This window comes from Pantherophis guttatus, chromosome 7 (assembly GCF_059756535.1).
Source record: "Pantherophis guttatus breed Tessera chromosome 7, ASM5975653v1, whole genome shotgun sequence".
Taxonomy (NCBI): Eukaryota; Metazoa; Chordata; class Lepidosauria; order Squamata; family Colubridae; genus Pantherophis; species Pantherophis guttatus.
The window spans coordinates 30,942,443-31,086,621 of NC_142069.1; the positions used below are offsets into that span (position 1 = coordinate 30,942,443).

Sequence of the window (144,179 nt, forward strand, 5' to 3'; positions counted from 1 at the left end):
GCAAATCAGCTGAGAGTCCGGAGGCCGATCTAATCAACTTGTGGTAATTAACCGATGCTGAAGCTAAAAGGGGCTGTTTTTTCTATTTTTGCAGGCACCAGTCTACTCATTTGTTTTCTTTTAACGCTGATCAGCTTTAGGGCGGCCCTTTGAAGCCCCGCGGCAAGAATTTAAACGTTTTTTTTCCCTCTAGCCATCAGCTGGGACTCAGGAGGCAGCAATAGATTGGGAGTGGGCGGGGTCAGCGAACGGCGATCCGGCAGAGGGTGAGGGTGAGTGAAGGCATGGGGGAGGCGAGAGAGGGCTTTGGCGACCCTGTGAAATGGCCGTTCGACCTCCAAAGGGGTCACGACCCCCAGGTTGAGAACCGCTGCTCTATATTATAACCATTAACTTATTGTACCGTATGACTGTCACTGGGTGTTGTGCTTTGTAATTCTTGACGAATGTATCTTGTCTTTTTATGTACACTGAGAGCATATGCACCAAAGACAAATTCCTTGTGTGTCCAATCACACTTGGCCAATAAAGAATTCTATTCTATTCTATTCAATTAAGATACCATGAGTAGAGTTTTAGCCTTTTTGCAAAGGCCATAACCTTGGTTTTCTGATAATTTATGTCCAGTTTATTGTAAATACAATACTGGATGAGGGCTCACAAGGCTCTTTTAAGGCCTACAGGTGTCCTGGAGAGGATCACAGCATCATCTGCATAGAGCAGCAGGGTGATACTTCGATCACCTATTTTGGGGGGGATGGTAACTTGGTTTATTTACCATTTTACCGTGTCATTTATATAAAAGTTGAAAAGCAAGGGGGCCAAAATGCAACCCCCTTTTGAGTTTTGACTGACCTCAAGAAGGACTCTTGCTTGTAACATCTAATCTTGAGGGATGTTTTAGTATGTAAGGCATGTAACAAATAGAGAAGCCTATATCAATTGGCTTCCAGCTTCTCCCATAGTTTAGTCCTGGTAACTATCAAAATCTGCCTTGAAATCTATAAAAGCGGTGTATAATGATACAGATCTCTTTGAGACATTTTCAATCAAATGATGGAGAATTAAGCACTGATTTCATTTTAATGTGAATGTACCATTGTGTACACAGGAAAGTGACAAGTTTCTCTTATCTCTTATAAGTAGTCCTTGGGTTATGACCATGCATTCAGTAACTGTTCAGTTATGATAGTGCTGGACAAATGGTACTTATGATGCAGCATTCCCACAGTAACATGATCACAATTTCCAACATTCCCTGCCAGCTCCCATAAGCACAGTCAAGGGGGAAGCTGGAAGGAAGCTAGTTGTCACATGAGGTCCTTGCTTCATGATTTATGCAGCCCTTTCTAATGACAGCAACCAGGATTGCTGGAATTGCCAGAGCTAAATAATGTGGTCATGTGATGTCACACTTAAAACCACATCACTTTGCAATGGCAATTTCTATCCAAATTACCATCATAATCCAAGGAATATGTAAATGATTTCTTTGCATCTAAATTTAGAGCAGTCTGAGAGTGCATCAGGAAGAATAGATCTGGATACTTCCCCATACATATCTGGAAGATTCCTTTGCATTTCTCTAAAGAATTAATATCTAAAATATACTGTAAGAACATTGCTAATAAGGAACAGAGCCTTCTAAATGGCATTGCAATAATGTTACAGAGGTAATAAACGATGTCTACCTTTTTAAAATTTTTAGTTTCTTTAGACTAAAGTCACTAGTCAATTTAAACGTTCATATCTCATTGAGATATGCTAAGGATCTTAGCTTTACATATTTTACTTTCCCAAATTAGTAACTGCCATGAAAAAAAATAATTTTAGGATTATTGGAATAGCTACCAATTTTTTTTTTAATGAAATTTCTTCAACGGCACTATAATATACAATATGTGGCAATAACACAATATGTGTTAACAAAGCAAGAATAATGAGGCCAAATATATATTATTCCCTATCATAACCAAAGGCACATCTTGCTTAAGAGGTTATATGGACATTAGTGAAACGTGGTAACTCCACCTCACAAAGCGGAGGGATTGGAGAAGAAGGGATTACAAGGGAATAGGTATACAATGAGGAATACCTGGCTATTTACATAGCACTCCTGTGGCACTAGGGGTTGCTGGTGCTGCTACATTCCTTTCATTGTGTATGTCTGTTCACTTTTGTAATCCCTTTCTTTTTTTTAGTTTTATTAAAGTTTTAGTTTTACTAAATTTATTATAGCATAAATTTCAATGAAAGGTTTTAAAAAAGGGAAGGGGGAAATACAGGATGAGGAAAGAAAAGAAAAGAAAAGAAAAGAAAAAAAGAAAGACTTCTAACACTTTCCAACACAGTAAAATACTAATATATTTACAACCTCAAATTTTTACCTTACCTATAATTATAACAAGCGAGTTCTGTAAGTTCACAATTATTAAATCTTCAAACTAAATTCTAAATTTCATTCTTTTTCCATTTCATGCAATATCCTAATAGAAACAAGACCAAATAAAATATCTTTGTTTAAAATAGTTTACATCACCATCTTAACCAAATCTATTTTTCTCTATTGTGGGAAATGATAATGTATTTCTATTTATAATTTTTCTAAACTATCATATTTATTAACGAAAATCCCTCTGCTTTTTCAAATTCTTTAACCTTAAAAGGAAACCTCATTCATTTTAAGACTAAACATTTCTTAAGAAAATTCATCTTTATGACTAAAATCAACTAATGCATCTTTTTAAACTTCTTTTTAACATTCATACTTTCCAATTCACTTTCAATAATATTTTGCAAATTTTAAGAATTACTCAAGCGCTATATATATATATATAAAAAGAAAAGACCAAAATTTTTCTTTCCCTCTTCGTCTTGAACATAAATACTTCCCAAATTTAATTTCACTAATAATTTTTAAACCCACTTTATGAGAAAACAATCCATTGGAACTATATTTTAATTGCATATATCAAACCAATATAAAATGGTTTGATATATGCCAATTAATTTACTAAATTAATTACTAATTTAAAATCTAAATTAAATTTACTAAATTAATTTACTAATGCCAATTAATTTACTAATGCCAATTAATTTACTAAATTTAAGTCATTCCCTCCAGCTTGTCTTAATAAAATAAAATGTTTATTAAGCAAATATTATTTTTTCTCACGAGATTCTCCAACATGACTTTTAAAACAAATATGTCAACATTGTCTATTTCCACGTTAATTTTGAAGAGGAGATTCAAAACTTATTTTCTTGACTGACTAGTGAGATTCTCGGTCTTCAAAGGAACAAAGTCCAATTGCCTTTTGAAAAAGCATCTTTAGGTTGTTCTCTTGAGGACTGCAGATTTACTACAACTCTTCTATCAATTGCACTGGGAACTTGTAATTAAATCATTTTCATAATAAGCACTGTTGGTGTCAATTTGAGATCCCATAATTACAGCTATGTCCTTTGTATTGTCAAATACTGTGCAGTAGCCCCTGTGGTTTGATAACTATCTGCACTTAATTGCAACTCTGAATTACTCATCTTTCTTCCAATTACTTGAGTAGTTTGTTCCTCTTGCTCCTCTTTCACAACATCTTTGGAATGTTTCAATCTCTGTCTGGTTTAAATGCCTTCGATATTTCTTTAGTTCTTATTGTGGTCAAAGAATAATCTCTTAAAAAAGGGGGGGGGGTTCTGTAAAGCAGTGTAGAAAGTACAGAAAGACTTCTGTAAAGTCTCCTGGCTAATCAGAATCTATTAAAATCAGAAGATTTCAGCTTCCTGATTGGTGGTGTTCTATGATTTGAAAGCTAATGTAATTGAGTCTATAATTAACTGATGAGTTAACCAAATAATGTGTCTATAGTGCCACTTTTGCAATTGCTAGTTTGAGACATTAGGTGTGGCTATTAGGTCATTGAAGAACTTTGGCAGACAAGTAATCTATTGATGATTGTATGCTGGAAGTTTGATAAGCAGGTACTATCATTAAATTCTTTTTTAGCTAGTCAATGTCACTTAAAAGTTTAGTGCTAAACTAATCTCAACAATTTTGAGACTGTGACTCTTCATAGACAGATATTGTTGAATTAGTTGAGCTTTCAATCATTCACTAAATGTATGCAATCGTGGAAATGCCCATCTCAGTACAGTGGCTTTCTAATAAAACCACTGAGCTCTTAATAGGGGACAATGAAAGGAGGAGAATTGAAGCAGTGGAGAAAGAGAAATCTCAATGTCCTTCAGGTTCCGAATACTCATTGCCTAGCTAGCTACCACTTGTGTAGATGGATAACTTACCAATCATCATAATTACATGCTATACAATGCTGAACAAAGGGGACCCAGGCTTCCAATGTTATTTCTCAATGGTGACAATTCAAAGTTTCATGTTCCACCACTGAATACAAACATTCATGACTGGGGATACTAAGAACAATTTAGCATTTTTTTAAACAGACTCTTGTTTTTAGTTATAACAATATCACTGATTAATCTAAGAATATGAGAAGCCAAAGTGATTGTTTAAAAAAAGTGATACCTGCTTAATATCAGTGCATGATTTACTTTGGCAAAAGCTGTAATATTGTAATTTCTCCGTTCCCAGATAATGTGCCACACACTTTTGTGCAAAGTTACTGTAATCTGATTAGTTGAATTGTGTCTGCTCCACTATCAAAAGATAGCTTTTCACCATAGGGAAAATGATATCCATGTGGTTTTTACTGAATTCTGGAAGTTTATTTTTCACTGTGAAACTTCTTGAAATTGGTGTTATATAGGCTCCAGATGTTTTTACAGATGCATGTTTAATTCACAGTGATAAATCACAGGACAACATGATTTTTGTTGACTCCATGCATTCCCAGGTACCGTAATAGTTCTCACATATACAAAAGCAAGCATGAAATTCCCAGAGGCTACCATATAAAACCTATGATTGCATTTAACGCAGGGAGTATGAGTGTACAAAAATAGCTGCATGTTGTCAAAGATAGAAAGCGCAACAGAACAGAGACCAGGCAGAGTCTGCATACAGAAAATGGCAAGCTTTCCCTTCCTATTCTAATAAGCTGTTTTCAGGCAAAAAAATAATAATAAAATAATAATAATCTTAATTTTTCAGCATTCCCAGTGGTGGGATTCAGCCAGTTCGCACCACTTTGGGAGAACCGTTTGTTAACTTTCTGAGCAGTTTGGCAAACTGGTTGTTGAAAGAAATCATTAGGGCAGAGAACCGGTTGTTAAATTACTTGAATCCCACCATTGAGCATTCCTATGTCTTTACCTGACCCATGTTAAATTTGCCAAATATTCTTTGAAATTTTATTCAGATCAACAGTTTGGCACAATTTGTTTTGAGCATAGATTTGATTTTTTTATATTAAAAAAATATTACTCTTACATCAAAGGTAGAAAACTAAAGGGAATCATCCAGGACCAGAGGAATGCTTACACAGGAAAAATGTGTACACTTTTCATGCAAGGTACAGTTTAACCCCACACCAGCGATCCTTTAGATGTCTTACTAAAACTTTTTTTTAAAACATGTTTTCATTTTACTCCACCTGGTTAATCAGGAAATAAGGTTGATAGCAAGGTAACAGTTGTAAAGACAGGCATAAGAGCTGCTAAGGCACAGAATAAATATAGGTAGAGCTACATTCACTTTTTTGGCATAATTACAGTATCTGTTTGGTAAATATAGAGGTTAACATGGCTACAATAACCATAGAAGGGCTTTAAGGAAACATTTGTTCATTTTCACCATATGAAAAATAGCACTTAAAAGCTATACAGAAATCTAAATAACGGTACCAAAGAAGGGGATGAAAGAACTGCAGTAAGTGGAATTTCAGATGGGATGTATGATGCAATACTTTTTATTAAAGAGGTTATCACATTTCCAAGTAGAATTCTAATAAGCATCACATATATGACAGAGTGGATCTTAACAATATGATCCTTTGAAGACCCATGCAGTCCATAGGTCCAACAAGCACGAAGATGGAGTTAAATCCCACTAAAAGATGGGATACTGTAGAAAGGGAGTTGAGTGGTTCTTGGTTCTTTTCTTGCAGATGTTTCATTACCCAAACTAGCTAACATCATTAGTTCTAGTAAGGACTGGGATTTACTCTTAATTTTTATGCTAATGATTTGTCTTGTCAGTGTTGGTGGGAGTGGTCTTGGAGGTTCTTTGGTTGGGCTGTTTACTACTAGCTTGTTTGGTAGTTCCTTGATTGGGGTATTTGTTTATTTCTTGATTGTTGGTCTGATATTAATCTTGGTATTAATCTATGTTCATTTGGGTGTTGATTGCTGGTATGGAGGTGTTTTGGTCTTTTTGTTCCCTTTTTGTCTTGTTGATTATCTCTTTTGCACAGTATGTAGATGTTGTTTATGTCTATGTGGTCTATTAATAGCCAGTTTGTCAGAGTGCCAGACTTCCAGAAATTCTCTACCATTTTTGGACTTGGCTTTGTCTATGATTGTCACAGTTTCCCAGTTGAAACTATGGTTAAGTCTGTTTATATGCTGTTAAAATTAAGGGGTTTTTATCATGTCTTCTGATTGCTTATTGATGTTCATGAATGGGAAAGAGAGTTGTTAGGTGTGAAAGATCAGATCCACACATGAAAGTCCAATTACTGATTTATTGCTAATCATGCCTATAAGAGTAAAAGAAACAAGGCACAACTTCAAGGAGGAGGACACTCTTCTCTAATTGGGTAATATCAATATGTTTTGGACTGCAACACCCACTATCCCCTTGCTGGCTGGAAGTGGTAGACCTCAAGAGTCCAATTCAAACTGGTCAGACAGGGGAAAGTTGTTTTCAAGAGTAAGGGAGGCACACAATGCAACCGAGTTGACAAAGACAGACCAATGGAATTCTTTCCTCTTTCAAACTGTTTCAAACAGAGCAAAGGTAGACCTATCCGGATTCTCAGGATTGTGAGGGTGAGAGAGAAGAGAGGAGGTGGGAGAAAGGCAAGTATAATTCTGCTCAGCAGAATAAGGCCACGAGAGGAAATTACAGATGGATATAAAGTTCAGAGATGGAAGATCTACATGTCTGTAATTTAAACCAGATGCTGAGAAAAGAGCATCAACACAGCAATAAATGCAATATCTGAACACCTTGAGGGGATGATGGTATAAATCAAGAAAAGCCAATGTTTCTGGGCCCCACTTTGGAACAGGAGGCCAAAAGAGTAATGAGCCCAAAGGGGGGAAAAAAACAATTATGGGAATAAAAGATATGAAGATGGATTACTTATGAGGCCAGCAGCCATGCTACGTTCCTGGGGGAAACGATGTTGCAGATAGTGTCTGTGAGAGAATGTCTCTTGCTGCAGGGACTTCATCTCCAGAGCACCTGCCTGCATCCAGATCAAGCAAAGGTTTGGAGTATAAGCTTCGAAATATGGATTTTCTGCAGTTGGCAGCTAAGAAAGCAAACTCATTACTAAATTAGAGTTGTGCAGCTCCCCTTGGTATTTTTATATCTTACTTTCCCTGCAAGGCAGTGGTGGGTTGCCCCCGTTTCACACCGATTCTATAGAACTGGTAGTAAAACCGGCGAGAGGTTCCGCCCACCTACCCCGAGGTCATCAAAATGCTTCTGCACTTGCACAGAAGAGCGTGGGCATGCGCGAGCGAAGCTACCGTTGCGAACCAGTAGTAAAGGTAAGTAGAACCCGCCCCTGCTGCAAGGGTATATCAGCAAAGACTAGAGACTTGCAGTATTTGCCAGTTCTATTAAGTACAAACTTCCTGATTCTGATACCCCTAAAATGCCACTAGCTTAATTTAGTAAAAGGCTCATAGTCATAGATCAACTGGACCAAAAAAAAAAGTATGCAAGAGACAAAGACCCATAAACAGCAAGGGCTCTAGGACTCTGCATTGGAGTCCAACATGGGAGAAGCCATGTTTCATCTGAGTGCTCCAACTCAACAATTCTATGTCCAGAATAAATTCAGAAATAAACAATAGAAAGAAAAGCATATCCCTTGCCTTTTAGAAGGAATTATCTTTTTCAGAAGGGATTTCGGAGGATTTCGGACAATACCTGTATGACAAAATCGCTCAGATCCGGGGGGATCTGGACTCTGACTGGGTAGATCAGGGCAGGGTGACGAGGAACAGTCTTGAGAATGTTATCTGGGAAGAGTTTGATGCTGTGACTCCTGATAATGTGGACAGGATTTTGGGGAGACTTAGTGCGGCCACATGTTTACTGGACCCGTGTCCCTCCTGGTTGGTACTGGCTTCCCGGGAGGTTACACGAGGCTGGCTCCAGGGCATCATTAATGCTTCGTTGAGTGAGGGTCACTTCCCCGCTGCCCTGAAAGAGGCGGTGGTGAGGCCTCTCCTCAAGAAGCCGTCCCTGGATCCAGCAATATTGGCCAACTATCGTCCTGTTTCCAACCTTCGCTTCATTGCGAAGGTTGTTGAGAGTGTGGTTGCGCAACAGTTTCCGCAATCCCTGGAGGAAACATCCTATCTAGATCCGTTCCAGTCGGGTTTCAGGTCTGGGCACAGCACGGAAACGGCATTGGTCGTGTTGGTGGATGATCTCTGGAGGGCTCGGGACAGGGGTTATTCCTCTGTTCTGGTCCTATTAGATCTCTCAGCGGCTTTTGATACCATCGACCATGGTATCATGCTGCACCGGCTGGAAGAGTTGGGGGTGGGAGGCACTGTGCTGCGGTGGTTCTCCTCCTTTCTCTCCGACCGGTCGCAGTTTGTGTTGGCAGGGGGGCAGAGGTCGACCTCGAGGCCTCTCATCTGTGGAGTGCCACAGGGATCGGTCCTCTCGCCCCTTCTGTTCAACATTTATGTGAAGCCGCTGGGCGAGATCATCTGTGGCTTTGGGGTGAGATACCACCAGTACGCTGATGACACCCAGCTGTACATCTCCACCCCAGGACACCCCAACGATGCCCTTGAAGTGATGTCCCAGTGCCTGGAGGCTGTGCGGATCTGGATGGGGAGGAACAGGCTCAGGCTCAACCCTTCCAAGACTGAGTGGCTGTGGCTCCCGGCATCCCGATATAGTCAGTTGACTCCATTGCTGACTATTGGGGGCGAGTCTTTGGCCCCCACTGAAAGGGCTCGCAATCTGGGAGTCCTCCTGGATAGGCAGCTGTCTTTGGAGGAACATCTAACGGCTATTACCAGGGGGACCTTTTATCAGGTTCGCCTGATTCGCCAGTTGCGGCCCTTTCTTGATCGGGATTCCTTGTGCACAGTCACTCATGCCCTCGTCACCTCTCGCCTTGACTACTGCAACGCTCTCTACATGGGGCTCCCCTTGAAGAGCACCCGGAGGCTCCAGCTGGTCCAGAATGCAGCAGCGCGGGTAGTGATGGGAGCAACATGGCGCTCCCATGTAACACCGCTCCTGCGCGAGCTGCACTGGCTCCCGGTGGTCTTCCGGGTGCGCTTCAAGGTGTTGGTTATCACCTTTAAAGCGCTCCATAGCATAGGGCCTAGCTATCTCCGAGACTGCCTGCTGCTACCGACGACCTCCCATCGACCCGTGCGCTCCCACAGAGAGGGCCTCCTCAGGGTGCCATCAGCCAAACAATGTAGGCTGGTGGCCCCCAGGGGGAGGGCCTTCTCTGTGGGGGCTCCCACCCTCTGGAATCAGTTGCCCCCGGAGATAAGAAGAATCCATGACCTCAATGCCTTCCGTCGTTCCCTGAAAACCTATCTTTTTCAGCAAGCCGGGTTGGCTTAGAAGAAATTTTTAAATTCTTTTAATTAGTTTGTGATTCTTAACTTTCGGGCCAAAATTTATATGTATTGTTAAATGTTTTAATATTTGTATTCTATGTTTTTTATCTTGGCTGTACACCGCCCTGAGTCCTCAGGGAGAAGGGCGGTATATAAATTGGAAATTAAATTAAAATTAAATTTGAGTTCAGTAGTTCACATATTATGGAAGTCTCCCACTTAATCTGATTTCAATGTCTATGTCGTTTGCTTCCTTCACTTTCATTTCTAGGAAGAGAAAAAGATACATTTCAATCTTTAGGCCAAAGGGTTTACGAACTTCTTACTCTTAATGGAAAATTGGCAAATACTACATCTAGAACAGCCTCCTACACCAACTGTTGGGCTCTCTCCAAGCATAGTCATGCTGGCTAGTAATTCTAGGATTTTTCACCCAAGCATATTAGGAGGCTTTCAGGTTGACCTACATCAATATGTCTTTCCAGATTTTGGAGTATAATCTCTTTTAATGTTGTCAGTAAAATGGGAAATCCTGCTGGCCTGATGCCATCAACGCAGTCCAAATTATTATTATTGTTATTGCCACATCTCTAGACCAATGGGACTCATCTAAGAGGTAAAGTACCTTCAACTTTAGGTGATTCAAAGCTTTTTTGTTTGGGGTGGGGTTTGGCAATATTATTGAAAATGATTTGCCATTGCTTTCTCCTGGGATGTTTTTCTGACTGTAGGCCAGCCTTGCTTATCTTCAAAGATCAGCCAGATACCTTGTAATAACATGCTAGCACAGCCCATCCTGAATTTCATAATTTCTAGACAAAGCTGAGATTTTCATGTGCTGAAATGAAGGTGTTGTGTCAAGGAAAAGTGAACGCCCTCCCCTTATATGTATGACCTTAATATGATATCCCTGTTGCTCCGTTGGCAAAGATGGCAGTGTTCGATTCTACCCACAACCTCCATATTCCAAAGAACAGGAAGGTAACCAATGTTGTATCTTCAATATTCCAAGGTATGTCTTGTCTTAAAGCCAAAGCTGGGAATCACTGCAAGTTATGGTCTCTCTGTTCTTAGAATGAAGAAATTGGTTGGACTCATTATTTAGTTAATGTTGCTATCAACTGCAGTTTTAATTTTTTTTTTCATTTTGTACTGGATGTTTTGTGTTTTCTCTCTCATTTTTGTGCATTACATTGCTTTCCAAATTGCCATCTGCCTTTTTTAAAAGGTAGGCTATAAATAAATAATATTAATAGCTTCATAGCTATTTTGATATACAATATTTTGAACAATTTCTTTTTAATAACTCCTTGCCGAGTCTGACTTTGTATTCATCCATTCAAGAGAGAAAATTATTATAGATTTGACCTATCCTGACAGTACACTTCATCCTGTTAAGAATACATTTTTGTGGTTTGACGTCTTGCCAAAATATTTGCTGCAAGAAGCAGATTACTGGAATGAATAACCAGAGTAAATATAAGCTTGAGAAGGTAACAAGAAAGAAAAACACTGCTAAATGCTTTAAGTAACCAACATTGCAGTGCCACTGAAAATTTAGCTGCCCTATTTTTTTGGCCATGAATTCATAAAGATTAGTTCCATAAAAGATACAGGCATACACCATCCAGAGAATCTGTCATCAACTAAACACCCTCTTTAACCTTATCGTGAGAGTCCACTATGTATGGGGATGCCTGTCAGAATACCAGCCAATATGGCCAAAGCGATGGCTCTTGAAACATGTCAGCTTGGAACTTAATATTCCACTGTGTATGAAGAATATTTGCTGGAGAAGTCTGAATTAGAGTGAACAACATTCAAGCTTCATTTACATCAGTGCTGTAAATTACAAACACACTGGATGCTCTTGTACTGAAATCAACAAATTGAAATGCTTCCCTTTGGATGGCTTGCTTCTAAGGTCTGCAAGTTCTGCTCAGGGGCCAAAATGACAGTAATTACAAGCCATTTATTAACAACATGTAGAAGAGATGTTCCTTTCAGAGATGTTCAGAATTATTGCAAATAAAGGCTTGGTGGTCATATCATTTTCAACAGAAAGGCCAGTAGAATGCAATTATTAGAGCTATTGTTAATTGCCACATAAAAATAGAAGAACATTGTACATGGATATTCAAGAAGAAGCAAAGTCTAACAGTTTGCCTGATACACTGAAAAATATAAAAGGAAATTCCTGAAACAGGACAACATGCTATCAGTTCAACTATCCCTTATCATTGTCTCCCAATAAATGACAGAGTTATAGTGCCTTCAAACATAGGAGCTCCATTTGTAGCCCTCATAACTCAAGCTACCAACAGTGAATCCATCTATTTGTACAATGGAGAAATGAAAAGAACCTACAAACATTCTTCTCAAGAGTTCAGCCTGTGGGCTCAGCTGCTCTTAGTTTGTTTTTCGGATTATGCTACTTGACCCATTACAGGGATTATGGAGTGGATAACTAGTGGCTTTCTAGTAGGAGTTAAAATGAGAGTTTTCACCTTTTTCCCTTTCCCAGGTGTGTGCTTGTCTTTATAATGATAGACCCAACAAATAGAAATGTTATCACATTTCTAAATTGGGGTTATTCCAAGACAGGGCCTTCTAACTCAATCCTTTTCTTGTTACTTGAATTCTGAAATAGTATCCTCAAATGAATGTCAATCCTCTGCCTGAAGGAATTCTTTTGAGGGAAGAATCCAAGCAGTGGTCAATTTGTTTTGGTTTTTAGGGGAGCTGCACTTTTATCATGCTTGTCTGGGAACAGCAGTATGCTGTTATGATATCACTGGATTGGGTACAGCCAAAATTTTGAAACCTGTTCCTTCCCCCTGCACCCCCAATTGTTTTGGACTTTGTCAGTTTAATGATTGAAATAGGGCCTTAAAGCACCCATTTTGCTTTTTAAAACCTTCAACCCCTCCCTCCAGTCCAAAATATTTAATCTCACCAACTCTGTGTGGGTACAAGGGCTCTATATGGGGACTGGTTTCAGATGATCTATCTCTGATGCAGATAACTCCAAGTTTTCTTAATGTCAAGAAACTTCTAATGAAAATCTAATCTTGTGCATTATATAATATTAGATTACAGTTACAAGCTTCTTGACATTAGATCAGCTTTATTCTCCAAGGTAAACATATCTTTGCCTTCACATTTTCTCTTAAGCCATTTACCTGGAGATGAAATAAGAAAAACCCCATGGGAACAAAAGAAGAAAAAATGGCCAGGGCTGTTTTGTGCTATTGTTAGAGGCTGGTAAAGAGAGAAAAAAAACCCTTATATGTTGTTGAAAAGAATGAATAATATTCCCTTTTCACATTTCTACAGATAACAGGTTGAACTTTTTAAAAGTTCCTACAGTATCTTTTCGTTCTGTCTGGAGGAATGCCTCACCATATCTCTCTGTCAGCATTCGAAGTTCCAGAGCTGTCAGTTGAAAAGGTGCAATTCAACATTCTCTTATTTCATTATAAGCTGGATATTTTTGCTTTGACCTTCAGCAGTTTTAAGTTCTTACATTTTTGGTTGTAATGTCAGGGATGCATATCTTTCAAAATGTTTCATTACTTCTGAAAAAACCATAATCTAGTTGTAGCTTGAACTAGACTTACAAAATGAATGTTGCTAGATGAGAGGGAAGGAGAAACAATTTCATCTGGAATCATTCTTTACACACTTAATGCAGGGCTATTTTCATCAGCTTTATAGCAGAAGTACAACAAGATGGAACAACAACATACAAATAACATGGTAAAGATTATTTAAGCAGCGTGGTAAGTCTAGATAGAATAGAATAACAGAGTTGGAAGAGACCTTGGAGCAGGGGTGAAATCCAGCAGATTCTGACAGGTTCTGGAGAACCGGTAGTGGAAATTTTGAGTAGTTCAGAGAACCGGCAAATACCACCTCTGGCTGGCCCCAGGAGTGGGGTGGGAATGAGGATTTTGCAACATCCTTCCCCTGCAGTGGTGTGGGAATGAGGATTTTGCAACATCCTTCCCCTGGAGTGGGGTGGGAATGGAGATTTTGCAGTATCCTTCCCCTGCCATGCCCACCAAGCCACACCACGCCTACCAAGCCATGCCCACAGAACCGGTAGTAAAAAAATTTGGATTTCACCACTGCCTTGGAAGTCTTCTAGTCCAACCCCCTGCTTAGGCAGGATAGATGGACTGAAAGGATTATCTCTCTAGAGATAATAATCTCTCTCTCTCTCTCTCTCTCTCAATATAGCATGCCCTCTCATACTTCTTAGGAAAAAAATATTTATATAGAGGTAATATTACAATTGTCACATTTCTACACCATCCCTATCTTATCTCCCACTGGTCATAAACAATTATGATCAATTAATAGCATACAAATTACAAGAGATTGTTGCATATTCTTGAAAAGGAAGTCATCACTCCATGGGGTATATTCTTTTTGCCTTACAAGGCTGCATGATGTATTAAACGTTTTTCAAAAAGAAAAGAAAAAGGACTATTTCTCAGATGAAAAAGAAGAGGCATTTCAGTTTGAAATTGACCTAAGATCCCTTGAGGAACAAAAGAAAAGGCCATACCTGTTCCTATTGCTGAAATCTCTCTACAAAGCCAATATCAAAGAAAAATACAGAAGAATGTGCATCTCTCTCTTCTGCCTAAGCTTTGTTCAATCTAAATAGTCATCTGTATTTGGTGCCTTCCAGATGGATTGAGACTGTCTGGGTATTTTTGTAGCCCTCACCATACGCAGATGATTGATCTACAAAGGCTGATGTACAAAAGTTAGATTATCATAGTAACATGTTATGCCTACTGGGCAAACATACATAGCATTTGCATTGACACATTCATATTATAAATTGTATGATTTATATATGTTTAAATGCCACAGTCTGCTGCAAAAAAGCTGAAGATCTTAAGTTTGGCAGAGGGGTTGGAGAGCTAAACACCATTCTGCATTTCTACATTCCACTCCTAGAAGGATTATAATTTCCCCAGGGCAAGGGAATGAAACTATCATAAACTTTTTACAGAGGCTCCATCCTCTGTTTATTTTTTTTTCCCATTCTCTTGATGTTTGAACTGTTCACAAGCATGTGAATAATTCTTGTGAGAGTGGGGTGGAGGGCATATTTTCCACAAGTCTAAAGTTCTTTCATATTTGCCTTTGAACTGTTTAGCTGCTAATTCCAGCAGCTCCTTTTTGTTGATTGGATAGAGGGTTGGAATTTTTTTTATTTTTTTTTTGAGAAAAAGAACATGTTTTTGCTCCTACTGGAAACCACAGGAATTTTGCCATAGGGTTATATGGAAATAACACCTGCCTCCCTTGATGTAGAAACCAAAAACCAAGAAAGATGATGTAAGTTTAAAAATACAACAAAACATGTAATATGCATATCTTTTCAACCAAAGTTCACAAATATTAAAGACTTGCTTATGTAAGTAAGGTTCAGATCTGATTTATAATGAAGTACAACTCTCTTGCACACAAACAAGGGATTATGGGGTGTTTCATTCTTTACTCGCTGGCAATTCAAAGATCCCTTGTAGAGAACTGTGATCTGCACAAAGCCATGATAAAAATCCTTGCAGTCTTTATGTGATCAAAAGAGATAGATCAGGAATCTTTGATCCTTCAGTTAGACGGAGGCACAGTTTTCTGTTCATTTTTTAATTTTCAAATCAATGTTCATGATTTCAGCAGCCATAACATAAAAGTACAAATGCTCTTATGCACTGGTAACTAGCTAAAAAATAGAAAAGGAAACGAGAAATCAGTGGACAATGTTCAAATTGTAGAGATGCACACAATAAGAGTCAGGCTTCCCACTTGGACCTGGCAGTAAATCATAGAACCTCTGACATTTCATAGAATAACACAGTTTTGTTGGTTGCCTTGGCTTAAAATTTTCAGACTTGGTATGGTTAGATTAGAGCCCTTATTGCAAGAACAGAGATTAAAGAATAAAGGACAAAGACATACGAAGTATAGTAATTCTGTATTGCTGTATTGCTATTGTAAAAATGTAAAAGTCTTTCATGCTCAAAGGTTTAAACTCAAGGTTTCTTCCTCTTGTTCTTCCAATTAATAAACAATTGGCAGAATTATTGATGGCATTGAAATTGAACAATTGTATGTTTATACAACAGCCTTCTTTGGCCTGGAAACCATTGGTTCCCATTTTATCTCCCCTTGCCAAACCCTCACATCTGGCTCCCACCTCTGTGATTGATTTGAGACCAATTTATATAGAACTCAAGTATGAGGGCTTGAAGGGGAGAAATGGGAACCAATGGGGTGTGTACGTATCATGAACATATTGGTCATCATGCTATTACTTTTCAGGGTAAACAAAATTATATAAAGCATAGAAAAAGAGTAAGAAGTAGTAAGGAAGGAAAATTAGGAAAAAGGAGAAAATGCAAACCTAACTACATTTACTTTACATCAACACTATTTACTAAATTTCCTATAGGAAGTCCTCAACTTACAACCACAAGCAATGCAGTCATAAAGTGAGATATCATATGATTGTATTGTGTAGTGATGGCAATCTTGACTATCATTAACTAAGAATTGTAGGTCATTAACCAACTACTTATCTGAATTCAAGTCATATTGGGCTTGGTGCCTCCTAGCCCTGTGGCTGAGTAAGGTAAGGGTCTACTTCCAATTTCCACTCCACCTATTTCCCCTCCCATCTCTGCCCTATAACCTGCCTTGTGAGGTGGCAAGCAGTACCAGAGCTGCAGTGTGCCAAAATGCCATCTCAACCCCATCCATAGACTGGAATTGCCTGCGAATTGCAAGGAAAGGATCCAGCAGTACTGAGCCAAATTAAGGTCTAATTTTCCCACCCAGTCCTCCCTACACTTCCTCGCTCCTCTCCCCGACCCTATTTACCTGTTGGGTTTTTCCAGAATAACATGACTCTAAACTGATGACATGCTTAATTCTGCCCCCGACACCCAGCTTCACCTGCTCTTCTCCTATACAATTACAGTATAATGGGAAGGGAAAAAACTGAATAAAATTTATCCTATTATTTTTCTTATAATTTAAGAGAAAATTGATACAAAATGTTTGTAAATGGTATATAACTTTAGAAATAATTGGAAATTATTTTCTGCAAAAACAGAAAAATCATATGCTGGAGATGTGATGCAGAAGCAGGAGTGAAATCCAGCAGGTTCTGACAGGTTCTGGAGAACCGGTAGCAGAAATTTTGAGTAGTTCGGAGAACCGGCAAATACCACCTCTGGCTGGTTCCAGAGTGGGGTGGGAATGGAGATATTGCAATATCCTTCCCCCAGGAGTGGGGAGGGAATGGAGATTTTGCAGTATCCTTCCCCTGCCACGCCCACCAAGCCACGCCCACAGAACTGGTTGTAAAAAAATTTGGATTTCACCCCTGTGCAGAAGGAATATGTTATCATAAATAGTGCATGTTATGTCCTTATAAGGACATCCGCCTGGATTGGCTGCCAGCCATCGGGCGGGAAAGTTTGAATCACTGTCAGGGGTGGTGCGACTGCCGGAGCGAATATAAGGAGAGCTCCGGCAGTGCGCAGCCAGTCTTGCTACTGTTTCTTGTTCTAAATAAAGTTACTAATGTAACGAGCTGGTCGCGTCTTCCATTCCTGCGCCGATCTAACACTGGCGATGAAGGACTAGAGAAAGAGACGAACCTCGTGGCGCCAAGCCAACAAGACCAAGACTCCGGCACCTGAAACCACAGTAGGCATTTCCGAAGGCATGGCATCCGCTGAAGTCACTTTGCCAGCCCTTGCTCCATTCCGCCCAGGGAAGGACAAGTGGAAATCCTACGTGGTCAAATTCCGGCAATACCTGAGAGGCAACAACATCAGGGATGCCGATGATGACCGAAAAAAGGGCATCTTCTTGGCCAACTGCGGCTCCGAAGTCCTGGATATGGCAATCGATCTCGTAGCACCATGAGACATCGAAGAAGTGCCATGGACGGACCTTCTGCAGATCCTGGAAGAATACTATGCCCCAACTGGAACACCAGTGGCGAACCGTTTCACCTTCCATCAGAGGGACCAAAAGGAAGGTGAGACCATCAAAGAATTCGTGGCCGCCCTGCGCCAGATCGCAGCCAGCTGTGAGTTCGACCACGTGGACAACGCCATCGCTGACCGTGTGGTTTTCAGCATGAGGGACAGAGGCCTGCAAAAGAAATTCCTGAGCAAGAAGAAACTCGTGCTCAAGGATGTGGTGGAGGAAGCCACCGCATCTGAAATCTCGGAGAAAGCGGCTGCCGCAGTAAGCAGAGCTAAGGGAATCCACAAGATTCGCTCATCACCGCAATCATCAACCGAGGATTCCACAGCTGGATCCGAGTCGGAGGAGGAGTCCACCGTACACAAGGTATCCAGACCCCCAAGGCGGGAAACCGCCCAACGAAGCTACAAGGGGGAGCGCTGTGCCAGCTGCAGAGGGGACCATGCCAGGGCGACCTGCAAGTGGAGAGATGCGACCTGCCGACGCTGCAACAGAAGGGGTCACATCGCCGAAGCTTGCAGAGCCGAGGAACCAGCTACAGAGCCATCCAGCCACCGTCCCCGCGAGAATCGGAAGGATTACCAGAGATCATCCAAACGGTCCTCTGGCCCATCCAGACGCAGAGACGATGATTTTCCCCGGAGCGGAGCGGTCCACCAGACGACCATCGCACACACGAACTCACACAATGCCACCAAGTTCCACGTGACCATCCACGTGGAGGGAGCACCCTGCGAAATGGAGGTAGACTCGGGCTCGGTCTACTCCATCATGGACTGGCAACAATTGAAGCGCCTGCAACCCAGCATCACCAAGCGAGACCTGAAGCCATTACACTCCAAGCTCGTTGACTTTGGGGGCAACCCCATCGGAGTGTTAGGAAGAGCCAACATCCGAGTCGCCTACAACGAGTTCAAAGGCAAGCTTCCCATCACCGTTATGAAGGACAGCCGACCGAACCTGCTAGGAGTGGAGTGGTTTAAGCCGCTGGGGCTTTCAATCGAAGGCATCAACCAAATTCGCAGGGACGAACTCGACAACCTCATCGAAGAGTTCAAGGAAGTCTTCGATGGTAAGCTGGGGAAATTTGTGGGGAGGCCAATCTCTTTTAATCTGGACAAGGGAATCACCCCAATTAGGCTGAAGCCCCGCCGGGTTCCATTTGCCCTGCGGCCTAAAGTAGACGAGCAGCTGGATAAGCTGATCGCCCAGGGCATCCTGGAACCGATCGATCATGCCTCATGGGAGACCCCCATTGTGACCCCACTGAAGCATGATGGGTCTGTGCACATCTGCGCCGACTATCGTTGTACCATCAACAAGGCGTTGGCACAGAGCGCATACCCAGTCCCAGTAGTGCAGCATCTGTTGCATTCCCTGGGAACGGGCACAATTTTTGCAAAACTGGACCTGGCCCAGGCTTACCAGCAAATGCCAGTGGACGAAAAAACGGCGGAGGCACAAACCATAGTCACACACAGGGGGGCATTCAAATGCAACCGGCTCCAATTTGGAGTCAGCGCTGCCCCCGGCATCTTCCAATCAATGATGGAACGCCTTCTCCAAGGCGTTCCAGGGGTGGTGCCATACTTTGATGATGTGCTGATCTCCGGAGATTCACAGGCACAACTCCTTGATAGGCTCAGGCTTGTCCTGCAGCGCTTCAAGGCCAAGGGCTTGAGAGTCAGGAGAGATAAGTGCATCCTAGGAGTACAGGAAGTCGAGTTCCTGGGCTATCTCATTGATAGCACTGGCATCCATCCCACCAAATCTAAAGTGAAGGCAATCCATGAAGCTCCGAGCCCCAAAAACAAAACGGAACTTCAGGCATTCCTTGGGTTGCTCAACTTTTATGCAATCTTTCTTAAACAGAAAGCCACAGTTGCTGAGCCACTCCACCGCCTGCTGGGGAAAGCGGCTTCCTGGAAGTGGGGCCAGGAAGAGGAAGCAGCATTCTGAGCTGTGAAAGGACTTTTAACCTCAAAAAGCATCCTCATCCAGTACAATGAGACGCTCCCCATCAAGCTAACCTGCGATGCGTCGCCCTACGGGGTGGGGGCAGTCCTCAGCCACGAACTGCCCAATGGCTCTGAAGCCCCAATAGCATTTTTCTCAAAAACCATGTCCGGCGCGGAACGCAACTACAGCCAGCTGGACAAAGAAGCCCTGGCCATCGTTGCAGGAGTGAAACGATTCCACGAGTACCTCTACGGGAGGAGTTTCACCATAGTCACCGATCACAAGCCACTCCTGGGGCTCCTCGCAGGCGACCAACCCACCCCGACCTTCATGTCCCCGCGGATGACGAGATCGGCCATCTTCTTAGCCGGCTACTCCTATAGGCTCGTGCACCAGCCAGGCACAGCCATAGGAAACGCCGACGCGCTGAGCAGATGCCCATTGAAGGATCCTGTAGAAGACCTAGCCCCCATGCTCCACCTCTTTCACATAGACAACGACGCCAGCTGTCCAGTCTCGTCTGCAGATGTGGCCGTCCACACCCAGAAGGACCCCACACTCCGCCAAGTGAAGTCCTGGATCCTCAGGGGGTGGCCATCGCAAAAGATGGAGGAGAAGTTCAGCCCGTTCGCCAGAAAGCAGAAGGAGCTGTCCACCATGAAGGGCTGTTTACTATGGGGAGACAGGGTGCTGATCCCAAGCACTCTGCAACGGCGGACACTAGAAACGTTACATAAAGGGCACCCAGGCATCGTCCGCATGAAGGCCCTGGCACGGAGTTACGTCTGGTGGCCCTCACTGGACAGAGACATTGAAGAATGGGTCTCCAGATGTGACCCGTGCCAAGAAGTTCGCCCAGCGCTGCCACAAGCCGAAACAGCGAAGTGGGAGACCCCAGCAACCCCTGGTCGAGGATACATATCGACTTTGCGGGCCCGATGCAAGGGCGCCACCTCCTCATCGTGGTAGATGCCTTCTCCAAGTGGCTCGAGGTGGTACCCATGGCATCTACCACAACGGAAGCGACGATCCGGGCCCTGCGCCGCCTTTTCGCCACCCATGGACTACCGGATGTGCTGGTCTCCGACAACGGCCCCCAACTCACATCCCTGGCCATGGAGGCGTTCCTGGCAGGACTGGGCATCCGCCATGCCCTGTCCGCCCCATACAGGCCGGCTGGGAACGGACAAGCAGAACGGATGGTGAGGCTCACCAAGGAGGCACTCACCAAGATGGGCACGGGTGACTGGCAGGAAAGAATAGACAACTTCCTCCTCACCCAGCACATCACGCCGCATGCCACCACCCACAAGAGCCCGGCCGAACTGTTGATGGGCAGAAGGTTGAGGTCACCATTGGACCAGCTGCACCCACAATACAGCCCAGAAGTGACCGTAACGGCCAGCCGCCCACTTCGCGCCTTCAGCAAAGGAGATTCGATTTTTGCGCTGAATTTCCACGGCTCTCCTAAGTGGCTGAAGGGGAAGATAGACAGCACAACTGGCCCGAAATCCTACACCGTGGAGCTGGAAGATGGAAAAGTCTGTAGATGTCACATCGACCAGCTCTGGAAAAGGTGGGGGGGGGCGCAAGAAAACCAGCCTGATGAGGGAGGCCTACAACACCCCGGCGAGGTAGGCCTGCAACACCCCGGCGAGGTAGGCCTGCAACACCCCGGCGAGGTAGGCCTGCAACACCCCGGCGAGGTAGGCCTATGACACCCCTGCGAGGTAGGCCTACGACACCCCGACAAGGTAGGCCTACCATACCCCGGCGAGGCAGACCACCGCCACCCCGACGAGGCCGGCCAAGCACACTACCAGGCACTGACACAGCGACAGTCCAGAGCGGTAGACCGGGGCCAGCCGAATGGGAGGTGGCAACACCAACCCAGCGAGGTGGGCATCCGGCACGACAGGGCGAGAGACCACCAACACAGCACACGAGTAGACCGGGACCTGCCCAGAGTGGAAGCACCACACCCTGCCAGCGAAGGCAACCCACGTCAGCCCTGCCAGGGAGACCTCCACTCCAGGTGAGTAGACCGGGGACCATCAGAGATGGGCACACCGCAGCCCATGGGCAAGGGTGGCACACGCCTCCCCGGCGAGAGGGACCCCCGCCCAGCACAGAAGACAACCTGGCAACAACAACCCAGCCCAGATGACCCCAGCCACCAACCTGCGGTAGATCAGGGACTAGGGTGAAGGGAAAGCCGACAACAACCCGGCCAGGGAGGCCTGCGCCACCCCGGCAGGGGAGACCTCCACCGACCCGCGGAGGTAGCCCCGCAACGACAGCCCGACCAGGGCGACCACCACCGACCCGACGGGGGAGGCCAACACCAGCCCGGCCAAGGAGACCTGCGCCACCCCTGCGAGGTCGGACACCACGACCCGAGCCAACACCATCCACAGCTGGCAGACCGGACCCGAGGGCACCGATCCGAGCCACCCACCAGACAACAACGAGCCGAACTGCAACCGAACCACAGCGCCCAGGAGACCGGGGAAGAGCAAGTGACAGCCGGTGACTTACCAAGACTCAGACGCTCTCCCCGGGTCGGAACCGAGCAGCATCGACGAGGCGAGAGATCCACAGGCCAGGAGGAAGACCACCAGAACCAGCCATCCAAGGTCTGCGGTCCGGCCGGAGGCGCTGAGGGTGACCCCGCACACTCGCCAGCCGAACCAAGCCCGGTTCCGGGGAGGGAACCAGGAGACAGAGGAGCCCCGTCCGTCCAGGGCGGGGACGAGGAAGAAGTGAGACTGCGCAGGTCAGCTAGGGTGCCGAGGCGTCCTACGTACCTGCGGGACTATGTAACGTTTATAAATGAACTTTGAATTTTTTTCGGACTAAGGGGGGAGGAGTGTTATGTCCTTATAAGGACATCCGCCCGGATTGGCTGCCAGCCATCGGGCGGGAAAGTTTGAATCACTGTCAGGGGCGGTGCGACTGCCGGAGCGAATATAAGGAGAGCTCCGGCAGCGCGCAGCCAGTCTTGCTACTGTTTCTTGTTCTAAATAAAGTTACTAATGTAACGAGCTGGTCGCGTCTTCCATTCCTGCGCCGATCTAACAGTGCACATAAAAACTTCAAGATTATTCAAAAGCCTTGGTAGTACAGTGATCTAAAGCACCCTGTTATTAAGACCAGCTGCCTGCAATTACTGCAGGTTCGAATCTCGCCAGGCTCAAGGTTGACTCAGCCTTCCATCCTTTCTAAGGTAGGTAAATTGAGGACCCAGTTGTGGGGGCAATAAGCTGAATATACAAAAGGATGAAGGCTATTGCTTAGCACATTGTAAGCCGCCCTGAGTCTCCGGAGAAGGGCGGCATATAAAACAAATTTAAAAAAAGAAAAAAAAAGAAATGCTTAGCATTATTTAAAAAAAACAAAATTGAAAAACTTATTTTTTTTCTACCAGGAATTTCTTCAGAATAAGTAAATAAAAATACTATAATTTATTCCAATTAATGCGGATGACTGTGAGGATAAATTTAGCTCAACACTGAACAAGAGTCACTTTGGCAATATCAAATTGGAAAAACAAACACAGGACATATGGTTCAATGACATAATTCACAGTATATATTTAGTAGTTTGATGAAAGTAAGAACAGGTCCCGCCTATGTCATATATCCCACAGCCAGATAAATGCAGACTCTTATGGGATTTTTAAGAGGAAAATAATTGACATAAAAAGTGTAATTAGAAGTAATTTTAGTATTTTAAAATAAATTGATGTAACTCTCAGCCTGATATATTGGGGCGGAGCTTACTCTGTAGTTTCCTAAAAGCTTTTAAAATTGTTTTTCTTCCTTCTTTTTAATAATTTTTAAAAATTATTCCCCCTTTTCTCTTTCCCCCTTTTACATGTGCATTTACCTTTTGAACAATGACAAACAATGGTGTATCAATATTAATAATTAAATGTATAGAAATTTCTAGATATTTCTTAAGATGACAATGATTTAATTACTATTTAATTATATTTGCATCAATTATTTTTAATTAACCAATTAATGAAATAATGAATTTTAAATTTTATTGTAATTGTTTTCTTACTACTGTTTTATTTTATTTGTTAAATTTATATGCCACTGATCTTTCAGGCAATTCTATTTTATTCTTATCCACCATATGACTTTTAATCTTATTTTTTTCTTTTGTGCAGCTGTTTTTTCTATTCCTTTATATGTTTTAATGCATTTTCTGTTCCTATGAATGTTTTAATACATTTAATGTGTAATGCATTAGTTAAAAGTAAATAAAAAACAAGCAGTTCCAATTTCCCTGAAAGATTCCCATCATCCCTTGTGCGTGATAAAACTCAATAATATTTCATTTTTAGCATCTTACATATAGAAATGTAGTTTTGTAACTATTCTGGCAGGCTCCTTGGCACCCTATCAGTAACCAAAAGCAATGGTGAAATCCAAATTTTTTTACTACCAGGTCTGTGGGTGTGGCTTGGTGGGCATAGTGTGGCTTGGTGGGCATAGCTTGGTGGGCGTGGCAGGGGAAGGATATTGCAAAATCACCATTCCCACCCCACTCTGGGGCCAGCCAGAAGTGGTATTTGCCGGTTCTCTGACTTACTCAAAATTTCTGCTACCAGTTCTCCGAACTACTCAAAATTTCTGCTACCGGTTCTCCAGAACCTGTCAGAACCTGTTGGATTTCACCCCTGACCAAAAGTAATAATTTTCAAGAAAGATGTTCATAGTGTTTATGATGAAAGAGATGAGTGATGGGATTTGGAACCTGCCCCTGTTCTACACCACATTAAGCAAAAAAAAAAAAAATGTATTTCAGAAAACGAGGAAATATCAGCTGATGTTGGAAAAGAAAATAGCTCTGTAATTAGGACCCAAGAATCTCGGAGATATTTGATGCCTGAATGTGTGAATCAGAGCCATTGTCAGTTATTTATTTCAGTGGACTCTGGGATGCTCTCAGGTTCCTTGCCAACAGCTGCCAATCTGCCAAAATCTTCTGATGAAAACAAAATCCAGCATGGGATAAGGAGAATTTAGAGATACCTGTCACACAGTAACAGTTCTGCGAACAAAGGGAGGAGCAAATGAAACTCAAATGTTTTGCCTGAATCCACAAAAAAGAGATGCTGAAAGAATGATCAGCAAGAGTAGAGAAAAGAAATACTCCATAAGGGGTTGGATAAAGTTGTTAATATAGATATTGACAATATAGATATAGAAAAGGAGTGACATAAAAGAAGAAATAATCTATTTGACAACATGCAGCAGTAGGTGAATAGAAGCTGAAAGAATAGCAAGGATTCACAAATAATGCTAGGCTACAATTTTACATCACAATAAAATGGTTCATTTATAATGCTAAGTGATCATGAGTAGGTTTATATACAGTGGTGGGATTCAAATAATTTAACAACTGGTTCTCTGCCCTAATGATTTCTTCCAACAACCAGTTTGCCAAACTGCTCAGAAAATTAACAACTGGTTCTCCCGAAGTGGTGCGAACTGGTTGAATCCCACCACTGTTTATAGATCATGTAAAGCTTAAAGCAGGTGAGTCACATGATATGGGCAATCTGTAACATTCAGATTGTAACATTACCACTTCCAGCAGACTCACCCATCTTGGTCAATGATACGAGATTCTGGAACTACAGCTTAGCAAATTTCTAGGATGACACAGGGAATGGTGACTTATAGTAATATAAACAATGCTTGCATGAGTCCACTGAACTGTGTAATATGCAAGTACTTCAGTCATGGTGTATTCTTGAATTGTGAGACCTTTGGATGTATGAAGACGACTGTCCTTTTTATTCTACTAGCCCTTATCATGGACACAGGCTGAAGAAAGAGGTCTTTAAAAAGCCATCCATCATTAAAAGTTAGAACAAGTTGGTGATACAGAAGACACGTAAACAAGAACAATATGTCCCAAATTTGTGATATGCAAACTTTAAAAAATGTTCACAAATTTTGATAGTTGAAGGAAATCATTTATAGAACCCGGGGTAGTCTTTTCATGAGAAATTAAATAAGGGAAATAATGTTATTATATAAGCAATAATGCCATGAAATATTCAAGACTGTATTCGTAAGAAATTACAAAATACGTGTGTGTTAGGAAATCAATACTTCATTGCAGCCAGTATAGCATTGAAAAAAAGTCATTTTGGAGCTATATAAATGTTTTTTTTAGTGCATCATCCAAATTCAAGGACAACATTAATGCATCTGAGAAGATGGATTACTGGATTTCCAGTAATACTGATCTATCATATGAATGTCCTTTTCTATAATGTCACATTCATAACCTTTAAATACACAGCTTTACTAGTATAACATTCATGCTTTTTCTGTGAAATTTCAGCAGTAATTCCAAGCATGCCAGTAAAGCCACTATTCAAGAGTCTCTGTGGGCTGTCACAATTTCCAAGGAGCTTGTTTTGTTCTGTCAAGCTGAAATAGTTTTTTCCAATGTAGCACTAGAAAGAACTTCTTCTCCTTTCTTTTTCTGGCCACCCTCCTTCCAATTATACATCAAACAAGAAGCCCATTCATAGTTACATTAAAGTGGAACAAAGTGTTCTGATCCACCCCTAACAGACAGCACCATGGACAACTCCAAATGAACAACTTGCTCTGTCTACAGCTGGATCAGACCCTATAACAGTGATGGCTAACCTTTTTGCCATCGTGTGCCAAAAGTGGGGGGAGTCCAGGGGGGGCATGCACACATGCCCACACCCATAATTCAATGCCCCCCATGCCCCCCACCCATGCGCATGCGACCCCCCCCATGTGACCCCCACTTTTGGCAAGTGACAGCAAAAAGGTGGGCCCAGTAGGCTCATTTTTTGCCCTCCCCAAGCTCCAGAGGCTCTTTTGGAACCTGGGAGGGTGAAACAGCCTCCCCCACCCTCCTGGAGGCCCTCCGGAGGCTGAAAATGCCCTCCCAGAGCCTCCATGCAAGCCCTGTATTTACCTGGCATCCAAAACGGGCTGTGTGGGGACTCCTAGGAGGGGAGGGGCAGCGTGGGCAGGCCAGCTGAAAATCAGCTGGCCAGCATGCATGCTGGAGCTGAGCTAGGGCTCCGATATGGCTGAGCTGAGATATGGCTCCACATGCCACCTGTGGCATGTGTGCCATAGGTTCGCCATCACAGCCCTATAAGGTCATTCCTCCATCCATCCTTCTTCTCCAAGTCACACTTTCTTGAAGAATCTGAATACAAAAAGACAATTCCTTGGTTTGCAGAAGAGCACTTATTTCAATTTCTATGGAAGGGGAACTTCAGATTCAGCTGGCTATCTCTCTTGAAGTTTGGGATTATGGAGATGAAACTCAGATAGGAAAGTCCTAATACTAAAGTTAGTATACAGTGATGTTCCGATACAGCTGGTCCATGAACAAGTATCCTAGACCGCACAACTGGAATGTCATCAAATTCAGAAATACACTTTTTAAAACAGTAATATCAGAACTCCTATTCTATGCCCTTCTCATTTTCCTTCCCTAGATGTTCTCCAGAGTAACAAATTTGGTGAGCATAACTGTAGCTTTGCTTTGTAGTACAAGTAGTCCTCGACTTACAACCACAATTAAGCCCAACATTTCTGTTGGTAAGCGAGACAGTTGTTAAGTGAATTTTGTCCCATTTTACAACCTTTCTCGCCACAGTTGTTAAGTGAATCACTGCAGTTGTTAAATTAGTAACACAGATGTTTAAGTGAATCTGTTTTCCCCATTGACTTTGCTTGTCAGAAGGCCACAAAAGGTGATCATGTGACCCTGGGACACTGCAAACATCATAAATATGAGTCAGTGCCAAGAGTCTGATTTTTAATCACATGACCATGGGAATGCTGCAATGGTTGTATATAAATTGTATATAGTTGTATGTAAAAATAAACAGAAAATAACCAAGATACAGTACTGCTACCCATTAAGGGGTTAGGTTGGAAAGCAAAAAAATGGGAAAAGTAAGTGCACTGAGTAAAAGACTCAGAGCCTTGGTAGTACAGTGGTCTAAGGCACCCTGTTATTAAGCTGGTTATTAAGACCAGCTGCCTGCAATTACTGCAGGTTCGAATCTCGCCAAGGCTCAAGGTTGACTCAGCCTTCCATCCTTTCTAAGGTAGGTAAATTGAGGACCCAGTTGTGGGGGCAATAAGATGACTTTGTATAAATATACAAAAGGATGAAGGCTATTGCTTAGCGCATTGTAAGCTGCCCTGAGTCTCCGGAGAAGGGCGGCATATAAATCAAATTTAAAAAAAAAGACAAAAAGAAAGAAACAGGAAGGGAATTTGTAAGGGAGAAAAAAGAAAGCCAAAAGAATATATGAGTGGCTCCAAAATGGCTTCTTGCCCAAAGCTTCTGGAACATTGGTAGTGTCACATAAATGTGAGTACATAAAGAAGTAAGATTAAGATATATGTAAAAAAGTAGCACTTCCAAACTGCCAAACATCATGCCACAGAAGCCTAAAATGTATGGGGAGTCGGGGAGACTACTGGACACTTTAGGAACGTTGTGTTTATCAAAGTAATATCCCAGAATTGGGAGAAGCACTGAATATATTCTGTAGAAATAGCAGAATTATATCCACAAAATGGAGAATCATCAGAATCACATACATCCACAGACCTATTGCTACACAAGGAGGATTCCCAGTCTCCAGATATCCATGTTTGCACACATTGACATATGCTTTTAAAATAAATTTTAAAACAAATAGGGCAATTCAATGTTCAGGATAAGAGAGGAAATGATAGAACTCTAAGCAATTGCTTCTTCCTTCTGACACTTCTTGATAACATAAAAGTATAACAAATTAAAACAGCCGGTGACTTCTTCTCAGACTGACCCATGGACATATGACTACATTGCTCAAGTATGCTTTTCTTTCAGCTAAGAAGTGAAAATCATTTAAGTCATTACTGCTATTATTGCTAACCAAGATGCCAGTGCTGGCTGAAAATGATGAGAATTGTGATTTGGTGGGCAACAGTTTGGTGGAGGTTAATATGTAGCTTGCAATATTCTTTCACTACATGCCTGAATCCATATGGGATATCTGTTCTGAGCTTTTCATAATTGAGGGAAAAAAAGTTGCTGGGATTTTTCTTTCTTGGACCAGAGTAACCCTGATAGAAATCTTCCAATGGAGATGGAGCTGTTAGTTTCCAGGTTAGAATAAGTAGCTTTCCAGATATCTCACATGGTGTGCTGCACAATCATGATACTTACAATGCTATAGTGTAGTGTTTCTCAACCTTGGCAGCTTGAAGATGTGCGGTCTTCAACTTCCAGAATTCTTTGCTGGCTGGGGAATTCTGGAAGTTGAAGTCCACACATCTTCAAATGGCCAAGGTTGAAAAACATGGCTGTAATGAATTCTCCAGAAGCAGAAACTGAAATCTTTGGATCTATTTTTGAGTATTTCCATTAGAGAGAGAGAATGATAATCTTTGCTCTCCACAGCAGGGGTCTCCAACCTTGGAGCAAAGCTGGCTGAGGAATTCTGGGAGTTGAAGTCCACAGGTCTTAAAGTTGCCAAGGTTGGAGACCCCTGTTCCACAGCACTAAGGTAGGCAGCCCTTAATCTGCAAGGAGAGGAAAATGCCTCTCAGGGTTTAGAAACAGCAAATTTCTGAGTGCTGAGTTTCTTGTCTGATCAGCTGATCTCTAATATCAGGGATAAGAAACTGAAGTTATTATCAATGAAGTGTTTTCTCAAGGTATAATAAAAGAAAGAGAAAAGGTGTAGCAAGGGAATGACAAAAAACACCACCACCACCACCATGCAGGCCAGAGGAATCACTGCTATGGGGGGCAAAGTAATGTATACATCTAGAAAGTTGTTCTATAATTTAAACCCCCACCCTTTCTGCTTATGTAAACCAGCTTATTCAAGCCAGTTTAAAATAAAATCAAAATAAAAACTTTAAATTTAAAAAAGTATAAAACATTATATATAGGGCATTTAATACATTCTTGCAACATATCTGGTTGTGTTCTCTTAGAGAAAAATGCCAGTGTAAACGGACCTTCAAATTTATTCCACAGTGATATTTCTACGAGCGTAGTGAAACTGGATAATGGCTAGTTCCCAGATGGATAAAGATTCAGGAGACAATTATATAAACAGCCACTGCAAGTTTTTTCCATTATCTATTTATCCAGCCCATCATGAATACTTTGGTATGTTTCTTTTTTCAATTCTTGTTGATCATTCTTTCAGTATCTTTTTGGGGGGTTTCAGGCAAAACATTTGGGTTTCATTTGCTCATCCCTTTGTTCGCAGAACTGTTACTATATGACGGGTGTCTCTAAATTCTCCTTATCCCTATGCTGGATTTTGTTTTCATTAGAAGCTTTTGGCAGATTGGCAGCTGTTGGCAAGGAACCTGAGAGCATTCCAGAGCCCACTGAAATAAATAACTGACAATGGCTCTGATTCACACATTCAGGCATCAAATATCTCTGAAATTCTTTGGGTCCTAATTGCAGAGCTATTTTCTTTTCTACCATCAGCTGATATTTTCTCCTTTTTTTGAAATACATTTTCATTCTTAATGTAACAAGGTAATTTTTTTCTTTAAAAAGAGAAGTATTTACAATGCAGTCTTATCATCCAGTTTAGAATATACAGATGTTGTTAAAATCAAGTTGACAAATGCCAAAAATATTTTCCTTCTTACTTCAGAAGGTTAGTTAGAAATCAGACACTTGTGAATTATTCTTAATTTGTACAGTTTAATGTACTATATCCCTACTCTTTGTGATCTCAAGGCATGTTATACATTGGAGCACTACAGAAATTATCCATATTAATATTTATTTTTCAAAGAGTGCAGTCTAATAATTATGAATGAATAAAATATTCTAACAACTTAGCCATGCAATTGATCATTCCATTTTTTTTTTTTTTACCAAAATCATGTAGCTAAGAGGCACAACAAAATCTTACATAAACAGAATTTCATTGCATTTCTATACATGACTGTGTGGACACTGTTGTTTTATCATCAAAGTAATTTATATAGCCGTAACATTTTGAAATCCAAATAAGAACTCTCATAAAATATGTTCATTGATGTGACTACATGAATTTTAAAGGTCTTACTGAAACTGGGACATTCCTTTCCTTACAAACATTGCTAGAGCAGATCAGATTTATGTTTTGATGCAAATTTTATCAAACAAATAAGTTTGACATCTTTTACTGAAAACATACTGGTTGCTAGATTGCCACTATTTGTTTTAACCAATTTTCACATAGCCTGGCAAAAATCAGTTTAAAGAAGTTGACAAAAATAACATGCTTGCACACTTGCACTAATACAGAAAATAATCATCTTCTATGTCTGTAGAGAAGATGATCTTGATAGAGGTATGGAAGATTCATAACTAGGGTGATAGAGGGGTAAAACATTTTGAATTCACAACAGACAATATTCAGAAGTGGCCCAGACAAACATCTGCCTAATTCACTGAACTATAAGAAGGAGGAGGAGGCACAGCACAATCAGACTTACAAGTTTCTGTTATTATAACTTCTGGGGTGTGTGTGACTGGGTGTAATATTAAAATGTAATAGATAAACAATATAGTTAAGTTAAAATAATATTCATATGCCAGATTTTTAAAACAAAAATTTAAAAAAAGTTTTTAAAAGTTTTAGAAGTTTCTCCTATAGTCTTGTCCCTTTTTATAGTGGGATTCCTGATCTGAATTTCAAAGGGTGGTGCAGGTCTCTTTCAAATGAAACTTGTTCATCTTTTGCACAAAGGATGGCCAGGGTGGAACTAGAGCTAGGATAGACCCAAGGTCTCAACCATTGAAAAACAAGGTTCTTGGGGACTTTTATGAATAGAAGAATGTGGCACTTTAGTCCAAGTGATCATATATCCTCTAATATAGGGGTCTCCAACCTTAGCAACTTTAAGACTTGTGGACTTCAACTCCCAGAATTCCTCAGCCAGCTTTGCTGGCTGAGGAATTCTGGGAGTTGAAGTCCACAAGTCTTAAAGTTGCCAAGGTTGGAGACCCCTGCTCTAATGTCCCATCCAGGTCAGAGTGCATAATATCACAGCTACCTGAGTCAGAATATTTCGCAAGTACATTTCTTCTTTCCCAGAACTAAAAATACAATAAAAATGCCATACTGAGCCATTTTCTGAATTTTTGTAACAATTGTGCATAATGGTAAGGCCAGTCCTGGACATGAATTAAGTAACATATCAAGGACTCTTCCAGATCTTTCATTGACTTTTTCCGTTGTAATTGTAAAGCCAAAGGTGAATTAATGAATTGGCACACTGGTCCTTTTTATTTAATAAGCATCCACTGTAGTGATGGTTGAAAGCTCCCATAACTGGCCAACTCGTGTCTAGTACTGACACCTATTCTGTGAAAACAACTCAGAGAATACATCTTACCTGGGTACAAACACTACTACTACAGCTTATAATTGTGCTATTCCAGCAGTCAATGTCAGCTCTGGACTGCTTTACTGAAATAATGTGAAAAAATTTTCATATTCCCATGAGCTACTGGCTCTCTTTTTGAATAATGATCCATAGTTTTAATATATACATAGATTTTTTAAAAAAGTGTGTATAGTCAAGGCTATGGTTTTCCCAGTTGCAATGTATGACTGTGAAAGTTGGACCATAAGAAAGGCTGAGCGCCAAAGAATTGAGATCTTTGAACTATGGTGCTGGAGAAGACTCCTGAGAGTCCCTTGGACTGCAAGGCGATCAAACCAGTCAGTCCTAGAGGAGATCAACCCTGACTGCTCTTTAGAAGGCCAGATCCTGAAGATGAAACTGAAATACTTTGGCCACCTAATGAGAAGAAAGGAGTCACTGGAGAAGAGCCTAATGCTGGGAAAGATTGAGGGCAAAAGAAGAAGAGGACGACAGAGAACGAGGTGGCTGGATGGAGTCACAAGCAGTTAGTGTGAGCTTAAATGGACTCCAGAGGATGGTAGAGGACAGGAAAGCCTGGAGGAACATTGTCCATGGGATCGCGATGGGTCAGACACGACCTCGCAACTAACAACAACAAGATTTTTAAAAGTTCAGATTTTTTTTCATGCTCTCCACAACTTTATACTAGGAGAAAATAAATTATGAATTTGGTATGCACATTTTACACTTCTTAAAGACTCAGAATCTCTGTTAATAATAAATAGGACAGAACTACCTGGTAGTGACATGGAACCTGCCATTTGATGGCTGTTCACTGGCCTGTGTGAAATCAACTAATAGACTTTGCTCATTGCCTAATGGAATTCGTGTTTGCATAACGGTAACTGCTAAGACATTTATACCTAAATCGGCCTCCTTTAACCAGCAGTTCCAGAAGAGTGGTCAATGATTCCTGTTTAAAGACAGAACTTTTTGCTCCCTCATAGTTTCCCTTCTGTATCAAAGTGGAAGTTAGAGGTAGGGCTCACACAGCATTTACAGCTGAACTGAACCTGCAAAAACTGGTTCCTCCCTCTCAGGGGTGAAATCCATTTTTTTTCTACCGGTTCTGGCTTGGTGGGTGTGGTGTGGCTTGGTGGGCATGGCAGGGGAAGGATACTGCAAAATCTCCATTCCCACCCCACTCTAGGTGAAGGATACTGCAAAATCCCCATTCCCTCCCCACTCTGGGGCGAGCCAGAGGTGGTATTTGCCGGTTCTCCGAACTGCTCAAAATTTCCACTACCGGTTCTCCAGAACCTGCTGAATTTCACCCTTGCTCCCTCTGCCTGTTGCTGTTTTTGGACTTTTGTCCTTGCTTGATTCCAAGTTCCACCAGCAATTATGCACAATTTTATCTCTGTTTCTGTACAATCTGAATGCATGAGCTAGGCATCAGAAGAGCAGTCAGGCAGGAGATTGTGAGTTTTAGTGAAGGTTGCTGTAGACTGAAACCTGCCACAGACAAGCAACCTACTCTGGCAGCCATCACCAAGGCACAACAAGGAGGCATGCTGTCTTCTTGCTGGATGCACTGGATGTCCATAGTTAAGCCTACCCACCCTGTGACAATCACCCCACTGCCCAGGCCAGGCACCCCTTCCGACTGTCAGGATTGAAGGGAAACTGGGAGAATGGACTAAGAGACATGCTACTCTGCTCCCCCAGCTGCCTCCCCCCTCCCCCATCCACTTACTTGGGACTGGGGAATGGCACTCTCATGAGTCCAGCAGATGCAGCTGAGATGTTCCTCATCCCATTTAGTACCTAAAACGCCTAAGAAGGGAGCTAGAAAAAGAGAAAGGTGTGTTATTTGAAGAGTAGAACAGGTATTTAAAGACGCAACCCAGATCCATAAATACTGGTATGTTTGGACTTTCAAAAGTGTTTAGCAAAGCTCCTCCCCAAAGGCTTTTGAGTAAGTTTAATGGTTGTAGTTTAAAAGAACAGGGAAACAGGGAATACACAAGTAGGACAGCTCTGTGGTGGGGCCTTGATATTTTGCTGTTCCCTTTTCTTTGTATGATTGAAATGGAAGCAATTGCTACATCCCTTTTGTAGTACTGTGTAAGAATATGGGCAGGAAATATTTATTTGATGCGCATTCAGAAAAGGTAAAAGAGGAAGGAACAACATAGCATGAAGAAAACAGCACAGAGCTTTGAGTATACTTTTTAAAAGCTCAAGTTTAGAGCAGTGGCCGGTTGCCCCCGGTTCGGACCGGTTCTATAGAACCGGTAGTAAAACCGGAGGGAAGCTCCGCCCACCGACCCCAATGTCATCAACGCGCGGCCCCGTTGCGAACCGGTAGTAAAGGTAAGTAGAAACCACCCCTGGCTTAGAGCCCATGAGCAAAGGCAAAAGAAGAGCCTTCTCTATCAATTTTTGAGAAAGGCATTGTATCACTGGAAGGGCATAATAGCTGTGACTCTCATCCCACAGGTTTTATTACCTAATACTGGATTCTGATAACCCATCATAGGGCCGGTAGAAAAGGAAGTATCATTTCAAAAACAAAAGCAATTTCTCTTTGTCTGCCAATGAAAGTTTCCCCCCCCCCTCTCTCTAAATAAAAAGAATTGACATTTTTGAAATAATATCCTATTTATTTCTTCTACCGTGTTTCCCTGAAAATAAGACCCTGTCTTATATTTTCTTCAACCCTGAAATAAGTGTTTGGCCTTATTGCCATGTACTCAAAAGCCCGATTGGGCTTATTATGAGGGGATGTCTTATTTTGGGGGAAACAGGGCAGGTAGAGCTATATTCTTTAGTGTAGGTTCTGCGACTATTCCATTTTGAATAATTACTTTGCCTCATTTTGCAGGAATTTATCTGCAATGTTAATCTGAGGTTTTGTGAATTGTATTGTGCTCCCAAATACCTGACTCTGGCCTTGGGATTTATCTTTTCTAGGAAACTTTATTTCACCTTGTTTTTCCAATACTTTGTCAGTATTTTGCAGCTACTTAGATGTCTAATCCTTATTGAATTATACTTATGATGTCCTTTAATTTAAACTGTTCAGCAAAGGGTTTTTGTATGTTCTACATAACATACTCCCTCTTTAGCTTTTTTGATAACTTCATTTTTCCTGTAAAGGAGCTGCCAGTTTGGCAACATATCTTCGCTAACAATATGAAGGTTTAATCTACCTTTCCTCTAATGCAGGGATGTCAAATTCAATTTCATTGAGGGCCGCATCAGGGTTTTGTTTGACCTTGGGGGGGCCAGGGGGGGCATGGCTGGGGTGGGTGTGGCCAGTTTGACGTCACTCGTGTCGGGGGGAGGGGGAGGCTGTGGCAGCCCGAGCGCTCTGCCAGTAAAAATGGGCTCCCAAGCTCTGTTTTCAGCTGGGACAGCCTCCTGCAACCCTCTGCCAGTAAAAATGAAGCTCGGAGGAGCCACATGTGGCCCTCTTGAGTTTTGTTTTCAGCTAGGACAGCCTCCTGCAACCCTCTGTCAGTGAAAATGGAGCACGTTTTCCTGAGCTCTGTTTTTGCTGGCACTGCGGGCCGGTCCTTCACTGTTTCCGGGGCGGCCCTGTGGGCCAGATTTAAGCACCCTGCAGGCTGGATCCAGCCCTCAGGATCAGCCCCAGCCTTGTGTTTGACACCCCTGCTCTAATGTAATTGTGGTAAATGTCATATTGTTCTAACAAAAATCCTACAAATTCTAAAAGACTTTGCTATTTCATTGATTGTTGCTGCTGAGAAATGTTTGAAGTGTTGATCAGCTCTGGTAGGACACATGCTCCATTAGCATATAGTACATGTATCAGACTTTGATTAAAGAATCTTCCTCACTTCTACTTCCAAGGCTATTTAGCACAACAAATTGATACTGTTGGTGAAGTGATACTGTCAATAAAAGCCAGAGGGAGACCTTATCACAAGGTCCTTATTATGAACAATCCTATTTCAAAAATGTCACTCTTATTTATTTTATTTATTTATTTTATTTTATTTATATACCGCCCTTCTCCCGAAGGACTCAGGGCGGTGAACAGCCATAATAAAAACAACGTACAAAATAGAATTTAAAAGCAGATTAAAATAATTAAATCATAGGCCAAATTTAAAACTCTCATTTTAAAACCAATTTTAAAACCCCATTAAAACCAAATTAAAATCATTTATCCCATCATCTTGCCATATGTGAACTGTAGGAGATCAAATGATAGTAAAAAGAATATTGTATTGTTTGGTAGATTCTGTGCATGTATGCACACTTCTCTGTCAGTTGGTCATTATGGGTGAATTGTAAGGGTAATTGAAGCCTGGCAATTAGTAACAACATTATTAGAACTTGGTACAAGGAAAAGTCTAAATTACACTCAGGAAGCAATAGCTGAATAGGGAACAAGTAGGTAATAGTAATATATAGCTAACTAAGTTTAATTGTGCAAGAAGCAAGCAAATAAAACTCTTTTAAGATCATTCTAAAAATCTTTAAGCATGAGCTGTCTTTAGGCTCAGCTACTTGACAACTAGAGCACCCTTAATTCAGCAACACACCAAAGCTATAACATCATCAACAAACAAGCAATATTGCCTTCATTTGAAAAATGTTTCAAAATGTTAACCAAAAGCACCAATCTCCCTAAACCAAAAACAAATGATATCCATTCAAATCATTGTTAAAAACATTGGGGGGAAATGTCAAACAATTCAGATTTTGGCGAAGTACAGTACAGTAGAATAGAATGCTGTGGAAAATGGTTAGCTCTCTTTCATTGCAGTAAAAGATAACATTTCTTGTTAAGGAGGTTGTATATTCAGTTTGGTATGGCAGATCGTGCATTAAACAAAGGGTTGAACAGATCACAATTGTAAGCCTCAGGGCTGTGTGTAGCTGCTGGAAATCCCGAGTGCAGTCCTCAAGATTTTTATAAAATGGCCTTTCAGTTAGACAACAACAACAAAAATGATTTATTTAGAATGATAACTATATAAATATGCATCTTTTTATGCATTTCCCAGAAGAGCTTATTCCTCAGCTACCATCTGCTTCTATTCTTTGTGTTGCTATAAAAGGCACGGTGCCCCCTTCTCCTATTTATTGATTATGATTACATTTCATTGCTTTTCTCTTCATGTCATCATTACTTCATGTAAGTAATCCTCGAATACAAAGAAAACAACATTGAATTGTCAATTTTCTATTTTTGAAGTACTGAGTACACCATTAATCACCCCGCAGAGCATCTGGGGTGGGGTTGGGGTGTGCTCGATTATTCTTTGTGACCTGGGGGTTATTTTGCTTGAACAAATCATTGCCTTTTCTACTTACACAAACTATCAGATCAGATCATTCTGCTTTCTGAACATCAAGTCCAACAGTAGTGGCTAGATGCTGCTCTCCTTTTGTTGTACCTCAGTCCCATAATTTTGGTTTATTGGCAAGCTTATCTCCTTAGCCCTGTTGCTAGAAGTTCCTGTGAATTTTGAATTCCAACAAATTCCTAAAGCTCACCACAAGCATGTTCTGCTCTCTTTGCTTGAGCCATTGTGGTCTTGATCATTTAAAATCAGGACATTTAATACTTCTGCACCGTTCTTGGTCCCGACTATTGTTTCTTAACACCTAATACAAATAATACAAAGCAATGCAATTTTAGAAAGACAAGCATTCCATGATGATTATGAAAATGTAATTTATATCCTGCTTTTGCAATCAATGTAAATTTAACAGATTAACAGGGTTGGAAGGAAACCTGCTAGGGAGACCCAAAGGTGCTTTCCAAAAGGCAACTGGACTTCCTTGTTTTTTTCAGTTGCCTTTTGAAAACACCTGTGGGACAACCACGACCTGGATGACTGAGAATCTCCATAGACATTTCCAGAGCGTACAAGTTTCCAAGGCTGAAACTGTAAGTTATTTATTGGCAAGGATAGGAATTGCTCTATAACATATATAGCTCAGCATGGATATTCCTCTTCCTCATTGGCTTGTGGAGTTGTTTTTCGCAAAGACAATACAATAAATGTTACAAATATTTTATGGTTAAACTGGGAGTCACTGGATAATCTCCTTTAATTCTGCATTTACTGGTGAAACAGAAGTACTGAATATGAAATGATTCCTTCTTTAAAGAATTGAGGAGGAATTTTTCTTTAAAACTCCTGTTTCTTTGTGAGACCTAGGTGCATTGTAGCATATGCTTCTTAGCAGTGGTGAAATGTAAAATTTATTACTACTGGTTCTGTGGGCATGGCTTGGTGGTGGTGGGGGTAATGTGACTGGGTGGGCATGGCCAACTTTTTAAAAAAATTTTAAAAAACATTTTTTCTACAACCTCTTTGGCCGAAGAGGTTGTAAAAAATGCTTTTAAAAGCCCCTGACGATCAGGCAACTCAGCTGGGATCGTCAGAGGTTTTTAAAAGCATTTTTGCAGGAAAAAAATGCTTTTAAAAGCCTCTGACAATCCCAGCTGAGCCGCGCAATCATCAGAGACTTTTTTTTTACTTTTAAAAGCATTTTTTCGGCTGAAGAGGTTGTAGAAAAAATGCTTTTTAAAGTAAAAAAAAAGCCTCTGATGATCGCGCAGCTCAGCTGGGCATGGGGGGGGTGGGGGTGCAGGGTTTTTTGCTACCGGTTCTCCGAACCACCCGCCACCATTGCTACCGGATCGGGTGATCAGGTCCGAACCGGGAGCATTTCACCCCTGCTTCTTAGCCCAGGAGTTTATTTATCTAACCAATTAGTGTATGTATGCATGCATGTATGTAAATAAGTATTTAATCTTCTTTATTGTTCCAAGTTATAAAGTGCCCTAAACAATGTAAAATTTACTAACACTAGCACTGATTATGTTACCTAGCTGGGTAATGAAACATCTGGAAGAAAACAAACAAGCTCAGAGAGCACCAAAGACCTTTCATTTCAACCCTGAGCTACAAATATTCTCCCTTACTGGCATTCACTGCAAGGGATACATTGGAGAGGAAGCTGAATCTGTAGACAGATTTTGAAATCATTATTTTATTAGCTTCTGTATCAAGTTATGTAATGGTTTCCATATTTTCCCAGACTCATCAGGGCACAGAGTTAATTTCCCTACCCCTACCCCATGTTCGTTTATATTAGTATGTTTTGCAACTTTTTACACTTCCTGATTACAAAAGAAAACTGCAGATTGAGCTATTTTTTCACACTGGCAGCATTCAGCCCTGTTAAGAAAACATTCTGCCTTGCCACCTATCCTTTCTTGTAGCAAATACCTCTAAAACAGTAATTCTGAACTTTGGCAACTTTAAAATATCTGGACTTTAATTCCCAGGGTTCCCCAGTCTGACACATTTTTTTTGCCATGGATACAAGCTAGAATCCTTCATGGATGGCCTAATTGCTTGACATGGTTGAGGATACGATCTGGCCAGCTCCTACTGGCCACTTTAGGCAATTGTGGGTATACCTCTCCCTTCTCTTTGCTAGGATTTGACCACTATGACCAATTTGGTGTGGGTTGCTGGAAAGATTGTGTTGATGAGGAACCTAATAATTGCCTTGAGGGAACATATATTCAGATGGTGCAATAATTACAGTACCTCAGGGCAGTGGTGAAATCCAAATTTCTTTTACTACCGGTTCTGTGGGCATGGCTTGGTGGGCGTGGCAGGGAAAGGATACTGCAAAATCTCCATTCCCACTCCACTCCAGAGGGAAGGATATTGCAAAATCTCCCTTCCCACTCCACTCTGGGGCCAGCCAGAGGTGGTATTTGCCAGTTCTCTGAACTGCTCAAAATTTCCGCTACCAGTTCTCCAGAACCTGTCAAAACCTGCTGGATTTCACTCCTGCCTCAGGGATGCTTTAGGGCCCTGGAAAATCCCTGAGGAACCTCCCAAAGCCACAAAGGGCATTCTTGGCTATTTCTATTCTTCTTTATCTTATCTACTGGGTGCCCATTTGTCTTATGTGACAAAGTGATAGCAAAGAAAACGTATAAATATACGTCTCATCTTCTGTTCAGGGTTCCCTTTTGCTTAGATGTCTTTATTCAGCTGAGTAAGCACATACTGTATAGCTTATGGAAGCAAACACTAGGATTCTTTATTTTACTGAGCCACACCTGAACACTGGCAGAAGAACTGGACACTTGATATCTGTAGAGCCACCTATCTGTCTATCTTATGTAGGTTCCTTACCAACAGAGGCTTAGCTATTTGTTTTTTGGGGGTTTTTTTGAGAAAGCACTATACCTCTGAGGCTTGATATTCTTTTGGAAGACCACTAGACTTGTGTTTAAAAAACAAGTCTATGCTTCACAGATGGTTGATTTAAACTTGGAAAGAGAACTGCATTCTGCCAGCTGTGTGTTGTTGGTACTGTCACTGTTGTGCGCGTCAAAAGTTTTCCACTGCTTTTGCTGACACGTGGTTGCATATGGCTGTAGCTGTCACTGTTTTTATTAAATGCCAGTGGGTGGGGAAGCATTTTGCCTACTGCATTCTGGCTGTCTATAGCCTGCTTCTGGGTGCTGCCAACCATGGGGATCAAACTGGATTCATTGCCAGCACTGCCATTCACTTGCAGCAGTTGTGGAGGATAGAGCTCATTTGTCATTATCATTGATTTTAAAAGAACTAGCAAGTGACAAATAAACATCATCTGGAGTCATCCTGTTATTTGTACTTCTTAACTTCTGCTGACTGAACACTGACATTTCCTGAATCCCAGGAACAGGAGGAAATGGCATCTCAGGAAGGATCCACCTGCAGTTCAGGGACACTCTGTCCACGCATTTCAAAGGACAGTTGAAGATAGAGTAGAGATGCTTCTAAAAGGAAATTAGAATAGAGTAGAGTAGAGTAGAGTAGGGTAGAGTAGAGTAGAGTAGAGTAGAGCAGGGCAGGGCAGGGCAGGGCAGGGCAGAGCAGAGCAGAGCAGAGCAGAGCAAAGCAGAGCAGAGCAGAGCAGAGCAGAGCAGAGCAGAGCAGAGCAGAGCAGAATAGAATTCTTTATTGGCCAAGTGTGATTGGACACACAAGGAATTTGTCTTTGGTGCATATGCTCTCAGGGTACATAAAAAGACAAGATACATTTGTCAAGAATCATAAGGTACAACACTTAATGATGGTCATAGGGTACAAATAAGCAATCAAATCATACTAGGAAACAATCAATATAAATCGTAGGGATACAGCAACAAGTTACAGTCATACAGTCATAAGTGGGAGGAGATGGGTGATAGGAACGATGAGAAGATTAATAAGTAATAGTAATGTAGCCTTAGTGAATAGTTTGACAGTGTTGAGGGAATTATTTGTTTAGCAGAGTGATGACATTCGGGAAAAACCTGTTCTTGTGTCTAGTTGTTTGGGTGTGCAGTGCTCTATAGTGTCGTTTTGAGGGTAGGAATTGCATCAAATCTGCATCAAAAACAAAAGCACATGTGGAACAGCCCTGTGGGAAAGGAGTTGTTTTCTCTCCAGGGATGTCCCAAGCATTGCCCCAAGGGTTCCACCCTAAGACTTTCCCATTGCCTTTTCACACTGCATTCTTATGTGGGATCGTCCACAACAACTGGGTCAGAGGGTTATTTTCATAATGATGTAAAGTTATGCAAGTTTGAGAATAGTGCGTGTGCATGTGGAGGGTGCAGCGTTTACGTTACATTCCTAAATTTAAAAAAAAAATTTTTTGTAGAGAAAACATTTGGATTTTCAGCTTAGAAGATGCAGGTTTATCACCCTGAGAAATAGAAATGGCCTGTTGGGGAAATCCCTCAAATATGTTCACAGTTTGTTGTTTCAGGGATGCCAGGAATCTGAACTGGAGAGGGGAACCATGCCCTGATTTGACATTCAGATGAGTCCCTGTTCTGCCCATTGTACGGTACACGAATGTCCTGAGATCAACAGGAATTCAGATCTATGCATTTCTGAATTTGGTGCCAGGAAGCCTCTCCTGCATTGCACCTTTCAGGTGTTTGGGGAAGGAAGAATCTTGACCTCCTTCCTTTGCTTCCTCCATACTATTGGTTTTTTTTTTTTTTAAAAAAAATTCTTCCAAAGTGGTTGCCCACTTCAGACGCTCTCAGAGCCCACCAGTCAGTCTCCTCCTTCTACCCCCCCCTTCCCCCCCCCCCCCGCCGGCGTCTGACCACAAGGCGTTCCTTTGTATTCCTTTCCATTGCGGAGGTAGAGCAGGAGCGCGGAGAGCAGGGAAAGAGGGCTGGTCTCCAGGAGCAAAGCCTCGAGTTTTTTTTACACCGAGCTCCAAGATCCGTCCATTTGCGATGATCGTTCTTGGGAACTGGGAGGGGGCGCTTTCAAGATTGAAGGCGGCGGTGGGGGGTGGGGGGGAGGAGGAGAGAGGGGAGACACGCGCTCGCACTAACCTGCCCGTCTCGCTCTCTCTCTCTGATGGCCAGAATGATGCTCGGATGACTTAATCCCCCTCCCTCCCTCCGCTCCCCCTTCCCCGGGCTGTTCGAGAAGCTCATTCCCTCGCCCCCGCCCCCTCACTCGCTGCGTTGCGTCTGGAGGGGGGGGGAAGAACGGGGACAATCGGGATATTTTTAAACCGGAGAAGGGCGGGAGGTGGTGGGAAAGCTAGCCGGGGACTGGGAAGGCGCCTCGGGGGCCGAGCGAGAGATGGGCAGCGGGGGGCGGAAGAGAGAGAGAGAGAGAGGGAGGGAGAGGGGGAGGGAGGGCTCCGCTCGCACGCACGGCTTTGAATGACTGCCGCAGTTTAGGCAGCCGGGCTGACCTGCCAGGCGCGCCACAGCTAAAGGGGGGGAGGGTGGTGGAATCGAAGCTCTCCCGATCGCCGATTTCTCTGTCCCGTTAGCATCGGGCTCCCACTTTGGATGGTGCAGGAGGAGGAGGAGGGGCAGGAGGAGGGGGAGGAGCTTTGATCATATTATTATCAGCAATATCAGCATCAGCATCATCAGCTTTAGCATTAGAAGATTTCGTTATTTTTCTGCGGGAAGTGATTCCCCCCCCCCCGCGGCTGCCATCCCCAGCAGCCCTGGGCGCTCGCTTGCTCTGCCGCCGCCGCCGCCGCCGCTACCTTCCGCACCCCCGTTTGTTGCTGGCTCGCCCCCTCCCACCCCTGCAGAGACTGCGCTGCTGCTGCTGCTGCTGGGGCGGAGGGCGGGAGGTGGCGGGCTCTCACCCGGGCTGAGCCATGCCGGGGGGCGGCCGTGGTTGCCAGAATCAGGAATGGGGCGAGACGTCGCTGAGGATCCCCACAGCTCTCCACCGGGGGCCCAGGAGGCAGAGGAGTCGCCGCCGCCGCCGCCGCTGCTGAAAGACAACGGGCGATGGGTGAGTGCGAGAAGGCTCGGTACCCCCCCCACACACACACACACATACACACCGGGGGAAGGGACCCTCCGCTTCCCTTCCCTCCCCTCCCCACGGCTAATCCCAGCCTTACCCCTTTTTTTCCTCTGACCCCTTTTCTGACTCCTCCTGCCCCCCCCCCGTCTCCCCTTCTGTCACCTTTGCCGACCTCCTTTCCATCCATTTTCCCTTTTGTCTTCTATTTCCATCTCATGCCTTGCACCCCCCCCCCCTCGGGCCTTCCCTCGCCCCCCTCCCCCCCACTTACTGGCTCCCTTCCCTTGCCCTCTTCCTACCGATGCAATCCCAGCTCCCCTTCCCCGCCTTCTTTGTGTTTGATTGGGAAAGGGATGGAGAACAGAAGGCTTCCTGGGAGAAGAGTCTTGGAGATGTTGAGATACTGGGCAGGGAAAGTGGAAAGGGATTGCTCCAAATTGGCCAGTTCCTTGAAGCGTAGGCATTTGGAGGATGGGTGCTCCTAGCCTGGCTTTCTTCTACTTGGGACTTTCCATAATCAACGACAGCCTTTGTGGCCTTGTTGGCCAAGGATAGTGGTGTTTTCACCCCAATTCATTGGAAAGATGCCAAGTGGAGGAAGCTCTCCTAGAGATCTAGTGAAAAATCCCCCCCCCATGCTTTCTCTTTCTTATGGGTATTTAACAACCAAAGCAGTTGTGTGTGCATGTGCCTGTGATAACATCTCTAAATCTCCAGATGATCCCTGATTTCCCTGCAACTGCCTGGCTAGTCCAAGCAGGCTGAATTTGGGAACTTCATGAACTGGAAAGCCAAGGTTGATTACAAACCTCCTCTGCTTTGCCTTCCCCCCTCTGGAAAGACACAAACTCCAAGGAAGGTTGCCATCAGTGCTGCAGAAAGGGCCTGTTTGCTCCTAGCTTCCCTGTGCCAGGATGCCACTCATGGTGCATTTGTGTCCAGTCTGCAGTCTTTGGTAGGCGGCAAATGAGTGTTCAGAGTCCATTCAATCCCAGAAATGGTACAGAATAAAGAGGAATGGAGACTGTCCTCTCCTTCCCACTTTCCCTTTTCTTATCTTAATTTTTAAAAACCAGGAACAGTATTTAATAGCCAGGCTTATGTGTCTTTCTTGGGCTATAGGGTCATTGGTAATTCTTTAGGGTTGGCTTGCTTGATCAGTCTGTCTACTTTTTGATTCTGCCAAAGTACCTGTCATATTGTGCAGCTTCTGCCTGGGATATGTGATTGTCTGCACTAGCACAGCAAAGGTGTTGCAGTCAGGAAGCTGAGTGTGTACTGCAGCTATAGACTTATTTAGACAGCATGGAGAAAGAGAGGCCAAACAAGGAGGAGGGATGGAAAGAGAGAAAAAATGGACTACTTGTTTTCTTCTGGGACTTTCTGTGGAAGTAATTTGAGTCACATTGAAAATAGCCTTTTATCATCTCATGAAGGCCTAGCAAAACTTTTAAGAAGTGAATAGCTCAAAAAATAAAGCTCAAATCATTAGCAGAGTCATCCAGATAATTTGTACTATATGTTCCTAGTACTTCACATAGTTCTCTCAGTTGTCTTAAAAGCAGCTCCAGGAACTAGATTACTATTATTTCCTTATAATAGATGAGAGTTGAGGTTGGTGGTGACAAGCCTAAGGGAGCTAATGAGTTCATGACAGTTTTGTATACCAGGACTCTGCTTGACAAATGTCTGACAGCTTTTGCCAATCAGTCCCTTTTCAGACGTGCTAGGCTAGCAATTTACAGAATAACCTACAGATCTGGAAAGCTTTATGCTGAAGAAGGCCTATTTCTGGGTTGGTTTCATCAATCAGTTATTAATGACTAGGACACAACTATTCAAACATTTAAAAAGCATGAGTGAGAGTGATAATAGCAAATGAAATAAATTTATTTCTGATGATGTTAGATTGAAACATATGCCAATTATCACTTGATAGTTCAATCATCACATGATGACTGTATAAATGAACCAGAACTTAACCAAAACTCCCTCGAGTCAGCTGTGATTCCTTGTAATCTAATGGCCATATTCATTACATTTTCTTGACAATGTCTACAGTGACCTTTACTTTCTAAGAAAATTTGCTTCTTTCTTTCTTTCTTTCTTTCTTTCTTTCTTTCTTTCTTTCTTTCTTTCTTTCTTTCCTTCCTTCCTTCCTTCCTTCCTTCCTTCCTTCCTTCCTTCCTTCCTTCCTTCTTCTTCTTAATCTATTTTACAGATTTGGGATTGCTGGTGTTTTCCCACCCAGGTATAGAATATATCTAAACTTGCATAACATTTTTGAGATCAGCCAAGGTGAATTAAGTGTTTCCATTTAGTTTACTTTTATGTAATTTCAATTTTAATTAACAATGGAGGGAACATAGTTATTTGGAAAGTCTACCATAGCATTACTATATTTGTATATAGGAGCAAACTGACTCAGCCACCAGTACTAATCACTTACCTAGCAGTGAACTCAGGATCACAGGGACCTGGCACCAAACTGCTTTCTAGTCACACCCTCATTCCATGAACTGTCCATGCCACACCCTTAGCATTTATTTTGAGGCATGATCTCATGTTACCTGGAACTTCCTCATGAAAGTATTTCCATTGTTACCGCTTTTCCTATTTGGGAACAACAACATTTTAGTTATCATACCAATTCTGCCTGATGTACGGGAAGATTTATATTGGCCAAAAATCTAGGACCAGATTTGAAAATAAATAGTATATTGCACACCCCTTCCTCCTTGACTTGTCAGATATGGAAATAGGAAAGCAAGAATATCATTTGCCTGAATGCAAATTTTCTTTTTTATTCTAGCAATCTTGGGACAAGCAGGTCTTGCATTGCTTCAAAAACTTGCAAAACTTGTTCCAGAGTTCATAATGAATTAAAACATAACAATCAAAATCATAGGTTTATTAGCATCATCTACACATCTCTAAACAACTAGAGCTGGGGAAGAAGAGTGTAGTAGGATCTTATTGCCAATTTATTGTGGTGAGACAGTCAAGGTGGAAAAGTCCATGCTTTTCCCCTTCTTGATGCCCTCTGAGAATCCTTGAGTTTCTGCAGTGAAAGCTGATGAACAGTAGATTTGGAATAGTGCCTAAGACTGTCACAGGCCATAGGAACTGAATTACTATCTGTATTTCTTTATTCAAGGTGATTTGCTTGCGAAGTAGAGTATCCTTTCCAGGTGGGATGCTCTTATACTGTACATCCCTAATGTGGATTCTTTAAATATAAAGGAAACATGACAGAGGCCAGTTGTTCTGCTAGTGCCATCTCTGCTTGTGGGCAAGTCAGATTTTTCTCAGATTGTATTAGAAGCAGCTGCTTGGACATCAATCATGTTTCACTGAGTCGACAGGAACCTGGCCTACTTTAAATGCTATGGTCTCCTTTGAGCACTCTTCATTTACTTTACAGCCTTCCTGGAAGAAAATGTCAAAAATATTTTTTTAAAGGCTGCATGATATAGCCTACGATGGATATGAGGAAGATTTGAGATCAGATAATTTAGATGTGCATATGCATACCTTATCAAGTATAAGATCAAAAACCACATCAAATTTGTCAAGAATTGGGGTCTCCAAGTAGCTGCATAATTTTTCTGGTTAGAAGATCAGCAAATTGTTGCCTTGTGCATGCCTAACAATTGTTTTTTTCTAAACATGTTTATGTTGTATGTAATTATACAATTCTATGTATATACAAGAATTTCTAAATATATCCTTGTCTAATAAGTTGCAATATATTCCTATGCCGTGCTATATACATAAAGCACCCATAAAGCACCAAGAGAGAAATGCTGATTAAAATGGCTGGTGATTGCAGAAGACGTACTGAATGATGTGAGCAGCTTCTTTTGACAGGATATCTATTCTTTCTGCAATTATGGGACAAACAAAATCTTGTTCATTTAATTTTTTTCCAACTTTGCTCTGTTTTGAGCAAAGCTTCAGCTGCTGAATTTCTGTTTGTCTTGTAGCTAAAGTTCTGTCCTAGTACAAAATGCAGAAGGCTCAGTGTGGGGGAAAAAAAGCAATCCTAAAATAACTTGAAACAAAACTGCTCATGGAATTACAGTAGTGTTTTGACTTCAGAAGATAGATTTGAGAAAGGAAGATTAAAACATTGGAAGTCTTTCTCTACTCCTATATTGATCCTTGTAGGCATTTTCTTGTCTGGCTATTCTGTTGCAAAGTATGGGATATACCCAACTTAAGACTCCTCATCAGTGTTGGACTTATGTCCTGACCAGTGAGTATGATAGCTAATTGCAAGTTGAAGACCAAAAATATATGGAAGGCATCCAATTGGACAAGTTGGCATTTGTCTGATGGACATACTATACTCATCTGGGGAACATCAACATACTTTTAATCCTAAAGTTACCTCTCCCGCATTGTTGTAATTATCCAAGGGTTGTATTTTTATATCTTCAAAATATAGTTTTGAGCCAGTGGTGAAATCCTCTGTGGATTGCCACCGGTTCCCTGTCCGTGCATGCACAGTGCGTACCAAAAGCATGCTGCATGCACACACATGCAAAGTGCATGCCAAATGCACGCTGTACACACGTGCATGTGAGGTGCACGCCAAACGCGTGCTTCATGCGGAAAAAGAAGCCTTATCAAGATAAGTAGAACAGCGAGGGGGAGGGAAACAGCTGTGCCGCATGATTTAGATTCGCTAGAAAGCAGGATTTCCTGCTTTCTAGCGAAATCGTGCGGCACAACTGATTGCCAGAAATACCAGTTCAGACGAACTGGTAGCTTTTTTTTTTAATACCAGTTCGCCGAACCGGTGCGTAGCATTTCACCCCTGGTTTTGAGGAAATAATGAGCAGGCACATAATCTGATAGCAACGTCTTTCACTTCTACGAAGCTGAACATTAAGTGGCAAACGAGATTGAACAATCAGTGCCCAATAGAATTTTGGTTTTACACTTCCTGGAGAATAGTATGCATTACATTTAAAGTATTTCTTCAGCTTCCTTCCCAATCTTATGTTGGATTATATATAATCAGAGGCTGAAGGGAGATATGAGTAGGGTTGACTAGGATGAGACCAAGCTAAACATCAATAAGCTCCAAGCACTCAAATAGTTTCCATTGAAATCAAATGGAGCAGCGTTGCTAATTAATGCTTACTCAAGTTACCAAGACTTGAGGCTAGATTGTTTACTCTAAAGCAAGTTTTTTTGGTACATTGTTGCAATTGTGATCCAGCTAGCATAGAAACACTGTTTGAGGAAGAGGTAGAGCCTATAAAAGCTTAACATAGCTATGGTAAAACCATAGTGGGGGATTGTTGAGAAAGCTAAGGGGGGGTGAGGAGCTATCTCCGGGTTAGATCAAATGCACTAAAGAGTCAGATTTCCTTCGCAATGTACCTTCTGTCTTTGTACATTTGATAGTAGGGACTGCATGATTCTCTTCCAATTCTGTTTCTTACGTCTGCAGCCAAAGGTAAGCACAAAACAGCAACAAAAGTATCTTCAGGTGTATGTATGGGAATAATCATGTTAGTAGGGATCTGGCTGTGGGATCATATCCCAGCTGGTTTGAAGCCACTTCTTTTTATTTTAAAGCTGTGTTTGTCATGGAAGGTTTTTTTCTTAATCATGTGTCCCTATTATAAGGTATGGTAACTCCATAGGCGCATAGCCATTACTGTAGCCATGTCTCACTTGGAGAAATCCTTACTAAGCAAACTCACTTGGTGCCCATTTTGCAAGTTCTTTATTTCCCCAGGCATTTGACTATTTATAACTTGGAATATCTGTAACTCTTTAAGTGACTGTCAGTTTTGTATTGATTGTAGTCCAAAACTATGCTATGAAGCTCTTTTTAGCTTTTAAAGCCCCCCCCCTTTTTTGGCTAGTTTCAGAAATTAATAAATAGTAGTGGTTTCTGCAGGACCTATGAAGCAAGGCAATAAAAATATCCTGTTCCTTTAAGACTGATACTTCTGAAACAACCTACTTTTGCGGGGGAAAATCTAATTGATGCAAGCTTATGATTATGCTGTATGTCTGCACCTGGGGTGGGTTCACACAAGACATTAAGTCATAACCAAAAGTACCACTGTACGATTTAGCATGATGTGTGGCCCCAATAGATACTGCATTCAGTAGGATTTGCTCTGAGATAAGTATATATAGAATTGCAGCCTAAATTCATTAAGAAGCACATAAGATGTTATAAGACAATGGTCAAAGTAAGTCATTGTCTCCTACTCGTATCCCTGTACTAGGAAATACTCGTATTGATGAATTTCAGATTATAATGAAGCAGTGAAGAAATAATGTGATGTAATAAATGGAAGGCTTGTATTTTGAATGAGTAGATCACTTGGTTTTAATCATTGGCCATATTCTTACGATCATTAGCTACAAACATGCTCAATGAAACGATGGTTTATTCAATATCATTGTCTTAAGTTTTCCTGACACAGAAGCATAACCTTACTAAACTGGCTGTGTTTGCATATTATGTAATTAGTAGGCTAGATTGTATTATTTGAACCAGGCATTCATTAGGTATTGCTCACTCTCTCTGCATTTTGGTTTAATACAGGAAAGTTTTGAGAATTAAATCAGGAAAAGTTGATATTTATTTTCCATAATTCATAGGACAAGGCAGACATAAAATGCGACATTAAATATAATGGGGAAATCAGAAGTTTTTGAGCTTTATAAAAACCTTTTTATAGGTATTATGGGAGGAATAGCTGCTGCTAAGCAGAGCAAGTAGGAATTTGTGAGGTAGATCAAAAGCCTGACTTCATAGAAGACATTTATTATAAAATTAACTCACCTCCTTATTGGAATTGTCCGTAGATGCAGATAACCTTCATCACAGAAAAGGGAGAATTATTGCACAATAATTACACAATATCTTTGGTACTGCTACGAACCCGTCTGGAAGCACTTTAGTACTACTTCCTGCTCTGCTAGGGATTCACTGGCTAGCATTACTTTTTAATCTCCTATCCGTGATGGCTAACCTTTTTGCGGTCGCGTGGCAAAAGCAGGGGTGGGGGTGGGGGTGGGGGGTTTGTGAGCACGGGGGGGGGTTGAGCGCACGTGTGCCCACGCCCATAATTCACTGTGTCCCACCCCCATGCATGCATGTGCGACCCCCCCATGCTCCCCCCGCTTTTGGCACGCGATGGCCCGGTGGGCCCGGTAGGCCTCTTTTTTGCCCTCCCCAGGCTCCAGAGGCTTTCTAGGAACCTGGGGAGGGCGAAAATGGCCTCCCCCCCGGAAGCCAGAAATGGCCCGTTTCCTGATTTCTGGTGGGCCCGAAAGGTCTGAAAATCAGCTGGCTGGCATACGCATCCACGCTGGAGCTGAGCTAGGGCAACACTTGTGTACCCACAGATATGGATCTGCGTGCCACCTGTGGCATGCGTGCCATAGGTTTGCCATCACAGTCCTATCCCTTCATGAGTTTAGCATGGCTTACAACAACAACAGCACATTCATTTTAAAAATCCATGAAGTTCTATTGAGCATATCAGTGCCATCTCTTCATGGGTTCCTCCTGTATTTTTAATAGGTCTCTAGCATGAAAATGCAGAGCAGGTGAAACATTGCCCTAGTGATACATGAAACAAATAAATTTAAAGCATTTAATGAAAATGTTCTGTTGTGACTTAACATAGAGAGCCCTAGATTCATTTTTACTCTAGTCATTCTTAAGCATCTTTTTGTGCTATAGGGGACTACTTGAAGGACTAGGTTAAGAAGATTACTTTTTAAAAGTGAGAATGCAGATGCTTCTCCTGTTAATCAGAGTCTCTAGAAAGCTCTCCGAAAATGGGTCTGCCTTTCTGCATGATTTACTACATGATTTTCTCTCTTTCTGAATTAATGGCCTGACCTTGATACTTTCTGGTCAGAAATGATACTCAGAACAGTGACTCATTTGGAAATATAATTAGTGGGACAAAAGTAATTGTCTCTTTAAATCTCAAGAGTGATGTAAAAATTATGAGAATGATCTCCAGTGTTGATGCAGAAAACCAAAATAAAAAATTATGAGAAGTCTAGGAAACACTGGCCTCTTAACTAACTGAAAGAATTGTTTCCATCTTACCTTTTTCTGTGAATAACCAATCAAAACAATAGTTATGAAATAAAGATTAAAAATTTTAAAGTAGGAATTGGAACACAACAGAATAATATTTTTGGTTTTTAGTTTTGCCCAGTTGGGGCCCTTGTTTTCATTCTTGAAAACAAAAGATGAAGTAGTAAATCTGAAGTTAACCATATCTACCTTAGATTGCAGATCAAGTAACAGAATGGAAAGTTTTTTCATCCCAGGAAGTCTTCATATATAGCAAAATAACTACACAAAAGAGCCTAGCCTTTTGCCTAGAATGTTCATTTCCTGTATGGATACACATGCGTGGGGATTTTTAAATGAAGAATTTGATTGTGAGTTTCTTATTGCAATCCATGCAATCCAAGAAATACTAGACTTCAATTAGTTGTGAAAAACAGCCATAATTTGAATTATGTATCTGAACAACTGTTTTTATCTTTATGGCCTTTTTAAAATATGTTACTTTAGCACTGATATCAAAAACATTTGGTATCCCAATTTTTAGGCTCATTGAAAGCTACGCTACTATTGATTCAATATTTATTGATCATATTTATATGGCCACCCATCTCACAGAACATGATTCTGGGTGATGTACAATAAAAAATATTTATATTAAATAGATTTTAGAAAGGAGCCTGCAATATAAATCTGATATCCAAAGTGTCTTTTTAGTATAAACCTTATAATATTTTTATGGCAATTGTTATGATTTCAGCTACATTCAGAGAACAAACAAGCATATCCAACCCACAATTCCCTTTCAGGTTGAATAACATTTGCTAAGCACAAACACACTGAGAGAAAAGAAGTTTATAAAATGAAGATAATAATTTTTAAAGCAGGAAATCTAGCACCATTTACTATGCTTCTCCCTATCTTTCTATCCTTAACAATCATTACTTGCACCATTTCTATATATAACTTCATACATTACTTTTGGTTCTTTAAATTTCTCTTTTTGATGAGATCATAAGCTCCTTCTCATCATGAATTTTTAGTCTTCCCCTTCTCCTCAGCCATTCATTCTTCCAACATATATCTTCTTTTGTGATTTCATCTGTTTCATTATTTAAATGATCAAGCCATCTCAATCAATGCATTTTGTTCGGCTCACTCACCTTTGTAATCAAGCCACTCAACACCCATGGATTCTTGACCCGCTCCTTTCTTGTTTCATCACACATATTTTTGAAGTAACCCATTCCCACTGCATCTGGATGTGAGAGCAACCTATCACCCCCATTGGTCATTCAAGTTAATTTGACTGATCCCATTGCATCCAACTTTACATTTTCCTGCCATACCTAACATTGACTTTCATACTATAAAATTGGCAGGAACATGGTTTTATATGCAACCATTTTTGCTCCTCTGACATTCATTTCTTGAAACAAACTACATACTACTATATTTCCATGAATATTGCCATATCCTACAATTTCTCCATCAATTTCCCATCTTCAGTAGTAATTTCAGGAAGCATCCCATTTATTCTCATCCATGCTTTTATCATAAGGAGCAATTCTTTCAACTCCATAGTCATACAAAGCATTCATGCCTATTCACTATCATACACTTTCCCCAAATCAATGTATAATAAACTTTTCCATTTGTACTTAATCAAAATTTTAATAAACATCCCAGACACATTTAACTCATAGGATACTTAATATTCTAAAATAAATTGTATATAAATAAAACAGTTTGTCCAAGCAATGAAGCCCATATTGCTATATTCACACTAATTCTAAAACTGGCTCTCTTCATTCTTCCTAAGTGTATACTATGAATGGAATTCGGGATTGCATTCTCAATACATCTGTAAAATCCCAGACTGGTTTAGAGTCAGTAGATAATTATTTTATATAGGCAAAGAAAATGAGAATAGAAGAAAGGGGTTATTCCTTGTCACATCTGGAAGTATATACTTTTCTCTAATAAATGCAAAGCAATTAACAAGCATTCACTAAAGAAACATAATTAATAAAGATGCCTTACATTTTTGTCCAGTTTAAGTGAATCAAACTCATGAGGAAAAGCAGTTGCACTTCTATAATTCTATCAAATAGATAATAGGGATCTGTGAAATGATATTGCTAACTTGAAGAGTATCCAGGTTCAAAATACAGGATATTGCTGTGAGTTAAGGCTCCATTAGAGAAATAAAAAGAATGGCTGTTCAGTGGGTAAGAATAAAAATGTTAACTTGTTGCAGCCTAACAGACTATTTAGTGAGAATTTCTTTTGTTCCCTAGAAAAGTTTTCATGTTGAATCCTTTCAGTTTTGTTCCCATAATCAATACATTTTTGGTGTTCTTAAAAAAACATTAATTATGAAACGCATGGATTACTGGAGAAAATCTGTAAGTAAGTATTTAATAACTGTAATTTTGATTGTTTGAATCGTTTCCCTTTTGAGATTATTGAGAAGTAATAAATTCAACAGTGCCATTTAAAAGAGAATGAAATTGATACGTGCTATTTGCATCAATTAATCGCCATTGTCTTGACTAACAGTGCAGTGAGGCATAACTACATTTTGTACATTCACAAAAATCTAGATAGTTTAGGAAAGGTCGTGCAGAATTTATTCATGATAGATCTGCAAAAAATGTGAGACCTGGATCTTCAAGGGAAGGGAAACTAATAGATTTGGAGTCTGGAATATGCTTCTCAAAATTCTTTTAGGAAAAACAAGAGTTCCACTAGGAAAAACTTAGAAATATATATTGTTCAGTTTTAAGAAGCTCTTGTGTGAAAATATCTTCTCAGCCTTTTGGAACGAAGGTTATATATATTCCTCCATCTCTGCTAATTCTTGCAATAGCAGGTTCTATTGTGTTTCATGGAAGTTCAAATAATAACTCAAAAGGAATTAAATATGCTTGTATAATTTGCTCCTATGCAGAGTTTGATGCACCCAAACCTATTAATCTAAATATGACTACCTAATTCTCAATTTGCTGGATGGATAGATAGATGCATAAACTGTTGAAATGAGTGAGACCAACTAGCCCATAAATCTGTTTGGCACTGAAGTTCACTTGAAATGCACCTGTTGTTAATTATTATTAAGTTCCACTTTAGTATTTGAGACCCCCTCCCCTAAAATGTCCACGCTGCATAAAATCTCTTGCTAGTCAGCAGTCTTTTTTATGAAATTGCTATGTTGGTTTAGCTGCAGTAGAATACTTATTATAGAATTAAGAATAATTAGAACCAAACTACAAGTGGGAATAGATGTCTTGTAAATTGTTGGTGTCTTGAAAAACCAGTTCAACTCCTCAGTTATCTTTATTATTAACACTATGCTGATAAGGGAATTGGGATTCTCCCCACCCCTATGAGTGTTAAGTCAGATCCCTTTTAGGCATACATTTTTATATCTTTTCCCCAAGACACCTAAAAAGTGTACTCCAAGGTGTTGATAAGAGTTAGGAAAAGTTAATGACTTTTAAGGTTTACATAGTATTGGCATTACCCCAACTATCTCTAATTTGTAATATATTTTAGGCACATGTAAAACCACCCAGATGCTGAGATCAATTTTCTTCATTCAGATGCTGTAATAAATTAGTACACATTCAGGCTCATATAGATCAGTGGTTCTCAACCTTTTCTTCACTATGGACCTTTTGTGGCCTCAGACTATGGCTATGGACCATTCAGACATACGTAACTCAAGATTTAAATCATAACATTTCTTCAACCCTTGTGGACCCCCTGTGACAACATCGTGCCCCACCCCCTAGGAGTCTGTGGACAGCAGGTTGAGAACCACTGATATAGATATTTTGCATTAACATGAATAAGCCATACTAATTATCATGTGGGGTATTTTTCCTCCACTCTGCTATTCAGACATCAATGAGAAAATCAAGTGTCTGGTTCTTGAAGCTTGGGAAAAGAAGATTGTAGTTATTATAGGAAAGGCAGTGGTGGTAATAACAAATTTTATTACCGGTTCTGTGGGCATGGCTTGGTGGGCATGGCATGGCTTGGTGGGTGTGGCTTGGTGGGCGTGGCAGGGGAAGGATACTGTAAAATCTCCATTCCCTCCCCATTCCAAGGGAAGGTTACTGCAAAATCCCCATTTTCTCCCAATCAGCTGGGACTCAGGAGGCAGAGAATAGATGGGGGCGGGGCCAGTCAGAGGTGGTATTTACCAGTTCTCCAAACTACTCAAAATTTCCGCTACTGGTTCTCCAGAACTGGTCAGAACCTGCTGAATACCACCTCTGAGGGAAGGGTAAAAAAGTTTGGTGACTGAAGAAACTGACATTAATTGAACATTTGAACAAAGCAAATAGCAAAAGCTTGTAGCAAACTGGAGGGAAAGACCAAGTGTCCTGGTCTTAGTCCTTCACACTTCGAAAGAAGCTAAAATGAGCCATGAAGAAGCTGCTGCTTGTATGACTAGCAAAGTGGAACAATGGAGGAATCATCATTACCATCATCATCATCACCACCACTACCATCATCATTCTAACCATTGTCAATCCACTGAGGGATGAAGGGCTCTTCTGAATGTTTCCAACCAAATGGTCTTGAGCATTCCTGCTTTTTATCAAGTGGAATCCATTCTATGACTGCCTTAGTCCACCTGCCATCAGTTTTTCTTGCTATGTGACCAACCATTTCCATTTCAATTCTTTTTTTTTTTTTTATGATTTCATACATTTTTGTTTGTTCTCTAATCCATGTATAGGTCTTTCCATCTTGTCTTGTGTTGCTGAGCGTGTATCTTTCTATGGTTCTTTGTACCACTCGTAGCTTTTGTATTGATGGTGAGGTTAGTGTCCATGTTTCACTGGCATACAGTATGTTAGAACAGATAGCACACACTGATTGAAAACTTTTCAGGCATAAGGGGAGGTTCAACAGAAACATGGCTGTTGGGAGGAATACAGCATCTCTTGCTCACCATAAAGGAGACTAATATCAAGGAGTTTGATGCTGTAACAGTAATATTTATATTATAGTAAAGGTATATAAATAATATATTGTCTATATAAGCATTTGTATAGTTGCCCATCTTAAAACTGACTCTGGAGAGCTTACAACCAATATATACAATCATAAAACGAACAAAACCACCCTATATATGTATATTATATGAAATCAAAGAAATCCAAGAAACTCTGAAGATAAATTAGTAATCCTTTCAACAGCAGAATAGCTAAGATTTCAGGCATGTTTTGAATCCCACACCTGCAACTAGCAATATTGTTTTGAAGCAAAAAGTTCCAATAGTTGGGAGGATAAAACTGGGTGTACTCTCTCATCATACTCCTTTTCTAGTTTTTGATTGCAAATAATTGCCTTGGTGTATGCAATCTCAAATCAAAATCAACCCTCCTCTTTACAAATTCCTGCAGTTGCTCAATGGTGTTCCTCAATTTGTCACAGTCAAGAGAACTATAGGGTTTCTTTTGCATAATAAAAGCATTATTGCATAATATATTCATCATTCTTACGTATAACAGCATCTTCTGACTTACTGTAAATTGTTGGTCACAGTGGAGTTCCAATGTATTTGCACGTTTTTTGTTTTCTTGTCCTGTGATGCAAATGGTGAAAATCCATTATTGAAGAAGGTTTTCACTGTAATCCTTTGAAAATATTTTCAGTCTTGGAGAAAATGAGGACTCAAGCTCGGTCATTTGTCTCTACCTGATGTCTTTCATGTGCATTGGATTTCAGTTCCAATTATTCCCATCAATTACAGCCTCTAGTTGGGAATTTACAAGTGTCATCCAATACTCCTAGAGCACTTTTCCCCAAAATTACACCAAATTGGGCAAAAATGGTTTTTCTTTGGGTAATGACCCACAAGCTCCATTATCCAATTATAACAGGAACATTTAAATTGACTTAAAAGTGTTTTATCTACTTTTGATAAAAAGGACTTTCTGATAAGCAGTTTTGGATAACGAAAGAAAAAGTTTTAGAAGCATTGTGCTAGGGTATATGATCCTAGGAAAGGCTACATTACAGAAATTGTATACATATAATAACATTAATGAAAATAAATCAGAATTAATGTGATCAATGCCTTTTATCTAATATAGATTATTGTAATAACCTGTATATTTTTTTTAAGAAGTAAAAAAGGATGCTTTTTCTTTGCTGCTAATAACCACATCTGTTTTCCTCCTAAACTTTGCTTTTTAATATAGTACAGCAACTTTTTCTTATGTTTAACAATTACAGACATTTTGAGGTTTGTTGTGAACAGTGGAATCATTTTGTAAAAAAACCTCTTAATTCTATAACATTTTTTTAATCTGGTGTCTTGCTGGAGCTGCATGTGTATTATGGAAACCACAGTCTAACACATCTGGAAAACACCAGATTTTTTGGGGGGGGGAATGGGCATTTGCAGGCAGCAAATTTCTGCCAAGTGGAAGCACTGCTGGAGTTGTCAAGCTAGGGTTTATGGATTTTGTATGTAGCATTCTATGGTATATATCATGTTCAGGCTGAAGTAATTGTCAGATTTTCCCAGAATTTAAAATCAGGAAATAGAGAACAACAGTCTGAAAAAATAAATAAAGCCACTATTTGGAACAAGTAAAGCTCCCTTGAGCAAAAGTCCTTGCTTTCTAGAGTGAGCTCTGTTTCCTACTGCAGCTGGGTTATGATTGGAGGAAAAGTGAGGGGGGGAGGGGGAGGAAGACCCCCCCCACTCCACCCCCCATTAAAGTATGAAGTCGAGTTTCCTTCTTGCTATGTCATGAATGGGGGAAGCCAGGGAAGGAGTGCTTTTTGGATGGGGTTGGCTTGTCACCAAATGTTTACGGAAGGAAAGGAAGAGTTGCTGGCTGCCAAGGAGGGACCCCTGCAGACTGAAATGAAGGGGAAACAAGGGGGTGGGGGAGTGAGAGGCTCTACTCTGTTCCAAAACAGCAATAGAGCTGCTACTGTGGGAAAGAAAGCATGCTGCCAAACCTCAAATGAAGGGGTGACCACGTGTGTGTCTGAGAATAGGGTTTAGTCCCCCCTCTTGAGCTCTTACCCTATTTCTCAACCGTACTCCTGCCAGGAGAGTTTTGCTGAACCACCAGCTTCCCCTTTCCAAACCCTGTTTCTAGAACAGGGGTTCCCAAAACTATGCTGGCTGAGAATTCTGAGAGTTGAAGTCCACAAGTCTTAAAGCTGCCAAGTTTGAAGACCTCTGTTCTAGAAGGTCGTTTCCCTCCCCCCCCCCTCAGGAAAAAAACAACAACACAGGAAAAATAAGTTGTTTTCTGAAGCTTTTTTAAAAAATGAACCATTTTTCTATCCAAAGCTTGTAACGACTTGACAGAATTATGAGAACTATTTCACATTGCATGCCTCTAGTCGGGGGGGGGGGAGACCTTTAGATCAGAGATGAGAAGTGTGTGAATGTCCAGATATGGTTGACCTACAACTCCCATGATCCTGTTCCATTAGACATTCTAGCAAGGGCCCTGAAAGGAATAAGAATTCAGTGTCATATGGTGGAGGAACTATTGTTTTCCTAGGAAATCTACCTTTCAGCAGAGATATTTATTTTTCAATTCTGTACGAAGATGGAGTTAAATGTTTTATTTTTTCATTCAGAATCTTTTATACTTTGGGGACAACTTGGTACTGAAAAACAGGGGTGGGCTTCAAAATTTTTAGCAAGGGGTTCTTTGTCCAGTTGCTGGGTGGGCATGGCCATGGTGGGCATGGCCTAGTCAGCTTCCTGTAACACAGTGGTGGCGTGGGGGGGGGCATTTTTGCCCTCCTCGGGCTCCGGTGGCTCTTCGTGAGCCTCTGGGAGGGTAAAAACGGCCTCCCCAGGCTCCAGAGACCCTCTGGAGGCTGGAAACGGGCCTGTTTCCAGCCTTCCTGAACTTCTGGTAGGCCCATTTTTCACCTTCCCCGAGCCTCCACGCGCCCCCTGCACTTACCTGCATCCAAAACGGGCTGCGTGGGGACTCCTGGGAGGTGCAGGGTGGGCAGGGCCAGTCAGGAGTGGGATTTGGGAGGTTCTCCGAACTGCACAGAATCATAGCTAGAGGTTCTCCCGAACCCCTGCAAACCCCCAGCAGCCCACCTCTGCTGAAAAGGCTGTGCGTAGCACAAAACCATTAAAGGTAAAGCTGGTAATTAAAAAAACCAAACCCATATACTAATTATATTTCTGGACATTCATTTAGAAGTCTAGTTTAAACAAGTAGCTTTGTGGTAAGAAATGCTTTTCAAAAATTATTTAAGAATAATTTTTGAAATACATCTGAATATTCTATACCAACATAAAGCTATATGGCTTTCTTAAACTCACAGATTTATTCATAAAGTGAAGATCTTTCCCAGTTCTCCAAAAGAAATAGTAAAATAAGGAAATATAAATTTCCAGAACTATATGATCCAATAGGAGACAAATTCTTCAACTAATGTGACAGTGATGAAGGAGAAAATTTATGGGCAAAATAATTTTTGTTCCAATGTCTGGAATGCAGACAGAAGTTTATTTATTTATTTAGCGTATGGCTGGTCACACACAGTATTAAAACAGTTCATTTTTACAGGTTAAAAACAATTAAAACAATAAAAAAGCAGTAAGAAAACCTAAAAGGAAAACAGAAATAACATTTCAAAGTTTAATGTCGAGTTTGGAGATCCGGTCAGTAGCTGCCGTTGTTATGCAGAGGAAGTCCCTAGAATCTCCTGGATACCTTCTGTTAGGGCATTCCCTCACTATGTGCTGGATAGTCTGTCGAGGGGCCCCACAATCACATTGTGCTGAAGGTGTCTTTCCCCATTTATACAGGGAGTCAGCACACACCCCATGAGTTGTTCTAATTCTATTATATGTCACCCATATGTGTTGGGGTAGGCTAAATCCTGGAGGTATACTACTAGGACTGATATGCTCGGAAACATCTTGGGGGGAACAGCTATTCCACGCCTCCATCCACTTTTGTGTGGTGTTCTGATGATCGGCCATCAACTTACGCGCTGTCAAGATTGGTGGATTTCTTGACTTTAATCGGCATCTTAAGAGATCAGGAATGTATCCATATATGGGTAGAGAGGAATTTAACAGGATCTTACTATACTCCCGAATGAGAGCTTCTTGTCGTCGTAAGTGCGGGGGGAGTATGTGACTAAGAACTGGTAACCAGTAACTAGGTGTAGATTTTATGCACCCAGTAATTAGCCTCATCGTATGGTTAAGTTGAACATCAATAAGTCCTGTATGTGAGCTGTTTATCCATACAGGTGCACAGTATTCTGCTGTAGAGTAGCAAAGCCCGAGGGCTGCACATCGGAGAGTTGGGGCTGAAGCTCCCCAAGTTGTTCTGCATAGTTTTTGTAGGATGTTATTTCTGCTGTTAACCTTGGCAGCCATATTCTGGATATGTTTCTTAAAGGACAGGGTCCTGTCTAAGGTGACCCCTAGGTATTTTGGTGTTGCCTCGTATGGGAGCAGTTTGTTATTTAGGTATACATTGAGTTCTCTTTTTGCCAATTTGTTGTTGAGGTAAAAACATGATGTAACTGTTTTATTTACACTTGGGATTAACCTCCATTGGTGGAAGTATATGCTCATAGTTGTAAGGTCGGCTGTAAGTGCGCCTTCTGTAGCTTCGATGTCCTTGTGGCTATATGCTAATGCCAGGTCATCAGCATAAGAGAACTTTTTTGATATCGTGGCAGACAGAAGTGAATAGAAAGAATGCAATCTCCAAGTACATTCACAAACAAAAAAACAATCCAAATCATACTAAGAATGGGCAACCTGCACAAAGAACAAAGCAAATGTAATCAGACTTAGGGAGTATTGCAAGAGAAACACAATGCAGGGGATGGGTTAAAAGTACATTTTCCTTCTAATTTTCATACCCCTTCCCAAAATATTTTTTTCATATAATCAGTAACTACTAAAATTTGTTTTTGTACATAAGCTTATATACTTGCAAAGTGTAGTCTGGCATTCACAAAGGCTTCTCTAGGAAAAAGAAAATTGTCACTGCTGGGTAGAATTTCTGTGATTAAAAATGAATGTTTTGCCAAGAATAATGTTTTTGTTTCAGACAATACGTGTTTTGACAACGGATATACCATTTAAACAATGGCAAAAAGCTATATCTAAATTTATATGGCAAGGGAAAAAACCCCAAGAGTTAAATATAAAGTGTAATAACATATAAAGGAAAGAGGAGGATTGGGTTTACCAGATTTAAAATTGTATTTTTCTACCTGTGGTTTGGTCTGGGTAAAAGAAAGGACACTGCTGAGAAATAAGAGACTTTTACAGCGAGGAAGTTACAGTGAGGTTTGGATTGCATGAGTATTTAGGGTATGATAAGGATGAAGTTGGATTTTAAAATCATTTTATTACATGGGCCACATTGAGAATATGGAATACAAGTAGTCCTTGATTTACAACCATTCATTTAGTGATTGTTCAATGTTGTAATGGCACTGAAAAAAATGAGTTACAACTGGTCCATGCACTTACATTGATCTGTGTCCTCATGGTCACATGATAAAAATTTGAGCGCTTGGCAACTGGCATGTATTTACAGTGGTTGCAGTATTCTGAGATCATGTGATCACTATTTGCGACTTTTCTAACTCCCTTCTGTCAATGGGGGAAGCCAGATTCACTTAACAACCATGTGATTCAGTTAACAAGCAGAACATAAAAGGTTGTAAAATTAGGTGTGCCTCAGTTAACCATCTTGCATAGTGACAGACGTTCTAGTCCCAATTGTGGTCATAAGTCGAGCACTATCTTTAGATATAAACTCAGGTTGTGCCTGAAAACACCTTTATGAATCTCACCTCAAGAAGCTTACATAATCCTCGATTTAAAACCATTTGTTTAACAACTGTTCAAAGTTACAATGGCACTAAAGAAGGAATTTACAACTGGTCCTCACACTTATGACTGATGTAGTGACCCCATTAAAATCATGTGCTTGGCAACCGACATGTTCCTACAACAATTGTAGAATCCCAGCATCATGAGTTCATTTTGTACAACCTTTCTAGGGGGCTTCCAGGAAGCATGTTAATGACTGTGATTCGCTTAACAACTGTGGCAAAAATATAAAATTGTGTGCAACTCACTTAATGACTACTTAATCATTTAGTAATGAAAATTCTGGCCCCGATTATGATCTTAAGTTGAGATCTACCTGTATAGAAGAGAAATAGCAGATAAAGATAAATGGTGGATGTATCAGGACCACTTGGAAAATTAACAAGATGAATTTAAAATCAAATCAGGAGAACAATTAATAGTAGAGGGATATTGTTGTCAATGGTTTTCCCATTTACAGTTATCTGAGACATTTAAAATGGAAAAAAAGCCTTATGGTATGGAGCAAAGTAAGTCAAAAATTTGAAAAAGAGGAAGAATAGGTTAAAGAATGTATGATAAAGTGGGTTAAGAATTTTGGCTATAATATACAGATGGATCAAGGGGAAATATGTCATTAAAAGGGTTGAAATTTACATTGTTATCATTTTAAAGAAAATCTTTATAAATAAAAAAAAAATTAAAATGATGTATCATTTATAAATGAAGCCATAGAAATTATTTAGAATGTATAAAGGCATTTCAAATTTATGTTTGAAATATGAACAACATGAAGGGATATTTTATCAGGTTTGGTGGACAAAACTAAAAAAATCTAGATTAGTCAGAAAAAAGCCATAGAAGATCATTTCAATGTATGATCACAGCATCAAGATTATTATATGCCCAGTGATGGAAATATATGATACTACCAACTATGGAGGTATGATTGGTGAAGTTGATAGATTTTGCTGAAATGGATAAATTAACTTCTTAAATTAGAGATATTATCTACATCTATTTGATGACTAGAATCCTCTCATGGACATTTTGCATAAAATGAAAAAAAATAAACTTATCCAACAAGATGCAGTTAAGAAAAGTAAGGTTGTGCACTTACGCAGAAAAAACCAAATTGATAGATACAGAATAGGCAGTACAGTACCTGGCTCAACAGTAATGCCTGTGAAAGGGATCTAGGTATCCTGATGGACACCTTTTAAATATGAGCCAGCAGTGTACTGCAACTGCCAAAAAAGCCAATGCAGTTCTAGGTTGCATCAATAGAGAAACAGCATCAAGATCACGGAAAGTGATAATACTGCCTTATATAGCACTAGTGAGACCACATCTGGAATATTGTGTCTGGTTCTGGTCACCTTGATGCAAAAAAGATACTGAGAATCTAGAAAGAGTGCAGAGAAAAGCAACAAAGATGATATGGCTTCTGGAAGGTAAATTGTATGAAAAATGACTAAGAGAACTAGAGATGTTTAGCTTAATAAAGGGAAAGATTAGGGGAGACTTAATAGCAGTCTTCCAATACTTGAAGGGCTTTCACAAGGCAAAATTTGTTGAATTACTCTCCATAGCACCCGAGGACAAAAAGCAACGAGTGGAAGCTCATCAGAGAGATCCAACCTAGAAGTAAGGAGATATTTTCTGACAGCGACAACAATCAATCAATAGAATAGCTTTCCTCCGGAATTGTGGGTGCTCCATCACTGGAGGTTTTCAAGAAAAAAGATGTCATGGGTGGACGGAGCCTCCCGCCGGTTTTACTACTGGTTCTATAGAACCGGACTGAACTGGGAGCAACCCACCACTGGTATGTACATTCTCCCTGGACCTTATATCTTCTGATTGAATACCAGAAAGACAGATAAAAGCTTTGCAATTAGGGTTCTTCTTGCCAGCCTTTCAAATTAAGCCTGCTCAAGGGCTTAACCCTGCATGCAAGGGTTTCATGCATGCCTCTTTATTGTTGTATGGTAGGGTAAAAGAATCTTGAAAGCCTGACCAGGTTTCTTTCTGTCCCATTCAAGGTAAGGTTATTTTGAGTTTTTTTTATCATCCTTACTTCAGTCTCTGGACTATGTAATCTCATCTAACGTCCCCACTTAATGGTTCTTTCCTACTTTCCCTAAGTTGATGTCTAAATTTCTTAGACTTCTACATACAGTTCTGATGCTTGTTCCATAACGAAACTTCATCTTTTTGATCCCATTCCAATATCAGCACTGAGAAGCTGAACCAAATTATTTCTATCTTGGTTGCAGTTCCAGAATTGCAAACGTTACTTATTGAAATGAGAAATCCTTGGAGGGGTTTGGCATGGCCATATTGCCATGGGCAGAAACTTTCATCTCACCCAATTTTCATTTTCTTAACCATCTTCTTTTCCCTTCAGTGAGTTTTTTTAATCCAGTTTCTTTAATAAAGGGCTAGCTTGGAGCTGTTATGATTTTCCCCCTCACAAATATGCAATGCATAGTTTACTCCCACCCACCAACCCCAGTTCTAAACACAGTGAAGCAAAGATAGGGATGGAGTATATGTGGGCTGCTTGTTTTTTTGTTCTTCCTTATTTGTGAGTTGAGGGAAGCAAAAAGACAATCATGCCCTCTCTAACTGTTAAATTCTAAGTAATCCTTGCACAATCCCTCTTAATACGCCAGTTGTGCCCCTTTCTAGATCGGGACTCTCTACGCACAGTCACTCAGGCACCAGTCACTTCCCGCCTGGACTACTGCAACACTCTCTACATGGGGCTCCCCCTGGGGTGCACCCGGAGGCTCCAGCTGGTCCAGAACGTGGCCGCGCGGGGGATTACGGGGGCGACGAGGCGCTCCCATGTGACACCTCTCCTGCGCGAGCTGCACTGGCTCCCGGTGGTCTTCCGGGTGCGCTTCAAGGTGTTGGTGACCACCTTTAAAGCGCTCCATGGCTTAGGGCCGGGGTACTTACGAGACCGCCTTCTGCCACCAATAGCCTCCCACCGGCCAGTACGCTCGCACAGAGTGGGCCTCCTCAGGGTGCCGTCCGCCAGACAATGTCGGCTGGTGACCCCCAAGGGGAGAGCCTTCTCTGTGACGGCGCCCACCCTCTGGAACAACCTTCCCCCAGAGCTACGTATAATAACAGACCTCCGGATTTTTCGTCGGGCCCTGAAAACCTATTTATTTCAACTAGCTGGGCTGGCTTGAGCTAAATTTTAAATTGATTTTAAATTGGGTTGTTTTAATTTACGGCCAAAATATTTAATTATTTTAATACTGTTTTTTAAATTTTGTATGCTCTGTTTTTACTTAGGCTGTGCACCGCCCTGAGTCCTATTTGGAGAAGGGCGGTATAGAAATTTAATAAATAAATAAATAAATAATAAATAATGTTCTGGAAGCTTCTTAGTATTTATTTATTTATTTATTAGTTCGATTTATATGCCACCCTTTTCCGGAGACTCAGGGTGGCTTACAATGCGTTAAGCAATAGCCTTCATACTTTTGTATGAAGAGTAGGGAATTCTTCTATGAATCATTTGGCAATTAGTTACTTATCATTTTCTAATTTCAATTTAACTACTAACTTCCATTTTGACTTGTATTTGGTTGCATGTCTTCTGCCTCCTTATTGTTTACCATTTTGATTTTAATTATGTTTACTGTGGGCATTTTAAATGGGTATACATTTGTAATGGATTTTTCTAAATCTGGAATTCTTGGAAGCTGCAATGAGGACAATTGGACATGACAAAACTGGTTCATAAACTCTAGGGGAGTGATGTTGATAATATATAGAAGAGCTGAGCTATATAGATGGTACTTAGCACCATCTAGAATTGCTAAGATCTATCCAAATGCAAGCCCCAAGTGTTGGAAATGCGGCCACCACCAAGGTACCTTCTATCACATGTGGTGGACGTGTCCGGAAGCGAGGAAGTTTTGGAAAAAAATACAAAAATGGATCCAAGAAATATCACATGAGGATATTAATTTTCTGCCGGAAATCTATCTCCTGGGAGTGCTAAAACGAACATTTGGTAAGGACAAGAAATATTTGATTATTCATATTGTCACAGCTGCTAGACTCTCCTATGCTAGATCTTGGAAAGAGAAAAGAGGACCAACAGAGGAACAGATAGTCAATAAGATACTTGACTGCGCAGAAATGTGCAGATTAACGTATGTATTAAATGGAAAGGAGGATTCAGAATTTTACACGATCTGGGATTTGTGGTATAGGTGGTTGGAAATTAAATGCAAAAGTTAATACTCATGAGGAACAATGCACAACTATTAGTTAATCCTATATATTATTATATCTTAATTAAACAGTAATTAATTTCATATATAAGAATTTCTGTATAAACTGTATAATTAATTAGACAATTGATTAGACACCGCACTTGTAAATATACAATATGACTACACGTTGCCGAACCGTATAGTTTGAATTGTAATATATTCTTAATTCAATAAAATTTCATTTAAAAAAAATAAAAAATAAAAAAATATATATAGAAGAGCTGAATAATTAACCAAAATATGTTTAGCATGGCATTTAATCTTGGAAATTATTTATTTTGCCTCATATGAGAAGCAGAACACTTTCTATTTTCAAAGGCCATAGATAGTACTAAATGTTTAGTATTAGGAGCTGCACGTGGAAACACACTGATGTTAACTAGGGCTGGGCAGCACTTTAGAGTCAATTGCTAGAAAGTGCTTCAGAGTGGGAATGCAAATCTAAGCCTCTTTTGCAACCTCTTAAAGAAACTGCCTTGTCCTGGCATTACATGCAAGCCAAGAAAAACTTGGCTGTTGTAAAATGTTGCAAGCATTACTCTATGCTATCTTTTGAACAGAAAACTGCACACACACCATTTGCATTTACACACACACACACCAACCTCTTGGACAGGCAGGGATGGCCTGTTTGGTTGAGTTAGCATCTTACGTTTTTCAGGGTTTATGGCATAGCATATTATATGCAACCAGCCAATTGTGATAGCTAAACAAACCGTTAGTATAATATGTGAATGCAGTCACAGAATTGCTTGAGTTGAAAGAGGTTTTAATTTCCTTCATATGTAGGCTTAGCGGTCAGGTTTGATATTCTATCATATCCCTGTAGCAGTAAGGAAACATTTCTTCCAGTTTTTTTCCTCCCCCTGTCTCATTTGGCTCATTCATTGCAGTTTTAAAAATGTGATTAATAATAGGCCTTGAAGGTATTGGCAGTCAGTCCACCCCCTAATTATAGACTTATTAACAGATCTTTTACAGCTGAACCAGAGTGGCAGTTGGACATCATTCTTTCACTAAAACTGGCAATATTTTTAAAGCTCCTTACCTGGATTTTGTGCTGGTTGATGCCAGTAGGATAAAGCAGAAGGGGAAGGAAGAGAAGAGGATTGAGTTCACCCATGATGTGACACAATGGCCTAGTTCAGCATCCTCCAATCCAGCATCTGCCAGATATTTTGATTTACAATTCTCGATGTTTCCAGCCAGCAGGGTGATTAGCAGTACATACTAAGAATTATTATGTTGCATTTTAAGATCACCAGGTTTGACCTGGAAAAGGCTGTTAGAATTTTGTTATTGTGCTTAATGAATTATTGCACCATCAGAAACTCCAAAAGTGTTTTATATCATGTAGCCTTAAAGTAGAAAAATGTTATACCGGTAAAAGGAAACATGTTAGAAGGAATTCCAGCTGCCCTTTTGTTACAATTCATGAATATTGTAGAGTAACAAGAAGAACAAGAAACTCCGGTATAGAATTAGCCTCTGTAATCCCAACTTCCTCTCTCGCTTTTCTGTCTTCCCACATTAAGTTGTAGCTCAGCTGTTCTTCTTCCTATACAAGAAAGCAAAATGGATGGAATCCCTTTTTGGTTACCATTTAATTTTGTCTACAACAGCAGATTCTCTTGACTGATCATCTGGCATGCAATCTAAGGTGAAGGTCTGGACTTCAGTCCAGGCAAAGGAATCTCTGCTAATATGTAATATCACAAGAGAACCCTGATGGTTGTATTTGTAGCGAAGAATAAATTAACTGTTTACTTCTGAGCTCCTAAGAATTTTTGCACATTAAGAGTAATTCTCAAGTAGTATTTAACTGCAATTGAAAGAATAACTTGTTCTTTGCTTGTAGCACATTAAAAGAACAGAGGTGGAACTTTCAAAAATAGTGCTTCCATTACAAGGAAATCTCACAACACGGTTACTATGTTTGTATGTGTGCATGTGAGAGTGATAAGACCAGAAGATAATTTCATTACATTTCATTAAAAGTGCATTGAGGATGTCTGCGTCCTTAAGAACATTGATGTGTGTGCTAATGAAAAACCTTGGATGACACTGAGATACGCGAAATACTGAAACCACACAGGATGTGCTTAAATCGAATGATATGCTGGTGCTTAGAACAGCTAGAGCCAATTTGAAAAGTGCCAGAAAAACAGCAAAGCAAGTCGATTGTCAAAAAAGGTTCAAAGCTTTTTTAGGACCCTAGGAACACCACACGTGTATGTGGGAAGGCATCCAGGCCATTGCAGACTATAAGGTGGCACTATCATGGTGTAAGAGTGACACAGACATCTTAAATGAGATCTTCCACATTTTTGCATGATTCCAGGGATCAAATAGCACCCTTGCAATGAAAGCTGTGCCTCATCCTGATGAGCAAGTGCTTAGTTTTGATGTTACCTCTGTCTGGAGGACATTGCGGAAAGTAAAGATTCAGAAAGCAGTAGACCCGGATAATATCCCTGGGCGAGTTTTTAGGGACTGTGCAGATGGGCTGGCCTATGTTCCTAAATGTATTTTCAATTTTTCATTGCTGCAGGCAGTGGTCCCATCATGTTTTAAAATTACTATTATTTTGCCAGTGCCTTAAAAGTCTTCAGAAGTGCATTCTGAAGTCTTAATTTACCAGTGCATTAAAAGTCTTAATGATTATCATCTGGTTATGTCCATCATGATGAAATATCTTGAAAGACTGATAAAAGATTTTATTTTATCCAGCCTCCCTCAAGCATTTAACTCACTCCAGTTTGTTTACCAGGCAAATTGCACCACAGAGGATGTTATTTCCTTTATCCTCCATCTGAGCTTGGTGTACTTAGAGGAAAGAAATACTCACATGCGAATGCTATTTGTTAACTTTAGTCTGGCATTTAATATGATCATTCCTCAGCATTTAGTAGACAAAGTGTACCTTTTAGGTTTTAAACCTCCTTTGTGCAACTGGATTTTTGACTTTCTCTCCAATAGGCCCCAGTATGTGCATGTTGGGATTAAAGTTTCTAACACCATTTTTTTTGAGCACAGGTTGTCCTCAAGACTGTCTCCTAAGTCCACTGTTGTTCACTCTGTTGACCCATGACTGTTGTGCAAGGTTGGTTATCAACCATATTGTGAAGTACGTGGATGATACAACAGTGGTGGGCCTTTTTTGGGATAGCAGTGATGGTGCTTACAGGGACAAGGTAGAGGATTTGGTGGACTGGTATAATAAGAACAGCTTGGTTCTAAATGTAGGAAAATCTAAAGAGATCATAGTTGACTTCAGGAAAGGCAGGCATAGCCATACACCTCTGTGTATTAATGATTCAACTGTGGAGGTGGTTAATAAAATTAAGTTTCTGGGGATAAGTTAGCTTGGTTGTTCAACTGTAAGATGAAGTGGACACCACAACACCTGCATTTTCTGCATCATATGAGAAGAGTGCATCTTCCTTCTTCTATTCTTACCATTTTCTACAGAGGAATAATTGATAGTATGCTGTCATATTGTATTACTGTTTGATTTGGAAGTATTACTGCTTTGGACTGGAAGCTGCAGAGAGCGTGGTGAGGATGGTGGAAACAATTATTGTAAGTTCACTTCCTTCTATCCGGGACATGGCTTATAAGTGCTCCTTGACCAGGGTCTGCAATATTGTCAGGGACTTTGCAGATCCTCTCCACGACTGGTTTTCATTGTTGCCTTCTGGAAGGAGGTTTCGTGGCATCTGAAGCAGAACAACTAGATTCTGTAATAGCTTTATACCATATATATCAACCTTGTTAACTCTCAAGACTTTTCCCCCGTTATGTATAAAACATTGGCTGTGATTAATATTTATATTTATGTGTGAATGTGAGTGTGTGAGTGTGTGTTTGTGTGTGTGTGAGTAAGCGCCATGATGGCAGAGTGGTTAAAATGCTGACTGCCAGCAGTTCAATCCTGACTGGCTCAAGGTTGACTCAGCCTTCCAAGGTTGGTAAAATGAGGGCCCAGATTGTTGGGGGCAATATGTGGACCATAAACTGCTTCTAAGAGTGGGCTGTAAAGCAGTATGAATCGGTATATAAATCTAAATCCTATTGATGTGTGTGTGTGTGTGTGTGTTTTACTGTCATTTTGTATAAGTTGGCACTTCGGGTTGCTACTGCTGTTATTATATTATTGTTATCCTTGGGATGGTGACATTGTTTGGGGGGTTTGAGCATTGGAATTTCTTTTTAATATGTGCCATTGTGTATGCAAAAAAATGACAATAAAGGTTATTTTTCTTATCTTATATTTCATTACTCTTATTTACCATTTGTTTTTTGCATGTAAGTTGAGACCTTATGCACCGGAGACTAATTTCTTGTGTGGCTAATCATATTTGGCCAATAAATTATTCTATTCTATTCTATTTAAAAAAGTTAAATGAACATTGCAAGAGCTTGTTGGCTAATATCCATGACATTGCTGGAGATGACACTCATGTTTAAAAACAAACATTAACATCATTATGTTATGGATGCTTATTAGAAAGTAGCCCTTATTGTATTGGACTCATCTTTAGTAACAGACAAAGTACATCTGAAGTCAGTGGAACCAATTGTCTCACTGGTTTCAATGGTTCTGTTGTATGCTTGACTATTTTAGATTCAGCTGAGTTTGTTCAATAGGGCTTGTTCTCAGAAAACAATGTACAGAATTGCAGCCTTCATGTTTTTATTCACATGTGTGTTCAATTTTTTTAATTGCCACAGCTATTTGTGGAAAGTAGTCGTTGGATATCTATATATCATATAGTGTGATATAGCATCTGATATAAGCTGGTTTGAGATAAGACTTTTCAATAGCATTTCCATATTTGTGGAATGCTTTCCCCAGGGAGTCATAAATGTTGTGGTCTTTATCAGAGCCATGTAAAAGAAGTTGGAAAATATGTTTTACTATTTTTTTAAAAAAATTACCGATAAAGGAGATAATATTCTTCCTGTATATTCTTCCTCAAAAATGTCAAATAGTCTTGGTCAAATTATTGCTCTAAATTCAGTTCATCTGGTGCTTGAAACTGTTGCGGTTCCTGTTATTGTATATAGCAATCCTAAAACATAAAACAGTAACTAAGAGATCTATTAAGGCAATTATTGATTAAAAATAATACTTTACATTGTTTCTATTTGTTCTCTAATTATTTGATTTCAAGATACTACAATGCCAGTAAGTAACTCCCAACTTTTTTTTTAATCTTAGATCCTTTATATTTTGAATATAAATGAAGGGTGATGTAGATCATTTGATAATTCTATAAAAAGGAGTAGAGCTGATGGAGGGGGCAATGTCAATTTTTACATGGCTATCTTTCTGCTTAACAAAATAACTATAAATACAGAGTTCTAATAATTTAGCACAAATGAGGCAGATTTCAAACTTCTTGCTCCTTTGAGGAATAGATCATAGTTTTAATATTAAAAGTAAATTAAGTCCAGGGGTTCCTTGGAAAATACTATTTTTCTACTGTAAAAGATTCTTAGAGAAAAAGAACTAGGAAAGTAAAGTACTTATTATTAAAATGGCTAGAAAGCATGATTCTTCTTTATAGGACTTAATATTTAAAATTGATGGAGGACAGGCTTTGCCTTACTTCCACAGGTTTCAAGAATAACATGTAGAAATCAATAGAAACATTTGCTTATATAGGAAAAGACCCAAACCAAACTATGCAATCAGAGATATCACTGGGTTGGGAAGTAAATCAGCTCATTGCCATTAGAGATCCCAATTCCTTTTGAGTGAATGAGTTTGCCTATTCCCCAATCTTTCTGTCTCGAGGTTGCTTTAATAGTAACATAGCTAATCGAAACTGGAAAAAAATATTTCTTAGGCATTAAGTGGCAGTATACTGGACTATGAGATAGGCCATGATATTAATAATAAATATTCCAAGTATCATATTGGAAAATGCTCATTAATTTGATGATTAAAAAGCAATGGGACTGCAGTATTTTGAATTTGTAATTTAGAATGTACAGAGATGAAAATGAAGCACCTGTTGGCAGTTCTCCAAAGCTATCACCTATTTATGGGAAAGATGAGGCTGGCTTAAACACCCTAGAAAGGTGTTATATTTTTGAGTAGCCCAAAGCACTTTTTTGAAATAGAATTTGAAGTAGCTTTAGAAATTTCCTAATTAGCTCAGTTCTTAAATGTTGAAGTCAACAGAAGTTACAATAGAGGAGAAGCTGATATGGTACATAAATTGTTTGAAATGGTCAGATGTCATGGTCCCATCGGAGTCCAATTTGGAGGAGGAGGAGTTGGAACTGAGCTGTGATGTGGTCATGACACCTGGCATGGAACGTCTTCCTTGGCATGTTGGGGAGAGACCAGGGGCTGAGGATGATGCTGTCCCAGGCCCCACAGGCATTGGGGGAGATGGTCGACCGAACTGAGAGCTGCTTGCCTTCACACACACAGGGGAGGATCAGCTGCTGACAGGCAGCGGTGCTGATAGGCAGCAGATCTCCTCTGATGAAGAACAGCTGCCTCCTCCACTTGATCCAAGGACACAGAGAACTGAGCGTAGGCAAGTCCAGAGAAGGCTGCAAAGCTACTCGGGAGAAGGTTGCCCCACCCCTCCTCACAAGGAACATTGGGAGTGAAGTGACTTAAGGAGAAGCCTTTGGGAATTAAACTTTGACAGGAACAATTGTTCATCTTGGTTTATACTCCCTTGGCTTTGAGTGCCTTTTGCTGTTTGCCTTGCCTTGCTTTGAAGACTGCTTTTTGTTTTTTGTCTTAGACTTTGCCTTTCTCTGGTGGACTACTTCTGGCCCTTTGCTTCACTTTTCCTTTAGAACTGCCTCTTGTCTTGTACCTTGTCTTTGCCCAAAGAACTGCCTGGACTCACTTAGCCGGGTGGACTGGACTTGGAACTCTGGACCTTGCCCTGTGAGCGTGTTCTTATTCCGTGGGCTTTATTTGTACTATAGGGGCTGTTGTTTTGTGGGACTGAGGGTGGCTGCCTTCAAGGTAGCGTGGGGGTGGAGCCTTACCGGTCATTGGAGGGCTGTTTGCCGGAACATTTATTGAGAGCGATAAAGAACTCTCTAGAGGCCTGTCTTGCCTTGACCCCCTGGATCAAAACATCAGGCATGAAAGAACACTGTTTATTAATTAGATTTTTATCCTGCCCTTATTACTTTATAAGTAACTCAAAGTGCCGAACATGCCTAATACTCCTCGCTCCTTCTATTTTCCCCACAACAACAGCCCTGTGAGGTGGAACGGCCTGAGAGAGACTGGCCCAAAGTCCCCTAGAAGGCTTTCATAACTAACGCAGGACTAGAACTGGTATCTAGGCAGCACCTTAATTACTGCACCAACTTAGCAGGCATTGTCTGCTTGTCATGCAAACCCATACCAACTGATATTGCTAGGAAGTTGCTAAAATGTGCTTCTCCAATAGCAGAGATTGTGAAATGGTTTGAGAAGAGTGGTTTTTTGAGTAATTTCCCCTTCCCATAAGCTTTCAGATATATATCCTTATACTGTATATGGAACCTGTTTTTAGTTGTCCTAAGAACCTTTGTTTTGTTATGTAGCAGGCAATAGGTAGTCTTTGACTTACAACAGTTCATTTAGTGACCGTTCAAAGTTACAACAACGTTGAAATAGTGAATTATCACCATTTTTCACACTTATGTCCCTTGCAGCATCTCCACGGTCATGTGATCAAAATTTGGGTGTTTGGCAACTGACTCATATTTATGACGGTTGCAGTGTCCTATGGGTCATGTGATCAGCTTTTGCAACCTTCTTACAAGCAAAGTCAATGGGGAAGCCTGATTTCCTTAACAACCGTGATACTAATTTAACACGTGCAATGATTCACTTAACAAATGTGGCAAGAAAGGTTGTAAAATGCGACAAAATTCACTTAACAAATGTTTTGCTTAGCAACAGAAATTTTGGGCTCAGTTTGGTTGTAAATGGAGGACTTCCTGTACAAATGTGTAGTACTTCTTAAAAAAAGAATATTCTTTCTCTGATCTTAAATGGATGCACTGATGTGTTGAATAAAAACTGTCCTGTCAGAATGATGTCTTTAGTGCCTTGGTTAGGCTGTATTAATACATGAACATAATTAATCAGTTCTGGCAAGAAATCAAAAGGTATATTAAGGATTCAGTGATTTAACAGAAATGATGTAATGCTGAAGCAATCTGGTCAATAGGAGGGGTGGCAAGAGAAATTGTTATTTGGGCAGAAATTTGTTTTATTTAGAGAAACAGACCTATATTCAGCTACATGTCTACAATCTGGTGTGCATATGGATAAGTGTCCTCTCTTTTTAGTTCTGCTGCTGTCTGCTTCAGGTCCTAAATGGGAGATTTTAAGAGTAGCATTACTTTACTAGATCAAATTCATAATATCTGAGAGGCTTTTCTTGATCTATAAACTTCATTTGCTCATTTTCTTTGAAATTGCATCACACTTAATAAGTAATAATCTCACTAAATTGAATAAACATTAGATTGTATTGATGACCTTAAAATTTTTTGCTGAGAGATGTAGACCACAATAATAAAAATCAGAGTATCTCTACAGTAAAAACATATCTCTCTGGGCAACATAGCAGACATTTCCTAATCTATTAATTGTAAGGAGAAGTTTCCTTTTCCTGAATTTAATCTGTTCCTAATTTACAGTGCTGTAACAATGGATGTCCCTATAGAATTCAGCGCACCTAGTTAGTTAATCAGTGAATCAGCAACCATTGTAAGATATTTTTAAAGCTTGATTGTCCACATTTTTGTGTTTTATAACCAGTTCCTTGACTTTATGAGGACAAGTTCAAGTTTATACTCAAGGTGTTCTGTTTTATTAAGTTGGCATGGACTGTAGTGCAAATATTTTATGTAGCCCACACAAATGACTGTGTCAGTGCATTCTATGTGCTTCATGAGTTACAATAATTTAATATTGAAGTCATCTTTTTCTGAATAACTACATCTCAATTTGATAATAATCTTCCATAATTATTTTTATCCAACATTGCATCTAAACCACAACAATATTTTACATACTGAAAATGTGACAAAACTAACAGATGTTTCTTTAAAAAGTGGACAAAAATAAATAACCAAATGTTTATTTAAATCTTAACATAAGGGACAAGAAAAATCTAATAATACATTATACATTATATAACTCCTAAAATAAAAATGTTTAAAAATAAAATAAAAGGTGTTGGTTTAATAAAGTGATTTGTCTTAATACTCCACATTATCTTAAGTTTATCTGGTGAATTCATAAAAAAAATAAATTTGGTTAAAGATGTATGGTTTTATTTTTGATTATTTAATTATATTTGAATATTTCAACTCAAAATATTTGGTCATCTTTATTACAAATGCTTTATAAAGAAAATTTCTTGACATCAGATTCCAGTCTCAGATACAATTGTTATTATGTCACCAGGAATCAGCTGTGAATCAATGGAAGCACTCCACCAGTTTTTGTTTCATGATCCTTGTTTCCAGTTGGAATTCTGGCTTGATGTTCTCTAGTGTTGAACTTTTGATTCTTTTGGCTGTCCATGAAATATGAAGCAGACTTGAGAATGATAGCTCAAAGAAATTAATCTTTTCCAACATTATCCTATCCTATCCTATCCTAGCCCAGCCTAGCCCATCCCACCCCACCCCACCCCACCCTTCTTTGAATCGTGATGGAAATTATTCTCTGAACTTAGTAGTTTCCCGTTATATATGGGAATATATTTTAGAACAAAAATTCCTACTCCATTCTTTCTCCAAGTTTGATTTCCAGAATAGAAAATTTTGAATTCATCTGGTTGGAAATGTCCCATTCCTAAACATTTTAATTAACTTACTCCTAGAATACTTGTCCTAATCTATGAGGCCCCCAAGGACTAAGGACCATGTATGTCCACTTTAATAATATACAGCCTTCCTTAGTTTATACTGCAGATGTTCTATGATCCCATCCTAGTGTTTCCAAAAAGCTCTGAGCTTTTCTTTCAATTCTGCCTACTGTATATCGGCATTTGGACCTTCCACATAGTGCCTCAACCAACCGAGTTAGACTTTTAAAGTTGTCCATGTTTGCCTTGTCATAAAGCCATCTTTAGATTTCTGTGACATTTTGTGGAACTTTGTGCTTACAGGATCCAATATGGGTCAATCACCAGAACCAGAGATGCTCCAGCATGAGTCTGAAAGCTTGGAAGACTAAACTTCTGGTCCTGGTGACTGACCCAAATTGGGTCCTGCAACATTATCCTGGGGCAGGTACATTTGACTTCATTTGAAAACAGTGTTCCTCTCCACAATCCTGCACATCCTACTTGTAATATCTTTCATGATCTATGACTGCTTATTTGTAGGGTACATGCCATTTATATCTCTGAGGAACTGACAACTAAGGGTGAGGGAAGTGAGTCTGTAGTTGGTTCCCATAGTAACTTGCCAGTATTATCTTTGTTGGTGAGAGGGGAGACTGAGTCCAACAAGGGAGATGTTGTGGAGGACTCTGGAGATAAACCCGAAGAAAGACTGCAAGAATCATTATGTAAGCATCAATTTATTTCTGAGAAGGAAGAAGAGATGAAAAGAATCTCAGATAACTTCACCTTGATTTGGCTTAATATAAGAGGCGATATACCCAGGTATAGGGAAACAGATTTACAAGATTCTGTTATTATATTCTACAAAAATAGTTCCAGTACTCCTTGTGCAGTCTATTTCCTGAACTGAAGGGCTGACACCAATAGTCACATAAGACATATGATATGTATTAGTAATGGGGACAGGGCTGCATTTTCCCAACCTTTTAAAATGCTTTTGTAAAGTGATTGTACTAAGATTAATAGGTGCATTAAAACAAACAAGAGATTTGCCTGCTGAAAACTGACAAACTCATAATGATGTAAGTCACAGTACAATCTTGGGGAACTTGAAAGCACCAAAAAATGGGACTGTAGGCCAAAATCAGTTGTCCCCAGCAATTAGATTTATATCTGTCACTTAGGAATGTTTACAGATCTTAATTGGCTCTGAATTGTATAAAAGCAAGGAGCGTTCAAGAACAGAAACAATTCAAACTGTTTAATTTTCTGATGATTGAATGCAGTGAACTAGGATGCAAAATGGAAGGTCATGCTGTAATACACAATGTGCCCCTTCATTTAAACACTAACTTGGCAGCCGGAGTGGTATTAGCAAAGGGAGCGTTGATGGGTTAGAAATGCAGTAGTTGATTGCTGGAAGGAGGAGTACACTACTAAAGTGAAGTTCCCCTTTCCCATCTGTAGTTTGAAATAATACTTGGTAGCCCACTGAGAAAATCAGACCACAGTCCCAAAGCTTGTACATAAGTAAACTTAAAGCCACAAGAATAATACAAACAAAGGAGAGGAAATCATAGAAATAAAGACAGAGGGAATATCCTGATGTACTTTAGCGATCAGGAGGTTCAGCTATTAACAGTACTCAAAATAGCACTAGATATGATTCATAATATTTAATAGTTGTAGACCCTCAACAAGCAGCGTAAAATGGAAGAATGTAAAGCAAAGTATGTTTATGATCAGGAAAAGCAATATTAGAGATTTAAAGAGATTCAAGTCTCTAATCTCTAAAGAGATTTAGTCTCTTCATTTAGGGGTAAGATTCAGGGGTGCTGAGGATGCATTAGAATAATAATGAAAAAGCATGGAGGAGAATTCAAGGGTAGAGGAACAAGAAAGAAAAAGGAGGTATGCTTGCCGTTTTCTAAAACTTAAGATAGCCATAAGTAAAACAACGGAAAAGAAGACTTTTTCCTTTTAAAGCTACAGTAAGAAAACTAAAATGGAACAAAATCCAACAAAAAACACCTGTATAAAATATGGTCACAGTGTTGAAGAAATACGGATTGAATACAAAAGTGAGTGGCCAATATGAAAGAAGTACCATGACGTGGTTTTGTCCAACAATGCTGAATGGATATTGAACTGTAAAACAAATATATGATGGAGTGGGTGGCTTGATTGAGAAAATCAGGGTTGAGAGATGAGAAATTTAAAAACAAAAAGCATGGCCTGAAGCTAAATTTGGATATGGCAGAAGTGAGGTTGATTTGCAAGGAAAGAAAGGTATGGAGAGGTATAGTAAAAAGAGGATTTAGTAGATGTGGATGACCTCCAACTTGGGACTTCCTGTTTCACTTTTTGGCATCTCTTCATGAAGAGGAAGACAGACAATATTTAAATAGATTAAGTAGAAGGCGAAATATAAAAAACATGCTTGACTTTATCAGATTTTGTTCTGCTCCTTGAACTCATCAGATTTGTTCTTCCATGGTTCAGAAAGATGCGATGAAAGATTTCTTTAGTGCTGATTGGTTAGTTTAGTATTGTAACTGGTTTCTTTTGATACTGATGAGAAGGAAGTGTAAAGCAAAGGAACTTAAAGCAGCATCCCAAGCAAGCAGTACAAATTAACTGCTTGATATTACAACAAGTTGCAACGCTTTAAATAAACATTGGAGAACCAGGTAGATGACACTTATCTTTTGAGGGAAAATTGAAACAGATGGAGCTATTTCATGTAGAACAGTTTTTCTCAACTCTGGCAATTTTTAAGATGCATGGACTTCAATTCCCAGAATTTTCTAATCAGCATGGCTGTCTGGGGAATTCTGGGAATTGAAGTCCATGCATCTTAAAGTTATCAAGGTTGAAAAACACTAACGCAGAGAAACCATAATCTCAATTCTCTCGATGAAGAGCTATCATGAAGAAAATGGAGCAAACGTCTTTATTATTCAAAGACAGATAAGGATGAAGAATCTAAAATTTCAGGGAAATTATTTATGTTAACAGTTGTGATAATGTCACAGACTGTTTCGGGAAATGATAGGTTTTCTGAGATATTTAAGCAGAGGCTGGACAATCATAATTTGTAGGTTCTGTAATTAAGGGATATATGGCTGTTCTTTTTTTTAATTTTAATAATTTTATTCATAAACATTTTTGAATACAGTGTATTGCCAGGGTATACCATTTACAAGAAAAAAAAGACCAGATAGAAAATAGTAATAAATATTAACACATGAACTAATAACAGTAATAATAATATAACACATGTACTGAGAATAATAGTAATAATATAACCAAATAATTTTAACTAAGTTTCTTTTTATATTGGCTTATTTACATTTTTGTTAATTATAATGATTGTAGTTATAAACATCTCTATTTTTAATACAAACATTCATAGTCTTTCTTCCTCTAATTTCTACCTCTTGTCTCTAACCACTCATAAAATATATTCCATATCAAATAATATTCTGTGTTTTCTTTATCTTTTATTTTTAAAGTTAGTCTGTCCATTTCAGCACAGTCTAAAATTTTTCAAATTACTTCATCATCTAACAGGGATATAGGCCTGTTCTATGCATTTATGTTGAAAGTTTCATTGTTTTAACAATTCTTTTAACAATTGGCCCCATCCTCTCCCAGATTTTTAATAAAACACTGGAGATGTGTTGTGTCCCTTCTTACTTTAAATGCTCTACCATCATCCTGAGTCCTAAGAAATCCATCAGGGATCTGAATGAACACAAGCCAGTTGCTCTGACATCTGTAGTTATGAAGACCTTTGAGAGCCTACCTTTGAAAGTCATCATGGATCTGCTGTTAGACCCCTAGTAGTTTGCCTACTGAGCAAATAAGTTGGCAGATGATGCTGTCAATATGACATTGCATTACATCTTGCAACATCTTGAATCCCTGGGGACTTATGCATAGGTCCTTTTTGTGGACTTCAGCTCAGTGTTCAATATTATCATTCCAGAAATTCCTCTCTCTAAACTGTCCAGGTCACTGTGCCTATTCATACTTGTAGGTGGATAATCAGCTTTTGGCAGATAGAAAGCAACAGGTGAGGCTAGGGAAAATTACATCTAGTAACCAGCAATTAGCACGGGTGCCGCTCAGGGCTGTGTGCTGTCTCTGTTGCTCTTCTCCCTCTATACCAATGAGTGCATCTCAAGGGAACCTATGGTTAAAGTTCGGAAATCTGCAGTTAATACAATGATGTAGTATTATTTATCCTTTCTATTATAGAGCCGTGGTGGTGCAGTGGTCAGAATGCAGTACTGCAAGATACTTCTGCTGATCACCGGCTGCCAGCAGTTTGGCAGATCGAATCTCACCAGGCTCAAGGTTGACTCAGCCTTCCATCCTTCCGAGGTCGGTAAAATGAGGACGCAGATTGTTCGGGGCAATATACTGTAAACTGCTTAGAGAGGGCTGTAAAGCACTGAAGTGGTATATAAATCTAAGTGCTATTGCTGCTATTATCTTCTTCCCCCCTTTATTGGTATTTTTCTAAGGTTATTCTCTGTATTGCTTTGCAGGTATACTGAGTATTTCTGTACTGTATACAAATTTCTTGTAGGTTCAATCACACCTGGCCAAATAAAGTATGCAATCCAATCCAATCCAACCCAACCCAATTCTTTTAATTGCTTTAATTTTTAACTAGCTTTAATTGTTTCTAGTACTTTTTTTACTTTTTATTATATTGTACAGTGCCCAGAGTCATTGTATCAGTGAGATGGGAGGCATAGAATTTTAATCAATCAATCAATCAATCAATCAGTCAATCATAAAGCTGGATTCTAAACAGCAATGAGGAGAACAAACTAAATTTTATTTAATTTATTTTAACTTCAAATGAAATTAAATATTCTTTAATTTGATAGAAGCCTGGAAAAATAAATATGTAGCAACTTTGGAGGAAATATGGGGGTTGCATCTAAAGATGGACTATTTATCCTGTTTTAGTTGGATTCTATATTGTAGATCCTTTAATGAGCAAGATGATCTCCAATGTATATTCCAAGCATTGAATTATATGATCTTATCTTCAGAAAGAAGTGATGAAAACTGAAGACCTCTTAGCTTAATTTCTGTCCACCTGGGAAGTTGGCTTCCCTAATAGAGAATATAAGTAGTCCTCAACATATGACCACAATTGAGCCCAAGATTTATGTTGCTGTGAGAAATTTGTTAAGTAAATTTTGCCCTGTTTTATGACTTTTCTTCCCACATTTGTTAAGTGAATCATTGCAGTTGTTAAGTTAGTAACATGGTTGTCAGGTGAATCTGGTTTCCCCATTGACTTTGCTTGACAGAAGGTTGCAAAAGGGGATCACATGACTTTGGGACTACCGCCATCATAAATGTGAGTCAGTTGTCAAGCATCTGAATTTTGATCAGGTGACCATGGGGATGCTGCAACGGTCGTAAATGTGAAAAACGGTCCTAAGTTACTTTTTTCAGTACCGTTGTAACTTCAGTCACTAAACAAATTGTTTTAAGTTCTGTATCTTTATATAATGTTTGTATAACTGTTCCTGTATCTTTATTACATTTGCGGGGGATAGTGAAGTTTTAGATGATGCAGTAGAGAGTAAGATGAAATTCAAGGTATTTTTTTTTTGTCAGTCAGCCCATTAGTAATAATTAATTTCAGCAATGATTAATTCTAAAATGTTGCACTTCCATTTTTTAGAGCACAGTAATGGGCTGGTTCAATCATCTCTTGAGGCAAAATTACACATCAGAAAATAGAAAAGGTTGTCACCACCCTTTTCTTAATTTTTTTTTACCCTTTTTTGACAGCATGAATTTTATCACAATGTATTACTTTGCTTTCTATTTTTCTGCTGGATAATACCCTGTTTTCCCCAAAATAAGACATCCCCTGATAATAAGCCCAATCGGGCTTTGAGTGCATGGCAATACGGCCATGCACTTATTTCAGGGTTCAAAAAAAATAAGGGTCTTATTTTCAGGGAAAACACGGCAGTCAGATGTGAGAATCTGGAAAAATACATATAGTAGTGGTGATGTCAGTCCTTAAATTGCTATAAAAATGCATTAAAAGAGGGAGAAATAAAATGACAGCATCGAAGAAATACAGTATATGTTTCCCAAGTGGCGAAATACTAGCCCTAATGCATGATAAGATCCAAAGAATTGACAAATTTAAATTGTTGTTTTAGATGCATGAACCACTGGAAGATGATTTCCTCCATGGGACATTAATTCCCTCTATTTCTGCCTCTGTAAGTGTATTTAGTACTTTTAGAAGGGCAATATATTTCTCAATGCATCTCACATGGAAGATACAGCTGAAAGATACACACACACACACACACACACAAAAAATTCACAAGCATCCTTGAAAGCATGAACGCATCCTTCACTTAGTGAACAAAGGATGCTGGGAAGCAATTATTACAGAAGTGTCCTGCATTTTCATGAGTGAATACTGCTCATGATTCTGATAAAATACCCCAATCCCTCTCTGCCCCTCTGTAAGTGTGTGTATGTATCTATGAATGTATGTAGCCTCTTATTTTGGGGGAAACCCGGTATGTGTATGAATATGTGTGTGTGTAAGTGCCTACATAGGTATTAGATTAGCCTGCACTATTAAACAGACATGCATATTACACAATATTCCTCTTATGATATTTTCTATATTATTTCACTGGGAAATTCATACAGACATATATTGTGCTTTCTTCCTGATGCTAGATGACATTAGCTCTGGAATGGAATTTCTAGTTAGAAATATAGCAGCTGAATAAAAATATTAAAGTTTCAATATTTTTATGGTTAATTCATCTACTTTGAATTTGGGAATTTTCTAAAGTTATCTAAACCATTTTTGAGGTTTCAGTCTATCTTAGCTGTATAATGAAACACGTAAATTAAATCCCAAAAGGTGCTTTTTCAACTGGACTTGCTGTTTTTTTTTCTTCTTTGAAGACATTTGCTTTTCATCCAAGAAGCTTCTTCAAAGAAAAAAACCCTGAAAGTCCAATTGCCTCTTGAAAAAGCACCTTTAGGACAACCATCACCTGGATGACTGAGAATCTCCATAGACATGAAAATCAAAAAAGAAGTTAATTCTAAGTGAGATATATCAATGTTGGTCCTTAATAAGAATTATCTTTTCAATTTGCACCCGACTTAAAGTCCTGTAAATAGCCATTTCTGGCCACATCTGAAACTGTTCCCCTTTTCTATAAATTTTTCTTGTCATCTTGAAGACAGACAAAAAGAGTCTTAAAAACCACAAGACTGTATTTATATTTTCATCTGCATTAGTTCTTCATTTCTGTTTCAATATCTAAAGCAATACCTTCCCCCATAATTTAAACTTTCGTTTTGCTTTCTTTAAAAAAATCAGGTTGCTCGCAGATAGAAAGGGGGAAAAAATTCCAAACAGCATTCTAATTAAATTAAACATATTTGTTCAGTATAAGGGAATCCATGCCCCTTCTAATATTGCGAAACTATAGCAGAGTCAAAAATGAAGAATGCAGGGCTTTACATATGAAAACACCTTGTGAGCCAGTGGCTTCTTAACCCTGAATTAATAGCAACATTAGCAACTAAATTAAAAAAAAATCTAACCTATTAATGGGGTTGGACTGAGATCACTTCTCAAATCCATATGACTCATAGTGTCCATAAAAGACAATGACTTCCTTGCCATCTCTAAAATTTTCTTCCTTTTGAGAATAAGAAAACTGTGTAGGAAACTTGGGTAGCCAATCATTCTCTCGAAACCTTCATCTTAGGGTTGCCATTGTGGAGAATAACTGGAGATTTCATGTAAGCTCTTTTAAGTTGATGGAAAGCCAAGATGTAAAATTTTAGGGTTTCAGCTAACATTAATTACTTAAATGAATATTACCATTTTTGCATGACTGAAAGTGTTTTTATATAGTTATGTAAAATGGTAGCAGAGCTACCTCTATGTGTAATTTAACTGCCTAGTTTGTTTTGTTTAGTGCTTTTACAGGTCATCATTCAGAGCAAAACTCCTAATGCAACTGACAATTAGAAAATAAATTACATGAAAGTCAGAATTAATACAAAGTTCCATATAAGAGTAGTAAGACTTGAGAAGACCTACTGGTCAATCTGCAACCACAGTTTTGTCTAGGATACCAAGGGTCAGTGACTGAAGTCACATTAGGCTTAATAGCATGGCAGAATTATTTTTTGCATTTGTTTTAGCCTATTGTGTAGATTGCATACATTTGCGTACAATTCCTGTATTAACATTGGTCTTCTCCAAATAGCTTATTATACCTCTATCCTATATCTGGTAAAGTCATTTTTATATACATAGCACTGGTTTTATTTTCCTCTATTATTTATGTAATATTTCTAAAGATCTTTTGCTAGTGTCCTATGTCAATGATCAATTGTACTGGGAAAAGAGAAATTTGAAAGTGTTTAAGCATTCTTGCAAGCTAGTGAAAAAAAAAATGACCAAATGTTCCCTCTCTTCCCTTTCTCTCCATCACAGGATGAAGATGAGACGCCACAAGCTCTTTTTGACTCTGTGCATGGCTGGTCTCTGCCTCATCTCCTTCCTTCATTTCTTGAAGGCCCTCTCCTATGTCACATTCCCCAGGGAGCTGGCATCGCTTAGCCCTAACCTCGTGTCTAACTTATTCTGGAACAATGTACCGGTCACACCTCAGGCTAGCCCTGACTCTGGGGGTCCAGAAATTCTCCGTACCCCATTATATTCCCATTCACCACTGCTTCAGCCTCTCTCCCCAAGCAAAGCTGGTGAGGAGCTGCACAAAGCTGAGTTTGTGCTGCCTGAAGACACCACAGAATACTTTGTACGCACCAAAGCTGGTGGTGTCTGCTTCAAGCCAGGGACTAAGATATTGGAAAAGCCACTAGCAGGACGTCCAGAGGAGAAGATAGAGGGAGTTATATCGGGGCGCACAGGCCGTAAACCTCTGAGTGCCAGTGGGACAAAACGACGTAAATGGGTGGAGTGCATGTGCCTGACAGGCTGGCATGGACCCAGCTGTGGTGTTCCCACTGTGGTTCAGTATTCAAATCTCCCCACAAAAGACCGTCTGACACCACGGGAGATGCCTAGGAGAGTCATTAATGCCATCAATGTGAATCATGAATTTGACCTCTTGGATGTGCGTTTTCATGAACTAGGTGATGTGGTGGATGCCTTTGTGGTTTGTGAATCAAACTTCACAGCATATGGTGAACCACGCCCTCTCAAGTTCCGTGAGATGCTACTCAATGGCTCCTTTGATTACATCCGCCACAAGGTGCTCTATGTCTTCCTGGATCACTTCCCCCCTGGTGGCCGTCAGGATGGCTGGATTGCTGATGATTACCTGCGTACTTTCCTAACTCGAGATGGCATCTCTCGCTTCCGCAATTTGCGTCCTGATGATGTTTTCATTATTGATGATGCGGATGAAATCCCAGCCCGTGATGGTGTGCTTTTCCTCAAACTCTATGACGGTTGGACAGAGCCTTTTGCCTTCCACATGCGCAAATCTCTCTATGGATTTTTCTGGAAGCAGCCTGGCACTCTAGAAGTGGTTTCTGGTTGTACAGTTGGAATGCTCCAGGCTGTTTATGCCACCGATGGAATTCGCCTACGCCGGAGAGAATATTATACCATGCCAGGCTTTCGGCAGTATGAAAACAGCACAGGTCACATCCTAGTACAGTGGTCACTGGGCAGTCCACTCCACTTTGCTGGCTGGCATTGCTCCTGGTGTTTTACACCTGAAGGAATTTATTTTAAACTGGTTTCAGCTCAAAATGGGGACTTTCCCCGTTGGGGTGACTATGAGGACAAGCGAGACCTTAACTATATTCGGGAGTTAATTCGGACTGGTGGGTGGTTTGATGGTACCACCCAGGAGTATCCACCTGCAGACCCCAAAGAACAAATGTATGCCCCCAAATACCTTTTGAAGAATTATCAACGGTTTTGTTACTTGTTGGAAAATCCCTATCAGAAGGCAAAGGGAACAGGGTGAAGGGAGTGGGCTTGCATGAGAAAACAGGATCTTTTGGAAAAAAGGGAAAGTCAACTGTGTCTTTTGTTTTTCCCCCCTGCCCCGTTCTGCTGGGATTTGTACATTCTCTCTAACCTGTCAGTCCCACTGCAGACAAGAGACTTAGGGTATGTGTGTGTGTGTGGAAAGGGACTCCTAGTTATGTTAATAACTAGGAACATTCCTGTCCTCTGGAACTAGTTTTTTGTAGGATTGAAGAAAAACCTGATGCAGGAAGCATGGGATCTGGGGAGCATGCAGTGGATGTGTGAGGGTATGAATGTGCCAAAGCCTCTACAGCCTTTGTAGTATAGCTAAGGATAACATTCAATTCCATTTTTAAAACCCAGTTTCTCCTAAGTACTTTGGCATCAATGGCTTTTTCTGCTTTCCTAATATATGGCCACTAAGAGAGATTTTGTCAGTGAAAATGGACATTGAGCTCATCTAGGATCTTTATATTTTGCCAGGTGCGTCTGTTATATGAGGATATAAAGATGGGAGCACACACAAACTGGAAGCATAGTAGCACCAAAGAATTCTGCTTTCCATCTCATGATTATGGACATTCAGGGAAACTTTACAAACTGGCAGGGTATGAAGGTTGAAAAGCTGTCTGATTTTGGATATATTTTGGATAGCTAGCCTTTACTATAAGAATAAGATGACAGCACAACCCGTAGCCCACAGATTTGAAAAGAGTATAGCGATCACAGATACACTTCCCTCTTCTTCAGCAACACAATGTGATGTTTACATTTTCAACTAAAACAGGGTGTGTCTAATGCTTCAGAGGAAAGGAGAGGTCAGCTCCAGTGCCCGTCTTTCTACTTCTGAAACAGAAGAAGTGCAAAGGTACTTGGCTCTATGATGCCATCGTTTTGAGGACAAGATAATATTGTTGCTATACCAATACCAATCATTTGGTTTGCAAAGGCAGAGACGGGAAAGGAGGGTGTCTATCTGATGGAAATGAAATGAGAAGCCAACTATTATAATCCAGATGCCAAGCATTTCTATGTTCCATTTTTTTTGCAACTTTCAATGAAATATATCAGTGCCACCCCCAATCACTTATGCATCTATGGCGCTAAGTCAGGATGAAAAACAGGTCAAGGTTTACATTTTGCTAGCTGCTAGGAAAATATACGAAGCAATGAGTTAAAAAAGAGTTTCTTTGTCATAGTGGGTTATTCTGGCACGCAGAATTTGATCCACCCAGCATTTCACACTCTTTGCTGCCTTTACAATATCTGAAGTCCTACCATTCTAGAGACTGCAAACCATGTTGTATGTGATTTGTCTTTTGCACATTTTGCCTGTGCAGTGTACTCTGCCAGTTCATCCTCTAACTTTTTTTAATGTGGTGAATATCTAAATACAGACTCTTTTCCAATAGCAAAGTTTCAGGAAAGAGGATTTGAGTAGGGAGAAGATGAGTAGGATTTTTTGGTTTGTGCTTCAAGGGTGGCTTCTTTATCAGTGAAGAAATATTCTGTTGGTCGAGTGAATTCATCAACAGTTTTAAAAGAAATTATTTTATGATAAGTACAAAAGAGCCCTGAGCTTGCTTAAAATCTGTCTTGTTACCAAGAAGAGATCTGTACTACTTTTTATCTTTTGTGATCAGCATAAGGATGAAGTCAATGTTAAATTATGTTAAACTTTCCCTTTATAGATGTTGTTACTTGCTCTTTCATAAAATTAAACTGAGCCAGAGAAGATTCATTTGCCTTATATTGTGAGAAAGATTTGTCATGTCAAAGGAGAACGGAAAAGAGTATTTCAAGGGTCATGTGGCTATGCTAAAGCAAATGTGTAGCAATAGCAAAAGAATCACTAGTGAGGAACTGAAGGTAGTGAAACACCAAGTTTCTTAGTGTTTCTTCACTGCCAATGCAGGAAGTGTTTTGCCTTCACCTTGTGACAAAATGAGAATCTAGGCCACAACTCCATTGCTCCCTAGTTCTAATTAAACAGGAAGTCTATCCACACACTCAGTTATAAGAAGTGACAGAAGTTGATATCCAACCTCAGAAAGCTTGCAAGTTGTCCACTTTAGCTTAGGGTCAACTCTTTCCACTTCAGTGTTCTCTAAATATGTTGGACTTCACATTTGGAAAGCTGAGGAAGGCTACTCTAGAGGCTATAGCTTTTAGTGCTTATAATTCCATTAAAAAGCAGTAATTGGGAGATGCTTCTTCAGTATTGATAGGAACAAAGCAAATGGAGGAGATGCTTCCAAACTACTGTAACAGGGGAAAAAACTGCACTTTTATAGTCGGTGAGACATGAACTGAGAGGTTGAAGCATATCTGGCCATTAGGTTCAAGTCAATCAACTTTACTTAAAGAGACAAACAAGATGTTTTTCTATACTATTACTGTGGAGTTTCTTAGAAGAATGCACCCTTCCCTTCAGCTCAGTCAACGTTGATTGTGATACACATATAATTTACCACTTACATTTTGCGACTGTGATCGACTTTTACAATGAATGCCCATGAATTCTTAATTCACCCATTAGCACAAATTCTTGGCTCCACCTGTCATCAAAATGCAGCCAAAATGTTTCTGAGTTCTTCTTTTATCGTTCTACAATTTTTTTGCCACCTTTTTCTTTCCCACATCTCTTTTTCTCCCTTTATTTTCTTTCCCTTCCACTGTTGTTTCCAAGGAACAGATCCCATTCTAAATGGATAAGTTAGCACTAAATTCCTCTGGGACTCTGAAAGGACTCTTTGTTCTGGTCTCCTCCTCCAATTGCACCAAAGTGAAACTTGAAACTGACCTCTAATGGGAGAGAAAAGGAGAATTTACAGTAAAATCTTTGCTTTAATAATAGTAACAACAAACTTTTGCACAGGGTAGCCTGAACTTCTAGTGTATGAACCATTTATTTATTTATTATTTAGCTACTAGCATTCAGTTTCATAGAGCAGACTTTAAGGAACTTTGCACTAATAACAATCGTTTGAGCATCTGTTGTGAGGTTAGGTATGGGAGACTTAGTTTTGGGAAATGGCTCTTTTCTTTCTTTTTTCCTTCTCAGCCATCATGAATAACTGGAGCTAATAGGATAATGCCTTTTAATGGTTGTTAATCAAAAATATGTATTTTCTTTACAGCCTTTACCTTATTCTACTGTACTCTTCCAAACAAATCTGTAGATGAGTTTAAGCATAACTGCCACAGTAAATGGCAGCCATACTGACTAGTTGGTAAGTGGTGCCTACTTTGCAGTCTGCTTTGGGATCTTAGCTTCTCATTTGTATAGTGTTCAGAGAACGCCTTACTCCTACAATATTCTACTCCTTTTTCAATCTTACAGCCTGGTTTAATATTCATCCTAAGGCTAGACTATGCCTCTCTTCAATTGCAAGTGGGGGAATTTAATGACCTTCTTTATAAAACATAAATTTCTCTCAATATAGAGAAGTACATAAGGAGAGAGAAGATTTTTATCTTATCGGCTTCTATGATGTGCTAATTTTGTGACTGCAATTGAGATGTGCTCTGTCTTCTAGTCCATTTTTTGCAGCATTTTTTGTATAGCAAAGGCCAGGAACAGTTCTATTACTTACTTCTTATATGAACTAGGCTAATCATGGCTTTAATTTATTCTTATCTTCTTATCTTTTAATCTCTTATACAATACAGGCAGCAACTTAGGAGACTTCTGCAATTATGCTACCGCCTTTGTCCATTTGTTCTAATTCCGGTTTTTTTATGTTTACTACAATTCTGGCACATCTTATTTTAGCTTTCCACAACCTGCTCTTAGAATGGAAGTCAAATCAGCTTAAGCAAAGTCTGTGGTGGCTGAATATTAATGCAATTGCTGTCTCAATATCTAGGAAAATAGCAGGTTAAGAAAACCTTTTCTAGTTAAGTAAGATATCTGGCATTAACTAAAGGATTGTATACGTTCATCATTTGTTTCTCTGTGGGGTTCTTTTCTTACTTTCCCTCTTTCTCTTACTATATATCTCCTTATTATCTTCCAATATCTGTATTACAAAAATAGGAAGCTCTTTTTATTTTCTTTAGCAGGCATGCTGTTCAAGGAGATTCTGAATCATTCAAAAGTGTTATAATTTTTTAAAACTGCAGCTGAATAGACCTTGAAACTGAATTGATATTTATTTTGATTCATTGTTTGCTCCATAGCCAATCATAGCCAATCACTATGTTTTTCTCTTTTTTATCCCTGGTTTCAAAAGTGATGGCTGTCTGACCTATACTCACAATCTGGCATAGATTGTAAGGGACAAGATATTATGTCTGGTAAATCCATTAAAAGCTAGCTGCTTTAATAAAGGAAGGGACTTCTCTCGCCTTCATTTATGTCTACTTCCAAGGTGCTTTTCCACCTTTGGAGAAACTTTAAAAGGGAAAATGTGTTGCTGGTAAGTCTAGTTGTGTGGGTATAGGAGGAAATAGAGGCCTTAATAGCACTACAGTATTAGGACATAGAGGTAATTGTGATACACCATCATTGAAGTTACGAGGCTTGGTACATTGGCTTAAAAAGAGAATTTGGCAACAAGGATGCACCACTGTCCTGTGTAATTACCACAGAGAGAAGTTCTGAAAATAGGACTTCTGTTTCTCAAGGAAAGGATGTGGGATATCTTATACTAGCAAACTGAAATAGCTTTTGTGGCCCGTGTTGGCTAAAATTTATGTGGGACTCGCCAAAATACGTAGAAGTCCTCTAAAGTCTAATTTATAATACCTATATTAATAATTTTGTAAGGGTAAATCAGTGTGTACATACTGAAATCATTTTCTCTGTAAATGGTTGGATTTCATTTCACCCTTAAAGGGATGTTTAAAGGAAAAAAATAAAATAAATTACACAATGAAAGGGAACCTGGGACGCCTGCTTGTTTTTATTTCAAACTGGGACAGGAAGACGCTCAAGGAAGAGGGTAAGCGAGCCTGTTTCTTTCAGCTCTGAATAAACATACATACATATATGGAAAAGTATGCAGTGTTAAAATATTTGTGTTCTTTTTAATGGGGTGTAGAGTATGCAAGCACTTTTTCTCACAGTTGTGACAGCTTGATTCAGCCATCTATCCTGGTTGTTTAAACAAACTGCATGACAATGTAAGACTATGAATTAACTTCATGCCCACTGGATTCTGAAAAGGGCTCCAGTTAGTGTTAGAGTTTATAATCCGGACACAGAAGAATGCAGAAATATTATATTAAATATTATAATTAAATGGCTTAATATTGCTATCAATTCATAATTATCAAGATAATTTAGAAAGGATATGAGCTGGATATTGATGTAAATTGACAAAGTGTTTTTTCCCATTGCAAATAAAGTTCTGGACCGAGTTGAAAAAGTCACTGGGAGGTCATCTTGCACTAAAGTTTCTGCTTCAAAAGTGGGAAGAAGCACTGCTACTTTACCTAGGTCAGGGGTCTCCAACCTTGGCAACTTTAAGCCTGGCGGACTTCAACTTCCAGAATTCCCCAGCCAGCGTTGCTGCATTCCATGTCAATTGTTTCCCAAGAAATAAAACCTGAATCATCTCTGTGTTCCATGTCCATGTCTATGGGACTGCAAAAAATAAGCTTGTTTCTACTTTATTTTACTAGGAACTATTGTCCGCTTTACGTAAAAAATGCCCAAGGGAATGATTTTTCAAAACAAAAGTTTGTGGAAACATTTTTAAAATGCCTATGAGATTGTTTAAGTACATTAAGTACATTTTCCCAACCTGGCTCACAGAAAGAGCTATAGAAGCCTAGCAAGGAACAATCCATAGGTGTAGGGTTTCCTGTCTGGGCAGGGGGTTGGACTAGAAGACCTCCAAGGTTCCTTCCAACTCTGTTATTCTATTCTATTCTATTCTATATACCATGATTCATTCAACTGAGCCCTAAACAAGAAGAGGAGCAAATATATATATATGTCCTTGTAAAAACAAAGAGACTCTTAGAATACTTGAAACAATACTGTTCAAAATGGCTGTTTGATTCACGTTTGCAACAAACCAGTGCATTTTATTCAAAGATAAGGACAAAGCTGTTTGAACATGATTCCATCCCAACCTCAACATGCTCAGAATATCTGTTTCAAGCTTGAAATCTTTTATACATCCATTGTGAAATGTATATCCAATGTATTAAAATAGAATTCTACATAATTTAACCGGTGGACAGTTATTCATTTGAAGCGTAAGCATTACAAATTATGGACCAACTTCATGTATTTTGTTTGCAATTTGAGATTAGAACAGAGATTAACCGGTGACAGTTGGCATTATCATTTATAAACATATCTCCATCTCTTCAATCATTAGAGCAGTTAATACAGATTTTGGTTTTATATTTTATAAAGTTAAGATGAACAAACACACCCACAATGAGTCCTTCTGATACAGATAATGATCTGACTATACAGAAAATTCAATTTGTCAACTAAGATCAGCATTATCATTCACTCATTTGCACTTGCACTGTATCAGGTTTTCAAATGTTGGAAGGGAAAGATTATTGGATCATTTAAAATAGCAATAATTGATTTAATAACAATAATTAGTGCCTCACTAATTAAATAAAATGTATAAAAACATCTTCAACATTAACCAATTTAAAATCTTCAGTTAATGGAGAATAAACAAACAATATAAGCTTTGGTCCATATTCCATATTATAAGGATTTGTCACAGGAAAAAGTCATATTCTTCCAACTCATTATCTGAACTGCTTAGTGCTTTCTCATTTAAAACAAATAAATAGCCAAATGATATCTGTGAAACTCGGACCCAGAGGAGAGCCCTTACCTGAGACTGTATTCTCGTCTCACTGTCCAGCTTGGTGTCATCTGCTCCCAATTTTGTCCGGTGATTGAGCAAGATCTATGGTCTCAGCTGGCCCCCACGTTCATGAAAGAATGAGGATAAAGCATGGTGGCAGTACGAAGCAACATCAGGAGGAGTTCACTGGTGGTCTTTGTGAAAGCTCATCCATTGCCTGCTTGACCTAGCGCAGCTACCTAGAAGTTGGAAGAAGGATGGTGAGTGGGTGGAGGCACGTTATGAGATAGCATGGTTGAGGAATGGCTGGGGCTTGAGCCATCTATCCCACCCTGCCCCCGCCCCCAACATACCTCAGGTAGGAGTCAGAACAGGGAATAGGGCCCTGCATTATAAGATTGTGTGTTTTGCCCTCCACCTCTGGTGAAAATGAGTTGGATTTTTTAGAGAGAGTATGCAGGGGGATTGGCTCACCGGTGCTATGTGCCTCATCTGATGCTCCCTACCAACTTACTTAGATACTTAGATACAAATACTTTGGCCACCTAATGAGAAGGAAGGACTCACTGGAGAAGAGCCTAATGCTGGGAAAGATTGCGGGCAAAAGAAGAAGAGGACGACAGAGAATGAGGTGGCTGGATGGAGTCACTGAAGCAGTAGGTGGGAGCTTAAATGAACTCCAGAGGATGGTAGAGGACAGGAAGGCCTGGAGGAACATTGTCCATGGGGTCGCGATGAGTCAGACATGACTTCGCATCTAACAACAACAACCAACTTAGAGGAAGTGAGTTTAAGATTCAAGTGTGAATTGGACCTTTTAATGCTGGGGAAAAGGAGTAGGTGGTCAGTGAGAGATTGGTCAGTGGTCAGATTCAGGGGAGAATATTGAGATAATGACAGGCAATGGAAGATATGGCAGAAGTCGGGATGAGATGCACACAGGGAGCATGGGAGCAATGTCTTGTATCAATTTCACATTACAACCCTCTGCCTTTATCTTCAGTTACATATTACTGAACCTTGTGCAAGCAAGGTGTTTTAAATGTCAGGTTGGCCTCTAATAATGTTCCTTATGAGATCTGGAATCAGGAGATCAGGAGCCCTGATAGCACAGCGGTTAGAATGCAGTATTGCAAGCTAACTCTGCCCATAGCCGGGAATTTGATCCAGACAGGCTCAAAGTTGACTCAGCTGTCCATCCTTTTGAGTTTGGTAAAATAAGGACCTAGACCCATGATGGCGAACCTATGGCACGAGTGCCACAGGTGGCACGCGGAGCCATATCTGTGGGCCCGCGAGCATTGCCCTAGGTCAGCTCCAGAGCGTATGCGTGCGCTGGCCAGCTGATTTTCGAGCCTTCTGGGCTCACCGGAAGTTGGGAAATGGGCCGTTTCCAGCTTCCAGGGGGATGGGGAAGGCTGTTTTCGCCCTCCCCAAGCTCCAAGAAACCCTCTGGAGCCTGGGGAGGGCGAAAAACAGGCCTATCGTGCCCACCATGCCATCGCATGCCAAAAGCAGGGGTCACACAGGGAGGGGGTGTCACATGTGCATGCACGGGGGTAGGGCACATTGAATTATGGGTGTGGGCACACGTGCGCGCGACACCCCTGCGCTCCCCTCACTTTTGGCATGCGATGGCAAAAAGGTTAGCCATCACTGACCTAGACTGTTGGGGTAATATGCTGATATTTATAAACTGCTCAGAGAGTTCTATTGCTTATTTCATCCTACATAAGATGACTGACCTAACATATATTATCAAGACCTGGCTGGGCAAAGAGTAGGGGGTGGCTTACTCTGAAACATGCCTAAGGGTACCAAACTGCAACTCTAAGCCAGAGTGGAGAATGCCTATTTTTTTCTTAAGATCTGCAGGAGCTGATCTACAAACAACTGTGTTTGAGTCACAATGGTGAGACTGGGTCTTAAGACTGACTTCTGCTACTTTACACACAGTGGTGGGATTTTGCCGGTTCTAGGCGGTTCGGCCAAACCGTTTGTTAAATTGCTGGTTCACCCCGCCCCTTGCCCCGCCCCTCCGTACCACTATTTATTGCCAATAAATAGTGATGGGCGAGGGGCGGGTGAGCCAGCAAATTAACAAACGGTTCGGTGTTTTTTTGTAATTTTATTGGCCCACGGAGCTTCAGCATAGGCTAATTAGCCCGTTGATTAGATCGGCCTCCCGGCTCTCAGCTGATTTGCTCTCAGCTGTTTTGCTCTGGGCTCTGCTGCTTGCTTGCAAAGAGTGCTGGAGCAGATTTTTTTTCCCCTAGCTATGCTGAGAAACGAAACTGAAAATAAAGCAGGCTGTTGGCTTTGCTGTTGCTACAACGTTGGAAAATTAGGCAGGCAGATTTCTTTTCTTTTTCCAACAAAAAAAAGGTAGATGCAAACAATGGGAAATTTAGGGAAAAAGAGGAGAGTTCAAGATTTTAAAACACAAAAGAAAAAAAGCTCTATTTAACTAGGGAATTGTAATAATTGAGATACTATTAATTGTATATTGTGTTGAAAGCAGAAATGGTTAAGTTGTGGTTTGGAGGAATATATGGGGCAAATTATTTGGTTTATTATTATTGGTAAATATAATTAATTGATTTGTAAGAAATTGGATTGCATGGAAATAATTGGAATATTCATGTTCATATTGATTAATATACAAAAAAGATAGTTATATAACTAATTGATTTATATTAAAATGTTGAATTTATATTAAGCAACTGTAATATTACATAATTAACCAGTGTGAGGATGAATATAAAAATAGATGACAATGGGAAGGGGTATAATATAGAATAGAAGGGAAAAATTGAATTTGATTAAGATTAGAGATGAGGATGAAGGGTAATATTCTTTTTTTAAAAAAAATAGATGAGGAATAAATATGGCAAAAAGGAAATATAGAAATTGTAAATTTAATTGAAATGACTAAACACTGTTTAAATTTGTGAACCGGCCAAATACTCTGTTCAAAGAAAATAAATTGTATGTTTGTATGTGTGTTTCTAATTATTGCTATTTATTCACATTTGTTCTCTTTTATTCTTTAAAGTTTAACAATTCATTCTTTATCTTAATATCATTATATTTGTTTGGGGTTGCCTTTCTTCCATTTCATCTTTTTTACTGTACAACAATCTTTCTCCTCAAACCTACCACCTCTCTCTTTTCTTTCCTTCTTACTTCCCCCCCGCTTCTTCTCCTCCCTACTTCCTCTTCCTTTCTCCTTCTCCTCCTCTCTTCCTCCCTCTCTTACCTCACTCCTACTCTAATTTCCCTTCCCTTCCTTCCTCCCTTCTCTTCCTTCCCTCTCTCTCCTTCTTTCTTCTATCTCTCTTCTCCTTCCTTCATCCCTCTCTGTTGCTGTATCCCTTTGTGCATATGGATTACTCAGAGGGCTGAAAAAGTTATTTTTGACTGGTCCTCGCACTTTTGACCACTCCTCAAACTTACGACTGTCCTCACATTTTACGTTTTTTGCCCTATCTTGTCACCATGGTGAAGAGAAGCAGTTGTGAAATGAGTGACACGATTGTTAAGAATGCTACAATGGGCATAAATGATGACCAGTCATAAGGGTGAGGACTGGTCAAAAGTGCAAAGACCTGTCAGAAATCACTTTTTTCAGCCCTCTGGGTAATCCTTTTGTGCATATGGACTACTCAGAGGGCTGAAAAAGTTATTTTTGACTGGTCCTCGCACTTTTGACCAGTCCTCGAACTTACGACTGTCCTCACATTTTACGTTTTGCACCCTATCTTGTCACCGTGGTGAAGACAAGTAGTGGTGAAATGACTGACACAGTTGTTAAGAATGCTGCAACGGGCATAAATGTGAGGAAGATCATAAATGCGAGGACCGGTCAAAAATGTGAGGACCAGTCAGAAATGACTTTTTTCAGCCTTCTGAATAGTCCCTATGTGCATATGGACTGGTCAGAAGGCTGAAAAAGTTATTTTTGACTGGTCCTCACACTTTTGACCAGTCCTTGAACTTACGACTGTCCTCACATTTTACGTTTTACGCCCTATCTTGTCACTGTGGTGAAGAGAAGTAGTGGTGAAATGACTGACATGGTTGTTAAGAATGCCGCAACGGGCATAAATGTGAGGATGGTCATAAGTGCGGAGACCAGTCAGAAATGACTTTTTTCAGCCGTCTGAGTAGTCCCTATGCACATAGCCATGCCCACCTGGTCACATGACCAGCTAGCCACGCCCACTCAGTCACATGACCACCAAGCCACACTCCCAACTAAGCCACGCCCACAGAACCGGTTGTTAAAAAAATTGAATCCCACCACTGTTTACACACCTCCCTGCTACTTGGCTGCCTCCCTGCCTGCTCTGCTCAGTGCCACCTCTGGATTTGTAATGAAGTCCCTCAGATCTATGATTTGGGAGGACTTTATTCTTTGGGGACAGACTTAAGAGGCAGTGTAGGAGTTCGGGACCACTTGGGATTTGACCAGCGGTGAAATCCACTTACCTTTGCTACTGGTTCAGGAATGGGAGCTCATGGGAGCATGAGCACACTATGCGCACGTCCGCCTCTTCTGCACATGTGCAGAACCTGCAGATGGTAAAAAAACAGGGTGTAATGATGTCTCGGCGGGTGGGTGGAACCTCCCGCCGCTGCAGCTACTGGTTCAGCAAGCCGGATAGAACCAGGGGGATTTCACCGCTGGATTTGACTCAGTTTATTGCAGGGACAATCCCCAGGACAGGTCATAGGTTAGACTCAGTTTTTATTTTTGGGTAAACACATCACTCCTTGGTGAGCTTGGACTTCATTTTTTGATGATGTATGGTTATTTCTTTTTTGTTAATGCTTATTCTTGTTGTAGGTTGCCCAGTCATATTATTTGAGTTAGGCTTAAAATGAATAAACTTTCTGCGAGGAATACTGTGCACTGTACAGGAAGAACATCAGCTTATATTTATAAGAAATGCCTCAACTTTTCATATAAGGCCTTAGATTTGGAAATATCATTACTATGGTCACAAGTTTCCAATATCATGTATAAATAGAAAACTAGTGAGACAGAGGCATACTCCCTCATTTTTAGTTTCAAATAATTAAAAAGAAACTAGCCCATATTTATTAACTTACTGAAAATAATCTAGACAAATTAAAATAAGTAGGTAAATTTTATATATCAAGAGGTCTGTGGGATGTTCAGAGCTATCTTAGGACTTACCTGAGTAGTCAATAAAGTGCAAACTGAAAATGATCTTGTGCATTGGTAATGCTTAAAGATTTGAGACCCAGCAATAGGATTATTCAAGCTTCTACCCAAATGCTTTGCTTAATAGGAGTGAAACACTGTCTGGAATATTATGTTCTGTGAAACTAAATATAGAAATCTAAAGAGGTTAAAGGTTTGTGCCAGTAAAGTTTATGGAGTTTCCATGTCTCTCCACTCAGCAAAAAGGGTAGAAAAATTGTATTTGAAAAATTTGCCTCACCTACCAATTTTCTTTCAAGAACTGAAAACTATTTATACATTTAGAATTCAACTGTATAGCTCCAGCTATACGTATTTCTTGACAGAAGTGATTTTCTGGCTGCTAATTTTACTAGAGTATTTTTCCCTACACACATTTTGCTTTTGAAAATGAAACCAGAATGTGTCAGTCACAAGTGATCCTTATACAATTCCAGCTGGCTTCAAGAGGGTGAATAGAAATTCAAACACAGCTGCAATCCTATGCAACCTGACCTTCTGAATAAGCTGGTACAATATAAGACTGGAATGGGTGTGCTACATTTTCAATGGGCATATACTGTATAATCACAATTTTAAATATCTCTTTCATTTCTGTCATATCCTCTCCTAGTTCTGTAAGGAAATTGATGATACTTTTGACCAGCCAGTGAATTGTGTTTTACTTACCAGAAGATGATGTAAGATTTTAAAGAGAAAAATATGGTCTGCACGACTTTTTGAAGAAGCTACTATTTGTGGCGAAAACATAAGAGTTTACTGTAGTGGGAAGGAGAAAGTATCTGAAATTATGACTCATTAATTCAGGGCCAAACTGTGGTTGTACCCCACCCCATCTGAATTTGCTCTCCTGATGAGTTTGTACCTGTCAGGTTCAGAAATATTTAGATAATGGTATATACCTCACATGTAACGCTGAAGTTTGTTTGGCTTACCGTTTATTTATTCTTGCTCTTAGTTACAGAAAACCTCAATGCAATATATATTTGCTGAAAGTGTATTGCATTCATGGCCCATTCATCAAGGCACAAAGAACACAACACAATGAAGGATTAAGCAGAACCAACATATGAAATAAATCTTTTTCCTTGTAATGCAGATGCGTCCAGAATATTCTCGGAATATCTCAACTGAATGGAATAGAAGCAGACTTGCCCCCATTACAACAGTGCAGTTTAGAATCCGATCTGAAGGACCTGATATGGTAGTGTGCTTTTAGGGTGTGTCATTTAATGCGGTGAAAATTAATTTTTGCAATTTTTTTCAGTGAGGGATTCTAAAAATATGTGTTTTTACACGAAGAATTCAATCCTGCTGTTATTTTTGCAATTGTACAATATTTAGGTTGGTATGGTAAATCCACACCTGATCATATAACCCATAAAAGTCTCTTATAATGCAAATACTGTTAACTTTATCTTCTCAAAATTACACCTTGTGCTACAAAAAATAAAGTTTTATTTCTGCATGAATCTTATCTAGCTAAGCAAAAAATAATCCATTCAATGATAAATTAACATCAGAAAGTAATTATCTGAGTTTCATAAAGTTTTGTTTTGAATCGTTCTTTGATATCAGTCACTGACTTACTTCTTGGCCTTTGATATAACCTTCACATTTCTCATGTATATACTCTGCTTCCTGCCTCTGTGATCTGTTTTACACATCTCTCTGTTGATTGGGTATGGTAGGGCCACTGTGGTACTTACATTGGTTCATCAATGAACTTCTTTATTTCTGCTGTAGTCAGTTTGCACATCAAAGGTGGCTCATATAAACCTTCAGACCAGTCAATCAGCTCCACCAGAGTGGATGCTCTGGCATTGATTAAAGGCTTTTTTCTTGCACATACAGAAAAATCTCCCAGTGCGTCATCATCCGCACTGCTCAACTCAATGATCTTTTGCACACCAGCTCTCCTCTCTTGAATTTCATCTGAACACAAGAGTGTCTGGATTATCATTTCACTGAAAGCATACCATACTGAATGGTTGGCAAAACAGTATGTACTACAGCCTTCTTTTGCAGTCTGACTTATTGCAGCTGGAATAACACATGACACGGGACTTCAATCCAGTAATATTTTACTTTGATGTTGAACCAACAAGGGTAGTACACACCAACGATGTATTCCAAAGCCATGTTTTGAAACCTATATTTAACAAAGCTTATTTGCAGTTATCAATGCATGAATGGCTTATGGGGCCAATTTCCAGAACAGCCAGTTTTGTGGGAAGTTCTCCTGTTCTTATTGCCTGCGTGATCCTATATCCATACGTTTGATCAGTAGAGAAAGCCTTTACAACACTGTTGCTCAGTGAAATGAGAGGCTCACCATTTGAAACCCTGGTGAATGAAGGATCAATGTCAAGTCCTGTTGCAGTGTCTAGCATGTTGCCAATTTTACATGCCCAATTGTTGTTAGACAAGGTCTTCCCATACAATTTTGTGATTAAGTGTTCTGGGGTAACTCATTCGTGTAGAGTGTACACACCAACCAGATCAACGTCTGGTCAAGCTTGACCTCTATCCAGTGTATGGCACCACTTTCACAACCAGTATTAACATTTGTAGAATCTCCTCCAATGGCCTCCAATGAATTTCTTCTTCATGAAATACACCAGATTATCTGCAATCACTTTAACAGGTTTTCCTGTTTCTGAGCCATTTTCTGGAGTGAAATGATAAAGATATCTTCCACCTGGCTCACTGCACACAGAATAATATTCTTTGATGGTACTGGGGAATTGCTGCTCTGAATTGTTTGCTTTCAGCATAACTTTAGTTCAGTGGTGAAATCCAATTTTTTTTACTACCGGTTCTGTGGGCATGGCTAGGTGGGCTTGGTGTGGCTTGGTGGGCATGGCTTGGTGGGCATGGCAGGGGAAGGATACTGCAAAATCTCCATTCCTTCCCCACTTCTGGGAGAAAGATATTGCAAAATCTCCATTCCCACCCCCCTCTGGAGCCAGCCAGAGGTGGTATTTGCCGGTTCTCCAAACTACTCAAAATTTCCACTACCGGTTCTCCAGAACCTGTCAGAACCTGTTGGATTTCACCCCTGCTTTAGTTGCAACCATATGTCCGTCAAAGAAGATGCATTCTATTTTGCCCTTCTTACAGAGTCTATCAAATTCTTGATCTAGGGACTTCAGAATTTTTTCCTGGGCTCTCTTGACTTTATTGTTGTCAACTACAAGTCTCTTGTCTTCTTTGGTAATCAAACCAGCATCTATGAAGGCGGTTGTGGCATATAGACCAACACTGTATCTTATGCTCTACTCTGCATAGTGACTTTTGTTATTTCTAATCTATTGCATTTTGTCTTTTCTTTTGAAGTAGACGGCACGTGTGTTTGGTCTAAAGCATCTTCATAACTTCCATCACATTCCTCTTCATCCTCATCATCTATTGTTTGTCCTCCATTTTCATCGTAAGAAATAATTATTTCATTTGTCAGTATTGAAATGTCTGGAATACTTCTCTGCTTACATTTAGCGAGCCCTTGTCTCTCATTGTCTTATCACTTTTGCCTTTTGACTAGTTGTTTCTGCTCGGGCACATCTGGCAAATCAATCTGGTGTGATCCAAAAGAACCATTCTTGTCTCTCTGACCTTTAACGAAAGCAATTTCCTTTAATGGTATCTTTGTCTTCTCAGGGCAGGTACAGTTAATGTGAGCTTCTTTTTTGCAGCCAGCAGGGCAGCCGAATTTGGCACACAGAACAATTTGACACTTGCAGTTGTGGAAGTCAAACAGTTTGTCAAGTTACACAGTGAAAATCTCTTTGACATCTAGCTTTCCTCTACCAAGAGATATGTTTTTGATCCCAGCTCTCTTGGATCTTTTTCAAGATTGTCACTCATGAATTTACAATAGGAGTAACAAAAGAACTGTTCGCTCATTCCCACTTTTCAAGCACTTTTGGATATATGTCTCTTGCTAGACTGGTTGCTGGATAGTTTCTAGCATTATCACTACTTTGTTCTTTTAACAGTCGGCCATATCTTAAAATGTCTCGCAATGTTGGGAATTCAGACAGCAACAAGTCTCTGCCAACCCCAATTAGGTTGCTCATATGAATGAATGTTCCCAGTCTTGTTCTTTTTTTAGAATCCATTACAGATCAGTTATCACTCTCACAGGAAACGAGGCCAGCAGTATTAACACTCTCAGACAAAATAACGTTTAACAAAAAGAGAAAGATAGTTGAACCTGTGAAATGAAATAAACTAAATGTTAAAAAGTTATATTTATGTAGTTATTTATCAAGCACATCGAAATTATATTAAAATAACCAAAATATATTTACAAATTCCAAGGTATGTCAAAACCTTTGAGTACCCCTAATGTTTGAAAATTGAAAGTTGAAAAATTTGATATGTCCTATAAAATTGCAACAAGCTCTGCCAGAGCCAGAATAAATTAAGCAAGCTAAGGAAATAATGGTTTCTGAATGTAATTTTTGTAGTGTGGGTTTGACCAGGGTTTTGTATTTTAGCTCCTTCAAGAGACTTAGTCTGGAATGCCTTAGTCAGGGACTAGACACTAGAAGGAAGATGACACTATTTCTGTGGCAGGAGGAAAAGAATGAACAATATACAGCTGGCAGCAAAGGTGCACTTAATCATAGCCCCAAGATTTGGGTGGAGTTCAAGACCACAGTCTCATTACTATGGGAAAAAAACTGGGACTAAATTGCTTCTTATGCTTGGGGGGCTTTTCTAGAAGATTCTTAACATCTATTTGACTGTGGCCTGGATCTTGTAGATTTGCACTATCCAAACAAAAGCAGCATTAGAGGAAAACAACATTCAGTCCAGTAAGTAGCTAGTGCAGACCCTTCTTTAGCACAAAGAATGTGTGTTTACAGAGGTAAAAAACAAGATAGAAATCCTTTTACTAGACTGAATTTCTTATGAATAACTAAGTGGAATGGACATCAATCCCAGTGACTCTAGGAACCTTGCTGTTGGAAAAAAGTCTGAAATATATCTGCACAAATATTTTTTTAACATACAGACTTCATCACACTCCAGCATCTTTTTAAAGACCCTCTTCTATACTTGCTAGTTTATTAGATAGCAGATGAAAAAAGAGTGTATGAAGGGAGAAATATTAACATTATGATAATTATTTTTGTAAAAAAAAGACTCCTGAGGTTGATACTTTTTAAAAGAGGTTTTGAATTATGAATGTAATTATTGGTTATATGTCTTGCTTTGGTTTGTGACATTATATGATCATTTTAATAACCATTTTTTTTATTTCTTACTCTGATTTAATATATAGAACTATGAATGTCTTAAAGTAAATTGATTTTAATCCACTGTCGTTTGATTGCGGTGAGAGTAAATTGAATAAACAAATAAAAATAAACAACGTAACTAAAATCTAAGTTTTTCCACAATTCTAGTAAATTACCCTTCTTTGCCCATCAATACTGAATCATTGTCACTGTCTTTTTAAGGCCCTTCTGAAACCTGGTGATGTGTGGGGGGTTGTCATATAACTGACCATCCCCTTTGTCCTATTTCCAGATTACATAAAAAGTGGGGAACTAAATTGGTTTAACAATAAGCTATGCAGTTTCCTTTCCTCTTTTTCTGAACAAGTCTGAACTCTGCTCTAAGTAACTCCAATACCAACAACACTTCCTCTTCACAATCTATGTTTTATATACTGAAAAGAACAGGAGCAGGGGTGGAATTCAAAAATTTTAGCAACCGGTTCTGTGCCTGGTTGCTGGGTGGCTGTGGCCATTGTGGGCGTGGCCTACCTCAGGCTCTGGAGGTTTTCCTCGAGCCTCCAGGAGGGCAACAATAGCCTCCCCTGGGCTCCGGAAGCCCTCCAGAGGCTGGAAACGGACCCATTTCCAGACTTCTGGAGGCCCGTTTTTTGCCCTCCCCAGGCTCCGGAGGCTTTCCTCGAGCCTCCAAGAGGGCAAAAACAGCCTCCCCTGGGCTCCGGAAGTCCTCCGGGGGGGTTTGTTTCCGGACTTCCGGCACTTCCAGGAGGCCTGTTTTTCACCTTCACAGAGCCTCTGTGCAGGCCCTGCACTTACCTGGCATCCAAAATTGGTTGTGTGGAGACTCCTGAGGGGAGGAGTGGGCGGGACCATCCAGTCCTTGCAACTACCAGTTCGGCGAACCAGATGTAAAATTAGCATCCAGTTGGTCTGAACCAGCTGAATCCCACCCCTGAACAGGAGGTAGTAAGCATGATATTTTACCAACTGCAGATTCATTTCTTAGACAGTAGACGAAGTATGCAGAAAAAAATAAGTGTCCCAGGGAACATTTATCATGAGCTGAAAAAGAAAGAGAGAGGAAAGGAAATAACAATTTTGCCCCGTCATCATACCAGTACAGAAAAGATTTTGGTACACCCAAACCAAAGTAAGTTACGTTTTATTTATCTTAAAATATTAAAGACCAGGTCAATCAAAACTTTATGTTGGCTCTAGCCCATTGAATCATCTTGTAAACCCAAATGTAAATATAATCCATCTCTGATCTTTTCATGCCCAGACTTTCAAAGCTGAATTGCATGCCCTAGAACAGATAGACCAATCCCAATTAATGAATGATATAAAAACTACCATATCAAATTGTGAACTGACTCATAGGAACTTGTGGCACGGAAAAAGCATGTTCTTGCTAAATATACAATTTAGAACTTAAATAACTGGTTTTATGCATGTGTAAAAAAAAAACCCAGAATCACCTTTGTTCCCCTAGTGCTTTGAAACATTGAAGCATTTAACTTGGTTTATTGTACCAAGTTAATTGGTACAATATTATAGGCTAATATTGTGTTAGCCTATAAAATTCCAAGAGCGTTTGAGTTCATACAACAGATTAGGATACAATGTGGTTGGCTAGTTTGTGTCTCAATGTCTTATATGAACCTATTTTATGAAGCTCAGGGCATTGTGCAAACCAAGCCATTACATATATCATTACACATACAGCTTGGGAACCTCCTACAGTAACTTTCTTAAAAGTCAAGCTTTCACCAAAGCAAAAAGTAATTATAAGTCTGAAATACCAAAAGACACAAAGTATTTAGGTAAGCTGAGAAAAATCTTGCTGAAACAGTCCAGAAAGAACTTGGCAATTCAATTTAGTATTGATAATGATGCAATACTTTTACTACACGGTTCTCCACAACTTTATGAAGTCCACAAAGAGTATTGACCAGAGGTGGGATTCAGCCAATTCGGACCGGTTCAGGCGAACTAGTTGTTAAAACTCTGCCCAGTTCGGTGAACCGGCTAATCCCATCACTGGCTGGCCGTGCCCCCACCCGTTTTTCAGGCCATTTTTTGGACCTTTTTCAGGCTGTTTTTCTGCCATTTTTAGCCGTTTTGGATGTTCGGTAGTAGTAAATAAATAGAGAGGGAAATTGAGTCAAAGGCCTCAACAAGGTACAATTTCCCTATTTATTTACTACTACCAAACATCCAAAACGGCCTAAATGCTGGCTGAAAATGCCCCAAAAATGGACTGAAAAAGGTCCAAAAAACAGCTGAAAAATGAAGATTTCAAATCTTCAATTACCTCTCTTGAAGCTGTACAACAATCTGGATTTGAAAGGGGAAGAGGAATTCATAGCATGTGTGGGCATACACTTCAGACCTCTCAATACCTCACATCCATTGTGCTTTTTCCTGCCCTGCTGCACAAATCTTTTAAACATTTGCTGGCAAACACAAAGTGAGCCTTCACCCTAAAGCATATTCCCCCTTCTGAATTTGGATTATTACACAACCATACAAAATAGTATAAAATTGCACTATAAGGACAGTAACACCTGGACTATAGCAAAACTTTGGGAAAAAAATATATCATTTTTTCTCATACCCCATATATAGATTATGTTGAACAAATGTAATGTCTTTGGGTTGATTTAAAGCCAAGATATGAAAATAAGGAAAACAAGAAAATTTCATCAAAAACTTAAATTGCCAGAATGTTGTCTTCCTAAAGTCCCCTGCTTCCTTCTGTTCCAATTACAATTTCTGTACTAATAAACTCTACGTCCAGTTTTAGAACCAATTCTGAGAAAATAAGCTTGAAAGAGGATCAAAAATCCTTCCACCCACTTGGACCTTTCCCTCATATCAGTACATCAGTAATGAGGTGGGGTAGGGAAGGAATCTTAAGTATCAGTGTAAAAATCCCTTTTTTCCAGTGATAACAGTTCTAGGATAAATCAGATCAATAATAATGTCTGTCCATGTATCTCTCCTGCTCAGCTTTTCCTCATTATCTGACTATTCCAGAATATAATTAAAGACAGAGGAGGATAGTTTTATGATTGGGAGAACTTTGTGTCTATTTTTAGGACCAGAATGATCACAGCTCAATGACAGAGCATAGATATTGCATAAGCAGAGCTGAGGAAAACATTTGTTGAGATCATTGCAAACTTCTCATAAATTATGGTCCATGAAGGTGGGGAGATTAGTGATCCTTAGATGCCTTTCTATATTTTTATGCATAAAGCATGTTTCTATTAGCGTTTTCCTTCATAGATATGCTGCTCAGGATAATCTGTAATATATTTTTTTAAAAGGAGACCAAAGCACAGATCCCTAAAAAGGATCTTAATTTGTCCATTTTTGACAGGGTTTTTCAAACTTGCAATCCTAAAATGTGTGGACTTCCAGAATTGCCGGGACAGCATTCTGGAACTTGAAGTCTACACATCTTAAAAGTTGCCAAATTTGAAAAACACTCATCTATCATCTAGCTCAGGGGTATCCAACCTTGGCAACTTTAAGACTTGTGGACTTCAAAATGGGCCAAAAAATGGGCAGCGGCAGGGCCAGCCAGTGGTGGGATTAGCCTGAATTGGTCCGAACTGGCTGAATCCCACCTCTGCCTTTGAGGCCAGTGGCTGGGAATCAAGGCTGGGTGTGATGAGTGACATCAAGTTGGCCACACCCACCCAGTCACATGACCACCCAGCCACGCCTACCCAGCCAGTCATTAAGGCAGAGAACCGATAATTAAATTATTTGAATCCCACCAGTGACGGAGACCCTCCAAAAATTGCAACAAAATTGATGCTTGTAAATTATCAAATGCACAAAGGTTAATATTAACTGTATTTAATAGTTTTAGATAAATTTACACAAATTAAATAACATGCAATTTTGTTCTAGTCCAAACTATTTCTTTCAGTAAGACCTCTGGCATGTCACTCAATGGGAAAGTGCCTATTCCTGCTTTAAGATTACCTAAAATAGCACGAGTATTCATCTTCCATATTTTTGAGTACTTTTAACCCAGCATACATTTATAAGACTCTGTCTTATTCTTTGTCTCTTTTACTAATGAATTCATTTTAGAGTTTTGAAACTGTCTTTGAACTTTAGAACACCTGGCCGCAAACTCTGGTTAAAGTTTGCTAAGTTTGTTCCCTATTTCCCTTCCCCTTTTGAGGATAACACGAACAAAATTCTGGTGGTCTATGAAGCTTATACTCTCTTTTCTGACATTTTGGATGGTCTTTACAAAAATTCTGCCCCACAGAAGGTTTTCATATTTATAGATTTGGAAGCTGTTCAAAATTTTCCATAGGTATGTTCTCTAGTAAAAGTAAGCAATTCTTTAGGCCTTGGCATCATTTCTCACTCTGGTGCCTTCTGTGTCTGTTTAATGTCCAGCACCCCTTATGCAGAGACATCTTGGGAAGGAATGTGTTGCACTCTATTTAAATAAAATTCACATGATGGACATTTTCAGAAAGAAGTTCACATTCTTAATTTAGGAAAGAAAAAACTATATATCCTACTTTTGCTGCATTTTAGTCCTAATGAGAATAGAATTAAAGTATGCTCAATTAAAGTCTTTGTCATTTCCACAAGGAGTAAAACTAAATGGGAAAATCTTTCCTTCTTAGTACCAGGGAAGGTCTAGTTCTATAAAATCCTATATTCCCAATGTTGTAAGATATCCTTAATATTTTGTCAGTTTCTGCACCAAAAAGCAAGTGGAGTACATGCCTCTTTCCACTGCATGTTTATGTTCTCTTAATTTGTTCTGAAAATGTTTTGTCCACAAATCAGCCAAAAGGTGGCGCTGTTGATTTGATTCAAGCAAGCTCCCTAATCTACCACCAGCAAAAAAAAAGTGCTTCATGTGTACCTCAGAAATCCTCCTACTGACTCTCTACAAAGCAAACTTGAGTTTCATTCCAATACAAATTTTTGATCTATAAACATTCTTTCTTCTAATTCCTATGCGTATGCTCTCCCAACATTCAACTTATTGATGATTATTATAAAAAGAAATAAGACTTCCTTGTTGACTTTTTGTGCTGACTAGTTTTCTCAAAGGTTGAATATGTACCGGTATTACTAATACTGAACGCCCTAACGAATTTCCTGGTAACATTTACACTTCATAGTGTGAGTATAGTTATGTCAGATTGCAGGTATTAGGTACATGGCTGACAATTCAGTCCTATAGGCAGTGAATTCAAAGGAGTTACTCCAGGGGTGAAATCCAGCAGGTTCTGACAGGTTCTGGAGAACCGTAAGAGAAATTTTGAGCAGTTTGGAGAACTGGCAGCAGAAATTTTGAGTAGTTCGGAGAACTGGCAAATATCTGGCTGGCTCCAGAGTGGGGTGGGAATGGAGAAATTGCAATATCCTTCCCCCAGGAATGGGGAAGGAATGGAGATTTTGCAGCATCCTTCCCCTGCCACACCCACCAAGCCACGCCCACAGAACCGGTAGTAAAAAATTTTAGATTTTACTGAGTTACTCCCAGACAAGTTGGATTCAGAATCTATTTGATTACTGCTTAAATTGTGAAGAAAAAGAAACTTTTGGCCAATTCCAATGTTTCTCAGTTTGCAGAGGCTGAGCTTACATAGCTAAAATGCAATTGTCAAGAATTAGAAAAGAATCCCATAGGCCAGTGGTTCTGGGGGTCCCCGAGACCCTTTCATGGGGTCAGTGAAGACTAATAAATGTTCTAAAATGTCTGTTTTAAATTATTAAATAAAATATCAACAGATATATCCCACAGAAGCAAAAGCTGTCTGGAGTCCTCAAATGTTTTTAAGAATGTAAAGGTGACCTGATGGACTTTAGCTGCAGAGACCAAAATATTTGAGAACTGCTAATGTAGACCACTGAATCCACTTTTTACCCAATAAAATAAATCCAGACCTACAATATTTTTTTATATACTGAACCTACTAAAGCAGATAATTGGCTCCAATTACAAATCAATAGAAACATTCCTAAGAAATTCATCGTAATGTTCACCTTGTTTTTATTCCTCTGCAGCTTAAGTCCATCAGATCTATGTTTTTTTGTCCTGTGTGACAACAAACATTAAACCGGACGAACCAACAGTAAACCTGGGAAAGTCCATTTGACTTGGAAAACTCCAGACGACCCCAAGCCATGGCATCGAAGAGGGAAATCCTTGTTATTATTTGAGTAATGTCTGGGTTTGGGGCGTTCAAAAATGGGAATTCCAAGAAGGCGATGCAAAGTCAACTTTGTAAGGTAGAAAACCCTGGTCGGGCAGCTGGGAATACGGGCGGTTGTACTTTTTACGCCTCTCGAGGGAGAAGTTGAGTGAAATTTCGAACTATCCGGACGACCGCTAGACCAGGGGCCTCCAAGCTTGGCAACTTTAAGACTTGTGGACTTCAACTCCCAGAATTCCTCAGCCAGCTTTGCTGGCTGAGGAACTCTGGGAGTTGAAATCCACAAGTCTTTTTAAAGTTGCCAAGGTTGGAGGCCCCTGCGCTAGACTGCAGCAAAGACAGAAAAACGCAACCCTTCGCCCGGGTTTTTGCCTCCTTGACCCGGTCATCTGAAACGGACATTCTTCCAGAGGTCTGAGGCATTGCCCCCACCTCCCTCCCGTCCCAATTGCACACCACCCACACACCGCCTCCCGCTTCTCGCACATAGACGGAGTAGCCGCGGAGACTTTTTTGCGGAACCGTTCCTTCCCTTCGGAAGGCAAGATTTCTATGGTAAAAAGACCCATGCCCCGGAAGCAAAGTGGCCATATTGTTACTTGACCCTGGGAACTCTGCCGGTTACGGGAAGAGGCGGGGTTGAGAGCTCTGAAGCGCGGCGGATTCGCTCGGAGGGATCGAAAGTCGAGTCCGTTTCTTTTATTGTCGCCGCCGATTTGACGGATTTCCCGCCCTCTCACGGGTGAGTCGCAGCGCCTCCGAAATCCTTCCACTCGCCCCTCCGCGGCCCTCCTTAGGTTTTCCCCGTGCGTGAGACCCAGTTCGGAGTAGTGAAGAGGGTATTGGTGAAGGAGGGGATGTTTGCTCTCTTTCTAGATTCCCCTGATGGCCTTTCAGCTTCTTTATGAGGCACCTGCCCCTCTTTTTCTTGAGCGCCCTCCCTGCTCCTCCTCCTCCTCCTATGGAAGGAGATTTCTACCACAGGATGCTTTGTCATATTGCTCGTGTTCGGGGTCTCGCTTGAGGAGTTCATAACCGACTTTGTGGGAAACATGTCCGTATATTTTTACAAAGAGGCATCTTATTTCCTTACCGTTGTGGGGAGGTTTAAGTGGAGCCTAGATACTTCTCTAATTGAGGATGGCCCTTCCTCTATGATTGCTAAATTACTACGCATAACACAGGTGTAAAAAAATAAAAAAAAAACTTTGGGGAGCAAGTCAATGAAACAAAATAGGATTCTGCCCAGATTCCAAAATGTTGAGCAGTCAAATGCAACACACCACAAGCTTGAGAAGTTGTGATATCTGAGGAAGGAATTGGGACGCATATAAAGACTTGAAACACTTGACTTCACAGCTTGAAGTGTTTCCTATTAACTAGGTAAAAGCTAAATAGGTCAAGTGTTTACCTATTAAATAGGTAAAAGCTAAACTGGTGAACGAAAGATCCTTGTGGGTTTGAAATGAAAGCATTGCAGATTGTACTGTTGGTCATGTATAAAATTAATCTCCCATTTGTGTACATGAAGGTAATATTTTGTAATGACCACATATTTTCTTTATTAGTTACTACTGTGCTAGTAATAGCACTAGAGCTATGAATTACTGGATTTATTTTGATGACTAGATTTATTTTATTCATTCTTTTAGAATTAATGAAATAACTTAAGTATAAATTCTTTAAAAAAAAGAGATTACTTCATTTTCTCTGTTTTGTGTGTCTTTAGTTCACTGTTCTTCAACTCGTCCTCCATGGCAACGTGGAGCCGTGAAGCTGTGCTAAATCTTTATCGTGCCCTGTTGCGTCAGGGACGTGGCTTGCGCTACACTGATCGTGATTTCTATCTCAGCTCGATCCGGAAAGAATTTCGCAAGAACCAGCACCTTACGTCCCCAGAAGATAAAGAGCGACATCTTAAAAAGGGCCAGGCTTTTTTGCACAGCCAACTTGGAGGCCTTATTTAGAAAAAAAATTTTTTCTTGTCATATATTTCTTTGCTTTTATTTCCCTTTATTTATTTAGTAATTTGAACTGGACTTCAATATCAGAAGTTTGCTGCAAATCTGTAAAAAACAAATCTCCCAAAGTATCCTACATATATCCCTGGGAGCATTTCTCCTTTCTTTTTGCAGATGCATTAAGCCTCAGGTAAAATATATAGAGAGAATGTAGTTTGCTATTTTAATTATTCATTATTCAGATAAAAAGCTAGCCTGAGTAATTAGAATACTGAGTACTAATCTGAGTAATTGGAAGTTAATTTTTATTTATAGTAATAAAAAAATTCTAGCATGCTTGAAATTGGCATGAAGAATGTACTATGTATGCTAATAATAACTATAAAATTAATGTTTACACTACAGAGGATGGAGAAATTTATATCCAAATTTTATTTCTGAACTGGCAACTCTTACTTTGACTCCCCTTAAATTCTGGAAATCAGTTTGTGCAAGGGGCATCCATTGAAATATCGTTTCATAATTCTACAGTTCTAGTCTACCTGTGTGTGTGTGTTTCATCTAAATGTATTATTTTTTTCTCAGATCTTCACAAACTTTTTTGTGCAAGTATAACTTCTGCATCTACATTTTTTCCTTCTTGACAGTGTTTGCAATTATGTTTTAGCCACTCCTTTTTCAGAAATTCCCTTTCACCATGAAATCCTTTTTTTAAAATTAGTCTTTGCTACTGGGGAATTCTATTCATAATAGCTCTTAAATTTATTAATGTGAAAGAGGGTCTTATTCACATGTCAGATATTAACTAATGTGAGTTTTAGTGCTTGGTCTTGAACAAATCTCACTTCAAGTCAACCTTACCCAGCCTGGTATTTTCCAAAGGTGGTTGTTTTGGCTGAACATTTTGGGAAGGTCCCAGGTTAAAACTGGTTGTTTATAGTGAACAACCTTTGAATATATTAATGACTGCAATGATCTTATATGCTTCCTTCTTAGATTGCTTCTTTGGAAGAATGACTAATTAAATTGAGGAAGTTGCTTTAATGTTTAGAATAATTTCATATTTAAAAAGCAAACCTGATATAGAATTCAGTTTTAATTGGAGACCATTCTTGGACTATAACCTTATATATGGATTTGTACCACGCCCCCAATTTGGCCTTTTCTATATTTTTCTATATAGAGTTTGCATTTTAATTTTATGGAAAGTGAAATTTTTAGTATTAGAGTTTGGTTTTAGTTACTGATTTATATTGTATTAAATAGCATTGTGATTATGGTTTTTACAATTGGAATTACAAAACATGTTTTAAGGTGATATATTTAAAATAAATTTAGCTTCAAATATATAATCTTAGTAAAAGTCCATGGAATTAAAACCAAATAAGCACTGAATGGCAATCTAACATTTTGAACAGTATGCTGTTTGGGTTTTTTTCCTATGTAGGAGCAATGGCAGGCGCTGGAGAGCGCAAAGGAAAGAAGGATGACAATGGGATTGGCACGGCTATTGATTTTGTGTTGTCCAATGCTCGACTTGTACTGGGAGTGGGAGGTGCTGCTATGCTGGGGATTGCTACCTTGGCTGTCAAACGGGTAAGAAATGTTTATTTCTGTCAGAAGCATCACAATTAAAATAAGACATACTATATGACATAACATTTAAAATACAAAATACAAGTTTAAAAGAAATAATATAGTTGGTAAAGGAATATCAAGATTTATTGAGGTTGGAAAAAATTCAGTAGGGAATAGAGAAATTAAGTCTTATTAGGTCATATAATCAATATTCTACTTTCACTCTCTGCAGATGTATGACAGAGCAATCAGTGCTCCAGCCAGCCCCACCCATTTAAGCCAGTCAGGAAAGAGAAGCTGGGAGGAACCAAGCTGGCTTGGGTCATCATCACGATTACTGAACCAAGACATGAAGACAAATCTTAGCCGTTCTCTGCAGACTCTGCCCACAGATGCTTCAGATTTTGAAATAGGTGAGAAATAGTCTAAAGAAAGAATATGCACATTGAACTGACTTTATGCTATATTTAATGTATTAGCATGGCTTTGTAGTTTGTCTCATTTAATTTTTTTTTTAATAACAAAAGATGTCTGCTTCTGGATTGTCCCATGGATTTATACTTTCTCCCTTAAACCTTATGCTAAGGCTATTTTGTTTTGTTAAAAAATACATGTTCAGAACAGAATAATTTCAGTGCAGGCAATTTACACAAGCAGTTTGCAGTGAAATATTTGGCTCTTTTTGAGTTTTTCTCTGTTGTATTACTCGAACAGATTCCATCAAATCTATGAAGCATAAATCACCTGCTAAAAGAAGCCAGGTGGAATTGAAAAAATCCCGCCTTCGGATGTCCTTGCAAGAAAAACTGTTTGCTTATTATCGGAGAAAGGTGGCTATCTCTGTAGAAGAACAAATCAAAGCCAAGCAAGCTGCTGTGGATATCTGTGCTGAATTACGCAGTTTCCTCCGTACCAAGTTGCCAGACATGCCTCTGCGCGAGATGTATCTGAGTGGTAGCCTCTGTGATGACTTACAGGTAAATTGAATGGATGAAAAGTTTTAAATGTTCTTCAGCAAGAATAATGTTGGTAGAGATAATTTATCCCACTATCATATTCTTAGGGTTATCTCTTGATTTTTGTGTGTGTCTAACCTGATCTTGTGTAAGAAAAAGAGCCCCTTTTGGGGCCAATATCCACATTTTTGTATTCTGTGTCTTTTCTACATCTGTTCAGCAAAATATATTTTCAAATTGTTTAACTACAGTATAGCATATTATTTTTAGACTAGCATATGGTGTCCATATGTGCTACTTTTCTATTGTCATTCAAAATAATACCTATTTATTTTGTAAGTTTGCTGTAGCTGCCTCTATGACTTTAGTATAGCTAAAGAGGATACTGTATTGAACATCACTGATATTGCAACTGAAGTGTTCTTAGTATTCCCAGCCTTCCTTCTGGCCTAGCTTTTCCCAACTTGGTGGCCACATTAGTTGGATTATACTCTTTAATTATGAGAATTCAAATGCAAACATTTGGAGGGAGGCAAGTAAGCTAATTGATAGGACCAGTCCTCCGATGTTTAATGCTCTCTTTTATTTCTCTCTGCTGCTAGGTTGTGACAGCTGATCACATTCAACTTATTGTTCCTCTTCTGCTAGAACAGAATTTATGGTCATGCATTCCGGGTGAAGAAACCATTATGAACATCCCTGGCTTCTGCCTAGTACGTCGGGAAAACCCAGAGTATTTTCCTCGTGGTAGCAGTTATTGGGACCGCTGTGTAGTGGGAGGTTATCTCTCACCTAAGTCTGTTTGTGGTACCTTTGAGAAAGTAGTGGCTGGCTCTATCAATTGGCCAGCAATTGGATCCCTCTTAGATTATGTGATTCGTCCAGTCGCACCCTTAGAATCTCTAACTTTGGAGGTGCAGTATGAACGGGATCGGCACCTTCTGATAGACTTTTTACCATCTGTGACACTAGGTGATTCTGTATTGGTAACCAAGCCACATCGACTGGCCCAATATGATAATCTATGGCGACTCAGCCTTCGGCCAGCAGAAACAGCTCGCCTGCGGGCCTTGGACCAAGATGACTCTGGTTGCCGTTCTTTGTGCCTTAAGATCCTCAAGGCCATATGTAAACTGAACCCAGTTCTGCGTCGTCTTTCTGCCAGCCAGCTTACCAATGTAATATTACACCTGACTCAAGAAGAAACTGATTGGTCACAAGATGCAATAGCTGACCGTTTTCTTCAGGCATTGAGAAAACTGATTGGCTATTTGGAAGAAGGAATTCTTCCGAGTGCTTTAAATCCCAAGGTGAACTTGTTTTCAGAGCTTACTACTGAAGAAGTAGATGAGTTAGGCTATACTCTGTACTGTTCACTTTCAGAACCAGAACTTCTGCTGCAAATGTAATCGCTGCCTTAAGTATGAGTTAGTGTTAGAACTACTTGCCATGATAATTTGTCTTCTGAGTGACCTATGCACATCTTGCCCTGGTTATTTTGCAAGTCTGCCTCTGCATTTTTACTGTTATTAAATAGGAGTGGGGGGCTTTAGATTTCTTGGTGCTACTGGTCTAGTTCCACTACACTCAAGGAATTGAAGGAAGAAGCAACTTTGAAGATCTGCTCAATTTGCCATAATGTTCTTGTTGATGTATCCGCTGCTGGAGTCCCAACATATGCTCTATTTCCTGTAATACTTAATACTTTGCTGCAGTGAAAATTCTTACCTCCTATTTCAAAAGTGTAGAATTGTCACTAACAATTTTAAGAACCCCCAAAATATAATAAGGTTTGTTCCTATTGATTGGTGACTATTTCCCCCCTTTTTATTCTGAAAGTTCTTGACAGAAAAACTTCAAGAAAACTATTCGTAGCAGGATATATATTTGTGAATTCTGTACATTGACTGTATACTGTCTAGAGGAGGGTTTTTTTTAAAAAAAATAGCATGCTGCTTTAATTTATGTGACACTCAGAGAGATGATGACCCCATATTTTGAAAACTGAGTGCATATTGTCTAGGACTTGCTGCTTTGGAGTCCTTCACTACACAAGCACATACAAGATCCTCAATACACTCGTTTGAAAAACTGGTAGCAGATTGGTAATTGATGCAGAGGAATGTAAGAAGAGAAATTTCATATTCACTTCTTTTGAAATTATTTGTCCATGTGTTAATTGTTTGAGAAATTAGGAAATATCACTAAGGCACAGATGAGGACACTTGAAATAAAAATTCTTGAATAAGTGCTATGACACTTCAAAAATGTTGTGCCTTAAAATTATAACAAAGAGTAGATAAGGGGTGACTATATGCAAAACTGAAGAGAGCAAATATGCTATACTTGTTATTGATGGTCAGAGATTTTGAATTTGAAGCACCTTTGCCCTCTTCAATTCTTAATACTGCATATCATTAGTGCTTGAGCTTCAAATTATTGGCTAGCTGGCAAATGTATGGATACTTCCTGAAGGTTTTGTCTATAAACTATTGGGCACAGGCAATTAGAAGAAATGACACTACTGGAGGAACGCAAAATAGTTTTAAGTGAAAAATATATATTATGCTGTTTATATTTAAAGGAGATGGCATATTATATATTTAACCAGTTTGATCCAATTGTATTCAAGAAACTATAAAGCACATTTTCTCCTATGTGGTCTTCCGTACCTAACTTATATAACCCTCTTCTTAATCTCTACTCATTCTTTGAAATGATACAACATTTAGGGAGGAGCTTCAGTAGCTGTATCTCTTGCTTTGCAGATACAAGCATGGCATGGTGAATGTGTAATCTCTTGGGAATATATGGTTTGTTAATGCTGCTATCATCTGGTACTTCTTCCATCTTCCCCCAAGGGAAAAAACAGGAGGTACTCTAAGAGATGAAACTGTCAAACCTCCATAACAAGTATTGCTACAATACATATGTAATTCTGAGGGTTGCCTTGTTTCACATATCCACTCTCAACATTAAATGGTAGAGTGGATAATGAGATAATTTGCAGATCTTGGGAATTGAACATAAAACTTCCATATTCTTTCTGTTGAAAGTGGTGCTTACTAAGGCTACATATGCTTCAGAACATTTTTGAAAGAAGGGGTTTGGTCCTTGTTTGCACAGAATCACCTGATACTCATTAAAGTAGCCAGTTCTTTTTCAGGATGCTACTTAAAAAGGTGTGTTAATTTTAATGAATGGAATCTGTAAAGCAGTGGCATATTTTGGAAGCCTGGAAAAATGAATTTAATAAATAACACAGCTGCTAGTTTTGTTGTGCAAGGCCCAAAATGCTCCTTTAAAGTCACTGTCAAAATATAGCTCTAGGGCTTATGTTAAGATACTCTTCGTAGGCTCCAATTCTGTAGCTATGGAGAGTGCAAAAACTCATTATATTTTGAGATCAGATTGTCTTTTACAGATGGCATATATTGTGGCAATGGAATCAGTATTAGCCTAATTTAAGTTTGTGTTATAGCCAAAGATGAAGTTGGGTGCCTGGCAATTGTAACCTGGGAAATATTTGTTTTTGGCTTTTTTTAGTGAATAATATAGTTTCCATAATACATTCCTCTCCATTCTCAACCTTCCTACTACATGAGTTGATGAACACCTAGAGCAGGGGTGGGTTCTACTTACCTTTACTACCGGTTTCCAATGAGCCTGTGCGTTCTTCGGCACATGCACAGATCACCTATAATGACGTCCGGGTCAGTGGGCAGAGCCTCCCGCTGGTTTTACTACTGGTTCTTGTGAACCGGTCCGAACCAGGGGCAACCCACCACTGCTACAGAGACATTATGCAGTTAGAGACTTTGCTATGAGGCCTATTGTTTGCCATCTTTGCTCCATTTTTCCTTTTGTCTCTTAGTCTGCTGTTTGTTTAGAGCAGGAAAGCAAATCGTATGAGGCAAGAATTAGAAGAATCCAGTATCTTGCATTCCCATTTATCTTACTTTTAAAAATTGCAAAAACCTTTTATTAAATTTTTAAAAATTGTTATAAGGTTGAATATATATTGTATGTAGCTTTAAGCAACTATCCCTGTGACAGTAAGATGCCATTTTGATTTTTATTTCACTTTCATGTCTTTTAACTGTTATTTCCTACAAAGCAATGATGAATTGGGATTTTTTTTCTCTTTGAAATATGTAAAAAAGATTTAAGTCTATTTCATGAAAAGGTTCATAACACAACAAATTGCCACTGCCATCTGTGCAAAATCCAAGCTGAAATAAGTGTTTACTCTTCCTTTCTGTTGAGGATAATATACCTTGCATTCTATGTGAATGATATTGTGTGAGGCAGCTGTATTTCCTTGGAAAATTCAATTTGAAAACTTAGTATTCTTAAACTTACAAGTATTCACTTAAATTGTATGTGATAACTTCCTACTGGCAGGGTTAGTTTTCAGCTCTCAGTCTGTAAAACAATCAGAACATAGATATTGATTCAGTAGTATGAAGTACAACACATGGCCGTTGTTTTAAATCACTGGGAAGTGGGAAGCCAACAACAGCAGCTGATGGTGTCAAGCCAATAGCCCAAGTCTGCTCATCCTGGAATATACCTTAGGTGTCAAACCAATCAGTAGAAACTGCAATCATGATCAGCTAGCTGAATAATAAATTTGTCTTCCCTTGGCACTATTGACTTCCCAGGTTTGATGAAATATTTGGGACATTTGCCAGGCTGAAATGTATAAGGGTTGGAGGAGAAAATTCTAATGGTCTGTAACTGTGTATAAAAGTTGTAAAATAAAATCCTCCACAACCAATGTGGCTCTTTTTAAATATATGCTGGGGCCTTTTCTATATTATTTTTATGAAGAGAAAATACAATCAATCATGTAATTTACCTTCTTCATTTGCAACACTTAATGATACTAAGAAGAATGTTCTCAAAGTGAACCTTAACCTTTATAATATGTCTAGAACTAAGGATAGAACTGCATCTCTGTACAGTAGTCGTTGACTTACTAACCATTTGTCTAGTGACCGTTCGAAGTTATAAAAAGTGGCATAACTTCTTTTCTTATGACTGTTGCAGTCCCCGTGGTCATGTGATCGTGAAATTCAGACAGTTATCAACTGATTCATATTTATGACAGCTGCAGTGTACCAGGGTCATGTGATCACTTTTTCAGCTGTGTGTTGCTGACAGCCGAACTAGACTTTGGGATCCTGTTTCAAATTTATCATGAATATAAAAATTATTTACATCCATCCACATTAATCCTCCTGTAATATTCAATAGAAGAGAATATATGTAGCTGTGGATTCCTCACAGCATTGGTTGCAACACTACCAATGTTTTCTCTTTTTATTTATTTTATTACTTGATTCAAAGGAAAAATTCAAATCCAGGAACTACCAAGGGGAAAAACACACCTTTACCAACATTGGCAGAGTAAGCTACTATATATAAACAGGAAGCAAACTTCACACTCACTAACGATGATGTTACCTAGTCTGGTAATAAAGCATTTGCAAGAAAACAAGCTCACAAAGCACCAAGAACTCAGCTGTAGTGTAGAAGTATATAGACAGTAACAGCACATACAAAATTCAAAGCAGGAAATTTAAAATTGACTAATGTTAAGTGAAGTTCTTTAAGTAGCATACAAGCTAAGGCTCTATTTATTTTTTCTGTAATACCAAGCTAAATCAATCCATGTATCTTTATATCTTTTGCTGAAATTCAGAATGAGTTGTTTCATATACATTTACTATCTCTTCAATAAGAGATAAAAAAGATTTTTCAATCATTCTATTTTCATTTAAAAGAAAGGGCAACGAGTGGGTGAATGTTGAGGAACCTTTTATACTGGCTACTCACTATAGATACCCACTCAGCCACACATGCAACTGCATAGATGCATTTTCTTACTGTTTTTGAAAAAAAATGGTTTTGTTTGTGGTGAGGTAAATGAATTTTCTCTACATCACTGATGTGCTTTTGTAGATTCTTATTTTGGAGCACAAATGATAAAACTGAAATAGAATTTGTTAGACTTTTTAATATTTTATTCTAGCACACTTATTGTACAAATCTTTTTTAAATCTGAACACTGCAGACAACTTGTACTGTGTTTCCCCGAAACAAAGACCTTTCCAGATAATATGCCCAATTGGCCTTGAGTGCATGTGCTGAAATAAGCCCTCCCCCGAAAATAAGGCCTTTGAAGCACCTGCGTAGCTAGTCCCTGCCATTTCCTCGGGGGGGGGGGGGAGGTGGAACATGCCCCATGTGCCTCACATGCACCTGCCATCCACATGGAATGGCCTTACGGAGGCTGCTCCCACAAACCCTAGCTACCGCACCCCTTCTCTTTTTTTAATTTATTTCTTTACAAACAAAGTATTTATTCACATACAGATCGCGATGGGAGCTTTACACAATATATTAACTTCAGACAAAATATACAAATAAGATATAAAATTATCTTCTTTTTATTCTGTTATTCAACCAAGCATACCATTGGTCCCAGCATTGAAAATATGCGGAGTCCTTTTGATCTCTCAAAATTTTTGTTAACCTATCAACTTCCGCATATTCAATAATTTTTCCCAAAATCAAATCTTCAGCCGGTAGGTCTTTCCCTTTCCAATATTGAGCAAAACATTCTTCTGCAGTTGTGATATATACAATCAGACGCCATATATTCGTGCCTATCTTATCGGGCTGATATTTAATAGATAGTATTCTGGTTTCAATTGTAATTTATATCCAGTGATTTCTAATATCCATCCCTGTATAAGTCTCCAAAACTCAATTACCTTGGGGCAGGTCCACCATACGTGAAAATAAGTACCTATCTCCCCACATTTCCAACAGTTTGGAGAGAGTCCTGGAAACATTTTGGATAGTCGGGCAGGAGGGAGATGCCATCTATACACCATCTTCTACAAGTTTTCTTTATAAGTGGTTGCCATCAGGAGTTTCAATTGTTTCGTCCATATTTCTTCCCATTTTACCAACTCAATTGAGTAACCAATATTTCTCCCCCAGGCAATCATTGAATCTTTAACAATCTCATCCCCTATCCAGTAATTTATTAAGAGTTTATAAATCTTGGATAACATTCTTTCCTCCTTTCCTAATATAATATTGTCTATTTCTTGCTGGGTCATATCTGCCACCTTGTTCCTTGTCTTTCTTATGTTTAGAGCTGATCTGGGCATAAGACCACCAGTCCAATTCTATTCCCTGAAGGTCTAACTCAGTTCTTGTTTTTAAACGGCCTTGGGCATCCAACAGCTCCCAGTAAGATAGGTGTTTTTCTTTATTATAAAGCGAGCTATATGTTATATGTAAATTCTCAAGGAGTAGAATTTACCCTTGTTTCAATTAAGATATTCCTTACATAATGGCCTGCAAAGCTCATATATTTTTTAACCTTATCTTGCCAAAGAAAATAATGCCAACCCTGTTTTAATCCTGAACCTTCCAGAATCAACAACCATCTTCTTCTCAGCAGGATCCATTCCCTTATCCAAACTAAATTTGCAGTCTGATAATAATATTCCCATTTTGGTAAACCAAATCCCCCTCTTTCTTTCACCTCTTGAAGCATTTTAAGTTTAATTCTGGGCTTTTTATTTTGCCAGATAAATTTAAGGACACATTGATTTAGCTTTTTAAAGAAATTGTTGTCTAATCTAGCTGGTGCTGTATAAAATAAATATGTCCATTTTGGGAGGATATAGGACCCCTTCTCTTAGTGGCGGCTGCAAAAAGAGCAGCAGGCCCAGTGATGCGCCTCGCACCTCCCTCCTTACCTACCGGTAATGGTGCGATGGTCAGAGCAGGCCATCCCACTGTTCACAAAGCAGCTGTTTCGACGGTGCCGCTCAGGCTGCCACCTCCAACAACTGTGGCCACTTTTGCAGCAGTAGGTCCAGAGACGCGCCCCACGTGTCGCTGGGCCTCCTCATTGCTTCCCATGCAAACAGCACGAGGTGAGGAGCTGAGGCGGGGGAAAGGAACATGCCCCTGCCATCCACGTGGAACAGCCTCGAGGAGGCTGCTCCCGCAAACCCTAGCTCCCGCACCCTACTCTTAGTGGCGGACGCAAAAACAGTGGCAGGCCCAGCGACATGTAAGGTGCACTGCTCTCTTGCCAGCCCTAGCCCTGTCAACCTGGAACTAGAGGGAGGGGGACACCGCTTCGAGCAGTAGCTGATGCGGGCTCTGTCTGCACAACCATGAAGTGGGATCAGCATGGCTGGTTCTTGCCCACAGCATTGCTGGCCAGGATTGGGTCAGAGCCACTGCCAGCCTAGATCAGCAGACCAGATTCGGTGAGCTGGATGCATCACCACCACTCGGGAGGAAAAGAGAGAGAAGAGGCACTGTGAGAGAGCCCATTTTTCACGTTCTTCTCTTCCTGGGCGGCGGTGGCGCATTCAACTCACTGAATCTGGTCTGATCTCAGCCGGCAAAGGGGAGTGGCAGATGGGGGTGGCAGGTGGGGCAGGGGAGAAGCAGGGAAGTCTTACCTGACTTCCAGCTCCGTTGCATTTCTCGCTATTGTGTGCAGGAAAAAAAGTTGTACCGTAAAAGAACCCTGATGAGTTCAATCAATTAATTCCAACTTCTTGAACTCATGAGAATTTTTTTTTTTACGGTACAACTTGTTTCCCTGCACACAATGGTGAGAAACACAATGGATTTGGAAGTCAAGTAATATGCGTGTCTTTCTTCTCCCCCACCCCACCCCTCTCCACCTGCCACCCCCAAATTGCATCCATAAAGGGGGCGGGTGGCTAAGCGAGGGGCAGGAAGCCCTGCCATATCCGGCGAGGAGGGAGAAGAGACGGCAAGAAGTCCCATCTCTCTCGATGCATCTCGCTTCTCCCCCACCCCACCTGCTACCCCTTCGATAGAGACGGTGGGGAAGGGAAGCAGCCAGGCTGCTGTTGCCATTGGGGCGCATGGAGCAAGACGGGCCTCCTCTTGCTGTCTTGACTGCCAGCTGTCGTGTTTCTTGCTGTTGTGTGCAGGGAAACAACCTGTACCGTAAAAAAAACTCGCAAGTTTAATTGATTAATTCCAACTTCTTGAACTTATGAGAAGTTTTTTTTAAGGGTGCAACTTGTTTCCCTGCACCCAATGGTGAGAAATGTGATGGAGCTGGAAATCAGGTAAGATGGCAAGAAGAGGCCCGTCTTGCTCCATGCGCCCCAAAAGAAGACCTCCCCAAAAATAAGACCAAGCGCTTATTTTGGGGTTCAAAAAATATCAGACAGGGTCTTATTTTCGGGGAAACACGGTATTAGCATTTGTTTTTTCAAAACCTGCCCTGATAAAATAAATTGGATATTCAATGCACACCTGTGACTTCTTTAATACATTCTTTAGTCTTTTAAGAATCTACTTGATCGTAAGTGCCAAGTATTTAAAAAATTGCTTCCAAGCATATGAAATATAGATACATACTCTCTCAAACTCAAAATAAAATTTGTTTAAAAAGCTATAGGAATATAATTAAAACTGTTCAGCAACATATATAATAAAACAAACTCGTAAATACATTTGGTTACATAACCAGTTGTGTAATATAAACTGCCCCTTCATCACAAGGACACAGCTTTAAAGAGTAAAGGTTTCCCCCCCTAAATCTCTCTTCTAGGATCGCTGTTCCTAGTCTATAAAATGTTCGAGGGTTAGTGCTGTCTTAAATTTAGAGATAGGTATTTGGTTTAATTGTATTAGTAGTATAAAACAGCAAAGATTGACTACTGAAAATCATACCTAGGAAGGCCAGCAAATCTAATTGCCATTCTACCTCCATAATCATAAGCACTATATCAAATGAAAAGCCATAACACAGCAATTTCCAATGAATTAGTCAATTAAATAATCATTTTAAACTACTTTCTCTGCCGCAATCTGGGCTGAAGCAGAATTAAACCTGCTCCTTTGTTTTCTGAATGGATTTTATAGGAAGGCTTAATTTCACACCCACACACACCAGCCACTCGATCTACCACATTTAGGAAGCATGGAGGAGGTAGTCAGCAGCAGCAAAACTCAGTATCTTCCAAATGGGATAGGTGAAGGGGAGGAGGGATTCTTGCTCCAGGCTACTTTAAAATAATTTAAAGCCCAGCCATTCAACTCCAGCAAAGGAGTTCCTGGAACTTCTTCTCCTTGTAGCACTGAGCTCCTTGGCTTTTATTCTGAAATCCAGCACTCCTGGATTTCAAGAGTGCTGGGGAGAAGCAGTGCTGGATTTAAAAAGGCAAGCAGCTTAGTGCTAACAAGAAGTGCCGCTGTGGCTGGGAGGGGCAAGGGGCATGGCCAGGTGTGCAGAGCTGAATCCCAGCACTGAGAGTTGAGTTTCTGAGTTTGTTTCAAAATAACTAAGGTAACAGATTGCCCTATTTCAACAAATAAAATTAAGTCTGACCTTTTAAGCAAACAGGGAATTGCTTTTTTGTTAATGAAAAACACAGATACTGGTTTGTCTACCTACTGAATGTTTTCCCCCTTTCTGGTTTTGAGCAATTTATTTCTTCTTTCTATGTCCTATGAAAATGTCACTGTATTAAGGGGAACAAAGAATCTTGTTCTTGTTAGTTGCAAAGTCGTGTCCGACCCATCATGACCCCATGGACAACGTTCCTCCAGGCCTTCCTGTCCTCTACCATCCTCTGTATTAAGCTCACGCCTACTGCTTCAGTGACACCATCCAGCCACCATATTCTCTGTCGTCCCATTCTTCTTTTGCCCTCAATCTTACCCAGCATTAGGTTCTTCTCCAGTGAGTCCTTCCTTCTCATTAGGTGGCCAAAAATTTGAGTTTCATCTTCAGGATCTGGCCTTCTAAAGTACAGTCAGGGTTGATCTCCTCTAGGACTGACTTGTTTGTTCGCCTTACAGTCCAAGGAGGAGGAGTCTCAATTCTTTGGGGCTCAGCCTTTAACAAAGAATTACCAGATGAGAAATACTGGAAACATTACAAATAAGTTTAGCATTTTTTTGACTAGTAATGTAGGTACCAGTATTATATGGATAAGCAAACTTTTAACCATTTAAAATAACATTTAGCTATTTTTGTATTTCACTTGGATTCTGGGACTAACTAAATTAGGTTTAAAACAGCTCAAGAAAAGCAGATCAAAAACTGAAAAACAAAAGTATTCCTTGGGCATATGCTCAGTTTAGGATTTTATTTCTGGAAACAGAAACAGAATTTATAAACTTTTGTTATGAACAAATATACTTAAATTTTCCCTGATCCTCATTTTTAGTTCTAGCATAGGGCTTGTAGCCTGCCACGAATGTATGTCACAGCAAAGCTGGGGATGCCAATGGCACATTTCAAATAAGGCACCACCAGAAACAACCAGAAATTTCAGAGGAAAAGCCAGTTCCTTATTATCTCTTCCCATTTTTTTAGTTCCGCTTCAAAAATACAGTGTTGCCCATCTCCTTTCCTACTTAAGTTTATTTTTATTGTTTTTGAACTTCACTATCACTCTTTTCAGCCATCAATTCTTCAATCACTGATCCAGTTAACTCCCTCGAAGAGTTGTGAATTTTATTACAAATTAAATATATGGAAATGACAAAGAATTACTCCAGAGGTCATTAGGAAATTTATTTTGAAGCAGTATCTGGGAAGAATCAGGAAACAAAAGTGGAGGTACATTTGGACATATCTATTTTGAAATTAATATTTTCATTTTAGTGCCTTTTTTTTTACTGATTTTAGGTGCCTGTGTGATAACACAGTACAAAAATACTTTTTTTCCCCCACAAGCATTGCAGTCTTATTTTAAGAGGAACATCTGATTTGTGATTTTAAGGTTTGGAAAAATAACTGATTTGGCATGATTTGGATCAGATACTATCTGGAAAACTTTTAAGAGGAAACTTCAAAAAGATCTCAGTAGTTAGTAGTTGGGCATGGAACCACCTGCCTATTTAACTTATATGCAGAGCACATCATGAGAAAGGTGGGGCTAGATGAATCAAAAGTTGGAATTAAGATTGCTGGGAGAAATATCAACAACCTCAGATATGCAGATGATACCATTCTATGGCAGAAAGCAAAGAGGAACTAAAGAGCCTTTTGATGCAGGTGAAGGAGAGTGCAAAAGTTGGCTTGAAACTCAATATTAAGAAAATGGCAACCGGCCCTCTCAATCCTGGCAAATAGATGGGGGAAGAAATGGAGGTAGTGACAGATTTTATTTCCCTGGGCTCCAAAATCACTGCAGATGGGAACAGCAGCCAAGAAATTAAAAGACGCTTGCTCCTGGGGAGGAAAGCTATGGCAAATCTAGACAGCATTCTAAAAAGCAGAGACATCACCCTGCCAACAAAAGTGCATATAGTCAAGGCTACGGTTTTCCCAGTTGCAATGTATGGCTGTGAAAGGAAGGCTGAGCGTCAAAGAATGGAGGCCTTTGAACTGTGGTGCTGGAGAAGACTCCTGCGAGCCCCTTGGACTGCAAGGCGATCAAACCGGGACAGTCCTAGAGGAAATCAACCCTAACTGCTCTTTCTTTAGAAGGCCAGATCCTGAAGATGAAACTCAAATACTTTGGCCACCTAATGAGAAGGAAGGGCTCACTGGAGAAGAGCCTAATGCTGAGAAAGATTGAGGGCAAAAGAAGAAGAGGACGACAGAGAATATGGTGGCTGGATGGCGTCACCGAAGCAGTTGGCATGAGCTTAAATGGACTGGGGGGGGATGGTAGAGGACAGGAAGGCCTGGAGGAACGTTGTCCATGGGATCGCGATGGGTCGGACACAAACAACAATATCTGAAAAACTTCGAAGAGGAAACTTCAAAAAGATCGCAGTAGTTGGCAGCATATGCTTAATTAATTAGGCACCTGCCCTTTACCAATACGCAGGGAGCAGGGTGCGCCCACTTCTTCTAGCAAACCGCGTCATTTCTCGAGCTCGTAAAGTCCAGGACATTAGGTCCTTTCTAGGTGATGCTGTTCCGCGAAGAAGCCCCTCCCGCCCGGAATAGGCCGTGCCTCCGCCTTTTCCTCAACAGCAGGGCCAGAAAAGCTGCAGACGCTACCCCGCCCTTAAGACAGCCATGAGACATCCGCGAGTGAAAGGGCGGTGGCTGTTCCAATGAGGCACTTGCATTGGGGGGAGGGGATGGAGTTCCCGTGCCTATCACACCAGCCGAAGAGCGTGAAAACGGATGCTGTGGTAAACTCTTTCCCCGACCAAACCCTCTTGGGCGGTGCATCACAAACGGCTTCCAGCGTAGGATCTCCATGTATGGTGATTCGACCCAGACCAGGCCTGAGGAGTGGTTACTACTTCCAGAACCGATGCTTAGCCTTGCTGCCTTTAGTCGGTTACGCAAAGCTTCCAACCACCATCTTGCCCCCCGCCCCGCGGCGGTTAGGGATTAGCGAAGGGCGCAACTCCTCTGCAATCGACACCTCCCCACCAGACTTGGGGGCAATCGGGCATCAATGGCCGCTAACCCCAAATGGCGAAGACAACCCGGAGGAAGGACTAAAGAAGGGAGTCTGGCAAAAAGGACGAAGAAGGCTGATCTCCCATTGACATCTAGACAGAAAATGTGGGTAGGAAGAGCAGCATTTTAAGAGAAAACAGCAGAAGCCCCACCCCGCGACTCTTATTTTTAGTGATCCTGGGCGACCCCGCAAGAGCATTTCCCTTCCCCTCCCCTCAACAATTAAGCACAATCCTTGACGTGGTTTCTTCCCTCGGCCAACAATACTTCACAGGACACGCGAAGCTAACGTTGCCGACCAATCAGGTGCTTCCTGTTCACGTGCTTTCTCAAACTACTGGAATGCAGAATCGGGCACCCCCCGCCCTTGGGCAGCCAATAGGAAAACTAAGCTAGAATTCATTTTTTCACCGTCACGTGTCTGACCTTAATTGAAGCGGCGGCGGTATCCGACGTTATGATTCAACAACTTAGAATAGTCCCTGTAATCCTTCCGCAAATTGTTGAGTAGTATTAATAGAATGCGGGTACGAAGCCTCGCGGAGTGTTCGCTTCAACCCCGGCGTTACGGAGAGGGCTCTATGAGGAGGTCTCCTTTTTTTCAAATGGCACAGATTCAATTTCGAAGATATTGGGCGGAAGGATTTTCTGGAACCGTTGCTTACTGAAAGGAGGTTCTACCGGATCTCATTGACTATATAAAGAGAAAACGCACAAACTTTCGCTCCTATTGTCTCGCTGGGAAAAAGAGCTGGGTCTTATTTTGTCATTTCCGAAAAAAAAAAAAAAAAATTAGTAGCGCCTGTCCTCCTCACTTTTTTTCGGAGTGTGACAGTGGCCAATCGAGCAATCGAGGAGGGGTTTTAATTTACGCGGCCGCCACCATGGCATGGTAGGGGCGGCAGCGCAAGCGACGGCATCGGCCATTGCAGAAGCGCAGCAGCGGCGGCCGCGGCCTCGGCACCTCCAAGCATCTGCAACCATGGCGTGAGTATCCGGGGTGGGGGGTGGGGGAGGTGGAAATCCACTAAAGGTGTGGAGGCATTGGCTTTTATTAAATAATGTAGAGGGTAAGACAAACGGTACGATCGGGTTAAGGATTTGAGACTTTAGGGAGCGAAGATCTATGTATGGATTTAAAACAGCTGGACTTTGCGAATATATGGGAAGAAATTGGAAATCTCAGCCAAGGAATAGCATTTGTTCGTGACCGAAAAATACGGGGGAGGGGGTGGGACGGTGTCAAGAAATATGGTAGGTTAGCGCAAAAAATTCCAGACTATTGAATTAGGCTATTTATGAAAAAGAGGAGGTAGTTTAATGAGCCCTTGGGTTTCCCAGACTAATTAGAAGGCAGAAATCATTTCCTTTGTTGTCGGGGAAAATCCCCCGAGATTTAAGCAATTGGTATACTAATAGTTTTTTCTGGACCAAAATAGAACTTTGACAAGTTAAAATTGCCCTACTTTAAGAGGAAGAGAGAGTAATCTAAAGAGCTTTTCACAACAGAAATACCACGAATTAAATTTTTTATCTACAGATATACTGACAGGACTCTTTCCCAAAACATTTTGCTGAAATAACTAATGGCGTTAGGGTGGAATGCAGGTTTGAATTGATTAATAAGGTTAAGAGGTAGTGAATCTGTAACTTTAAAATAAGCTTTTTCTGTGGAAACTGACAATTTTTAAATAAGTGGATATAAACAAATGTATTATATGGCTGTTAACATCTTAAATCATTAAGATTCTCAGTGACCTAAATGTAAACGTGGCAGGATACAAAATGGCGGCCTATTCATAGATTATAGACATGCACAGCAAGCAGATCATGAAATGGCTGCAGCTGTTGTCAGTAATGAATTCATGAATCAGACCAAGATGGGTGGAGATTGAATTGAGGCTGTGTAGTTAGGAGGAAATAGAGGGCTGACTTGCTCAAGAAATTCTAGTTGGCGCTGTTGTACTGTAGTTCCAGTTGACATCTAAGACAGATAGTTCAGATGAAGTCTAGAGAGGAAAAAAACTGGAATTGTAGGAGTCATTGCTGCAGTATTACTTTGCACAATTTGCCCTATGTGATTTTTACCTTGAAATTCAAATCTAAAAGCTCTTTTTATAATAATTGTTACCTTGTTTCTTCCAGGTTTTTCAAATCACCACACAGCAGCTTTGCTGTAATTGATAAAGACACCATCTATTTGTGTAGACAAATTGACAACAAAGTACTAAAACTTGACCAAAATGAGCTGCTCAAACACAGAGATGTTGTTGGGGGACTTTCTGTCCCCATTCAGCCAGCAGTGTCTGGTGGCTGATGAAGGTCTGGGGCTCTTAGATGACTATCTGGAGGTGGCCAAGAACTTCAGTTCACATGGGTTCTCCAGCGCTAAGGCTAAAGTGGGCTCCTCCGATTGGCTGGATGTGGGCAGTTGGAATAATGCCACAGACAGCAACCAGGGTAAGATAAATTATATTCTGCCAATATTGGGTAACCTTTTGAAGTTTTTGATGCATCTATTTAAATGTTTATAGTAGTTTAATGGATCTAAAGCAGAGGGAGAACTTTTTTTGTATTTATTGAGATCATCTTTGGAATAACTTTTTGTTTTGTTTGTTTTACAGAGGATGCCTTTTCTGGCATGGATTGGATGGTGGAGAAGATGGACCTGAAGGAGTTTGACTTTGATGCGCTGTTAGGTATTGATCTGGAAGCCACCGTCTCCCCAGATGAGCTCATGGCCACGTTGGAAGACACGTGTGACCTGCTTGACCCGCCCATTGAAGAAATTCCCAGCAAAGAAAGTTTATTAATGCCAGAACCAATTAATCAATCCCCCAGGTCTCCTGGAGCAGACCAGGTGGCCCCATTGACCACATTGTTGCCATTTCCAGTACCCCAAAGGCCACTAATTTCTACTGTTGATCATTCATTCAGTTTAGAGCTAGGTAGTGAGGTAGACATTCTTGAAGGAGACAAGAAAACAGAAACCCCCACTACTTTAGTAATTCCCAAGAGTGAAAAAGAGGATGAAGCACATTCTGACAATGATAGTGGAATATGTATGAGCCCAGAGTCTTACCTAGAGTCACCTCAACAAAGTCCTGCCACTTCTACTAGTTCCCTCAGTGATAACCAATCAGTTACAACCCAACTTCATGTTTCTATGAGGCCCAAGCCTTATGATCGCCCTCCAGGAATCATAATATTAAAGATTAAAGAAGAAAAGAGAATAGATAAGAAACTGAAGAAGATGGAGCAGAATAAGACAGCTGCTACACGATATAGACAGAAGAAAAGGGCACAGCAAGAAGCTTTATCAGGAGAGTGTAGAGAACTAGAGCAAAAAAATGAAGCCCTGACATCGAAAGTTGAGTCCCTAAGCAAAGAAATTAAATATTTAAAAGATCTGATTCAAGAAGTCCGCAAAGCTAAGGGCAAAAAGGTTAAAGCCCCAGAATAGAATAGTGGAGTAGGAGTTACATGCATGTATATTGCTTACTGCAAACAACTGTTTTAATGCTTAATAAATTATTTTCTAATTTGGATATGTGTATATTGTTCAGTGAAATTTTGTTTGAATTTATTTGGCTCCCTCAATTAAAACTCCCAATTTTTACATTAAAAATGAACAGCAAAAGGTAGCAATTGCAGTTTAATCTATTTTAAGATGCCTTTTTAAATTTCATTCCATGTCTTACAATTTTGGAATAACACTTCGTATTTGTCAAATTAACAAATGTTACTTTTCTTCCTCAATCTTAAAACCATTCTACTCAATTCTACTTGAATCTGTGCCTTCATACTTTTTGTTAACTTTGGACTTGGTTGATTAGCCAGTGTACCAAATGTTTTAGCTTTCTCATCAACACTGTCCCTTTAAATGGATCTTACATTAATACATCGGGCTCTCAATTTATGTCTCTACCATATCCCTCGTTTTACCTTAATTGCTTCAAAACTTCCAAGACCAGTATAAATAATAGGGATAATGTGCATTTTTTGTTCATAAATCATAGTAAGGTTCTTTCATGTGCCCATGACCAAAACAGCACTTGAGCTGGAATCTATATACAGTTGAAACATACTTGGCATGTTAATTGGCTAGCATAATTTGAGTCAAAGAGCATGCCCATCAGCTATGTTCCATGTAACAATTCATAGCATCCATAATATTAGCATGATCCTATTAATGACTAACTGGATTTTCAAGAGGTGCAATTTTTACATTATAGTGAGTTTTTTTAGTTATTAAATGAGTTCACTTTTATATACAATTCTGGCCTGCACTACTTCTCTGGGAAAAATTCCACCTGAGGAATCTGCTGCTTACTTGAAAGAAATTAGAAACAAAGATATTCCTTATTACTGAATACACTACCTTAAGAGGTCCTTTTCTGGCTTAGGTTCTCATCAAAATCAACTAGAATGTTAAACGGGCTAATTTAAGGTGATGAAAAGCTGTATCAGGAAAATTCCTCTTGCTTGTTTCGTGTGTTCTATAATATCCAAAACATTTGGGTAAGAATTTATATTGGTTTTGTTAATTGTAGGACTTTTCAGTCAGCCAATACTAAATAGACATTCAGTAGCAATAGAAGGATAGTTTTTAGTTAAATTTTAGAGGCGATTCTTTTTTGGGTAGTGTAATGATGGTTTCCTTGATACTTTGAAAGATCTGGTTATGTCATCAGGCTTGGGCTCTTAGGAGACTCATTGGCATCCTTCAGTCTCAAGAGACTGGTATCATGCTCTGGAAAGAGGTCCTAAAACAGCATCTAGTGTGACAAAAAAGGCCAATTCGAGAGTGGCAATCCCACACTGAGGGCAGATACATTCTGGCCCTGATGCTATACCCCCTGATTTGCTAAAATCTAATCCCGAATGGTGGATTCCTCTTTTAGAAACACTCTTCACCCATATTAATACCTCTGGCAGGATCCCTACCTCCTGGAGTCTAGCAATCGTTCCTGTTTTTAAACGAGGAAATAGGAACAACCCAGCCGATTATTGTCCTATAAGTCTGCTCTCCATCATTGGAAAATTGTATGCTAAATATCTCCAATGCAGACTCCACCTGGGTCGAGGAATCCAACATCATTGGTGTTGAACAGACTGGGTTTAAAGTGGGCTGTGCCACATTGGACCACTGCTTTGTCCTAGCGCACCTGGTTGATAAATACGCTACCATGCCAGGTGGTAAACTTTTTACTGCTTTTATTGATCTAAAGGCAGTGTTTGATTCAATCCCAAGGGAATTGTTGTGGTCAAAATTGCTCAAAAGGTCCATTGATGGACGTCTTCTGTTCTTAATTAGATCCCTACATAATCAGACTTTTAGTCAGGTCAGGTGCTATTTGGAGGGAGAACTCTCAAATCCTATCCTGATAAAGAGCGGAGTAAGGCAGGGCTGTGTCCTGGCTCCTCTTCTGTTTAACTTATTCTTATCTGACCTCTTACATTGGACGTACTGAGTCCCACGCCCCAAAGTTGTCAACTACGAAGATCCTGCTTCTCCTTTATGCTGACGATGCGGTCCTCCTATTACTGTCAAGGCTTGGTATGAAAAGGCTACTTTCTGCATTTGGATCCTACTGTGCTGAGAACCACTTGTCCATTAATTATGCTAAATCAAAAGTATTAGTGTTCTCTAGAGTCCAGAAGCTATACAGCTGGGCTATTAAGGGTAATGCTGTTAAGCAGCTTCTCCATTTTAAGTATTTAGGTATCCATTTTCAGAACACCGGTGCTTGGACTAGATATCGAACTCCTGTGCTGAATTCGGCCTCCTGTAGCCATCAGCAAATTCTAAGATTTTTCTATACTCAAGGAGGCCAGTTTATTCCTTCTGCTCTGTGTATTTACAAAGCCAAAACCCTGGCCCAAACTCTACGGAATTCCTATATGGATACGGGGCTTCAAGGAGTGTATTGAAAGAACTCAAAGCTGTTTTTTTAAGGAAACTTTTGGGTCTCCCTCCCTGTGTTGGCTTTGCTTCGATGTACCTGGAATTGGGCATTCAATCAGTCAAATGCATGGCATGGATTGACACCTTTAAATGGTGGTTTCGGGCGCTCTTTTTGGCAGCCCCTGGTAGCGACCTCTCCCTGGTGTAAGCTGACTCCTATACTTCTCGATGGGAGAGGGAACTGCCGAAGAAACTCCACCTGCTAGGTTTTTCGGGGGATGCATTGAGAGACTATGGCCTTAAGGACGCCCAATCTAGGGTAATCCAACGGTTTGTGGACATAGACTTGCAATATCTAAGAGCTAGAGCTAATAAAACCTGCTCCCCTCTGATCTTCAGCCAATTTAACAATTACGGACTGAGGATGGCCTCATATTTTTACACTTTAACCATCCCTAAGTATAGAAGAGTCTTCTTCCTTGCTCGTTTCAACGTCTTGTCCTCAGCATTGCTGGACGGACGATTTAAGAGGCTCCCGATAAGTGAGCGGTTATGCCCCTGTGATAGAGCTGAGGTTGAAACCGTGGAGCATGTTCTTTTATACTGCCCTATGTATAACGCAGGCAGGACTAAATTACTGTGTCTCTTAGAAACAGATCTCTCTGGATCCAATGCTAGTAATTTGACCTTATATTGTTTAGGGGATGGCTCCTCACACATTACTTTTCAGGTTTCTAAATTTTTTTTTAAGAGCTATAATTATTAGAGGAGAATGCTGTAATTCTTCTCAGTCAAGGCTTCTGGTAGCCAACTGTTTATGATGTTACTTTCCCCACATTCTTTTGCAATTATTTTTGTATTTTGGTCTGTGACCGCAAATAAAAAGTTATTATTATTACATTCTGTCCCCTGCCCAGTCCCCAGATTTCGCTGGTTCCGGGACTGCCTCTTTGCCTCAGCCTACTGAACAAGTGTCTCTTCGAATTGGAGAAGGCCATGCTGCGTCTTTAGGAATCTTTAGGAGACTGGCGACATGCTTATATAGTTCCATTACTTGAGGTAACCATTCTCCCATCACCTAGAGCGGCGATGGCGAACCTATGGCACGCGGAGCCATATTGGTGGGCATGTGAGCGTTGCCCTAGCTCAGCTCCAGCATGCATGCGCACGCTGGGCAGCTGATTTTCTGGCCTTCTGGGCCCACCAGAAGTTGGCAAATGGGCTGTTTCCAGCCTCTGGAGGGCCTTGAGTGGGGGGGAATGCTGTTTTCGCCCTCCCCAGGCTCCTAGAAAGCCTCTGGAGCCTGGAGAGGGCGAAAAACGGGCCTACTGGGTCCACGGGTCCACCATGCCAACACATGCCAAAAACGGGGTCACGTGCACATGCACAGGGTGCAGGGCACATAGTTATGGGTGTGGGCACGCATGCGACCACCCCGTACTCTCCCCGCTTTTGGCACGCGATGGCAAAAAGGTTAGCCATCATTGACTAACTCTGACTAATTCTGTTTTTTTTACAGAATTCATACACATTTTTATGCTTTTATGCTATTGTGTGCTACCCAGAGTTGCCTTTGATGAGATGAGTGGCTATATGTTTTGTAAGTAAAAAATATATGCCAGGACAAAACAGATTTTTTTGTAGTTAACATGTTTTGGCTGCAATAATCTGATTGCGCTCCACAATGATATACAGGACAATTAGAACAAGTATGTACTTAGCCCCATTTTTCCCCGGAACAATTCCAGCATGAAGTACATAGTGGCCCATTCTTGATCTTTCAGCACCTGTCTGTTGCTGTCACTAATAAAAGATTAGCTCAAATGTCTTAATGGTATCTTGGCAATATAGAACAAGCCCCCAGTGTAACATTTGCTTCCCATTCAGCTTCTGCTTTTAAAATATGTGCTTTACTTCACCTTGGTTTCTGCTAAAGTACAAGTTTGTAAGCTTTAAATGTTTAAGAAATAGGCTTCCAGTGAGACATATTCTACCTGTTCCCTACCTTATCTCAATCATGATCACTGTTACTGCTTTTTTTCTGCACTCCCCCAAAACTACTACTTCATGCTACAGTATAAGTGGAACAAAATGTTTTTCTGCAAATGGATCAAAATATAAAAACTGCAGATTAACAGGACAAGCTTTATATGCTTAGGATGCCTAGAACATTTTGTACAATCTTATCCAATATTTAACATCAAAGTTAGAAATTCAGTTTGGTTTAAAGCACAGGTTGAACTTATCAGAGTTATTTTGATCCACAAGCAAATGTGGAATGTCATTCTTTCTAACCACAGTAAACTTTTAATAAGTTTATGAACAACATAAATTGACTACCATTTAAGCTGTTAATTTTACCACAGAAATGCACGTTCAGCTAGTAAAATATGAAAATGTACTCCTTCCGGCAAAATGGAATAATTTCAGCCACCCAGTGTCACTGAGTTGGGCAGCTTTATAATTTTTTAAAATAAATAAAGTTAAAGACTTGCTTTATATGATTTGAAAAGTAGAATAGTTTATTCCACAATTACACTCTTTTGAAAAGAATAAATAGGAGACACCATTCTTACAGCTTTTTTTCAGGATTATAACTTCAAATATGAGTATGTTTGCCCAACATACTAACGTCAACAGTAACCTTGTCAACTACTGCGGTCTGCTTAATGTATATAGTTGCCTCGATTCATCCAGTACACTGAACTACAAATTAACTAAACTGGTTGGGTTTCGCAAGACGCATGCCACTGTGTAGCCAACTCTATGTAAATCTGGAGTATTGTGCACTTTCAGGCAGAAGTATTTTCAAACATGACTTTATTCTGAGTTATGACTTTGGGTTGGCCACTTTCTCTCAGCCCAGACTACATCACGCAATTGTAGTGGGGAAAACAGAAGGAGGAAGGTGTGGATATGTTCACCATCTTGAATTATTCGTAAAAATATTAAAGGTGTGGTGCAAACAAATAACTGATACCCACATCCTACTAGTGAAAAAGAAGTACAATGGATGATACATATTATAATTAGCTTAATGCTAGTAATGAGTAAGGGATGAAAAAAAATCATGTTTCAGTGTGTTTGCATGATTTTAGTAAATGCACAAATTACTGTTCTTATGTAGTAACTGCAGTTATGAAATCATGCATAATTTTACCACTATAAATATTGCATCAATATGAATTTTCCAACCACTGATTAACATTTGATTATCTCTCTGACCCACTCTTGTTCCTGTATAGAATTCTTTTAATTTTTCTTATCGTTATCTGCTTGGTTCTAAAAATGATACAATATTCTTAGGCTATTTATTTCTGGTACTTCACAAACAATTTTTTCCTGAACAGTCTGGTGTAATTGGTCATTATATTTCTATAAAAGTTTTTTACATTTATTAAAGAAATGACAAGTGATACATTGAATAAACTCAAAAACACTTGTACAGTAACTAACAATATGGTAGGAAATTATACAAACTACATTTTGAGAAGATAAGAGTGTATCCTTTTCCTAAAAGGTATCACAAAAAAGTGACTTATTATACTTGCATCTTAAGTATAGCAAAAATAACTCTGATATCTTTGTGGAAGCACTTCAAATGCCTATAACTGACTGTTTATACGTTGTAAATGACCTAAAAATATTTGGCTATGAATTAAATCAAGTTTTCACATTACTACTCAGAAGTATAATTGTTAGTTTGTTGCAGCAAAACTTTGTACAATAAAGCACATACTTTCAGCTCTGATATTGCAATATGAAATCCAAATTCTCTGTTCCATATGTATAGAAATAACTTTTTAAACTTAATTTACTCCTAACAAATGTGGCAAAAGATTGTTTTGTCTGGTTCAAGGTAGATATTTTTTCTAGCAAAGAGTCAAAAGATAATCTTGAGAGTCATATGTCCAAACTCAGCATCAAAGATCTGGATTCTCCACTCTGGGCACAAACCGTCATTCCATATGAAGTGCAACAACTGAGCAGATCATATGTAGAAATACTGTAATCTTATAATAGATGTAATTCCCAACCACAATAATACTGGCAAGCATTTGCTCACTGATGCTGATATTTTTAGCAACGATGGACAGGTTATTTTTGTCAAATTGTTCCAACTCTTCCAAAATACTCTCTCTCAAATCTCTGGAAGTCTTTCTCCGTGAAGACAGTTCCTTCTGGCTTCTTCTTCTTCACTTTTTCTACAGGGTGGTCTTTAGCTTTCCTCCCTCTATTTTGGGTTAAAATCTACAGAAATAATGCAAAGGAAAATAGTGTCTCAATATCTTTTAATATATATATATATATAAATGTAATCAGTAATCAGTAGTATAATAAACCTTCCAAGTTTAACCAAACTTAAAAAGAGTATTTTATTAAATTGGTGTTTAGGACTGCATACAGGTATGCAGTCCTAAACACCGCTCAAGGATTGTTATTTGTTGGAGCATTTGAAAACAGCTTTTTATCTGGAGTCACAGAGGTATTCACTTTAAGGTACTTCCAACAGATGCTATATGTATGCCCATATAGGCTGTGAATTACAATTTGTGCTTTGAATCGCACAGCACTAATTTCAAATAATTCAATTTGAAAACTCAAGATCTAATATATTTGGCAAGGACATTAGAAAAAATTGGAAATAGAGACATGAGAAACATTATATTGAGAAACAAGCTCCCTTCTCCAGAAACTATCAATTGTATATAAATAGAATTGTCTTCTTTTTCTTTTATTTCTAATAACATTTTCTCTCCCCAAATAAACAAGTGACATACAAACTGACCTTTTCAGTAATTGTACTGTCTGCCACAAAATGAGTACCCATCATATACTGCATGTTCTTCTTAAAGTGGTCAGCTGCTTGATGTTTCTGATATTCCTCTGGAAAAAACAAAAGAATAAGAAAGCATGTAGATAAAATTCAGGAGGAAATAAATTCATATTTGTCTTTAGAGAGTTAGTACTGCAATTGTAAGCCTGATTCATCCTGCTTGCCTCATGTTTTAATTTGATTTTTTGCAGCCACTATTTTGGAGATATCAAATTGCATCAAGGTATATGTGAATTTTCACATGCAGTAAATGAGATGATAAAGCAAAAAACAAAACAAAACAAAACCTTTTTTCCTAAGGGAGTTTGTTGACATGACAAAATCAGTGGAAGGTTTTATACTTATCTCCTTTTTGAGACAACAGAAAATATGACCATAGAATAGTCATCAATGCATTTTATTATTGTTTTCAGTTATAGGGAAAAGCTGTGTACAGCATAAGACTTCAAGGAGTTTTGTATGCAATAGTCTGCAACCTGGTTGTCTCTAAGTAAGCTCAAATATAAATCACAAAATATAGCTCTGTTGGCTGAGGAACACGAGAGCTATAATCAAAAACATGACCTCCAAGTTGTGGGTAACTACTCCAAAACATGCTTTCAGCTTATGTGGAATGTAGGTCAAACTTTGGGGTTTTCTTGTTGAATTACCGTAAATGAATAAAGAATGCACTTTGGAGCATGGTCAAATCTATTATGGTACATTTGTGGGAGGGCAGGAAATAATTGAATCAGCAAATGGGGTGATAAGATATAAGCATGAGAAAATCAGCAACTGCTCAGGGAATAGCAGGAAAAGAAGGAACTGGAAGTTCAGAGAGCAGGAAGTTTGGTACTATGTCCCACACTTGGGCACTGATACTTCTGAAAGGAAGAAGAAATGAAATGCAAAGATTGGGCATGGGCAGATGAATAGACCATATCACACTGGTGGATCCTGAAGGGAGAATAGAAGGAAGCATCTTCACTGTCCCTGCCACTTCCTCATTCTCTTCTCCCTTGCATCTATCTACACCATGTTCAATTACTCCTGTCTGGAATAGATCTATTTTGTTCTGTGCCTCGACCAATACATATAACACATACAAGTTTCAGCTTGGGCACAGACCACACCACTTCAATTATAAAAAGATAAGATGAAAATATCATCATCACCATCATCAAGCTATGACATGCAGGGGCTCTGCCTTTAGAACACATTTTTTTCAACACAATAATGCATGAGTTTATTATTTATTTTTAATCACTTGGGAAGAAGCATATATTGTCATTTTTTAAAGCATGTATATTGTTTGAAATTATAAGTTATCTTGAATGGGATATGAAAGGACATATATAAAGTAGGTAAAAATATAGTTACACTAATAGGAAAAAATAATGTTATGCTACAACTCTCATGCATGTCACTCATATGTCTCTGTGCATAAGACTGTATACAAAGGTTTTAAATTGTCGTCAGTTGAGTAAAGATGTTTCTGTTTCACTTAAATATAGAATGGAAATTTCCATGAAACTTCCATGCAACGTTATGCATTTATTGTTTAACTGCAAAATGCAAGTAGAGCTCAAAAATTTGCACTAGTTAGGCGCAACCAAAAGCAATAGCACTTAGACATATATACAGGACAGGTTCACAGTGCTTTACAGCCCTCTTTCTGCGGTTTCCAGAGTCAGCATATTACCCCCAACCATCTGGGTCATTTTACTTCCCCCTCGGAAGGATGGAAGGCTTGACTCAACCAATAAATTCGATGAGGGTCGCCCACTTGGTCGTCATTCTCCATCTTCCCCCTACTCACCTAATGCAGATTTGATAATTCTTCCTTTGATTGTGGCCTTGTCTCTTTTGGACCTTGAACGCTTGTTTTTCTTCTTTTTCAACAGATTATTGGGTCGGGCGGCGGTCCCTGATCTTTGAGAGGAGGAGTCAGACACTATTCATCAGACAGAAAAAATAGAAGGATTATTTATCTTAAAGAGATTATTTAGCCTTTTTCTCCTTTGGCCACCCTGCAGCCCTAGGTTACCTCCCGCCGTCTCCAGTAGTTCCAGTCCCTTTCTTAGCAGGGAAGCCGACATTTCCACCTCTCTCCAGACACGTGAATTATCTCGAACTTCCTTTCTGTTTCAGCTCTATGGTCTTTTCATGATTATGCTACTTCCGAGTGCAGGGTTTTTTTGCCACTCTTCCTTTGACCCACTTCGCTTTACCTTGCTTAAAATCGCCACACTTCCGGTGTCATTCATTCCCAGTGGACGGGTTAGTCGTTTTTTAGGTCTTCAAACTTGGCAGCTTTAAGACTTGTGGACTTCAACTCCCAGAATTCTCTATGCTGGCTGGAGAATTCTGGGAGTTGAAGTCCACAAGTCTTAAACGCTGCCAAGTTTGAAGACCTCTGGGTTAGTGTCTACAGCGGTTTGGAAAAAGGAAGAAGAAAATGATGTATTTGTAAGAAGGCGAAGGAAGGAGAAATTGTATCTCATTTCGGAAGCTAGCAATGTGTTCTGATCTTTCATTCTGATCTACAAATTTTGTTGCTATGTAATCGCTTCGGTTCTAAGTGACGTAAGACAACTACTAGCAATCAACAACTTTTATAAAATATAAAACAGCCTACTAAACATTTAATAGGTTATTAAAATGTATCGCTTTAAACGTGTGTACTCTGAAAGCAAAAATATTAGGAGACCAGGACCTGAACTGCAGTATCATCTGAATTTAAAGTGTCAGAAACACATGCTATAGAATTAAATGGGATTTAGTAGAAACAACTGAGGGCAGGTACTAGGAATTCAGCTCTATCGAACATAAAGGATTTTGTTCTGAATAGTGTTACACTTTCCTTCATATGTTAATGGATTTTTAAAAATTACCCCGAGTCACTTTCAGGGGTAATTTTTAAAAATCCATTAACATATGAAGGACTCTTAAAGATGAGTTTTGCCATTCATTAAATGTATTCCTGAAATGAAGTTTTATGGATTTGTTTAAGATAAGAGATGGGATATAAAGATCATTTCATTTTAAGAGATGGTGAATTCTTTGAGAAAGTTATTAAAATTGTTGCTTGCTATGATGAAGAGGAAAATTATTTTATATATTTATTATTTTTCTTTTTAACACCTATTTGCTCTTTTATTATTATTATGTATTAGTTTTTACTGCTGTAATCTTTAATTAAAAATACTACAAAAAATGAAGTATAAAGGCAACTTGGTGCCGATTCTCATTCTACCCTATTATATTTCACATTACAGACTGGTTCCTTCTTTTTATTCCTGATAGACTTCAATTATCCTCTCATTCTTATTGTCACTCTTGATTCCTCATACAGCATGAAATTAATCAAGATAAAAGATAGAAACATCTAGATTCATGGCATATATTTATTTATTTGGAATTTATATAGCTGACCAACTTGAATAATTGCAATCCTGGATAGTATGCAATCAATAACAATGAAAGAAACAGCAAAGAAGCCATATGGTTAAAAATAGCAACAGAAATTGGTAAGAAACCTGGAACACCAAATTTACCTTAGATCCTCCAGGTGAGGATGCTAATCAATTTGGTCTCAGTGCCCAAGAAAAAAAGACACTGTTTTTCTGAAGGCAACATATATTGGTTAAAGGGGAGGCCGTTCTAAAGGCTAGGCAGTGTCTAGTGGTTAAGGCACCTGGCTAGAAAGCAGGAGGCTATGAGTTCCTGCCTTAGCTGTGAAAGCCAGCTAGGTGACCAATCACTGTCAGCCCAACCCACTTCACAGCGTGGTGGTTGTGGGGAAAATAGAAGGAAGATGTGTTGTATATGTTTGCCGCCTTGAGTAATTTGTTAAAACAAAGCCAGATGCAAATAAAAAAGACATACCATATGAAGGCAAGGGACCACTGCAGCATTGCTATACTACTAGAATGAGCAGAGAGGCTCCCACAAATAACCCTGCTTCTGTCGTGTAGCTTTATAGGGGATAAACAGCACCTTGAATTGCACCTGGAAAACTTATTGGGAATAAATGCATATTGGAGAATAGTGGTATACAAGGTGTGCCCTTAATTGGCCATGCTGCTGCATTCTAGATAGTTAACAATTTATGGATTATCTTCAAAGGCACCCGTGCAACTGGTACAAAAGATAAAGTTGTGCAAAGACCTTCCTAGCCATAGCTGCAACCTGCTTTTTGAGCAGGAATTGTGACTCTCAAATTGCATATTAGATCTCCGTGAAGGTGTGCTCCCCACCCAGGCCAAAGATGGATAGTCTGCAGTCTTAAAGTTGGAAATGAGTTATTATTTAGATATACGATACCTGCCAACTCCATAGTAATCCTAATAAAGTCATAATAAAGTATTCTTTGGAAACATTCTCTTTGGAGAAGCAGATTTAAATGATTGCTTCAACAGAAAAGTTTTAAAATTAGTTTCAATTTTTAATCTTTACTATCTTTCTATAAAAACATGTTACACATTGAAACAGTAATTTACTGTAGAGGACAGGTAATGGATATAGCAAATTAATGCAATTTAAATTCATACAAGTTACAACTAGGACGCTTTCATAGACAGTTAAAGCCAGTCACCATCACCCTCCTTATTTCAGTCTCTACTTCCTTCTCGGGCCAATTGGCACTCTTGACATGAAATTTGCACTAAATTGATAATTTCAATAGCCCTTGTCTTTATAATAGGAATGCTGGCATGATTGAGATATTTTTCCATTACATTTTCTATTCTTGAAGGAATCAAATTTATCTCAGCCTTGCCAACAGCAGACAGATCCATTTGTGCCAGCTCTTTTATTGACCAATGACTTTAAATTAACTTGTTATATAGTAGGTACTACATTTTTAGATATCGTGTAATTTTATCTGAATCAGCAGTTTTTTAATAACATTCTTGAAATTAAATTCAGTACTTGGAATTGCTGGCAAGTTCAATACTCTACTTATTTAGTTAAAAATCTTCACCTTATGTGAAAAGATTCTTGAGTTTGCATTTTTAGGGCCTTCCTCCTGGCATTGCTTTCCTCTGTTTCATGAGGTAGAACAAAAATTTGCCAGTATACTTTGTGCTAACCTCATTGCTAAATCCTATTCTGCTTCAGCTGTGGGGCCAGTGATTGGTGCTGCCCTCAGAGACTAAATATGAGACAACTGAGGGAACAAGACTGAGGAATTCCTCCAACTACCAGCTGTTCTCCGTAAGGGAAGTGTCATATCCTGGGGCGGGGGTACGGGGGGGGAAAGGTGAAATTGCTTATGATGCCCTATTGCTTACTAGGGAGCATCCCTCTCTGTTCCCTCTTTTCTTACCAGACTCTGAGCCCTAGCAGTGTTCAGGGAGAGGTGACTGTTAAT

The 144,179-nt window shown here is 39.8% G+C and overlaps 5 protein-coding genes and 4 long non-coding RNA genes across 14 annotated transcripts; 4 read left to right on the forward strand and 5 right to left on the reverse strand.

The window, feature by feature from the left end:
• Positions 1-5,319: 5,319 nt before the first annotated feature.
• Positions 5,320-33,990, reverse strand: LOC148112795 (uncharacterized). The gene is made up of 2 exons (XR_015728898.1): positions 33,910-33,990; positions 5,320-15,496 (listed from the first exon to the last, which is right to left on the reverse strand). It is a non-coding gene; the product is annotated as an uncharacterized LOC148112795 (long non-coding RNA).
• Positions 33,991-42,218: 8,228 nt separating this feature from the next.
• Positions 42,219-43,699, reverse strand: LOC148112796 (uncharacterized). Its single transcript, XR_015728900.1, has 2 exons — positions 43,670-43,699; positions 42,219-43,471 (listed from the first exon to the last, which is right to left on the reverse strand). It is a non-coding gene; the product is annotated as an uncharacterized LOC148112796 (long non-coding RNA).
• MGAT3 (beta-1,4-mannosyl-glycoprotein 4-beta-N-acetylglucosaminyltransferase) lies at positions 43,196-91,529 on the forward strand. 6 transcript variants are annotated; one of them, XM_034403338.3, is made up of 4 exons: positions 43,326-43,492; positions 80,858-80,983; positions 82,804-82,866; positions 85,131-91,529. In XM_034403338.3, the coding sequence occupies exon 4, from the start codon at positions 85,132-85,134 to the stop codon at positions 86,635-86,637; it is 1,506 nt and encodes a 501-aa protein (XP_034259229.1). In that variant the 5' UTR covers positions 43,326-43,492; positions 80,858-80,983; positions 82,804-82,866; position 85,131; the 3' UTR covers positions 86,638-91,529. The 6 variants fall into 6 exon arrangements, with proteins under 6 accessions (XP_060550549.1, XP_034259229.1, XP_060550550.1 ...); XM_060694566.2 differs by lacking the exon at positions 82,804-82,866 and having other exon boundaries at positions 43,196-43,492; XM_060694567.2 differs by lacking the exon at positions 80,858-80,983.
• A 1,117-nt stretch (positions 91,530-92,646) lies between these two features.
• On the reverse strand, positions 92,647-98,124 carry LOC148112797 (uncharacterized). Its single transcript, XR_015728899.1, has 2 exons — positions 97,925-98,124; positions 92,647-93,672 (listed from the first exon to the last, which is right to left on the reverse strand). It is a non-coding gene; the product is annotated as an uncharacterized LOC148112797 (long non-coding RNA).
• Positions 98,125-98,249: 125 nt separating this feature from the next.
• Positions 98,250-110,302, reverse strand: LOC132712583 (uncharacterized). The gene is made up of 3 exons (XR_009623218.2): positions 109,952-110,302; positions 104,729-104,974; positions 98,250-102,879 (listed from the first exon to the last, which is right to left on the reverse strand). It is a non-coding gene; the product is annotated as an uncharacterized LOC132712583 (long non-coding RNA).
• A 1,548-nt stretch (positions 110,303-111,850) lies between these two features.
• Positions 111,851-119,396, forward strand: MIEF1 (mitochondrial elongation factor 1). Its single transcript, XM_034403579.3, has 5 exons — positions 111,851-112,272; positions 113,530-113,678; positions 113,893-114,073; positions 114,375-114,637; positions 115,219-119,396. Exons 2-5 carry the CDS (start codon positions 113,535-113,537, stop codon positions 116,023-116,025), a joined length of 1,395 nt encoding a protein of 464 aa, XP_034259470.2. The 5' UTR covers positions 111,851-112,272; positions 113,530-113,534; the 3' UTR covers positions 116,026-119,396.
• MIURF (mitochondrial elongation factor 1 upstream open reading frame) lies at positions 111,876-112,088 on the forward strand. The gene has a single exon (XM_060694570.2). It carries the CDS (start codon positions 111,876-111,878, stop codon positions 112,086-112,088), a length of 213 nt encoding a protein of 70 aa, XP_060550553.1.
• Positions 119,397-126,208: 6,812 nt separating the features above from the next.
• Positions 126,209-131,627, forward strand: ATF4 (activating transcription factor 4). Its single transcript, XM_034403784.3, has 3 exons — positions 126,209-129,068; positions 130,227-130,541; positions 130,706-131,627. Exons 2-3 carry the CDS (start codon positions 130,325-130,327, stop codon positions 131,542-131,544), a joined length of 1,056 nt encoding a protein of 351 aa, XP_034259675.2. The 5' UTR covers positions 126,209-129,068; positions 130,227-130,324; the 3' UTR covers positions 131,545-131,627.
• Positions 131,628-136,490: 4,863 nt separating this feature from the next.
• On the reverse strand, positions 136,491-141,235 carry RPS19BP1 (ribosomal protein S19 binding protein 1). Its single transcript, XM_034402788.2, has 4 exons — positions 140,853-141,235; positions 140,625-140,759; positions 138,779-138,876; positions 136,491-138,240 (listed from the first exon to the last, which is right to left on the reverse strand). The coding sequence occupies exons 1-4, from the start codon at positions 140,902-140,904 to the stop codon at positions 138,097-138,099; spliced, it is 429 nt and encodes a 142-aa protein (XP_034258679.1). The 5' UTR covers positions 140,905-141,235; the 3' UTR covers positions 136,491-138,096.
• Between the last annotated feature and the right edge of the window lie 2,944 nt (positions 141,236-144,179).

Bases quoted from the DNA above. Each gene is read 5' to 3' on its own strand.
- MGAT3 (XM_060694566.2), top strand. From the start codon at position 85,132: ATGAAGATGAGACGCCACAAGCTCTTTTTGACTCTGTGCATGGCTGGT.
- MIURF (XM_060694570.2), top strand. From the start codon at position 111,876: ATGGCAACGTGGAGCCGTGAAGCTGTGCTAAATCTTTATCGTGCCCTG.
- MIEF1 (XM_034403579.3), top strand. From the start codon at position 113,535: ATGGCAGGCGCTGGAGAGCGCAAAGGAAAGAAGGATGACAATGGGATT. The intron at 114,074-114,374 runs GTGAGAAATAGT...TTACTCGAACAG, and splicing joins TGCTTCAGATTTTGAAATAG to ATTCCATCAAATCTATGAAG. The intron at 114,638-115,218 runs GTAAATTGAATG...CTCTGCTGCTAG, and splicing joins GCCTCTGTGATGACTTACAG to GTTGTGACAGCTGATCACAT.
- ATF4 (XM_034403784.3), top strand. From the start codon at position 130,325: ATGAGCTGCTCAAACACAGAGATGTTGTTGGGGGACTTTCTGTCCCCA. The intron at 130,542-130,705 runs GTAAGATAAATT...TTTGTTTTACAG, and splicing joins TGCCACAGACAGCAACCAGG to AGGATGCCTTTTCTGGCATG.
- RPS19BP1 (XM_034402788.2), bottom strand. From the start codon at position 140,904: ATGTCGGCTTCCCTGCTAAGAAAGGGACTGGAACTACTGGAGACGGCG. The intron at 140,760-140,852 runs GTAACCTAGGGC...TCTGATGAATAG, and splicing joins ACTACTGGAGACGGCGGGAG to TGTCTGACTCCTCCTCTCAA. The intron at 138,877-140,624 runs GTGAGTAGGGGG...TGTTTTTTCCAG, and splicing joins AATTATCAAATCTGCATTAG to AGGAATATCAGAAACATCAA.